Source organism: Schistocerca americana, chromosome 4 (assembly GCF_021461395.2).
Source record: "Schistocerca americana isolate TAMUIC-IGC-003095 chromosome 4, iqSchAmer2.1, whole genome shotgun sequence".
In the NCBI taxonomy this organism is placed as follows: Eukaryota; Metazoa; Arthropoda; class Insecta; order Orthoptera; family Acrididae; genus Schistocerca; species Schistocerca americana.
In genome coordinates this window covers 91,448,080-91,592,258 of record NC_060122.1, presented here as the reverse complement: position 1 = coordinate 91,592,258, position 144,179 = coordinate 91,448,080, and the positions used below count along the sequence as shown (strand labels likewise).

General features: G+C 39.4%; 1 protein-coding gene across 3 annotated transcripts; it reads left to right on the top strand.

Annotated features, from left to right (window-relative positions):
• Positions 1 to 55,808: 55,808 nt before the first annotated feature.
• Positions 55,809 to 141,604, top strand: LOC124612329 (ADP-ribosylation factor GTPase-activating protein 1). Of its 3 annotated transcripts, none has more exons than XM_047140469.1 (10): positions 55,815 to 56,152; positions 56,240 to 56,407; positions 80,097 to 80,210; positions 84,558 to 84,757; positions 91,345 to 91,459; positions 102,725 to 102,814; positions 124,495 to 124,554; positions 124,630 to 124,760; positions 129,142 to 129,258; positions 140,295 to 141,604. In XM_047140469.1, the coding sequence occupies exons 1-10, from the start codon at positions 56,093 to 56,095 to the stop codon at positions 140,527 to 140,529; spliced, it is 1,290 nt and encodes a 429-aa protein (XP_046996425.1). In that variant the 5' UTR covers positions 55,815 to 56,092; the 3' UTR covers positions 140,530 to 141,604. The 3 variants fall into 3 exon arrangements, with proteins under 3 accessions (XP_046996426.1, XP_046996425.1, XP_046996424.1); XM_047140468.1 differs by having other exon boundaries at positions 55,817 to 56,152; positions 102,725 to 102,847; XM_047140470.1 differs by lacking the exon at positions 124,495 to 124,554 and having other exon boundaries at positions 55,809 to 56,152.
• Positions 141,605 to 144,179: the final 2,575 nt, after the last annotated feature.

The window sequence follows — 144,179 nt, the reverse complement described above, 5'->3', positions numbered from 1 at the left end:
GATAGTGGTGCTACGACGCATATCACCCCAAATAAACAATACTTCGTCTCGTACAGCAAATTTGATGTTCCTGAAGTGGTTTCGTTAGGAAGACAAGGTACTAACATGTATGCACTTGATAAAGGCACAGTTTACATCAAAGACGAAACAATGAATGGTATAGGGCCAGGTTGGAAAATGTTTTGTATGTGCCCGTTGCAAGCGCTCATTTGTTCTCTGCCAGACCAGCTGCAGGTAACGGCTACAGTATAACATTCGATTATAAAAGTGTTATGATAAAAAACAAAATCAGCTGTGACATCGTCATGACAGGTTATGTGGAAAATGGTCTGTACGTGTTGAATATGCGTGTTGTCAGACCAGAAAACAGTGATCAAGTAAATATAGCGACATCTGAAACACTGCAAATGTACCATGAAAGATTCGGTCATCAAAATAAGCAACACATGAAGAACATTTTGAAGAAACTTATCATCAGTGTAGAAGGTTGTAATGATAAATTTTGTGACGGTTGCGTATTAGGAAAGATGCATAGAATAGGCCCTACCATTCAAATAACGAATAAACAGTTCCACAATTACTGGCGAATTAATTCACACAGATGTCAATGGACCAATGAGTACAGAGTCGTTTGGAGGTGCTCGATATTATGTAAGTTTTAAAGACGATTTCAGTAAATTTCGACGAATTTTCTTTCTTAAGCACAAACATGAAGCGTACGATATGCTTAAGCAGTTTTTAAATGAAGCACAAATCAGAGGACATGTTGTTAAACAATTTCGATGTGATGGAGGCAAGGAATTTAACAACAATATGATTAAGAAATTCCTCATGGATAAAGGAATAGAATTACTGATTTCTCCACCATATACTCCTGAACAAAACGGTGTGACCAAACGTGAAAACAGAACAATTGTTGAAGCTGCACGTTCGATGCTAAACACAAGTAATCTGCCAAGAGGACTGTGAGCAGAAGCATGCAATACAGCAGCCTATATTTTAAATCGTACTGGAAGGTCTTCGGTTCCAGACAAATTTCCATATGAGCTTTGGTACAATCGATCAGTGAGAAAACTTGATCATCTCAGAATTTTTGGCACAATTCCGTTCAAAATTTGATGACAAGGCTGTTTTTGGACAACTCGTTGGGTATGTCAGTGACAAAGATGGATTTAGGGTCCGGGTTCTTCCAAAAGAAAAGTTGTCTTGGGTCATGACATAAAATTTAAACCAGAGATAGTGTGTAGCTCCCACAGTGATCACATTACCGTACACATTCCTCGGCAGTCTGCTTCTGGAGGAAGTCAAAGTGAAGAAAACTTTAACGGACTTGAATCTGGAGGAAGTCAGGAATCAGATGGCAATAACAAAACATCAGCAGAATTCCTGAAAGCCAAAGCATCAGAATCTTCTAATGTAGATGAACTGGAGAACAGAAGACTACGAAGAAAACCAGCCTGGATAGGAAGTGGTGAGTTCTTGATGTTTTTAAAACTTACTGCTGATGAACAAAAAGAGCCGGCCGGTGTGGCAGAGCAGTTCTAGGCGCTTCAGTCTGGGATTGCGAGACTGCTACGGTCGTAGGTTGGAATCCTGCCTCAGGCATGGACGTGTGTGCTGTCCTTAGGTTATTTTGGTTTAAGTAGTTCTAAGTTCTAGGCGACTGATGACCTCAGGTGCTAAGTCCCAGAGCCATTTGAACAAAAAGATCCAAACTGTTTTTCTTGTGTATTACAGCCGAATGAGAAAGAAAATTGGATGCAAGCTATCAATGAAGAACTAGAATCACTAAAGAGAAACAATACTTGGGTGGTAGTTGAACGTCCTATGAATGCCAAAGTATTACAAAATCGTTGGGTGCTATGTCGAAAACTTTCAGCTGATGGAAACACTCGCTTTAAAGCCCGATTAGTTGCTAAAGGACATATTCAGCAAGCAGGAACAGATTATGAAAATACATTTAGCCCTGTAGCACGTTATGACACTATTAGAGTTTTGCTAGCGGTAGATGCTTCAAAAAAACTGGTGTTGAAGACGGCATTTTTGAATGGAATACTTCAAGATGAAGTATACATGGAACAACCAGAAGCCTTTGAAGATAGTACACATTGAGTGTGTCTCCTGAAACGGAGTCTCTATGGACTAAAACAAGCACCACACTGCTGGAACAAACGGTTTATGGGAGTTATGGAGAAAGCAGGTTTTCTGAACAGTGTTGCAGATCCTTGTTTGTTTTATCGCAAATGCAATAAAAAAAAACTTTATGTAGCTATTTACGCTGATGACGGCCTAATTGTTGGCAGTGACAAAGGAGAAATAACCGCATTTCTGAAGACTTTACAATGTGAATTTAATATAACATTGGGGGCTCTTGACAATTTTCTTGGCTTAAAAATAAAACAAAATGAAAATGGAGCAATTATGATAAGTCAAGAAAAGTACACGAAAGAAATACTGGAAAGATTTCGAATGGCAGAATCTAACATGAATTCAACTCCCATTGGATATGAAGAAAATGATCGGAATGAAACAGAAGCAATTTCGTCCTCCGTTCCTTACAGTGAGGCAATTGGATGCCTTATGTATCTCTCAATAGCAACTCGTCCAGACATAAGTTTTGCAGTCAATAAAGCTGCTCGAGCTATGAGAAAACCAACTGCTTCAGACTGGAACCGAGTTAAACGCATATTTCGGTATCTGAAAATTACATTAAATTATGGCCTTAGCTATGACAGAGAAGAAAATCTGAGAATTTACAGTGATGCTGATTTTGCTGGAGACAAACAAACAAGACGTTCAACAACTGGTATTGTGGCAAAGTACCATGGAGGGGCAATATCATCGACAAGTCAGTTGCAGAAGGTAGTGGCTACATCTAAAACTGAAACAGAAATCATTTCAGCAAGTGTAGGAGCCAAAGAATAAATTTGGTTATGTCGTTTACTGAGTGACTTGGTTGAAATGCTGAAACAACTGCCAACACTTTATATTGACAATGCCAGTGCATTAAAATTGGCAAAAAACCCCGAATATATTCGTCTGTCAAAACACATAGAGGTGCGACATTTCTGTGTTCATGAAATATTTCGGAATGGTGAAATTTTGCTGGAACATATAGATGGAAAAAACCAGTTAGCTGATCTACTGACAAAGCCACTTGAGCTAGTTCGATTTAATTTGCTGTGTGCAGAGATTGGTGTGAAGGAAGTCAAACAGTAACTCTTTGTTTTCATATGACTGTTTTACTTATCCTTTTGGAGGAAGTGTTGGAAAAAAAGGAAAAATGTTTTTAACGTTCAATGTAGTATTCCCTGGTATTTTAATGAAGTATGTTTTGTGTATATAGGAGCTCCTTGAAGTTCGTTTTTTCCAGTTAAGTGCCAAATCTGCACCCTAAAGAAATATACCGTTTTAAATGAAACTGTTTTGTTCAGACTTAATAATTTGCAACAGTGTACAAATTTTCTCCCAAAGCTGGGATACTAAGCACTATAAATGAGAATGTTTTAAAAATAGATCATGGGGCTCCAACACTTAAAAGTGACAACTTCGACCTACATCAAAACAACACTGAAACTAATATTAGTTTCATGAGCGTAAGCCATGGGACTGCACTGTATCGAAGAAATCCACTGTATTAAGGTCTGATCTTGCCAACACATTTCTGCATTTCACATCCCCTCCACTTATAAAAATTTACAACCATCCACAGAGACAATCTAAATTAAACCTTTATATAATTTGCAATAAAGGTACGATCCATATAAATGTTAGTAATGTAATTACTTAACATTCAGTTTTGTTTTTTCTCACTTCTAAAATTAATCATCTAGAATGTCTCTTAGTTAAGCTGAAATGTTTTTTACCTTCAAGTCTCTCATATAAAAATTTTACTAGGTGTAGACGTTTGTGATATCACAGTATATTTTAAAATGTAATTACAGAGTAAAACAAACAGCTGGTTATGAACCGAGGAATTCAGAAAAATGATCTTTCTTTTATGTTGCATAAAATTAATGATACATTTGTTTATAAAATACATTTTACTGTTGCCTGTTACGAGTTTCCTTCTATTTACTTTTTGCACGACGTGTTTCTGAAAATTATTCCCATTTTCAAGCTCGTTTTTTTCTAGTATTACTCAATTGTTTTTACAGTCTCATGCTTTCACCAACCATTTCTAATTCATAAAATGAAACATATAATTATTATTACCTCCTCTGGTGAACTGCAGAAGCCAGAAATTTGACCTCCTCCTGCAACTCTGAAATCTTTCAATGTTTTCGAAAAATAGTCTCATAAACTTTGCACATTTTCGTATGGTAGCTATAATCTAGCAACCACCAATTAACAGAAACAAACAAAGTATGAAAGGAGGTTAGAATACTAATCTCCTATAAGTAAACAAGCTACCAGTGTCACCAATGCCTATCAATTAAATTTTGCACCCAGGATCGTAAAATTGACCGATTTTCTTCAAAATACCCTCCATTTAAAAAATAGTTGCAGAAATATTTCTTGGCTCTGTGTAATGCCATACACTGCTTTTCATCGTATCCCTCATTTTCTTCTCCTTCTCTCCCCTATTTCGCAGCCAACAGTGCAACTACTGTTTAAGTTAAAGTCTGTCCTTATGAGTTCTTAGGCATACTAAACACTTGTTCCACCACAGCATTGGAAAAGGCAAAATAGAGGAGATGACGTGAAGTGCAAATATCCCAAAGTAAATACATTATCAGTAGGTGAAGGCTTATGTTCTGCAGTTGAAGATGGATCTTCTATGACAACATTTCGAAGGCAGACATTATGTGCATTATGCTGTTCCAGCACCCTATTCACACTTGATTTGACAGACAACTATCAAGTTGCACAAGGACATGGAATAATATGTATTTCAGCACGAAAAAACACTTGAAATTCTTTAAATGTCTCTCTCTCTCCTAACAAAACTTCAACTGAAATGAGAACCTAAGTTTTTCAGCAAATCATTGACGCCCCTTGGAAGTTATAAGCGTGTTTTTGAAGCAAAAAGATGTATGATGTAACATGAGCATTTAATATACGCTACATGTGAGAAGTTTCTTTTTAGGCTCGAAAAAACTGAATAATGCTCTACAACCATGACATTTGCTGTGTCTGAGCTAAAGCCATCGAGTTTATCAAGATTAATGCTCTTCTAGTCTAAAGAATCTACCATCGCCTTGTATAAGGTTCAGCAGTATCTCATGAAAGTACACAGCTGTTAATGGAGATTGCTTTGTAACAGTAAGGCCAGTAGTTTCATCCATGAGCACTGAAAGAAAGTATCTGGATGTCTCAATTCATCATAGAAGGACTCTTCCCCAACACAGTCTCAGTAACACTTTCATACGCTTTAAAGCAATCTTCTGAGCGATTGTCTTTTCTGACATCCTTACAAAGAGGAATCAATGAATCCAAGGTATTGAATTGTAAATTACTGGCAGTGACAAGGCATGTTAATTTCATTTCTGCTCTTTTTATGCTGTAGGTAGTACTATTTAGCATTGGAGATATATTAGAAGTAGATGCAACAGTTTTCATTTGGTTAATGTGTTTTAAAGACTTTGTGTGCGTCAAAATTTCAGATTTATGCGCTGTTAAAATTCTGTCACATACACTGCAGTGCGCCAAATCGTGTCCGTCACTCTGCTAATTGCTCTTCTGTAACTATCGAGTGTACTGAGACAAGCTTAGACCAGGCATCACAAAAATCTGTTTCTTTTGGGTTTTTTTGATTTTTCATTCAAACAAGGTGTTGAGGTAGAGGTCCTTTTCTATAAACTCACTTTATAAATTAGGAGTCTCAGATAAATTAAGTGAAACAGGAAATGCAGGAGGAGCATGCTGATTATCCACGTATTTCACACAAACACTTGCTTTACTCAACCACTTACCAATTTTAGTCAAATAAAAGCACCACAGATTAATAACTATATCAGATCATTCAATCTAGTAGCCTGGTGAAACAATGAGATACTGCTATCACAAGACCAACAAGCTGACAAGTAGGAATTACGACACACATCAATTCAAACAAACAGCAGAAGCAAGAGAAGAGAAAGCGGAGAATCCCTGGGCTCATTGCACAATATAACATTTCTCACAATTCTAATACTCTGATACCAAGCCTGTACTCACATTTAAAAAAGTTAAACGATTTGAGCATAAACAAAAATGTTTGGTATTAAAAGTATCAAATTACCTGTGAAATACACGCCATTTCATATTACTCTTTAAAATACCCACCGACCAAAGCTTTATACGAAAATTGGATGGTTACCATTTAACTGGCAACACTGCGAACTACATGGGGGGAAATAGAACAAGGCATGAAATGGTTTTTTCCCAGTAATGTCACAAGGGTCGTTCGAATGACACTCAAGACTAGTCATGACCATGTAAATGTTTTCAGTAAAGGGATTTACTGAGGTTCGTTTCAGCAGTTGCAAAGAGGGCCAGAAAACCTGTATTACTGCACACGAGCAGCTGAGAAGAAGTAATTGGCCTGCACTCGGTGTTTGCTCTGCTCAGGTTGCATTCCCAGTGACACCGACAATGGTCGTCAGACGCCATCGCCACAGGTTGCCCGAAAACATTGGGCGACAGCATGGTCACAGTGCGTTCGATCTCGTGCATCAGGTTTTAATGGGTCAAGCAGGTTATTTTAGGTTAGAATCTATTCTGTGAAGGAAGTAGGCTAGGTTTTAACTTCCAGAGATGGGATGGATGCTACGATGTCTCTGTACTTGGAGACGAAAGGTGCAATAAGGCATTTGCTACTAAAAAGATGACAAATAAGCTATACCTACCACGAAACGAACATGTCACTCTGTCTTCAGTTACTGGAATTATCATACTTATTTTGAGAAATACCCATGTAGTTTCAGTGATTCACTGCACTAAGGATCTCTCCAAAACGTGTTGTTTGGAGTACAGTTTATTATGCTACAGTGGCGACTTCAGTGTACACAGGTTTTGCCAGTGAGCTTATGAGTGCTTAATGGCTAATTTACGTAGTGAAAGTAGATGTTTCTATTAATGATGAATGGATAAAATTTGTGTGTGAGTAAGCAAGTATTAATTGCTTAGTAACAGGTAGATTTGTGGTTTCACAGCAGCTCACTTCATCCTATAAACAGTGAATATTAACACAATACTTGCAATAGGTTTGCTCAGAGTTTAGTACTATTAACTTCACTGCACTTTGAACACTTGTCCAGCGGATTTGAGAAAGAACGTAACAAGATTTCTGATGACAGTATTGTTTAAGATCCAGTGCAGTTTTTAATGAAGAAAATCGACAACGACAGAATGTCTTTTAGGGCACTTGCAAGAAGCATAGCTCCAAAATTCAATATAGAATAAATAAAAAAATGTAGTATTTGGGGTGCAAGAGTGATAATATTAGCCTTAAAATTAGTTTTTAGGGCATTGTAAATAGCATCCAACTTACCATATAAAAACTTTGAAACTGTACTTTTTACAACGCTGTATAGGCCTAATCAACGTAAAGATGTAATCACCAGATGTCAAATATCGAAGTGCCACTTGTAGTTGCAGTTGAGCCAGAGTTGATTCTTTAATGTGAGTATCGGATTTTTTAAATAGAGGTCAAATCACACCTCTTCAAGCACTCGAAATCTGTTTTGCTGAATTTATTTGAAGTTGTGCAGACATATATTAGTTACCATTCAATGACTGTCATTCAGAATATGTGTGAAAGACAAAGTCTGGAATAAGGTACTCTGAACACTTAAAGCTTTGCGAAGTGGAAACACATATGTACACTATACTGTATTTGCAAACGACTTCATGTAACAGAATAACTAGCCTAGAAGCACAAAAACGCCAGTAAGCAGTAATAATAATTTGTAGACAGTTAAAGTCTACCTACCACAACCCAAAAAGATCCTCTACAGTAATTTCAGTCACCACTTGAACAAATTATTTTTCGAGATTATAATGTATGATACACCTAAAATTTCTGATAAAGATTTTACGTTCTTGTGGTTTCCAGTAAACCAGGTATTTCAGTCCATAAATTCCGAATTACATCCCAATTATATTTTTCATCCTCAGGGTACCACAAACTACTCCTCTGACTAAACTTAGCAGTTTCTTACAGTCTATATTCGTGTCGTGTCGGCCATTATTACCGAAGAAAAACTGATTTGTATTTAACCGATTATCGTCCGAAATCTGTACATTCGGTCGATGAGATTGGCTACATTGTGATCGTGCACATAGTGGTGTACTGGTTTGAAAACAATGGCCGTCTTTGGACGATGTCGGTCATCAGCGCAATCCATCAATATTGGTGCCGCTGTGACCGCAGCGTCATACGTAGAGCTGTACAACTACTGCACACTACCATGGACTACCATAAAGCTAGGTTCACACGAGCAACTAAAGTGTCACCACAAGTAGTACCATTCTGAAGTTGCATGTGTAGATTCCCAGTTTTTAGCGGCCCAACTTAAGAAACGCAACTTCTGTGATGCCACAAAAAGTTCAGCTTGGTTGTACTTTGTTGTGTCTCTTTCCTTCCACCAGTGCCCCCTAGCGGCAGTATTTCGAATTGCGAGTATTCTGTTGCAGTTATCGTAGAGTAGTTGCTGCTGTAATCCATTCGATTTCAGTGTGTTCTCATTTTTATTACCGAAAAAATTGAATGTTGTGGATGGCAGATACATTTTTGCAGCTTCTGGAAACACAACAACAGCAACATATGTTTGATTTCCTACAGCAGTGTGCATGTGTGTGTGGGAGGGGTGGCAATAGTTGCAAACCAATGATGTATCCCATAATCTTAAAAGATTTTTAGATGAATAAATAAATAAACTTAATTAATGTAACCCAAAAATCCAGTCATACAAACTTCATGATTTGTAAGACCAAGCGTTGTATGAACTGTGGATTCTATGCAGGAAATAGCTCCCAAGTGGAATGTGGCAGCTGTCAAACTAAAAATTAGTCATTCAAAACGTCTGTAAAATGAATTCAATAAGATTCTAAACTCTTGGGAGAGTGGCGCATTTGCAAGACATATTTACATGCCACCTGTTGTTTCGTTTGCTACTGCAGACAGCATTTTCATCTCTGAGTGTTACATCTTTTATAAATGTGTTTATGGCCTCTGTTTTATTCCTGTGCAAAATCTCCTTTCAGGTCCAACATTTCAGTTTCGTCTTCCTTGTATTTAAGTCTTGTCACAGTTCCAATGCCATAACCTGCATATAGCACTCATACCAGCCCACATGATTCCAATTTACGCCATACTGAAAGCTGTGCAACTACAGAGAATTTATGGCATCCTGTGTGAACAGTAGCTCATGATCCCACAAAAAAACCATAAGCTGTGGCACTACATTAGTTTTGTGTTACTATTACCAGATTATTTAATGGAAATGCAGGACACAATGTTAAAAATGTAGGACGTTTGAAAAATCTATGATATTATGTGTCAATGCAAAATAATGTGAAACTGCAATTTAAATGCTATTTATGTATACCCATTGGCATATACTTCAATATTTTCTTGAAATTCTCAAAAACACAATATTCATTGAGATCAGCAACAGTAATCAATTATACTCTAAAGAACTAATCTTATGCAAAACTTTTACTCAAGAAATTCCACATGACTGAAAGTTTTAAAATTATGCTTCATGAAATAATACCTTTGACTGAATCAGTAGGTAATCTGTTACTTTCATTCATTCATTGAGCTCTTTCTATTGAAAATACTCTTTCAACATAAGTATGATATGCAGCAATAGCAAAAAAATACTGAAGTAACTTCATCAGTTTAGAATGGAAGTCCTCATGATTGCTTCCAGTGAAATATCTAATCCATTTATCGTTACAAGATAATTTCCCATTTTTAGAGCTATGTTGTCACAAAAACTGGTTCACATAACTACCTCACCACAACACTTTACATCATCTATAACAATGTGTTTATTTCATAAGAACTGTACACACTTTTGTACATCATCCTTTCAGACTGTGTCATTTAAGTTAAACTTGCTAAAACGTTTGAATATTGGAAATGATAGATACTTCTTATTTAAACATTCCATACATTTGTCATAAGCTGAAAGCCTCCTGCTTCAAGTTATAACTTCTTTATTGAGGCCTGATTGTGTAGAACTTATCAATGTTTTTTTCATCTTTAGTGACATGAAATTACTCTCCAGTTCGTTGTTGAGAACAAGTAGTATCTAAAACTGCAGTCATATCAGCAGCGGCTATTCGTTCATTTTCAAGTTGTTCCATCCCATGCTGAAAAATAGACATTAACGAATGTAAGTGATACAAATAAGCCTAACTCGAATGCTTTTCAAAGAATATCTTTACAACATCAGGAGCACTGGATGCCGACAAAAGCAAACTTTTAAAGCTTCACTCAGTGCAAGTATTCTGTCAAGTGCAGGGAACAGATATAACCATTTGGCTTTACTGTGATGAATAATCTGTTGTAACTAATTTCTACAAATTCACAATACTGTTTGGGTTTCTTAGTTTTTACTGTATGCATAGAAAAGTGATTGTACAGCTTGAAAACAACACACTAAATCTACACTTAAACTATCTGAGCTCTTCTCAATGTCACCATTAAGAATATGAGCTGGGCAACCAACTCCGACCAAATTTTCACTAACATCTGAATTAAATTTGGTGAATTCATTTTACCCTCTGGACGTTTTATGCCACCAAAATTTGGGTGCATACTGTCAGCTCAAAATGCTAAACATTTCTGCTAGAGGACAAATAAGTTGTTGTGGTTCATGTTCACTTCTTCTTGCCTTGAAACACTTATACTTTAACGACAGTGAATGATTGAGTTTACATTCCTGTTTTGGATTGTAACAAAAGAACTGTGAATTAACTGTAACTTTCCATTTCCTTATTTTCCTACAACCAAGATGTAAATGGAAGAGTGAAAGTAAAGAATTGCTTTGCTTTGCCTTGGAGTTCAAACGTTGCATTGTTATATCTCTCACTTAATGTTGTTAATTCATGAGTATGGTCTTTGACTTTAGCTGGTGCAGCCATGTTACCATAGCAAGTTGGAGTTGCAGCTGATAACCAGTTATTCATTACTATTTTTCCAGTTGTAATTTCATTTTCTAACGATTACTACTTGTTTCTGAAAATCTAGAACTTTAGAGACTTTGAGAAATTCCTCCCAGTTGCTGGAAAAATAGTTAAAATTTATGACATATCTGGCATGTTTCATCATGGCACTGTCATGTGAGGATGTATTCACACAGTCTGTCATGTCACATCACATCATATCAATTCGCTCAGCCTAGCACCGAGTGGTGAAAGTGAGGATATGAGAGGTCATCTGTGATAGAAATAGTCAGAGTGTACTATCAGAATTAAGGAACTTATAACATAATTTTATTAATAGTAAAAACAAAATTATGGATCAATTTTGTGTGGTAGTAAAGTACTGAGGAATGAAACATTTCAAAACATTACAGTTATTTTCTAGGGAAATTATGTACATAAAAACACATCAAAAATAATATTTATGCTGGATTAAATAGATCCTGTTTGCTTGATCATTACTTTTTCTTCTTACATAACTGGTAAAATCATGAAGTACTATATTTTCTTCCTTCATTAGAGGTGAGTTTTTCACTGAAAATGTAATTTAATGAAAAGTGCATTATATTTTTGTATTCTCATTTATATATAGTGTGGTTGTCTGATGTGTTCTGTTATTATAAAACCTCAATAATTTCTAGCCTGTCACAAATCTGAACTCACTTGTGGAAGAACACCTACTGGAAAAATACTCAAGTAGTTATGAAACAATTGCGATGTGCCACGAAAGCAAAACACAATAGTTCTCTAATGACCTTGATGTCAGCTGGACGTTAAGCTATCTTTCCTAAAACACAATAACAAAGCAAAGTTTAAGAAGACACAAAAGCTCAAAATCCAATATTGTAATATGAGTAGGCGCGGCGAAAATAGGCTTCCGATGTTAGGAGACGACGACATCGTCAAAACTTTCTTCCCGAGAACACTGACGTGACGTGACGTGACGGTACGTTGACAGCCTGTGCGAATGACGTTATTTGAAATGGACTGTGGAATGTTTCGATGTGACGTGATGTGACAGACAATGTGCATTGGCCTTATGTCCTCTTGCAGAACGTTGAAGTTATACAAAACTGATATTTCTCATACTAAGGATTGTTGATCAATTAAAACAGCCTATCATTTTTCGCTGAGGCAGTCAATTTGAAACAAAAGGCTTCATTCCGCATTGCCTTGTTTCAACCATTCGTTCAGTTTCAAGTATCCAAGTTGCCGGTAGCTCAAGGTTTTGCTATTGCAGTCATGAATCCGTTATGATTACTTTATGTGATGAAAATACAGGACGTTTCTATTATGTGATGCACAGATAAGTTCCTTGTGTAAGAAAGTATTATTAAAATATTAGTGATAGCTGATTTGTAGTTTCACTATAGTTTACTTAACTCTACAAATAACGAAACTTAACGCAATACTGGTAGGATACTCAGATTCTAGTACTGGCAATTTCAGCGCTCTAACACTTGCCAAGTGGCTTCGCAAAAGAAGGTAAAAATGCTAGCACAACTCCTAAATTCAATATAGAATACCTTTAACATTTCGTCCTATGTGACTGATGTTGGGTGCAAGAATTAAAATATTAGCTTTTAACTAGTCTTTGGAGCATCTTAAATGACTTCTAACATCACACAATAACTCTTACACTGCACTTTCGAAAATGTGATATAAACAGTTGAACAATGACAGATAATCACCAGATGTCGAATATTGAAAAGTCAGTTTTAGATTCACTCTAGATAGGACTGCATCTCTAATTTGAGTATAGAATTTTTTAGAGTCCCACCTATATAAGTACTCGAAATTGGCTTTTGTTATTTTAAAGTAATTCACAAATAGATCTTAGTTTACGAGTACTGCTTCGTTTATAAGTTTGTTTGATGTTGTTGGGTTATTTCTGCATAAAACCCACTTTCGAATCTAGCATTTACGCTTTCTCTTCTTATTCCCTAATCAAGTATGCGTTCCACTAGTGACTTTCGATTTTGAATATAATTTGTATGCTTTCTGGCAACTGCTATCCAGTACCTAACGGCAGCAGCAAAAGATGTATACATTACCATTACCAAGCAGTAACACAATACAATGCTAGAGCTGTGTGGTTTCCGATCTATTACCCATGCGAAATTCAATGCTGTTAATATTCGAATGTAAGAAACATATTTCCAGCACATGACATACATTCCCCCTGTAAGTTTCTCTCCAATAAACTATGGTTTGCGATTGATGAAGCATTTCCCATCGACAGAGCTCAGAAACTAAATGTACTTGTAATACCAGAGCCTGTAGATGGTCGCAACTCGTTGGAGAAACTATGGTATCAGGCAGGCCAGACCAGAATCAGTACCATTAGCGGACACCTTTGTGCTGGAGGAACCAGCACTGCCTTTGTACACCAGTTTGGAATTTGCCTGCTGTCCATGGAGGGCGCCCTGATCGCGCATCAGGCCAGCACTTGTGGGGGGCAGTTGCCTTGTGACCGATGGCCATTGACCATGGTGGATCACCAATCGACCTCATGAGGAATATCTAGTGCTTGGTACATATTTTGAATGTGTTCATGTTTCTTGGGACCGCTCTGTCATCGTGGTATATTTATGTGCGACTAGTAGTCGATAGGTATATGCAGATGCAGAAGTCATGATTTAGTGTGGTTTAGGATATGATTTATATTTACTACAACGATATACTATAGTGGTACAACCGTTTGAGGTAGAGATCGGCTTCACTCCGAAAAATTTAAGCTTCCTCGACAATAGCAGAGCAGTGTAATTGATGAGGTGTATTTGGAATAGTTTCCATATTTCAGGATGTGCAGACCACTTTTGCAGGGTTTAACTGTCAGTGCAATATGGCTGCCATATGTTTTTAGATCTGTACAAAATAGTTTGTCGCTAAAAGTTTCGTAATTTATTCGTCTGCAGAAAGTGGTGGACAGTGTTCCCACACCGGCAGCAGTAATTTGGCGGGGAAATTCAGTAAGAACCAAACAGAATGCTCCATTTACAGAAAGTTCCATGACCTCAGAGAGTCACAAGACATCTTTTGTGGGGGGCAAAGGAGTCTCTTCAAATTCGTTCAAACATGATGGGGCCCAAGAAAGGTATGTACAGAAAGTTCTGTGATGTCAGAAAGTGATGTGATATCTTCTTTGTTTCAGTGTTCAGAGACAAGTCTAGGCAAACCAGCCTCCTCCGGTTAGGACATGTGGGATGCTGGCCCCTGCACATCATTGTAGCTTTAGAACATCTACAGACCAGCAGTTGCAGGACATTGTCTGTAGAACAGTGCTTCAAACTCTAGGGGAATTTTTTAGACATTCGATCTGCTCTGTGTCTCAGTTTTTTTCGAGATTTGTTGTGGGTTTTGAAATACGTCATGAACTTTTAGATATGCAGTTGTTCCGATTTTCCCCTCTGTGCTTGGACGCCCTTGCGCTTCGAAAAATGAGGAAAGTAAAAAAATAACTGCCTTAACATCCCTGACTCCAGCAGCAGATGTAAACTAAGCCCACTCAGCGCTTCAGGAAAGTGATGAACACTACTGCATCTGTAGGACCCAGAATTTTTTTTTCTCTTTGACAGTGCATTCAAACAAGCAGCTAAAACTCAAAATTGGTGAGCATCCTGTTTAGACTCACAGAGATATTTATTGATTTATTTCGAGTTTCAGGTGAAAGAGGGCGCTCTATGTAGAGTTTGAGCCTGCCTGCAGTTAGTTTCGAGTCGTACTATGGATTTTTTAACACCAGTTGTGTGACATTGTCAGTATCGAGCTCCATTGTGATTTTAAAAATAAATAAGTAAACTGTGTAAGTTCCATCCCTGCAAACTTGTTAAGTAAGCAATATTTAATGCTGCCTCATCTCCTGCAAATTGTTTAAACAGAATTCCAATGCCGTACATTGTTTTATAATATGTGATCGATGATATATTAGCCTATTGTCTTGAGATCCTCCCACGACTGCACGATTTTGGGATGTCCTCTGCTGGTGGCATTCCTAGTTGTTTAAATAAATAAACAGAGTGAAATTGTTTAAATAAATAGTATATTGATCATCCCAGTCTGGCAGCTCAACACAGACTGAGCGGGTTTAGCGCCATTTCCAGAGGTGATGTGGCTGGTAGGTGGTGGTGACGAGGGGGAAGGAGAGAAGGGGGTGGGACAGGCAATGAGTGGTAAGGGAACAGACTGATGTGCTGGCTGGGGAAATCCTATAACATCATTAGTTGATCAATTAACTAATTTGCATAATTAATTTGATATCAGTTTGATATCAAAAGTACGCCAGAAACGGCTTTAATATACTACTCAAAGAGGCAACTATTTCTGCACCTGGGCCAATGGCAACCACCAAAATGGGCGCAGAAGTAAAGGAAATTATGGAAGTAATATCAATAATTAATCCAACAGGAATCTGTTTAAGAATAGGAGCAATAATTTTACTAAAAAGAGGAGAAATAAAATGGGCTATGACGCCTCATTTCGACTCAGGAATAAGTGACAGGTGAATGAACAAGGACAAAATGCAAGGCCAGAAAATGGCATTCAAACCAAAGGCCACAGGATAGGAACCATCCTGTGATTAACATTAATGTTATACCAGTGCCAGATCCTAATCAGCAACCACAATGGCTACTGCCACAGAATGAGGTACTGCAACAGATGCATCAATCTTACAGTGAAGAAATAGTGTGGATGACCCACAACCAAGTACATTGGAAGTCGAACTCCACACAACCTATGTAAGAATTCTGCATGTGGTTATGAGAGCATGAAAGGGGGCATTCAATATGTAAATGTATCCATGTTCAGGGTTGGATCAGAAAGAAGAACAGTGCTAATCTGAGAAAGTGCAGTCAGAGCAATACATAGTTGCTACAAGCTACAATGAAAGGAAACGTACACAGGATGCCTGTGAATGTATTTATTGATATCAGTGCTAGTATATCCATATTAGATTACGACCTATTTAAGTGCATCGGTCAGGTGAGAAAGTCAGAAAAAATACCATTTCAAAACTGTAGAATTGTGTGAGATGTACCTGGATGTATGCAGCGAATTCAGAGTCAGGTACAGGCCATCATTCAAGTAGAAAACAAGACAATAATATGCTCATTCCTTGTTGTGAACAATTTAGCGTTTCCCTGATCCTAGAATGGGAATTCTTAATAGAAAGATGCCAAAGGTGGACCTTTCTCGACCTGTATGACAACTTATGAGTGAACGAAGGTTAGTTGAATTGGTAGTACTAAGAACAACTGCTTTATGTGAATACTGTGGCAGAAGTTAGAAGGTAGCCTGTAATAAACCCATAAATAGTAGTGAAAAGCCAGTATGATCACACTTTTGATATCAAATTAATTAATTAAAACCAAACCCAGAGAAACATCTGAAAGAAACACACCGCCAACTCCCTTTCGATAGCATGCATTTAGGCCATTGCCATTGATTAGAGAGCGTCACTGACTTGACTCACGCACCCAGTTTGCCATCTATCATTCATTCACAGAGTGGACTAAGTTCACATCACAGGCTACAACAGATATAATGATCACATCAGGGAATAACAGTGAGACTAAATACTGGGATAGCAAGATTACCAATATTGTCTGCAAGAAGATTATTACTGATGAGAGCATGGATACAATGTTCACATCAGGGAATAGCAATGAGACTAAATACTGGGATAGCAAGATTACCAATATTGTCTGCAAGACGATTATTACTGATGAGAGCATGGACTCTTATTCAAGTTAAGTAACAATTTGCTGTTTATGTAAATAAAGAACCATATTAATCCATGTCTGCATTTTTGTTGTAAAAAGAAGATACCAGCTACACATAACAACATCCTCTCCCTTGCTCACTGGACTCGCATTCGGGAGGACGACGGTTCAATCCCATCTCCGGCCATCCTGATTTAGGTTTTCTGTGATTTTCCTAAATCGTTTCAGGCAAATGCCAGGATGGATCCTTTGAAAGGGCACGGCCGATTTCCTTCCCAATCCTTCCCTAACCCGAGCTTGCGCTCCGTCTCTAATGACCTCGTTGTCGACGGGACGTTAAACACTAACCACCACCACCACCACCACCACCATCTCCCTTGCATCTTAGTGTTCCAAGACTCTATATAACCCATGACGCCACTTTTGGTATTTTGTGACTGAACAGAAACTGCTTCAGGCCAGACCTGCATTATTCAAATAGCCCTCCTCTCACTCTGTCAATTTACTCTAGCAGTATGCTTTTCTGTTGGACAATTTTCGTTTGTGGATACTGCCCTATTTTGGAAATATTGATTGGCAGGAAATCGATTGCAGATTGTGGAATATTGTTTTTTTAAACAAATTTTTGGGATATGATTGCCATGTGTGTAATATTTAATCAATTGCGGCACGTTTTTGTTCTTATACTAACCAGGGAGACAATGAATCAATAATTAAATCACTGAAGCCTTAGGACTTTCAAGGATATGGCAGGGTATCTAGCAGAATACTAAAGTACTGTGTTGCACAAGTTATCCCTGTACATAGACATATTTGTAAGTTTTCATTTAGGAATGGTCAATTTCTTGAACGATTAATGTACTCAGTAGTAAAGAGAGAAGGTTTTAGACCTACTACTGTCCGCAGCTCGTGGTCGTGCGGTAGCGTTCTCGCTTCCCACACCCGGGTTCCCGGGTTCGATTCCCGGCGGGATCAGGGATTTTCTCTGCCTCGTGATGACTGGGTGTTGTGTGATGTCCTTAGGTTAGTTAGGTGTAAGTAGTTCTAAATTCTAGGGGACTGATGACCATAGATGTTAAGTCCCATAGTGCTCAGAGCCATTTGAACCAAGCTCTACTACTAAATTTATTGGAAAGGCTGTGTATGTAAAGGTAACTGATCAATTTATTTCACATAATTGACTGTCAAATGTACAGTTCGGTTCTAGAAGTAATTTAACAACTGAAAATGCTATACTCTCTTTTCTGTGAGAGGTACTGTATAGATCAAACAAAATGACTCGAGCACTAGGCATTTTTTGGGATTTAAGTAAGGCCTTTGATTGTGTTGATCACAAAATATTGCTCCAGAAGTTGGACCATTATGAAATATGGGGAGCAACTCAGAATTGGTTCATGTCTTACTTTAAGGACAGACAGCCAACGGTCATTCTCTACAGTATCAAGAATGGCTATGATGTGGGGTCTGAGTTGGGAAGGGGGGGATGGTGCCCCAGGGATCAGTGCTGGGATCACTCCAGTTCCTTATTTATATAAACGATTGCCGTCTAGTATTATAGATGATTCTAAAATATTTCTGTTTGCTGATGACAATAGGTTGGTAGTAAAAGATGTTGTGTGCAATGTTGGGATTGTTTCAAATAGTGCAGTTCGAGACCTAAGTTCATGGTCTGTAGAAACTAAACTAACGCTAAATCACAGAAAGGCCTGGTTTTTACAGTTTGTAACACACAAACCAACAAAAAATCACATTCCAATTACATGGAATGGGCATATGATTAGTGAGACTGAAGGGTTCAAATTTCTAGACATTCAGATAGTAAACTGTCATGGAAAGCACACATGCATGATCTTGTTCAAAGACTTAATGCTACATTTTTACTTTTAGAACAGTGTCCAAAGTAAGTGATGGTTCAATATGAAAAGTAGTCTACTTACTTATTTCCATATGTTTATGACATATGGAATGATATTTTGGGGTAACTCTTCCCATTCTCAGAGGGTATTTTTGGCACAGAAACAGGCGGTTCAAGCAATAAATGGTTTCAGTTCATGAAGCTCTTGTCGAATTCTGTTGATCTGACATTGGCCTCTGTATTCTTTACTCTCATTTCTAGTTAAAAACATCAGCTTACGTCCAAGAATTAGCGGATTTCACTCAGTTAATACTAGGCACAAATCCAGTCTGCATTTGGATCGAACTTCCTTGACTCTTGTGCTGAAAGGTATGCAGTATTCTGCTGCATCTATTTTTAAAAAGCTGCCACAAGAATTCCAAAATTTTACCGGGAATGCTGGCACTTTCAAATCTAAACTGAAGAGTTTCCTCATAACACACTCCTTCTATTCTGTCAAGGAGTTCCTTGAAAAAAATAACCTGATTGTTGTGTTATGTTATTGACTGCATTCACATAAACTTGTAACTTGGTGTTTTTTTAGGATTCATAAACATTTTATTTTATCTGGTATTACTTTTCTGTTGTGCATTTGAACTGACATGTTCCAGGATCATGGAGATTTTCTGCCTAATGCGATCCTATAGAACTTGATGTGTAAATTAAAAAAAATGAAGAAATAAAACAGTTCTTGTATCTATTCGAATGTTTGTCTTTAGAAGACTGGTTAGACTAAAACCAATCGATTTTTAATTACTTCACAATTAGTCCACCTTTTGGTTGTGCTTTCACTTCCAATGTGTTGTTCATTATCATTTGTCATTGGTAATAATATGTTACAATGCACTTCATTCGAAATTCGTTTTAAGTGATTATTATAACAATGTAAAGAAATATATTTTTCACATACACGAAGAACTAACTTATTATTACAGTCAAACTTCGTAATAACGGATCTCTAGGGCAGGCAAAATTAATTCGATATATCAAGGGTTGCATTTAATGAAATTTCTGAAAAAAAAATAGTTTACAACTCACTATTTTTTATTACTGTCTACAGTGATTTATTTGCATTTGTGTTTGATATAGGCCTCTTTTTGTTTTGATAATATAAAAAAATAAAGATAGCTTGTTATGCTTATTGTTTTATTTGTTCTGAAATGGACAACAATTTATAAGTTTAAAATATAATACTTTCATTGTAAAAAATTTAAATTCAATAACATAATAAGCACTAAGTATGTAAAAGTTTTCAGAATTTATTGCCTCTGAAAGTAATCTGTAGTTTTGGTTTTCTTTAAACATCTGATTACCTGTGACTGTAATTACCTTTGATATAATAGCTGAGAACACATTATCCAGTACCCCCTCACGCTTCTCCATGTACGATCTGATTGTGCCAAGAGCCGCTTTGGCCTCCCTTACTGTCACCGACGGTACCTCTTCCATCTCCCACTCTTTTCAACTTACTTTTGGTCTTTGTTGCCACCTTCTTTTCCGTTTTCTGTCTTCACAGAGCAAACAAAGTCGGTTTCTGTTAGCGATCCTGCTACTACAACATCATTGTCCACATCCATGAAATCTTCAAAATGAACATGAGTGGTGTTGATGTGAGTCACCACTTTTGTCTATTCTGACATGAGGATACTGACATGGAGTATTCCCTCTAAGTACTGTATGAAAGAAAAACTTCAATCAAAATTCCCATAAACCAGTCTCAGAATCGAACTAAAATTTTATGTGTTTAAGTGTTAAACCCACCAGCTGCTCAATTTCGTACGTCGTCGAAAATCCACATGTGCAGAAACAAATGACGATCGTTTGCTCCTTCACATTTCTCCACACTTTATCCAGCAGTCTCATAGCATATAAAATATTAGTAGTTGTAAGGTTATCATCATCAAACGAGCTAGGTAGCGCAGTGATTAGCAAACTGGACTCAAATTTAGGCAAACGACGGTTCAATATATTTATCTTTTTCGTGATTTCCCTAAATGGGTCCAGGCAAATGCCGGGATGGTTCCCTTCAAAGGACACAGCCGAGTTCCTTCTCCATCCTTGACACAGTATGAGCTTGTGCTCCATCTCCAACGACCTCAATGTCGATGGGATGTTAAACCCAATCTTTCTTCCTTCAGCCATAATCAATACTGCAGCCTATCATTCAGACCACTTTCTGTCTATAGTTCTCTTTAGCGTTCTTGATTTTTCCTTGATCTAAAGGCCGCAATTTCGATGTAGTGTTAGATGGTAAAAATTGTACTCTTACACATTTTAATAGAAAGTTAGCATTGTGTGCATTGCAGATGTCCACAAAAAACTTAACTTTTCGATTTTCATGAGTCATTTTCCTATCAAAATCCTTTGAGTAGTTGGAAAACACTTCTGAAGTCATCTATGCTTTCTTTCTCGCAGTGTACTCCACAGGGAACGACTTACAGCAGGAAAAACATAATGGTTTCTAAGGTTTTCCAATCACAAATACTTGAGTTTTCCTATGCCAATCATATTAAATGATAACAGAATAGTTTCGCGATCTTTTCTTAGCTTGCTCATTTGGCATTTTTCTCCTTGGAAAGCCAAAGTTTTGTCTGGGGGCCGGTTGTAAAAAAGTTCAAGTTCATGTGTGTTAAATTCATCATCCGGTTTTTAATCTTGAAGGGCCCTCTGCCATTCAAACTTGCACTCATAACAAATTTTTCCCTTTTCGGAAAAAGATATCGTGTGTTTTCGTGAAATGTTCTAATCAGCCATTACTCATATCCCAATGCTGCTGCAAAAATAATCTGCCCTTTCTTCCAAAATAAATCCACCAGTGTTCACTTTATTCTTCATCTGCTGTCGGAACCACTGCGCTGAACACTCTTCTAAATCTGGAAACTCAGCCTTTCGTTTTCGTTTCTGATCTGTCCCTTCATCTTTGGTAATCCCCCACTCTTCAATCTTGATTACTGTCGATAGTGTGCTTGCTGGAATCCCAAGCACTGCAGCTGTATCTTTCTTTCCCTCCACACCTGCTTTCACCTAGTCAATTAACTTTTCCATTTTAGCGACATTTCCGCTTAGAGCCCGTGACTGACACCTACAGCTCACATTCAATCAAAACAAACACTGCCTAAAGTGCATCTGCACTGAGGACATAGGAACTGTCATGTGATGCGTATCTCCCTGCGACATCAAAGGAGAGAGGGTAGGGACTGGGATTCTCCTATTTTTTGCAGTTTGATGTACAAAGGTATCTTATAAAAGGCTTCGATGTATAGAAGCGACTTCTATACAGAGTTTTTGTAGACTGAACTTTCATGTTCAGAGGTTAAATCTACCCTTCTCAAGGCTTCCAAAAACTTCAATGTAAAGGTAGGTGTTCTTCCAGATATCAAGGTTTTGGTCTTCCAAGGAAATGAAATGAAGAAAAAATTCGATATACACACTCTTTGATGTATTGAGGTTTTTGTGTACATTGTTTTTATGATATTCATTAAAAGATTGTTTACATATTGTTCTGTTCCATCTTTTCTACATTTGAAATTCTACAATTGAAATTATCAGTTGGCTTGTCCATTTCACAGCTTTTACACTTCTTCGATTTAATCAATTCCATTTACTATAAAAAATTAGTAATATATGAAGATTTAAATAGTATCATTTGATTCCTAAGAAAAAATATATAAAAATATTGGTATGACCGATTTGTGCACACTTGCTAATACGCATATCAATGAAGATGGAATATATTTATTAATTATGAAGCCAAAACTGTTGATGTGGATTACAGGAATATTTTAAATAACTGATGCCCCATCTGCCAAACGTGCCTCACATGCTAGTGAAAAACATTGTAATTGTTATAAAACTTTCTACACGAATTAATCCTCCCCAACCAAATATAACATATTGTACAACCTTTATTAATGAACCTGGATTATATTAATTAATTATGTATTTTTTAACATACAATGAAAAGTGCTAGCTGAAATTTGAGAATTCGAAAATAGAAAGGAAGCAATCATTTAACATGTTAGAGGAAAATATCAAGAAATATACACTGATCTACTATCAATGTAAATCCATCCAGGCAACAGCAGTATCACTTGGTGAGGAATAACTGTTAGTCAGATGTATACATTGTGCATGTAGTGTCAGTGAGCACGTTGTCCATGTGTAGAATAGGGAAGGCATGCAGCCTATCTGAGTTTCACCAAGGGCAGATTATGATGGGCCAGAGGCTCGGTATGAGCATTTTGGAAACTGCATGACTTCTCAGATATTCAAGGAGTGCTGTAGTGTGTTCATCAGACGGTGAAATCAAGGTGAAACCACTTCCAGACGTTATGGGGTTGGTGGGCACCCCTCATTACAAATGTCATATGTCGTAGGCTAGGCAGACTAGCAAAACAGTACAGGTGGCGAACTGTGGTGGATCTAACACCAGACTTTAAAGCTGGGCAGAGTAGAGGTTTGTCTGAACACACAGGGCACCAAACACTCCTAAAGATTGGCCTCCACAGATGTCGACCCATGTATGTGCCAATGTTAACAGCACGACAATAGCAACTATGACTGAAATAGGCATGTGACCACTGGCATGGGATATCAGTTCAGTCCTAGAGTGTTGCATGGTCTGATGAATCACAATATCCTCTTCATCATAGAATGTAAAGGGGCGAATCCGTTGTCTTCCAAGGGAAGAGCTCTTTGACAGCTTTATTGAGGGATGTACTCAAGCCCACAGCAGCTCCGTCGTGCCCTAGGAAACATTCATGTTGCCAGCCATGGGTGCAGTGGAGCTCTTGCAAGACATCATGATGGTCAAGGAGTATCATAAACTGGTTGCAGAGAACGTACACCCCTTCATGACTGTCATGTTTCCTGACAACAATAATATTTCTCAACAATATAATGCACCATGTCACAAGGCCAGAAGTGTCATGGGGTTGTTTGAGGAACACAGCGGTGAGTTCCAAGTGATGTGCTGGCCTTCAGACACTCCAGACCTGACCCCAATGAAATACATCTTGGATGTGATTGAACAAAGTGTGAGCGCTCATCTCCCCTCTCCCGGAATTTACAGAAATTACATGAGCTGTTTATGCTGACGTGTTGCCAACTCCCTCTAGCAACCTACTGCTTTGATGTCATGATGTGTCGCTGCTGTTATCTGTACCAAACGTGGATGTATCGGCTATTAGCTAATTGGTTATAATGCTCAGACTGATCAGTGTATGAAAATATAGGGATGAACATTTTGCTCCCCTGTTTAATTACACAAAAACTTACAGTATTTATTAATGTTCCCAGATCGTATTAATTAATTATAAAATCAAAAATGGAACAAGAAAAAATTGATAAGATTTCTGAAAAATATGTGTTACTGATAAAATTTTTTGTATTATGTTGAGTCATTCGTAGATGTCGTAAAGAAGCTGCTGATATATTGGAATATAAAAATACAAACGCAACATTAGAAAAAAATTTTATGGAGATGATAATATTCCATTAGGAAATTTTTAAAACAAGATAGATTCCTGCAAATTCCCCTTATAACACACAAAACAACACTGTATTAACAACAAACGCAGTTTATATTCCTTAATTTTATCATCAAAGCAGGAAGAAGCTAAAATATAAAAAAATGGATTACACTTGAAGTTTTACCATCAGTTATTGAACCTCGGGAATATACAGAAGGAAAATAAGTAATACATTTATATAAATATCAAATAAAGCAATTAAAATATAAATAAAATTAATGATAATGAAATTAAAAATGGAGGTGATACAATTAAAATTAATGATAAACAAACAGAAAACATTAATGAAACAATCAGTAATTCTATAGAAATCTTACATGAAAATAATGAACTAAATAGACTATTACCTGATTTTATCCCACAAACAATCAATCAGAACTTAAAATCAACTGTTGTTCTTTTAAGATTATATGCTGATAACTATGGATTTAAATATCCCATCATTAGAAAACAAAGAAAAAACTTCAACAAAACTGAACAGTATTAAAGATAGACATCGATATAGTGAAGAAATGTACAGACTCAGTTACCATCCTATTACAAAAAATTTATGTCAAAGAAAGAAAATTCAAACACTTTTTGTTATTCTTGTTATTTCAATATTTAGGACATCTATATACAAGAACAATTGATTAATGATATAATAAATCTTCATCAGAATGGCTTATCATAAAAAGTATACACCACTGCATTACCTTTGTGATGATATTTCAGCTGTGATGAACACTTGTGATAATAAAAATAAGGAAATTCCAGAGTCCAAAAATATGGGCCTGGTAAATTTAAAGAGAAAAAGATTATAATTCTTATTAAAGATTCTGGACGAGTGGATCACTCATCCAACCAGATAGATACAGCATTTAAACACATCGATGATGAAGATAAACATATCAAAAATATATGAAAATCTAAGGAGGGCGAAATCGTTCCCCCTTTAAATATACAAATACATACACATTTTGTGAATCAACATGGCTTATATTAATTAATTATGAAGTCAAATATGTAATTATCTGAACAATTTTATTACTGGGTATATAAATGAAAGGGTACATTTTTATCTCTTGAAAATTTTCTAGAGAAAAAACATTGTAATTGTTACAAAAATTTCAGCATCAACGACTTTTTGCCCCCTTGAAATGTTGAAGGGGATCTGAGCAAAAAAAATAATGATGTGGAGATGACTGATTCAGTCACACTCTCTAATATGCCAAATTACACTACAGTTATTAATGAACCAGGTCTAACCCTTATGTTCAAATAAAAACCGCAACAAGCTAAACAATTTCAAGATCAAATGTCAAAAGAACATGTAATCATAGGAAAAAGTAATTCACTATTTTTGTAATGAACATCGATTATATTCATTAACTATGGTGTCAAAAATGAAACTATGTATAAATATGGTACATTCGTAAATGGAGTCTATCCAAGCTGAGTCAACAAATATGTTAAATATATATGATTTGATTAGGAGTAATAATTATGAACTTACTTTAGGCACATGGCGCAAAGGTATGTGGTATCCTGTGTTTGAACAAAAATATGTATTGATTATGAATGAATTTTTGTCTTTTATCAATTGTGGTATTTCAGGCAATGTGAAGCCCTATTGCCAAAAATTATTCGAATATTAAACATAATGTAGTACAATCACCTAATAATTATACTCTTCACTACATCGAAATGATGTATGAGACCCAATAATTTTAGAGTATGAATATATACATAATGAAGCTAAAATTACAGCATATAACAATTTTAAAAAGACGACTTGGATATTCTTGTATATTAAAAACTTGAAGAATCTTGTAATGCATTTAAGAACACAAGTTGCTAGTGAAAGTCGAGACTACTGCAAAACTCAGGCTGATTTATCGATACATCATCATCAGGAAAACATACAAACAGAAAGAATGAAAGTGCAGAGTTTTTCATTGATGGCTATTCATTTACATACTAAAAATATTGTGAAATGTATTTGTCTTTTTTTAGTCAACTATTTCATGTATTATCAAATCCCAAGCATTTGACATAACCTTTAATACCCTTCTTTCTCAAAACTTGCTCAACGAGGTATACATCTGAGTAAATGGTTTTTTGTAATTCGTGTTCATAAATATTTCTTTCCACTTCTTCATTATATAAGTAAAGTTGTACATAGCTGGATTTTAAAAAAATCTTCAACTTCAAAATTTTTGCGACCTGATTCCAGTATAATTGTCTTCAAAAATTCCTTTCAGTTTATAGATTTAACTTTATCACTTATTTTATATTTAAGTTTAGTGTCTACAACATTTGCAACATAAATAGCTTGTAATAAATATTTTCCATTTTCTTTGGTTATGTATTTTGGGTTTATTTTTATGGTCTTGTAATTGTGTTAATATATTTATCAACCAGTTTTATAACTGGGTCAAACCACTTTTAATTATGTTGCACGCCAATTTTTTCGTTTTTTTGTAATGTTCTGTTAAATCTTTGAACAACAGGTACTTCTAACTCTGAAAAAGATGAGAAATGGTATATGCTGTATTTCTTCATCAGTTCTAGAAATTCTTAGTTGTAAAATTATTTTGCGTTAGCAGCTTGTACATTTGTCAGAGTTCTTACTTTCAATATTATTTGAAAGGTATCAGAAAAATTTTACCAGTTTTATTCCTAACTGGTATAGACCAAGAAAATTTTATAACACATCAATACCATCAACACCAGTCAATAAATTTTTTTTTTTTTATTTATTTATTTATTGTTCCGTGGGACCACATTTAGGAGAAGTCTCCATGGTCATGGAACGAGTCAATACATGAAATTATAACACGATTGTAGAAACAGATAAAATGAAATATAAGAAACATATTCAGGTGACAAGTCGTTAGTTTAAATAAAGAAAATCAAGAATGTAACACTGGAATTTGCTTAATTTTTTAGCTCTTCCAGGAGCTCCTCGACAGAATAGAAGGAGTGAGCCATGAGGAAACTCTTCAGTTTAGACTTAAAAGTGTTTGGGCTACTGCTAAGATTTTTGAGTTCTTGTGGTAGCATATTGAAAATTGATGCAGCAGAATACTGCACTCCTTTCTGCACAAGAGTCAAGGAAGTGCATTCCACATGCAGATTTGATTTCTGCCTAGTATTAACTGAGTGAAAGCTGCTAACTCTTGGGAATAAGCTAATATTGCTAACAACAAACGACATTAAAGAAAATACATACTGTGAGGGCAATGTCAAAATTCCCAGACTATTGAATAGGGGTCGACAAGAGGTTTTCGAACTTACACTATACATAGCTCGAATAGCCCGTTTTTGAGCCAAAAATACCCTTTTTGAATCAGAAGAATTACCCCAAAAAATAATACCATATGACATAAGCGTATGAAAATATGCGAAGTATACTACTTTTCGTGTTGAAATGTCACTTATTTCAGATACTGTTCTAATGGTAAATAAAGCGGCATTTAGTTTCTGAACAAGATCCTGAACATGGGCTTTCCACAACAGCTTACTATCTATCCGTACACCTAGGAACTTGAACTGTTCCGTCTCGCTTATAACATGCCCATTCTGTCTGATTAAAATGTCAGTTCTTATTGAATTGTGGGTTAGAAACTGTAAAAACTGAGTCTTACTGTGATTTAGCATCAAATTATTTTCCACAAGCCACGAACTTATATCATGAACTACATTATTTGATAATGTTTCAATATTACACACAAAATCCTTCACTACCAAGGTGGTGTCATCAGCAAACAGAAATATTTTTGAATCACCTGTAATACTAGAAGGCATATCATTTACATAAATAAGAAACAGCAGTGGCCCCAGCACCGACCCTTGGGGGACGCCCCATTTAACAGTGCCCCATTGGGACTGAACATCATTACCACTCTCAATATTGCGGAGGATTACCTTCTGCTTTCTGTTCTTAAAGTAGGAGGCGAACCAATTGTAAGCTACTCCCCTTACTCCATAATGTTCCAACTTCTGCAGTAATATTTTGTGGTCAACACAGTCAAAAGCCTTCGTTAAATCAAAGAAAACACCTAACGTTCGCAACCTTTTATTTAATCCGTCCAAAACCTCACAGAGAAAAGAGACTATAGCATTTTCAGTTGTTAAGCCATTTCTAAAACCAAACTGTACATTTGACAGCAAATTATGTGAATTTAAATGCTGCAGTAACCTTGTATATACAACCCTCTCGATAACTTTAGCAAACACCGATGGCATAGAAATAGGTCTATAATTGTCAACATTATCCCTGTCTCCCTTTTTATAAAGTGGCATCACTACCGAGTACTTTAATCGGTCAGGAAACCGACCACTCCTAAAGGAAAAGTTACAGATATGGCTAAGTACTGAGCTAACATATGTGGAACAATACTTCAGTATTCTGCTAGATACCCCGTCATATCCATGAGAGTTCTTGGTCTTTAGTGATTTAATTATTAACTCAATCTCCCTCTTGTCAGTATCATGGAGTAGCATTTCAGGTAACAGTCTCGGAACACTTTTTTCTAAGAACGCTATATGATTCCCTGTTGGGACTAGGTTTCTATTTAGTTCACCTGCTATATTCAGAAAGTGATTATTAAGTACTGTACATATATGCGACTTATCAGTAACACGGACATCCCCACTACGCACTGATTCTATATTCTCGACCTGTCTCTGCAGACCAGCCACTTCCTTTACGACTGACCATATGGTTTTAATTTTATCCTGAGACTTAGCTATTCTATCTGCATACCACATACTTTTTGCCTTCCTAATAACTTTTTTAAGCACCTTACAATACTGTTTGTAATGGGCTGCTGTATTTAGATTTTGACTTTTTCTAACGTTTTGATATAATTGCCACTTTGTTCTACAAGATATTCTTATCCCTTTAGTCAGCCACCCAGGCTGCCTGTTTGTGCTAGTACCCTGTTTTGAACGTTCTAACGGAAAACAACTTTCAAAGAGCACGAGAAAAGTCTTGAGGAAAGCATTATATTTATCGTCTACTGTATCAGCACTATAAACATCTTGCCACTCTTGTTCCTTGATAAGGTTTACAAAAGTCTGTACAGCAACTGGATCAGCTTTCCTAAAAAGTTGGTAACTATCTTTAACATGTGTTGCAGCACAAAAAACTTTTAGACTTAAAATTTGTGCATCATGATCTGAAAGGCCATTCACCTTTTTGCTAACAGAATGCCCTTCTAATAATGACGAATGAACAAAAATATTGTCTATGGTTGTTCTACTGTTCCCTTGCACTCTCGTTGGAAAGAATACGGTTTGCATAAGATTATATGAATTAAGGAGGTCTACCAGCATCCTTTTCCTTGCACAATCACTTATACAATTAATATTGAAGTCACCACATATAACTAACTTTTTGTATTTCCTATAAAGTGAACCAAGAACCTCCTCTAGCTTTAGCAAAAAAGTTGTGAAATCGGAGTCTGGGGATCTATAAATAACAACAGTAAGAAGTTTAGCTCCACTAAATTTAACCACACCTGCACAACATTCAAACACCTTTTCAGTGCAGTACTTTGAAACATCAATTGACTCAAATGGGATACCGTTTTTCACATACATGGCTACTCCCCCACACCGCAAAGAGCTCCTAGAAAAGCTGCCAGCCAACCTGTATCCTGGTAAACGAAGCCTCTGAATTATCTCCTTATTTAAGAAGTGTTCAGATATACCAATAATTTCAGAGTCAACATCTATAAGCAGTTCACTAACTTTATCTCTAATACCTTGTATATTTTGATGAAATATACTAATTCTCTCATTAATCGGATACCCAAGCTTTGTAGAAAGTGGCTTCTTTGTTAGAGAGACTTCCCTTAAGCAGGAATACCTATCAGCTGACTTCAATCTAAAAAAGGTACAGCTCTAACACCCACAACTACCGGAATTTTCCCATGAGTGATCCCACCACCCCCACCTATGCTGTCACCTACAAGTTTTGCCAACCTCCCCTTCCCATACCTGTTGAGGTGCAGGCCATGTCTAGTGAAACCCGTCCTACTGATAGACTCCACCGACACCACTGAAATGTGACCCATGCCTTCTGTCATCAGCGCACCCCCAAGTCTCATGTTATTACGCCTGACGGCTGTATTAAGATGAGGCCGATCGTGACGCTGAAACAGTTCCACGAAATGCACATTCGTGTTGCCAGTCTGAGTGGCTATCTTTTCCAGGTCACCATCTATGTCATACTCCCAATCCCTATCAATACAATTACCAGCCCCACCCACAATCACTACCTGATCCTCTTTAGTAAAATCCCTACATAGCCCCCCTATGTTAAAAGTCACCTGAGCCAATCCTGCATTAGGCTTCACAATGCTGGTGACCTGGTACTCACTCCCCAAAACGTCCTGCAAATGCTGGCCTACACCTCTACCATGAGAACTACCTAACAGCAGAACATTCTTCTTTCTCTTAGACTTTGCAACTGTCCTAGCCACCGTAACTGCTGAGGTCTGCTGCATACTTCCTACATCTACAGCTACTAGAGATTCCTCTCCACTTGACTCTGACAGTTGGTCATATCTATTACAAACACCAATAGTAAAACTGTCTGAAAATCTCCTTCTCCTAGCAGATCTCTTGCCAACAGCCAGCTCCCATTCCCCAACCCCCTTCTCCCTCCTCATCCTATCTAGCTCCTCCTGTGCGTTTTTCAACTGCACCTGAAGGGCACAGATCTTACGCTCCTGCTCCTCTATCAACTTACTCTTGCTACATAACCTGCAGTTCCAGGAGAGGATCTCACCAGAATGCCCACTGGCTTCCCCACTGCATTCCCCCCAGTGAAAATACTTCGAACAAGTCTCACACCGTAATCCACTACTCACGAACCTACGGCAAAGCCCACACTTCTCACTCATGGTAAAATTTTACAATTATTGAAACAAGAAAACAACTTTATCTAAGTTCCGCTACTACAATAAGAAGATGTTAAAAACTGATTACAATTATCACAAACTTGCTCTACAAGGGAAGTAACTACTATTATTGACAGTATTAATCAACAACAAATGAGAATATAACAAAATAGTAACACAGAAAGAAAATCAAACGTCTAATGACTGTAACGAAACTGAAAGCAGTTCGCAAAAATTTCTTCTGAAGTTATTTCACCGGAAAACACCAAGAACACCGGTTGAAGACTACTAAAGTTCCTAAATAAACTACTATACACGAACAATTAATTAGTACTTAGCTTTCGATGCGCCGCTACAGCTGCAACTGGTCAGCGCGGAATGTAAACACGGGTAAGAGGTTAAGTTGCTCGATACGAAACACTCACAAATATCAGGCCACAACACAAGAAATGCAGAGGTGAATGAAGAAACCACTAATAAGTCACTTATATAGTAAATATTATCACAAAAACAGTTAAAATATGTATCTGAAACCTAAAAATAGATGAAAACTTAGAGAGCGATCTCACACGCCGTCACGCGCTTATGACGTCACACCAAAGAGTGTCCACCCTCTACTTATTTTATAATTCCTTTAAAGTTTCCAGGAACATTTTCTGTTAAATCCGCTTGTTATAAATCATCAGTACATAGACAAGTAAGATTTCTTTATTTAAATATTTTTCTCAGTGGAATATGTAGTTATTTAACTATTTTTCACGAATATTTACAATTTTTTAAACAAATATGCACTTTTTTATTTTACATGCTGCACAAATATGTTCAATTCACTGTCTTCCATTTTTAATTATTCTTCATGTGGATGAAGTTTTTTATTTTGGTACTCCTTTGAAAATTTGTGTTATTTCCATAAATCTTCATTTATTTCATTAAATGTACATTTATCTGACAATATTTTAGTATGAATGTACACAAGTGACTGCATCTAACAGCACGAAGTTTTGCATTCTCTCAACATTGTAGTATAGCTTATTTTTCTATAATATTTAGCAATTTCCTTTGGTATATTACCTCTGCATGAATCAAACATGAATTTCTTATCATTATTCTTATGACAGCAGTCCGAATGTGTACCAAAATTATCAAAGACACCTAAATTTATTACCTCACATTCAAAAATTTTTGGTTTATTTGGTAATTTCTCAATCATAGGAAGACCAAGATAGAATTTAATTTCTAATTCTAATTACTTAATTTATTAGGACAGGTATCGAATACTTTTAGCAACACTTTTTTTTATCATGAACCCTTCTTTTCTAATGCTAAATTATGTCCTTTCTGTTCTTCTAACTTTACATATTTCTTTTGTTTGGGACGAATTGATTTCGCAATCACTGCTGCGCCACTTGCGAAAGAACCTCCTGCTGATAATGGTGCTAGTAAAACTGGAAAAAATTCACCTTCCTGTTGTGTTAAACCTGTTCAACCTTTGTTTTTCGTTAGATATGGAATAGTTTTGTCATAATGGGTACACTTAATGTTATCCCTCTTTCTCTTTTGAGCATCAGTTAAATAATCAACAATGCATGTAGTTTATCATTATTGAGTTTAATTTTAATTAGTTTAGTTTTAGTCTTGCCAATTGGTAACCAAGAATAATAAACACTGAAGTTATATATTTCTATAGGCTAATATTTTGTAATTCCCATACCACATGTTATTTTTCCTTCCATTATTGCTCTAAGTGCAGCTGGAGTTAAGTTATCTCCAAATGAAGCAGCAGAACTGTGCACTCTATCTTTTACAGCCAGTTGAAGTTTTTTGTCATCTTGGTATCTACATTCGAAACCTTTATGATCTGTATGGACAAATCACTGTTTTTACATGCACCATCTAAAGCATTTATGCCTTGATCTCCACATGCTGATCATTGTTCCGACTCTGTTCAGGACCACAATAATTATAGCCTGGCAGGAGCACTTCAAATTGTTAAACAAAATGTTTACTTATATTTTTCAGAATTCCAAAAACTGTGTGAGTTAGACTGTTGCAAAATCTCATCAAATATAGAATTTCTTTTGGGTTGGGATTATGAAATCAATAATCTTATTCGTTAACATTTGTGTCATTCCTACTTTTTCATTATGATAACTATTATTTCTAGCTAATTCCTCACTATGAATTACAATTAATCTATCAATTACTTGAATAACATCATTCATCCAAACATATTTAATTGATGCCTCTATATACTTTTTTATCAATGCTTCACCCATGTTTTTATCATGTGAAGATTCTGAATTTGCTGTCAAATCATATGTTGTAAATGTGACATTGACTTGATAAATAATTTTTTATCACTATTGTTGCATTTAATACCTTTAATTGATTTGACTTTGCTGGGCTTTTTATCAAAATGTAGTGCTCCAGAATCGAACAATCTATTTTGCATAATTTGATTAATCAATAGTATCAAATTTTCTACTCAAAACTTCCATAATAATGTGTTCTTAATTAAAAATTCGTCATTCCATCTGTACCATTACAGCTCATTCTACCAATTACTAATTTATGGCCAGAGAACTCTAGCAGTAAATTAACTTACTTAAACATACCAAGAGGTCTTAATAAAAGACTTCACTATTTTTAATATGCTTCAACAGATGTTCATTTCTATTCATATTTTTAATTTTGTGTCCTTTATTTTTTAACTATCTCCTATTTTGATACCCTTCTTCATATTTATTCAATACATCCTGTATTTGAGATTCACTTAACGTATAATCAAACTGGATAATATGTGTTACATCTTCAAATTCTTCTAGATGGTGATGATAAGGAACCATTCACTTTCAACTTCTCTGTTTTCTTCAGTAATTTTCGAAACTTTATCAGCTAAACCATCAACCTCTTCTTTATCTACTTCCATTGCACAAACAACAGGAAGATTTTCTCTTTTATGTTCCTCATATTCTGTTCATGGTTGTTTCTTCCATACTGAAAAAGCTCCTTTTAAATGTTTAAATTTTTCTATTGTGTTTATCTTGTTTAACAACATCTGGCTCATATTTTTCCACATTTAATTAAGTTGAAAACATTAGTAATGATCAAATATTTGATGTTTATGTTTAATTTTCGATGTTTATGTTTATGTTGTTGGCAAATTTTTCTTATTTACTTTCCATCACAGTGTTTCCTCGTCACATCCATCATAAAGGTCTGAAATGTTTCTCATTCCAATATTTACGACATTTTTTAATCAACGAATTTTACATCTCCACAGCAAAGGCTTGGTAAATATGATTTAAATTCATATCTTCTTTTTTAAATATATTTTAAAAATTTTGACTCTCTCTGACTAATTGCACTGGTATCTTTGAATAGGTTTGAGCTAAATTAAAAAATATATTCCTTTAAGTCTAACTCTAGGAAAATATTCTCTAACAACATTCTGATTTTGAAGAATGAAGTCATTGAAAACACTACTGGCCTATACTGACATTCATCTAATGCTATAATTTCGTCCTTATTTTCAATAAAGTAGCAATCTGCACTTTTTTTTGGATTCAGATATTTTTATAAACTGTTGACACTTTCGTTCAAATACATTTTTAGAATAGTCATATAAATGATTGATTTTATTCCAGTTTAACTAATGTGAGACTAAAATATAATTATCCACCATTAATGTCGTTTTTCTACCTCTTCATCGTGGTATTTCACATCAAATAGAGTTAGATAAAAGTTTGAGATGTTCATTTTTTCATTTCTGCTAGGCAATTATTGGTTGATGACTCCAGACTGTTTTTATTTAATTATTAATCATTAATTAGGTGTAAGTGAGTAGATTATTTCAATTAAGTGGTAATTCATCTGTGCTCAAGGAAAGATTGACTGTACCTATAAGAGATATCAGTAGTAAAAAAATATTGCACTGGTTGGTGTTTAAACAACATGTTTACTCCACATATTACATAGAAAAATAATAAATAGCTTTGTGATAGAGAAACAACTATAATTGATCTATGTAGTTTGAAAGGTTTAGAAAAGTATGTTCCTGACAAATACCCTAACATACACATTGAAGCTGAAGAATGTTTATATAGTTACTATTTATGGTGATGCTAAATTGTACATGGATGTAAGGTAATTGGAAGTTTGTTAGGGCTTATAATGAAAAGGATATCACTAATGATATTCCAAAAATTATGTCATCTGAATTAATTAAATTGATTTAGTTGATGGAATGTATGTAATATGTACCGATTACTTTCATCAAGAAACTGATATTTTTGCCTCATTTAAACTTATTGAAGAATTTAGTATACCTATCATTTGTGAACCATATTATCCTTTATTCTTCCACAATTCATGATAACATTCAGCACAAAGAAATAACTATCATTGATGAAAATGATAAGTGGATTGTCTTCATTGGTGCTACTGTAACACTATTTTAGAAGTGCATTAATAAGTTTTTAGCCCTAATAAATGAGTAAGACTGGAAGCTATCGATTTTAAACATTTTCTGTGAATGAGTAAAAGAAAAAATATGCAACTTAAATATTCCTAATACGCAGACTGAAATTAATGTTCATATTGGCAATACTTGGGTTCATCATAATCATACTCCATTGTATATGAGATTTAGGCTTGTTCATGTCGTTGGAACACATTATCAAACATATGTTTGAAAATCTAATAGAAAATTAATTGATAACTATGTATCAAAGATATTTGATTAATTAAATGGGACATCCATTTATTTCATCATCAATTTTACTGCATTTAACTTCCTAATAAAAAAGCATGGAATGTCATATACCTAATAATATTTAAATAAAATACATGAAAATACAGTACTTTATTGACTGGAAATGATTGTGGGATTTATTAAAGATTACAGAGATGTGATGCATAAGGTGATTTTACAATATGTTTCACTTGGAGCTCAAGTGAAAATGATCCTATACTTAGATGCACCGTTTATGATAAATGTGAAATTGGAATTAAAGATACTCTTCTAAAATAAGGTAAAACTCTAGTTGAAAATATTGAAATTCAAGTACCATTTGTTGAATTAACCTGATTTTGAGCTTGAACAATGAGAAAATACACTTATCAAAAGAATTAGGGGATCAGTTGAGATATTGTCGTCGGCAGAATGGTGTGAAATGATTTGACGTCATTCTGTCGGTTCTATGGAGTGGAGGCAACAACATTACAGTCACCAAGATAGTGATAATCACGTAAAGTTGCTGCAGAGGAGGTTAGTGTGACTTGTGTTTACTCTACCAAACGAATTACACAAGCAAGCAGGTTCAGATAGTATAGTGAGCAGGCAGTGCACTGCAATGACACTGTGACTTACTCGAAGCTATGGCATGGAGAGGCATAGGACGGTTGGAAGCGGGACAGACACAGCTATTGGAGTGTCCAAAAGTATAATTTCCAGGACCTGAACGCGATTCCAGACGACAGGAACCGTTAAAAGAAAGCAAGGCCAAGGTCGTCCATGGGTAACATCAACAAGAGATGACTGCTATCTCCGGTTAATAGGTCGTTGAGACAGGAGGCTGAATGCAACTCACTTGCAACACATCCTCCACGTAGCAACAGGACGCTCAATATCAACACAAATAGCCCAAAATCGCCTTTGAAAATGTGGCCTCTACGCACAGGGGCCTGTGGAGTGTGTTCCATTAAAACCATGACACCTTTTAGCCCTCAGAAACTGCATGGCGCAGGGTGATGTTCACAGATGAGTCAAGATTTTGTGCTGAGCCAGACCATTGTCGGTCCCTCATTTGGAGAGAACGTGGAACTCAGAACAATATTGCATTTGTGCAGGAAACATCACCATATAATGGTCGTGGACTAATGGTGTATGCAGGAATCAGTATTAGCGAACTTTCAGACCTTTGTGCCTTTCAGAATTGGTGCTTTCACTGCTCAGACGTGATCCTTCGACCTTTTGTTATGCCCTACGCTGATGCCATAGAAGGTGGTTTCCTTCTGGTGGACGATAACGCTCGTCCCCACAGAGCTGCACTGGTGGACAACATGCTTGAAGCTGAGGGAATTCAATGAATCGATTGCCCAGCTTGTTCACTGGACTTAAACACAATGGAGCATGTCTGGGATGCACTTGGCAGACGCATTGCAGTCAGACCAGCATCTCCCACAATGTTTGCAGAGATGGGCATTGCACCCATGGAAGAATGGCCTAATATCCCTCGAGAGCTGATTGATAACCTCATACTGTCCATGACACACAGGTGTGCAACTGTACTGACCGTCTGAGGTGATCACACACCACATTAAAGGGCAATGAGAATAACTGTTTCATTATTATGGTAGCCCCATGGTGCCTTGCTCTGCATAAATGCCATGTAAACCTCAAATAAAGAGTTTAGACAGCAAAATTTCGTACTGTATCACACTCAAATTCAATTGTAAACGATATCTGATAAAATATGTTATTATATGATATCTTATCTGATCCCCTAATTATTTTGAGCAGTGTATGTCGAAAAATCCTAAAATACGGATATCTTTTTATGAACTTAGAGGTTTCTGTATTAAATGGGAAAAAATTTTCGAGCTAGATACCACGAAATACTATAGCTCAGTGGAGTTTGATATGTCTTATTCTACATTTGTTATGTTTTAGACAGATCGTAAGAATCACAACTTGATTGGTTTATGAATATATGATCATCTTAAACTGTGCACATAATGTCTGAAAGATGGAAAAATGAACTATTTCCATAAAGAAATTAGGAATTTATCTCAAAGCTGATGAGGCATTTCGCGGTTTTAAGCAAGTTTCACAACTAAAAGAGGATGTTGACAAAAATCCATATAAATTCATAACAAATCACCATATCTATGTGATCAACATGATACAATGAAGAAATGTGGTAGCTACACAAAAAACGACAACGAAATTTTGTGCTACTTTCATTGCTTATGTCATTATGTTGAAAAGAAAAATCTCGCATTTGATGCTCAGCATAGGATACTAACTAAAAATTGCTAAGTAAATAAATGAATGAGAGAAACAAAAATATTATTGCTTGTTTTTCTGTTTTCTTATACACGATTTCAAGAAAAAAAGGGAAAATAAAAACTGTAAATTTTACTAGGATTAACAGAAGATGACACCTTCCACTTTATTATTTATATTTTGTTCTTTATTGTTTTTCTGAACAGCTCTTTTAATGTAGATTATGTTAGCATTTTAAATGTTTTAAATCGGTTAATATTTGGGCAAGAAATTAACAAAAAATGTGTTCCCCCTTGCCCCTGCAAGTTAGGCAACTTCACTTACTTCCATGTATTGCATGTAGAGTTTTTAAAGGTATTAGCTCTATCCAAAAATATAATCAGAACTCAATTATGTATAAAAATAATAAAGTCATAACAAAAATAAATTTGATACACCTTAATGCAGACAATGCAATTCACATATCTAACTTGTGAAATCTTTGACTGAGAGGATTTGAGCTGCAGTGGTGCCAAGTGTTAATTGTATGAATTAATATGTGTTTGTGCTTTCTGGTAGCTACATAGCCAAGTAAATTTTAATTGCATTTTCAGTTTTCTCTTAATTTATGCCATTTTCATCACTGTTCCAGAGAAACAGTAAGAACAATGTGTTGACATATATTTTCCTTCGTTATTTATCATAATGCACTAATTATTGTATAATTTATTAAATGTACTCAAACCAACTTTTTTCTCATAACTTATTATTTATAAAAGGGCTGAGCTTTTTTAACTCAGCCAAACTGTATACACGCACATGTGAAATGGCGTGGCCATAGTGGTAGTGTGGAGAGTGCTAGTCATTCTGCTAAACACTTCCTATCGTTGCTTTTGTATAATTTTGATCACCAAGTGGTGGATACTGAACCTGTTCTAAAGAGAAGTGACATGTTTCACTCCAAATCAATCGAGCACTGTGTTAATTCAGAGATAATCCAATACTTAGCTGATGTACAGAAGGTTGGTTGCTTGAAACCTGTTGAAGAGTGGAACATGTATGGTAGGGAACATTTTGCATTTTTAATTATTTAACTTCCACGCTTTTTATTTTTCTTGTTCATATCGACAATCTTTTATATTATACTTAGGAAATATAACTTGTATGTTCTAGCCCACTTTCTTGTTGTTGTTGTTGTTGTGGTCTTCAGTCCTGAGACTGGTTTGATGCAGCTCTCCATGCTACTCTATCCTGTGCAAGCTTTTTCATCTCCCAGTACCTACTGCAACCTACATCCTTCTGAATCTGCTTAGTGTATTCATCTCTTGGTCTCCCTCTACGATTTTTACCCTCCACGCTGCCCTCCAATACTAAATTGGTGATCCCTTGATGCCTCAGAACATGTCCTACCAACCGATCCCTTCTTCTGGTCAAGTTGTGCCACAAACTTCTCTTCTCCCCAATCCTATTCAATACTTCCTCATTAGTTATGTGATCTACCCATCTAATCTTTAGCATTCTTCTGTAGCACCACATTTCGAAAGCCCACTTTCTTAGAATTAGAAAAAGTCATCAAATTTCAACTAAATATCGTGAAATTTGATGAAATGGTTGCAATAGCAGGGGAACGATTTGTAAATTCACTACAATTTAAAGAAAAGTGAACATGCTTCAAAAATGGTGAAAATGTTCGAAAGATGGTGGTAATGCTCGAAAAATGGGGAAATGCTTGCAAAATTATGTAAAAACAGTTGTTTTATGTATGTTCCCTCCATCTACCTTGTCTTTGTTATTAAATTTTGATTTTAAGGGAAATTATGCTATTTCGTCAAATTTTCGACTGTTATCATGATATTTAGATAAAAGTTGATGATATCTTTCTTATTCTTAGAGAATGAGCTACAATGCACGAATTATATCTTCTGATAAGCCAGAAGATAATGCCCATGAGCACACTGTGCAGAACAGAAATGTAAATCATAAAGTAGTTGGACCCCTCTACTTTTCTAAATTAGTACTACAAAAGTGTTCATTTGTCACTATTCCCCGCACGTCACAAGCAACACTATGTGCGGATCAAAAGCAAGTCCTATCTATTTTCTGCTCAATCCAGTACAAGGAAATGTGCAAGATATAATTGCCATCGATATCTCAACTCTACCAAGAGAGAGTATTATGAAAGGCACCTCATTGGTAGCCTGTGCTAAGAACTAATATGTGTGGAAATGCCTACCAAGTACAAAAGTTCTTAAATATTAAGAATGTTCACCAGCAAGAGTGATGCCCTTGTGTAACCTGACATCGAATGGCTCCTGTTTCCTGTGGCTTATTGTGAAAGTAACTCCTCCACCTCCCAAACCACCTTCGTAGACTGGTATGTACCTTATTCATTATTGTATTGAGGTCTATGCTCTTCTACATCTACATCTACATCTACATTTATACTCCGCAAGCCACCCAACGGTGTGTGGCGGAGGGCACTTTACGTACCACTGTCATTACCTCCCTTTCCTGTTCCAGTCACGTATGGTTCGGGGGAAGAACGACTGTCTGAAAGCCTCCGTGCGCGCTCTAATCTCTCTAATTTTACATTCGTGATCTCCTCAGGAGGTATAAGTAGGGGGAAGCAATATATTCGATACCTCATCCAGAAACGCACCCTCTCGAAACCTGGACAGCAAGCTACACCGCGATGCAGAGCGCCTCTCTTGCAGAGTCTGCCACTTGAGTTTATTAAACATCTCCGTAACGCTATCACGGTTACCAAATAACCCTGTGACGAAACGCGCCGCTCTTCTTTGGATCTTCTCTATCTCCTCCGTCAGACCAATCTGGTACGGATCCCACACTGATGAGCAATACTCAAGTATAGGTCGAACGAGTGTTTTGTAAGCCACCTCCTTTGTTGATGGACTACATTTTCTAAGCACTCTCCCAATGAATCTCAACCTGGTACCCGCCTTACCAACAATTAATTTTATATGATCATTCCACTTCAAATCGTTCCGCACGCATACTCCCAGATATTTTACGGAAGCAACTGCTACCACTGTTTGTTCCGCTATCATATAATCATACAATAAAGGATCCTTCTTTCTATGTATTCGCAATACATTACATTTGTCTATGTTAAGGGTCAGTTGCCACTCCCTGCACCAAGTGCCTATCCACTGCAGATCTTCCTGCATTTTGCTACAATTTTCTAATGCTGCAACTTCTCTGTACACTACAGCATCATCCGCGAAAAGCCGCATGGAACTTCCGACACTATCTACTAGGTCATTTATATATATTGTGAAAAGCAATGGTCCCATAACACTCCCCTGTGGCACGCCAGAGGTTACTTTAACGTCTGTAGACGTCTCTCCATTGATAACAACATGCTTGTGGCTATAATTGCAAAAAATTCGAATCATATGTCAGGGATAATCCTGTGAGATGGGTGCTCTCTCAGCTCCAAAAACCTACATCCGAAGTTCATTGGAATTATCACGACAATGTTTCCATGACTGACTCACAGGGAAATGATGCATTTTATGAACAGGCAGTTAATTGTCATATTTCTGGCTTGCTACTGGACAGAAATACAGAAACTCCCTGTAGTGGCAACTGCATCTGAGAGAGAAGTTCTGCTATGTAGGTCATAATGTACGCAACTTGAAGTACCAACTGCCATGGCCCATACCCATTTTCTTTAACAATTTGAGTAGATATGATATCCACACTCTCGTTCAGCAGTTGGGTGATTTTGGGTTGTCATCTCTGACACCACTGTACAGTAAGTTTCTTCTTCCAAGAGATTCACTACAAATATAATGATCCAGTTCCTGGATTCATTTCGCTTCATGCACATGTCTCTCCAGAAACTTGTTGAGATGATGCATCAGGATGATATGCATATCACACACTGCCGCAGATACGGAGTATGAGCATATAGTTAAAGTTGGACAGGAGTTCGAGATTCCTGATTTAGGTGAGTATGCTAGGTAATACTTGAAAACATGAACACTAATGTTCACCCATTAGAAGATATTTTAAGGAAGCTCCAGAATGTATGCCTGTGTGTGGAATAACTGGGTAAACCGCTAGTTACAGTTGTATATGTGTGTGTGTGTGTGTGTGTGTGTGTGTGTGTGTGTGAGAGAGAGAGAGAGAGAGAGAGAGAGAGAGAGAGTGTTTACAATTGGTCAGATTGCACACTATATGTGTGTGTACTGTGCACTATATACCATGTACACAACTGCATACTATGTCTGCACTTGTATATATTTGTGTATGTTTTTTTCTTCCCTTGGTGCTGGTAGCCTCAGTTTATTGAAAGAAAAGCTTTGATTAAATGTAAATGGTGTACGAAATATAAATACTGTATATAGAAAGACAGAAAACAAAAATACAAATATTGCATAAAAGAGAAATGGGTGTATATATATATATATATATATATATATATATATATATATATATATATATATATATATATATGCTGGGTGTTTCAAAAATGACCGGTATATTTGAAACGGCAATAAAAACTAAACGAGCAGCGATAGAAATACACCATTTGTTGCAATATGCTTGGAACAACAGTGCATTTTCAGGCGGACAAACTTTCGAAATTACAGTAGTTACAATTTTCAACAACAGATGGCGCTGCAAGTGATGTGAAAGATATAGAAGACAACGCAATCTGTGGGTGCGCCATTCTGTACGTCGTCTTTCTGCTGTAAGCGTGTGCTGTTCACAATGTGCAAGTGTGCTGTAGACAACATGGTTTATTCCTTAGAACAGAGGATTTTTCTGGTGTTGAAATTCCACCGCCTAGAACACAGTGTTGTTGCAACAAGACGAAGTTTTCAATGGAGGTTTAATGTAACCAAAGGACCGAAAAGCGATACAATAAAGGATCTGTTTGAAAAATTTCAACAGACTGGGAATGTGACGGATGAACATGCTGGAAAGGTAGGGCGACCGCGTACGGCAACCACAGAGGGCAACGCGCAGCTAGTGCAGCAGGTGATCCAACAGCAGCCTCGGGTTTCCGTTCGCCGTGTTGCAGCTGCGGTCCAAATGACGCCAACGTCCACGTATCGTCTCATGCGCCAGAGTTTACACCTCTATCCATACAAAATTCAAACGCGGCAACCCCTCAGCGCTGCTACCATTGCTGCATGAGAGACATTCGCTAACGATATAGTGCACAGGATTGATGACGGCGATATGCATGTGGGCAGCATTTGGTTTACTGACGAAGCTTATTTTTACCTGGACGGCTTCGTCAATAAACAGAACTGGTGCATATGGGGAACCGAAAAGCCCCATGTTGCAGTCCCATCGTCCCTGCATCCTCAAAAAGTACTGGTCTGGGCCGCCATTTCTTCCAAAGGAATCATTGGCCCGTTTTTCAGATCCGAAACGATTACTGCATCACGCTATCTGGACATTCTTCGTGAATTTGTGGCGGTACAAACTGCCTTAGACGACACTGCGAACACCTCGTGGTTTATGCAAGATGGTGCCTGGCCACATCACACGGCCGACGTCTTTAATTTCCTGAATGAATATTTCGATGATCGTGTGATTGCTTTGGACTATCCGAAACGTTTAGGAGGCGGTGTGGATTGGCCTCCCTATTCGCCAGACATGAACCCCTGTGACTTCTTTCTGTGGGGACACTTGAAAGACCAGGTGTACCGCCAGAATCCAGAAACAATTGAACAGCTGAAGCAGTACATCTCATCTGCATGTGAAGCCATTCCGCCAGACACGTTGTCAAAGGTTTCGGGTAATTTCATTCAGAGACTACGCCATATTATTGCTACGCATGGTGGATATGTGGAAAATATCGTACTATTGAGTTTCCCAGACCGCAGCGCCATCTGTTGTTGAAAATTGTAACTACTGTAATTTCGAAAGTTTGTCTGCCTGAAAATGTACTGTTGTCCCAAGCATATTGCAACAAACGGTGTATTTCTATCGCTGCTCGTTTAGTTTTTATTGCCGTTTCAAATATACCGGTCATTTTTGAAACACCCTGTATATATATGACACACATGCTTGAAATGACATGGGGTTTTATTAGAACCAAAAAAAACAAAAGTTCAAAAAATGTCCGACAGATGGCGCTTCATCTGATCAGAATAGCAATAATTAGCATAACAAAGTAAGACAAAGCAAAGATGATGTTCTTTACAGCAAATGCTCAATATGTCCGCCATCATTCCTCAACAATAGCTGTAGTCAAGGAATAATGTTGTGAGCAGCACTGTAAATCATGTCCGAAGTTATGGTGAAGCATTGGCATCGGATGTTGTCTTTCAGCATCCCTAGAGATGTTGGTCGATCACGATACACTTGCGACTTCAGGTAACCCCAAAGCCCATAATCGCACAGACTAAGGTCTGGGGGTCTGGGAGGCCAAGCATGACGAAAGTGGCGGCTGAGCACACAATCATCACCAAACGACGCGCGCAAGAGATCTTTCACGCGTCTAGCAATATGGGGTGGAACACCATCCTGCATGAACATCGTAGCAGGTGTTTATCAGCCAGGCTAGGGATGATGCGATTCTGTAACATATCGGCGTACCTCTCTCCTGTCACGGTAACAGTTACAAAACCAGAATCACACATTTCCTCAAAGAAAAAAGGCCTGATAGCGGTAGATGTGGTAAATCCAACCCATACAGTGACTTTCTCGTCGTGCAGTGGAGTTTCCAACGACGGTTCTAGGATTTTCGGTAGTCCAAATTCTGCAATTGTGGGCGTTGACAGACCCTCGGAGCGTGAAATGAGCTTCGTCGGCCCACAACACGTTACTCAACCAAACGTCATCTTCCGCCATCTTTTGAAACGCCCACACCGCAAATGCCCTCCGCTTCACTAAATCGTCAGGTAACAGTTCATGATGCTGATGGATTTTGTGCGGATAGCATTGGAGGGTACACCTAAGTGCCAACCAAACAGTAGTTTATGGAATGCCGGTGCGACATGAGACTGCATGAGCGCTGACCTCCCTGTGCATAGACGAACCCGCAACACTCTCCATTTCTTCCTGAACTGTCTCAGCAGCATTACGTCTTGTGCTCGGTCGGCCACTATGTGGTCTATCGTCTAAACAACGCGTGGCTTCGAACTTCGAAATCATTCTCGCCCCAGCTGCATTTGTCAACAGACCTTTACCCATTCTAATCCCCTTCCTATGGCGATAGGATCGTAACGCTGAACTAGCACATTCCCCATTCTAATAATACAGCTTCACTAAAAGCGCCTTTTTAGGTAACGTCAACATGCTGCGACTGCTGATGCAGCTGATTCTCTCTCTCATTACAGCTCCTTTTATACACGATTGTCATGCGCAGACATTGACGTTTAGCTGTCCAGCGCCATCTAACGGACATTTTGTGAACTTTGTTTTTTTTTGGTTCTAATAAAACCCCATGTCATTCCAAGCATGTGTGTCAATTTTTACCTCTCTATCTACATTATTCTGTGGTTTATTAAGTTTTCAAATTTATACTGACTTTTTGATCATCCAGTATATATATATATATATATATATATATATATATATATATATATATATATATATATATATATCGTAGCTTTGCAAATTATTATATATAAAAATAGCTTTGAAAAAAAATACTGTGATATATATCATCATAAGCATCTACATCTGTAAGTACAGGTTGTACATAAAGTCTGGGAAAACTATCAATTATTTATTGCACAAGAACCAAACATTATACAGATGTCATATGCAATGCATTTTGAAGAGAAACTCTGGAAGTTTTTTTTACAAACATTTGATATGCAAACCATGATTGACCCAACAGACGCCAATATGTTAATCGAATTCTTGCCATACCCGTCCCAGCATGGCATCATTGACTGTGGCAGTCACTTTCCCACAGAAAAAAGTCACATGGAGTGAGATGGTTGGCTCCCTGCCGCCGTTGGATCAGCAGCTGCAGCAGCAAGTCGTATACTATTAGCTCACTTATTTGTTACATAGTTTAATTTTTAATTTCTTTGCGTGTTTTTGGGTACTTGCATTGTTTACTTCATAAATTTCGGGCGTATTATAGTATTTGAGAGTTGTAGCATCGCGTTTTAGTACCTGAATAGTATAATTTGCGTAGTCGTTTGTCTTCTGTTTTTGTTTTGAATGGCCAGTGTCGGTTGGTCACAGCCAGTGTGCTCCCTGCCGCCGTTCGATAGCAGCTGCCAGCAGCAAGTCGTATACTCCTAGCTCACTTATTTGTTACATAGTTTCGTATAGGAGGTGTAATTTCGAATTTTAGTTACTGTAATCGTAAATTCAGGCAGGTTGTAGTACAGTCGTTACGCATTTGTACAGGTCAGTTCATACATTCTTTGCGTGTTTGCCTTGCGTTATCTAGACACGGAATCGTGTTTCAGTAACTGTTGTTCAACATTGATTAGAATGGACAGGGACTGTGATTGCTGTGTTCGGATGAGGGCTGAGTTGGCATCCCTTCGCTCACAGTTGCAGGCGGCGCTGACTTCGGTTGCGCAGCTTGAGGCTGTTGCCAATGGGCACCACTGTGGGGAGCCGGACTTGGGTATCATGGGGATGTCAGCCTCGTCCCGTCTGTCCCCAGATCGGTCTGCCGCTGTGGTTGCCCCGGTTGCTGTCCGCAGTGGGCCTGAGCCCTCACCTGTGGTTGATTGGGAGGTCGTTCCAAGGCGTGGCGGGCAGCGAAAGACGTCCTCGGAGGCTGATCAGAAAGTCTCCCCGGTGCGTCTGACAAACAGGTTTCAGGTACTGTCTCTGGCCGAGCCAGATGCAGCTGCCTGCCCTGTTTCAGAGGATGAATCTCAGCCTTCAAGGTCCGGGCAATCGCAGAGGGTGGGCTTATTGGTAGTTGGGAGCTCCAATGTTAGGCGCGTAATGGGGCCTCTTAGGGATATGGCAGCTAAGGAGGGGAAGAAATCCACTGTGCACTCCGTGTGCATTCCGGGTGGAGTCATTCCTGATGTGGAAAGGGTCCTTCCGGATGCCATGAAGAGCACAGGGTGCAGCCAGCAGCAGGTGGTGGCACATGTCGGCACTAATGACGTGTGTCACTTTGGATCAGAGGAAATTCTCTCTGGATTCCAGCAGCTATCTGATTTGGTGAAGGCTGCCAGTCTTGCTTACGAGATGAAGGCAGAGCTCACCATCTGCAGTATCATTGACAGAACAGACTGCGGACCTTTGGTGCAGAGCCGGGTGGAGAGTCTGAATCAGAGGCTCAGACGGTTTTGCGACAGTGTTGGCTGCAGATTCCTTGACTTGCGCCATAGGGTGGTGGGGTTTCGGGTTCTGCTGAATAGGTCAGGAGGTCAGGAGTTCACTACACTCAGCTGGCGGCTACACGGGTAGCGGAGGCTGTGTGGCGTGGACTGGGCGGTTTTTTAGGTTAGAGGGCCTCGGGAAAGTACTGGGTGGGCTGCAATCTCAAAGGGTGCATGGCAAATACAGGACGTGCTTGGATCAAGGAACAGTCGGAATTGTAGTTGTAAATTGTTGTAGTTGTGTTGGGAAAGTCCCTGAGCTTCAAGCGCTAATAGAAAGCACAGAAGCTGAAATCGTTATAGGTACAGAAAGGTGGCTAAAGCCTGAAATAAGTTCCGCAGAAATTTTTATGAAGTCTCAGACGGTGTTCAGGAAAGATACATTTGGCAGAATTGGTGGTGGAGTGTTTGTGTCTGTCAGTAGTGGTTTATCTTGTAGTGAAGTCGAAGTAGATACTCCATGCAGATTGGTATGGGTGGAGGCTATACTTAACAGCTGAACTAAGTTAATAATTGGCACCTTCTACCGACCCCCAGACTCCGATGATATAGTTGCTGAACAGTTCAGAGAAAATTTGAGTCTCGTAACAAATAAATACCCCACTCATACGGTTATAGTTGGTGGGGACTTCAACCTTCCCTCGATATGTTGGCAAAAATACTTGTTCAAAACCGGTGGTAGGCAGAAAACATTTTCCGAGATTGTCCTAAATGCTTTTTCCGAAAATTATTTCGAGCAGTTGGTCCACGAACCCACACGAATTGTATATGGTTGCGAAAACACACTTGACCTCTTAGCCACAAACAATCCAGAGCTAATAGAGAGCATCATGACTGATACAGGGATTAGTGATCACAAGGTCGTTGTAGCTAGGCTCAATACCTTTTCTTCCAAATCCACCAGAAACAAACGCAAAATAATTTTATTTAAAAAAGCGGATAAAGTGTCACTAGAAGCTTTCCTAAGAGAGAATATCCATTCCTTCCGAACTGGCTATGCAAATGTCGACGAGATGTGACTCAAATTCAAAGATATAGTAGCAACAGCAATTGAGAGATATTCATACCTCATAAATTGGTAAGAGATGGAACTGATCCCCCATGGTACACAAAACAGGTCCGAACGCTGTTGCAGAGGCAACGGAAAAAGCATGCGAAGTTCAGAAGAACGCGAAATATCGAAGACTGGCTAAAATTTACAGATGCGCGAAATTTGGCACAGACTTCAATGCGAGATGCCTTTAATAGGTTCCACAACGAAACATTGTCTCGAAATTTGGAAGAAAACCCGAAGAAATTCTGGTCGTATGTAAAGTACACAAGCGGCAAGACTCAGTCAATACCTTCGCTGTGCAGTGCCGATGGTAGTGTTACCGACGATTGTGCCGCTAAAGCGGAGTTATTAAACGCAGTTTTCCGAAATTCCTTCACCAGAGAAGACGAATGGAATATTCCAGAATTTGAAACACGAACAGCTGCTAGCATGAGTTTCTTAGAAGTAGATACCTTAGGGGTTGAGAAATAACTCAAATCGCTTGATACGGGCAAGTCTTCAGGTCCAGATTGTATACCATTAAGGTTCCTTTCAGATTACGCTGATACAATAGCTCCCTACTTAGCAATCATATACAACCGCTCGCTCACCGATAGATCTGTACCTACAGATTGGAAAATTGTGCAGGTCGCACCAGTGTTTAAGGAGGGTAGTAGGAGTAATCCATCGAACTACAGACCTATATCATTGACGTCGATTTGCAGTAGGGTTTTGGAGCATATACTGTATTCAAACATTATGAATCACCTCGAGGGGAACGATCTATTGATACGTAATCAGCATGGTTTCAGGAAACATCGTTCTTGTGCAACTCAGCTAGCTCTTTATTCGCACGAAGTAATGGCCGCTATCGACCTGGGATCTCAAGTTGATTCCGTATTTCTAGATTTCCGGAAAGCTTTTGACACCGTTCCTCACAAGCGACTTCTAATCATGCTGCGGGTCTATGGGGTATCGTCTAAGTTGTGTGACTGGATTCGTGATTTCCTGTCGGGAAGGTCGCAGTTCATATTAATAGACGGCAAATCATCGAGTAAAACTGAAGTGATGTCAGGTGTTCCCCAGGGAAGCGTCCTGGAACCTCTGCTGTTCCTGATCTATATAAATGACCTGGGTGAAAATCTGAGCAGTTCTCTTAGGTTGTTCGCAGATGATGCTGTAATTTACCGTCTAGTAAGGTCATCTGAAGGCCAGTATCAGTTGCAAAGCGATTTAGAAAAGATTGCTGTATGGTGTGGCAGGTGGCAGTTGACGCTAAATAACGATAAGTGTGAGGTGATCCACATGAGTTCCAAAAGAAATCCGTTGGAATCCGATTACTCAATAAATAGTACAATTCTCAAGGCTGTCAATTCAACTAAGTACCTGGGTGTAAAAATTACAAACAACTTCAGTTGGAAAAACCACATAGATATTATTGTGGGGAAGGCGAGCCAAAGGTTGCATTTCATTGGCAGGACACTTAGAAGATGCAACAAGTCCACTAAAGAGACAGCTTACACTACACTCGTTCGTCCTCTGTTAGAATATTGCTGCGCGGTGTGTGATCCTTACCAGGTGGAATTGACCGAGGACTTAGAAAGGGTGCAAAAAAGGGCAGCTCGGTTTGTATTATCACGTAATAGGGGAGAGAGAGTGGCAGATATGATACGCGAGTTGGGATGGAAGTCATTAAAGCAAAGACGTTTTTCGTCGCGGCAAGATCTATTTACGAAATTTCAGTCACCAACTTTCTCTTTCGAATGCCAAAATATTTTGTTGAGCCCAACCTACATAGGTAGGAATGATCATCAAAATAAAATAAGAGAAATCAGAGCTCGAACAGAAAGGCTTAGGTGTTCGTTTTTCCCTCGCGCTGTTCGGGAGTGGAATGGTAGGGAGATAGTATGATTGTGGTTCGATGAACCCTCTGCCAAGCACTTAAATGTGAATTGCAGAGTAATCATGTAGATGTAGATCTGGTGATTGGGGAGGCCATTTCAAGAAACACCTGCTGTCCCCTTGTGTAGCACGGCCAATCTGTCAATGCGGCAGCTCTGTGTTCAGGTACCCACGAACTTCACAATGAAAAGGGGGGAGCCCCATCCTGCTAAAAGATGAATGGCGAGTCCGATTGCATTTGAGGCATCAGCCACTGCGGCAATATGCCCAAGTAGGAATATCCAGTGACAGTGCTCTTGGCGAAGAAGAATACCCTGTGCAGCTTTCGACAGCACAAAGAACATTTACCTTTGGGGAATCACGCTCAAATTCAATGCATTTGTGTGGATGCTTTGCACTCCAGATTCTACAATTATGCCTGTTCACTTTCCCATTAGTGTTAAACGTGGCTTCGTAGCTAAAAATTAAGTGATCAACAATGTCATCCCCATCCTCATTCAGTTGTTGCAACTGTGAACAAAACTCGAAACACTTGTCTTTGTCGCCATCATTGAGCTTCTGCAATAGCTCCAATTATCATGGTTTCATAGGTTGCTTCTGTCGCAGGACTTTTCACACTGTCATTGGAGCCACTTCGAGTTCACTGGATGCACAATGCATTGACTTCTTCGGAATCTTTATGAATGTCTCTCATACGCACTCCACATTCACTTCACTCACACTAGGACATCTGCTTCTCTTTGCCGGGCACAAGCAATCCATCGTAACGAATTTGTTGTGTCAGTGGTAAATGGGCCTTCCTTGTTGGTGGCTTCTTACCGTACTTGGTTCTAAACATTCGTTGAACTGCTGTAGCACATTTGTTTTTGTCGAACTCCAACACGCAGAAAGCTCGTTCCGCACCTGAACTCGCCATGTTTGTTACTAGCGCAGACTATCAGCAAATTACCAAACTACGCTGTCACGGTATACATGAAAAAAAAACTTTCAGGGTTGCTCTTCAAAATGACATATGTATTATATCGATACAATGTTTGGTTCTTGTGCAACAAATAGTTGAAAGTGTTCCTGGACTTTATGTACACCCTGCAAAAGAAAAAATTATTAATAAATAAAGTAAATTACTGTATTGTAACAAATGGAGTCTTTTGTAATAAACCATAAAGTTAATTTGTTATATTATTGTTACTATTTACAAACTGTTTCACTTCAGAATTATTGTTTATAACATACTTGAATCTTTCCCCATTATGCTCACTCGCAATCATCTCGAAGACATCTGTTTAAGGAGTCGGTCATTCTGACTACTGCTTCATGTTATACATATTCACTCATGAAGTTTATTGTAAGTAATCCACTACAGTTCAAAAGGAAATATGATGTACATAATTACAATACCAGAAGGAAAATGACATTCATTATTCCACATTAAGGTTGTCTTTAGCACAAAAAGGAGTGCACAATGTTACAACAAAAATTTTTGACCACTTACCCAGTGATATAAAATGTCTGACAGACAGAAAAGTACAATTAGAAAACTAACTGATAAAGTTTCTCCTTGACGTCCTTCTATTCTGTAGAAGAGTTTCTTATACTACAATGTGGGAAAGGTGATACATAGGACCTACTAACTCACAGTATCTGTATATCCTTTTTCTTTTTGAAAAAAAGTAATAAATGTTCAAAATGTAACCATATGTACAAATTAATTTGCGATGTGAATGTAAAATGACTTGTTCCACATTACCACAATATATAGTGCAAAATGATACATGGAACATGAAACTAACTGACTATCTCAGGAGGTGATCCAATTACAATTTTGTGTCCACCTTTGACACTGAGCTTTGACAAACAATTTGACATGAAGCTTCAATTTCTATCTTGATAGATTTTGGTTTCTTATCTATTGTGACAAATACACCATTTCCATTTCAAAGTAGCCTGTTCTTCGATACATATGCTTAAATTTTCCCCAATAAACTAACGGCTGTTAAGTTCGGGTTCCAGTCAGCTTCCTGCAACTACATTTTGTGAGCTGCACTGCTTTTCATGAGGGCTCTAAACTCTTTCAATTTGTTTTGAATCCATCGACAGTAACTAATAACATGTTAAGACTCTCGCTTGTGATAGACACACCTTTTGATCTTACACTAATACTTCTGGGTTTCCTACAGCTGTTATTACCTGGATTGGATGGAGAGTTCCTAATCTAAAAAATCCCAGTGTGCATTGCACACACAATCAGCTACCTGAATTGCAGCCTTTGATGTGTAATACACACCTAACCCATTTAGGGGGACTTCGGAAGTCACAACCTGGCTTCTTACAACCTCTGAAGTCTCTGGTTCAAGTCTTTCACCTGATTCAGCATTAGGTGGCCATGCTCAGTTCTTTGAAACTCCATGTGCGAGGCTGGTCGCTCTCAACCTTGTCTTCCAGTTACTGGCATGATCCAAGTATGACCTAGGAGCACAGACGACAAGCATAGTTTGTTTCGACATGAGCCACAATCTGCAGTTGACTGCACCCTGTTTCATTAATGGCTGCTGGAATAGCCTCTTCAGCATGTCTAGTAGGGCCACTAGGGGTGCACGCCGTCTGTGCCTTGTGTTCCTTCCCATTTCTCGCTGCCATTTCTCTAAGAGCTACATTATTCATTGTATATTTGAACTTCTGACGATTAACAGACCTCTGCCCTTTCGCGTTTACCTCCTCTCGAGCGGGCAACAGCAAGTTTCCAAGTAAATGAAGTGAATCCCATTGGCTCAGTTTCAGTTAAAGACAGCACATTGAAATTGTTGGTTTGGAGTATCAGTATAGCACCCTGCCCCCCTGTCTCCACCATACAGTGCATCCCAGCCCTGCCAGTGACATGCCACTCATAGTCAAATGGATGACAGATCTATACTTCCTTCACAAGAAACAGAATCTACAGGAGAATCCAAGTACGACCTTGGAGCACACATAACAAGCCTAGTTTGTTCCAAAATGCGCCACAACCTGCAGATGGTTGCATACTTTTCCTCAGTATCTACTGGAATAGCCTCTTCAAGATGTTGATTGAGGAAACCACGAAGGAACGTCAGTTTTCTTTGGTATCTCTGGTACATCACTTTGGGCAGCTCTCCCAAAACACTGACTGACAGAAGCTGATAGACATTTGACAGTAGTTAGGGCGATTTCTGGCTGCTTGTGAATGTCAACCAACTCCTGCCATGTTCGAGAAAAGTATTCACCGTGTGACAGAATTGTGGCTGATGAAATGTTTTGCAGGAAAGACAGTAAATAACTTTAAACAGAACATGATGATTTTCTTTTTGTCTGTTAAGCAGAAAATCTTACTAATTTCCTTTGACAGCTGAAGCAATTAGTCCCCAAAACGAGACTTCTATTAAGGCAACAGAAAAATCTATCATAAAAATTACTAGTTTCCCAAAACTTTTGAATTTTCAGTAGCTAACAAATTCGAGAATAGGGTACATTTACAGCAAATGTTGGTAATATACCCTCCTCTTGACAGTAAAAAACTAGATATAAGACGATATGTTAGTTATAGTGTGCATTACAGTAACCAGATCAAAAACATCAATTTACAACGAAGTAACTTCTGCACACAATAATCGTAGCTTCGAAAATTTTCAGAAATGTACGTTTATTCACATTGATCTTAACTGGAATTCAAGGTGAAGCATTCTTTGATCGTGAACGTAAATCACAAATGTTAATTTGTTACAAAGTAAGTTATTCACAACACTGGTAAGTGACGAAAATTTTCAAAAATATAGCATCCAAAAATTATAAAATATAAACTAATTTCTCACATAATTGTACAATGATGCCTGCTGTTGGCAAAAAATTCAAACAGAGCCCAATTTAAGTTAGGTCTACAATTGTTCATAACAGTACGTGTTGTTTCACGGCACTTGCAAAGTTCGAAATTTCACTATGTATTACGATGCACAAGTATGGACACAGTCAATGAAAAATAATGTGGAAGCAATGTGAACAGTAAAATATTCGAATCTATAATTGTACTAAATTCGAATCGGTACAAGACTCTGGCACACATGGTCTCACACAGAGGAAATTCTGCTTATAAAGGATTCGGCAAAATATCTTCCCTGATTTAAAGATCAAATAAAAACAGACGGTTCAACGGTATTAACGCAAATGATGTTTAAGGTGTGAAATGTTTTGTTTGCATGCGATGCCATAGTGAGACATTAAAGCAAGTAGCGAAATGGTTAAAAAAAAAGTGGTGGGAAGGCTACAAAGCGTTCAAACTCCAGAAAAAATTAATGCAGTTCATTTAAGAAGTCTTCAAAGAGATCTCCTCTAAAACACTCTAGAATTGTTCAGTTATCTGATTGCTGCGCGTGCCGAATTTTGCAACAGGACTTGCAAATTCATCTGTACAAGATGTGTGCCTCATCAGTTGTATGAACATGATTCCCAAAGTCGCGTGAGGTCACGTGCAAATGTCATTCAAAATAGGCCAGAAGATGTTGTGGACCCGTGCAGTAATGAATACACTTATTGGGATCCCTTGTAGGGACGTGTTTATCGTCACAATTTCCGATGTTGGAGAGGATTGTATCCTCGTGAACATCATGAAAAACCCTTAACGGCTGAGTTATTATATGGCGCCTGGTTAGAAGAGTCAGGATAATTGGTCCTTACTGTTTGGAAGAGAATACGATGATATGATCAACACTTCTTTTGTATCAAGATTCAATGCGCTGTAGATTGGTCAGAGGCAGCTATTTCCTGGACACTTAATTTCTCCACATCGAGTCATGACAGTCACCGGACATTACACGCTGCGACTTTTTCCTATGGGGGCATCTTATACTGATGTGTTCAAACACTGGCCGAAGATTCTGCCACTCCTGAGAAATGTAATACAGGAATAAACTGGTCTTACTCCTCAAGAAAAGCTCTTTAGATTGATACAGTATGTGTGAAGTCGCTTTCAACATGCATTGATAGTGGATGATGCCACTTGAGTGAAACAGTCGAAAATTGCAGGATTCCCTCTGCACAGCTATAATTCATGTTAATAAAGGTTTTTTATTTTGGTCCACCTGTATTTTGTTTGAACTTTTAATCAGTGAGAATATTTGCCACACGCTGTATATACAAATAAACGTGCGAATTTGTTAATGTTTTTTACTTAGCTGAATTTGTGACAACTTCTACACTGGTGTGCCAAAGTTGACTACTGCAGCGTCAGTTCTTGACTACAAAGTTTCCACTTTTGTGCTTTAACGAAATATAACTAATTGGTGCTCATTAGTAGTGCTAACCAGCTGTAGTGCTTTGCTTTGCTGCGGTATGAATCAGTTGTAGATTCTGCGGGTGTGTATTTCAACCTTTCCGCTAAATCAGAGCTGTTAGAATAAAACAAGAATGGCAGAACAAACTCATTGAAATAAATCATGGAGGTATAAGGAGTTATACCTCCATGAAATAAATACATTCTGAGTATGTCATCTCTGCACGAAGCATTTTGCAGCGTACATCGTTGACCCAGTACACGTCAATCATGTCTGCTATTGAAAGTTGACAACTTGTGTTCGGATTGATTGGGGGTTAGGTTTAACCCCAGGAATGTTTGTAGTGTGTGGTGTTGTAGTTTTGTGTGAGATTTGAGATGTTATGTCCATTGTAGTGTGAATTTGAGTGTAAATATGGCCAGTCCTAGAACCCGCAGAGTTCTATCTGAACTGAAACCGATTGACGAGAATTCGGTAAGTGTAAGTCATTGCGTCGTGAAAAGTTTGCAGCAAAGTAATAACAGATTTTTTAATTATTTTTCATGTATACCTTTTTTTCAGAAATGTTTTGAGTGTGGGACTCACAATCCACAATGGGCCTCTGTGACATATGGAATATGGATTTGTTTAGAATGCTCTGGGAAACACAGAGGACTGGGAGTACATCTGTCATTTGTGCGGTCCATTAGTATGGATAAGTGGAAGGATATTGAACTTGAAAAAATGAAGGTGACTGTCGCAGGAGTGGTTATGTTACACATTTGACTATATTTGCAAAGCTCCTTCTTTGTTACTTACTTGTATTATTCTGTATTACTCTGCTGTACATGAATCTGTCTGTTGTTTTCACTCTGTTAGAGGTGTTTAATCTTATGTGTACACAAATTGTGACAAAGTGCTCTGCAAGAACGTAACTAGTAATGCCAGACTATAAAGATGAACTGCTCTCTCTCGGTTTTATTAGGTCGTACTCGCTGTAGTCTTCATTATATGTAGTCACTCGGCAGTAACTTTTTCCTCTGCCTGCACTAATGGAAAGTTAATTCAGTTGTATGAGGCATGTGTAATCAAACATTGAAATAACACCTAGCCTACAAGTTAGGATATATTGATGCTCACCAAACAGAGGAGACACTGATTAGAAAGGGGGCTTGTTTAATTTTGAGATATGGTACAAAATTAGATTAGCAACAGCAATAGAAATGTAATAATAGAGGAAAATGTACATAAACACCTCCAGTAAATTCCATTTATGTAGTCAGATGTTTTGAATCCTGCGGTCTATTGCAACCCCCCCCCCCCTGTCTCTCAATTTGTAAAGGTTACTTTATAATTAAAGGTAATTCTTCAAGAAAATGAGCTGTTGTCCTGATGCATTGGTGTTGGTGTGGAAGCTGTTTAAATGCAAACAATGCTCCACTGGCTTACACCAGAGACACTGTCACTTTCTGTGGAAGTAACAGCTTTTCAAAGTAATCAACTCTTGATGCTTGAATTATTGAAAGTGTTCTGGTTAAATGGTTTTTCCTCTGTACCTGACAAGGTGTATTTCTATATTTTGGTATGAAATTGTAAACTTCCGCACAAGACAGCAGTCGGTTTCATGCTGAAAGGAATAAACCCCAAGTTCTTATTGTTGTAACATTTCTGCAACTGTTTATCAGATTTTGGAGCTAGTTTAATTCATCTTTTTGAAATGTGCTGAATTAGGAGTGGAATTTACTATATTTATTTATGCATGGATTTAATTCACCTGATGAGACTGCAACCTTAAAGCCCTCTGTTACATCCAACAAGACATCCTCAGTAAGTTAACAATTTCTGTGAATAATGTTGTTGTTGTGGTCTTCAGTCCAGAGACTGGTTTGATGCAGCTCTCCATGCTACTCTACCCTGTGCAAGCTCCTTCATCTCCCAGTACCTACTGCAACCTACATCCTTCTGAATCTATTTAGTGTATTCACCTCTTGGTCTCCCTCTACGATTTTTACCCTCCACATTGCCCTCCAATACTAAATTGGTGATCCCTTGGTGCCTTAGAATATGTCCTACCAACCGATCCCTTCTTCTAGTCAAGTTGTGCCACAAATTTCTCTTCTCCCCAATCCTATTCAATCCCTCTTCATTAGTTACGTGATCTGCCCATCTAATCTTCAACATTTTTCTGTAGCACCACATTTTGAAAGCTTCTATTCTCTTCTTGTCTAAACTATTTATTGTCCACATTTCACTTCCGTACATTGCTACACTCCGCACAAATACTTTCAGAAACGACTTCCTGGCACTTCTTCAGAAACTTTTCCCTTGCCATTGCCAATCTACATTTTATGTCCTCTCTATTTCAACCATCGTGAGTTATTTTGCTCCCTAAATAGCAAAACTCCTTTACTACTTTAAGTGTCTCATTTCCTAATCTAATTTCCTCAGTATCAGCTGATTTAATTTGACTACATTCCATTATCCTCGTTTTGCTTTTGTTGATGTTCGTCGGGTCAACAGAAACATTCGATCTCACGCGTCGGCTTTGACCCGTGACGTAAGGGTGTTGTGGTGTGTGACGTCATTACGGCGCGGAGTTTGGTTTGTGAGTGTGGCGTGTTTGTAGATGTTGCCTCGTTGACGTTACCTTAGTAGGAGTTTTAGGGCCTGTAATATATAGTTTACCTTTTTACTGTATTTTTTGTTTTAACGTCGTCTATGAGGCTTTTATCAGTTTGCCATTAGATTGTTCAATCTTTATGGTCTATATGTTTTGTCGCTACTCGTTATGTCTAATGAATCAATATTGTTTTTTTCTTTTTTTTTATTTGTTTCTTTTTTTTATCTTTTGATTGACCTACACATTGATCTGTAGCGTAGCCCTGAATACGAGGTTAGGTTGGGAGTTTTTTTTTTGGTGGGGGGGGGTCAGGGGGGGGGCGCAGCCCCCCCCCTGCCTGGCCTTGAGTACCACTTGTTTATTATTATCTTTGTTTGCTATCAATGTTAGCAGATTGTTCTTGTGAAACCTTTGTGTGTGTTGTTTTTCTATGTGTTTTCGTCTTTGTGATACGTATGCAACGTTTCTATATCCGCCATATTGGAATTGTCGTTTCCGCTATATTTGTGACGTCATGGGTCAAAGCCGACGGGTTAGATCGGACGCTTCCGTATTTCCTTGTTCGTCTTATATCCTCCTTTCAAGACACTGTCCATTCCGTTCAACTGCTCTTCCAGGTCCTTTGCTGTCTCTGACAGAATTACAATGTCATTGGCGAACCTCAAAGTTATTTCTTCTCCATGGATTTTAATTTCAACTCCAAATTTTTCTTTTGTTTCCTTCATTGCTTGCTCAATATACAGATTGAATAACATCGGGAAGAGGCTACAACCTTGTCTCACTCCCTTCCCAACCACTGCTTCCCTTTCGTGTCCCTCGACTCTTATAACCGCCATCTGGTTTCTGTACAAAATGTAAATAGCCTTTCGCTCCCTGTTTTCTACCCCTATCACCTTGAGAATTTGAAAGAGAGTATTCCAGTCAACATTGTCAAAAGCTTTCTCTAAGTCTACAAATGCTAGAAACGTAGGTTTGCCTTTCCTTAATCCAGCTCCTAAGATAAGTTGTAGGGGCGGTATTGCCTCACGTGTTCCAATATTTCTACGGAATCCAAATTGATCTTCCCCGAGGTTGGTTTCTACTAGTTCCTCCATTCGTCTGTAAAGAATTCGCGTTAGTATTTTGCAGCCGTGCCTTAGTAAACTGATAGTTCTGTAATTTTCACATCTGTCAACACTTGCTTTCTTTGGGATTGGAATTATTATATTGTTCTTGAAGTCTGACATCTTGCTCACCAGATGGTATAATTTTGTCAGGCCTGACTCTCCCAAGGCCATCAGTAGTTCTAATGGAATGTTGTCTACTCTCGGGGCCTTGTTTCGACTTAGGTCTTTCAGTGCTCTATCAAACTCTTCACGCAGTATAATATCTCTCATTTCATCTTCATCTACCTCCTCTTTCATTTCCATAATATTTAATTATGATATAATTGAAATGCCAAATGGACAAACCATCACGAGCTACCAACCTGAAGCTTAAAAATATGTAGGCATTTTGGAGTAGGACTGTATCACCCATGAGCATATACAAAATGTGGTCAGCAAAGAGTATACTGAAAGGGCCAGGAAAATTTTGAACAGCAAGTTGAATGATACCTACACCTTCAAGGCCTTCAACATCTGGGTCATAAGCATCCTCAGATACACTGCAGGCTTTGTGAAATGGATATACATAGAGCCGGATAATCTGAACAGGAAAACAAGGAAACTCATGACACTTCACCACATACCTCCAACCTCGCTGTGATGTTGATAGGCCACGCTTGCCCGGAAAAGCAGCCGTTAGAGGACTGTTGCAAGTGAGGCAGACAGTGGAAGAAGGGAAATGGGCATTGCCAGACTTTGTGAAAGATAGCAAAGAATCAGTGGTGATCGAAGTCAACAACAGAAAGTTTCTCAAAGTACAGAAAACCAAAAATCAGTACCAAAAAGCTGTGCACCAAATCCAGATGGACAGCCTGCACTATAAAGCATTGCATAAGCAGTTTTTGGAGAAAATTGAAGACGAAATAGATAAAGATCTGCTCTTGAATGACCAACAGAACTATAAAGAAGAAGACTGAATGAAAGATTTTTACTGCACAAGAACAAGCCTTCAGAACTAATGCCATAAATGCAAAATTGAGACATACCCAATGTGCACACTCTGCAAAGAAGCTGATGAAACAACTGATCATATCTAGAGCTGTTGTAGAAGGTTGCTCAGTCCAGTTATAAGCAGAGGCACAATGATTAGGCATGTTCTTGAAGTCTGACATCTTGCTCACCAGATGGTATAATTTTGTCAGGCCTGGCTGGAAAATTGCCATCTGTCAGTGGTAAGAATCTTGTATGACCACAAACCAGAGAAAGTTGGTAAAAATGAACATGGTAAATTTCTGTGGAACTTCTTACTCCATACACCAGATATCACAAATGTGGGGGGAAAAAAGTAGATCATTGACTTTGCCATTCCAGGTGACAGCAGAATAAGTGAGAGACTACACTACTGTTTGGAAAAAGTGAAACACCAAGACAGAGAGATGTGATGTGAACGAAATGTATTCCACCTATTAGGGCATGAACTACACGATTAGTATTACAGACCTGTACATACATTGTGGCTGTGGAAATTCAGTATGGAGTCGCTCTACTACATGCTGCAGCCAGAGCTACTAGAAGTTGTTGCATGGAATCAGAATGTGTGAATGTGCTGCTGGGGAATGCTCTGCCACACTGTTGGTGGGCATGTCCATAGAGCATCAATTGTGCCTGCAGGAGGACCTGAATGAAGAAGTTGCCGACCTGCAATATCCGTGAGCTGTTCAGTGGGTGACATGTCAGGAAAACAGGCAAGCCATTCTATGAAGAAGACTATCATTGCAGGACAAGTTGAACTTGTCTGAAAACATTACATTTTGCCACTCAGCACGCCAGTGTTTCTTGTGGTCAATTTGCGTGCATAAGTGTGCAACAATTCTAGAATTTTATCTACATTTGTTTTGCTTTAACATGTGCAAAGGCACTGGTAACCTCACCATTTGGCACCTGTAACCTCCTGGACTCACATTCGGGAGGACGACGGTTCAATCCCGCGTCCGGCTATCCTGATTTAGGTTTTCCGTGATTTCCCTAAATCACTCCAGGCCAATGCCAGGATGGTTCCTCTGAAAGGGCACGGCCGACTTCCTTCCCATCCTTCCCTAATCCGATGAGACCAATGACCACGCTGTCTGGTCTCCTTCCCCAAACCATCCAACCAACCAACCAACCTGTAAACTCCAAACACACACAGTCGGTGCTGTGTAAGACCTTCTCCTCTTCACTGGTTCCACATATCCCTCGCTGTTGAACCAGCCTGCCCTGTATGAGGCACTGAGTGACAAACCCACCTCACGCAGACCTGTCATTCTGCTCTGTTCAAATGCTTTCAAATGCCAATATTCCACCCTGTGATGTTGGTGAGGCATAGTGGCACTTGGTCACACATTTCCATTAGTATGATGGCTCTGCACCAGCTGAGTGTTGTCGCACAAGAGGGCACTTTTGGGCCTACATGCACATTTAAATCACTTATTATGGTTCCACTAGTGTACAGGTCCCTCTTATCATGGTGTGTTGCTGACCATTCCTCCTGAGAATGACTGTGGCACAAACCATTGAAAGTGGTCCCGGTGGCTCTCAACACGCTGGAAGCAGTGCCAAAAGATATTAGTGGTCACTTGAAAAGCATTGGTATTGATGAAATATCCATCTCCCTGCTGCAAAAAGCCATTTCACTGCAATCTGCGCGAATTATCCAATGACAAATTGTACAGTCCTAGGCACTTGGGAAATGTGAGAGTAGTGAACTCATTTGCTGTGTTTACTGTTGTAAACAATATGATTAACAGTAATAATACTAAAGTATTTTGGAAAATTCATTCTAATTAATACTTGTGTTGCTCAATATTCTCATTATATTTTGTTGGATGTGGGTAACAACATCTACAGAAATGTACGGCACCAGCACAGGGGGAATGAGATATGAAGAAAAGGTTGACTGGTATGGAGAAGAGTGAAAAATGATACGGTTATAGAAGTATTGGTCTGCTGTTGGACAGAATGGAAAGAGCTGGGACAACTGGGGGGAAGGGTACACTGAGCAGGAAGAGCTTGTAACTTCTAATGCAGAGTATTTTGGGAAGAGAAGGTAACTACTGAGTACTTCGTTCCAGAGTTGTGTGGCTGAAATGGAAAAGGGATGAAACAGATTTATTGTTATGCTTAAGTACAACCTAGTTGCTGGATGTATAAAGTGTTGGTGTTATTGTTGTCTTGAGTCTGAAGACTGGTTTGAGCAGCTCTCCATGCTACTGATTTTGTACAAACCTCTTCATCTCTGAACAATTACTGCAACCTACATCCTTCTGAGTCTGCTTACTGTATTCATCTCGTGGCCTTCCTTTACAATTTTTACCACCACACCCTTTCGTCCATAAACTGGTGATCCCTTGATGAATCAGAATATGTTCTATCAGCCGATCCCCTCATTTAGTAAAGTTGTGCCTCAAATTTCTTGTTTTGCTATTCTGTTCAGTTCTTCCTCCTTAGGTATGTGATGTACCCATCTAATCTTCAGCATTCTTCTGTGGCATCTATTGTCTTCTTGTCTAAGCTGAGTATCATAATTGTTTCACTCCTATACAAGGCTAATTTAAATCTGTATTTGATGAAAAAAATTTATCATGTTCACAAATGCTTTACTTGCCATTGCCTGTCTGCATTTTATATCCTCTCTACTTCAGCCAACATCAGTTATTTTTCTGCCCAAAGAGCAAAACTCATCTGCTACCTGTAGTGTCTTGTTTTCTAATCTAATTTCCTTAGCATCACCTGATTTAATTTGAGTACATTCCATTATTTTTGTTTGGATTTTGTTGATGTTCGCCTCCTATCCTCAATTCGACTCTGTCCCTTGCGTTCAGCTGCTCTTCAAAGTCCTTTGCTGTCTCTGACAAAGGTACAATGTCATCAGCAAAGCTCAAAGTTTTAATTTCTTCTCTGGACTTTAATTCCTACTCCAAATTTTTCTTTGGTTTCCTTTATTGCTTTCTCAATGTACAGGCTGAATAACATCGGGAATAGGCTACGACCATGTCTTAACCCTTGCTTTCCTTTTATGCCCCTCAACTCTTGCAACTGCTGTCTGATTTCTGTACGAGCTGTAAATAGGCTTTTGTTCCCTTCATTTTGCCCCTGCTTCCTTCAGAATTTCAAAGAGAATATTGCAGTCAGCATTGTCAAAAGCTTTCTCTAAGCCTACAAATGCTTTGTGTAGGTTTGCCTTTCCTTAACCTATCTTCTAAGAGAAGTTGTAGGGTCAGTATTGCCTCACATGTTCTTACATTTCTCTGGAACCCAAACTGATCTTCCCCGAGGTCGAATTCTATCAGTTTTTTCTATTCTTCTTCTGTAAAGAATTCGTGTTAGTCTCTTATAACCATGACTTATTAAACTGATAGTTCGATAATATTCACACCTGTTAGCACATGCTTTCCTTGGAATTGTACATTTACATTCTTCTTGAAGTCTCCTACATCTTGCAGACCACATGGAACAGTTTTGTAATGTCTAGCTCTCCCAAGACTGTCAGTAGTTCTGACAATGCATGTATTCCAGGGACCTTGTTTTGACTTAGGTCTTTCAGTGCTCTGTCTAGTTCTTCTCTTAGTGTCACGTTTCCCATTTCATCTTCACCTACATCCTCTTCTCTTTGTTTAATATTGCCTGAAGTTGATCACCCTTTTATAGACCCTATAATGAAAGTGCTGGCAGGTCGACAGACACAAAAACAAACACAAACATACACACAAAATTCAAGCTTTCGCAACAAACTGTTGCCTCGTCAGGAAAGAGGGAAGGAGAGGGAAAGACGAAAGGATGTGGGTTTTAAGGGAGAGGGTAAGGAGTCATTCCAATCCCGGGAGCGGAAAGACTTACCTTAGGGGGGAAAAAGGACGGGTATACACTCGCACACACACACACATCCATCCACACATATACAGACACAAGCAGACATATTTAAAGACAGAGAGTTTGGGCAGAGATGTCAGTCGAGGCAGAAGTGCAGAGGCAAAGATGTTGTTGAATGACAGGTGAGGTATGAGTGGCGGCAACTTGAAATTAGCGGAGATTGAGGCCTGGTGGATAACGGGAAGAGAGGATATATTGAAGAGCAAGTTCCCATCTCCGGAGTTCGGATAGGTTGGTGTTAGTGGGAAGTATCCAGATAACCCGGACGGTGTAACACTGTGCCAAGATGTGCTGGCCGTGCACCAAGGCATGTTTAGCCACAGGGTGATCCTCATTACCAACAAACACTGTCTGCCTGTGTCCATTCATGCGAATGGACAGTTTGTTGCTGGTCATTCCCACATAGAATGCGGCACAGTGTAGGCAGGTCAGTTGGTAGATCACGTGGGTGCTTTCACACGTGGCTCTGCCTTTGATCGTGTACACCCTCCGGGTTACAGGACTGGAGTAGGTGGTGGTGGGCGGGTGCATGGGACAGGTTTTACACCGGGGGCGGTTACAAGGGTAGGAGCCAGAGGGTAGGGAAGGTGGTTTGGGGATTTCATAGGGATGAACTAAGAGGTTACGAAGGTTAGGTGGACGGCGGAAAGACACTCTTGGTGGAGTGGGGAGGATTTCATGAAGGATGGATCTCATTTCTGGGCAGGATTTGAGGAAGTCGTATCCCTGCTGGAAAGCCACATTCAGAATCTGATCCAGTCTCGGAAAGTATCCTGTCACAAGTGGGGCACTTTTGTGGTTCTTCTGTGGGAGGTTCTGGGTTTGAGAGGATGAGGAAGTGGCTCTGGTTATTCGCTTCTGCACCAGGTCGGGAGGGTAGTTGCGGGATGCGAAAGCTGTTGTCAGGTTGTTGGTGTAACGCTTCAGGGATTCCGGACTGGAGCAGATTCGTTTGCCACGAAGACCTAGGCTGTAGGGAAGGGACCGTTTGATGTGGAATGGGTGGCAGCTGTCGTAATGGAGGTACTGCTGCTTGTTGGTGGGTTTGATGTGGACGGACATGTGAAGCTGGTAATTGGACAGGTGGAGGTCAACATCAAGGAAAGTGGCATGGGATTTGGAGTAGGACCAGGTGAATCTGATGGAACCAAAGGAGTTGAGGTTGGAGAGGAAATTCTGGAGTTCTTCTTCACTGTGAGTCCAGATCATGAAGATGTCATCAATAAATCTGTACCAAACTTTGGGTTGGCAGGCCTGGGTAACCAAGAAGGCTTCCTCTAAGCGACCCATGAATAGGTTGGTGTACGAAGGGGCCATCCTGGTACCCATGGCTGTTCCCTTTAATTGTTGGTATGTCTGGCCTACAAAAGTGAAGAAGTTGTGGGTCAGGATGAAGCTGGCTAAGGTAATGAGGAAAGAGGTTTTAGGTAGGGTGGCAGGTGATCGGCGTGAAATCTCTGCCTACGTAGATCAACACCTTGAACCCATTACGTGCAGTCTCCCATCCTTCATCAAAGACACCAACCACTTTCTCGAACGCCTGGAATCCATACCCAATCCGTTACCCCCAGAAACCATCCTTGTAACCATTGATGCCACTTCCTTGTACACAAATATCCCGCACGTCCAGGGCCTCGCTGCGATGGAGCACTTCCTTTCACGCCGATCACCTGCCACCCTACCTAAAACCTCTTTCCTCATTACCTTAGCCAGCTTCATCCTGACCCACAACTTCTTCACTTTTGTAGGCCAGACATACCAACAATTAAAGGGAACAGCCATGGGTACCAGGATGGCCCCTTCGTACGCCAACCTATTCATGGGTCGCTTAGAGGAAGCCTTCTTGGTTACCTAGGCCTGCCAACCCAAAGTTTGGTACAGATTTATTGATGACATCTTCATGATCTGGACTCACAGTGAAGAAGAACTCCAGAATTTCCTCTCCAACCTCAACTCCTTTGGTTCCATCAGATTCACCTGGTCCTACTCCAAATCCCATTCCACTTTCCTTGATGTTGACCTCCACCTGTCCAATTACCAGCTTCACATGTCCGTCCACATCAAACCCACCAACAAGCAGCAGTACCTCCATTACGACAGCTGCCACCCATTCCACATCAAACGGTCCCTTCCCTACAGCCTAGGTCTTCGTGGCAAACGAATCTGCTCCAGTCCGGAATCCCTGAAGCGTTACACCAACAACCTGACAACAGCTTTCGCATCCCGCAACTACCCTCCCGACCTGGTACAGAAGCAAATAACCAGAGCAGTTTCCTCATCCTCTCAAACCCAGAACCTCCCACAGAAGAACCACAAAAGTGCCCCACTTGTGAAAGGATACTTTCCGGGACTGGATCAGATTCTGAATGTGGCTCTCCAGCAGGGATACGACTTCCTCAAATCCTGCCCAGAAATGAGATCCATCCTTCATGAAATCTTCCCCACTCCACCAAGAGTGTCTTTCCGCCGTCCACCTAACCTTCGTAACCTCTTAGTTCATCCCTATGAAATCCCCAAACCACCTTCCCTACCCTCTGGCTCCTACCCTTGTAACTGCCCCCGGTGTAAAACCTGTCCCATGCACCCGCCCACCACCACCTACTCCAGTCCTGTAACCCGGAGGGTGTACACGATCAAAGGCAGAGCCACGTGTGAAAGCAGCCACGTGATCTACCAACTGACCTGCCTACACTGTGCCGCATTCTATGTGGGAATGACCAGCAACAAACTGTCCATTCGCATGAATGGACACAGGCAGACAGTGTTTGTTGGTAATGAGGATCACCCTGTGGCTAAACATGCCTTGGTGCACGGCCAGCACATCTTGGCACAGTGTTACACCGTCCGGGTTATCTGGATACTTCCCACTAACACCAACCTATCCGAACTCCGGAGATGGGAACTTGCTCTTCAATATATCCTCTCTTCCCGTTATCCACCAGGCCTCAATCTCCGCTAATTTCAAGTTGCCGCCACTCATACCTCACCTGTCATTCAACAACATCTTTGCCTCTGCACTTCTGCCTCGACTGACATCTCTGCCCAAACTCTTTGTCTTTAAATATGTCTGCTTGTGTCAGTATATGTGTGGATGGATATGTGTTTGTGTGTGCGAGTGTATACCCGTCCTTTTTTTCCCCCTAAGGTAAGTCTTTCCGCTCCCGGGATTGGAATGACTCCTTACCCTCTCCCTTAAAACCCACATCCTTTCGTCTTTCCCTCTCCTTCCCTCTTTCCTGACGAGGCAACAGTTTGTTGCGAAAGCTTGAATTTTGTGTGTATGTTTGTGTTTGTTTGTGTGTCTGTCGACCTGCCAGCACTTTCATTTGGTAAGTCACATCATCTTTGTTTTTAGATATATATTTCCTACGTGGAAAGTTTCCCTCTCTATAAACACACACACACACACACACACACACACACACACACACACACACACACACACACACACACACACCCTCCGCCTTTCAGCTTTCCGTTCATTGCTTAGTACTGGTTTTGCATCTGAGCTCTTGATATTCAGACAGCTCTTTTCTCCAAAGGCCTTTCTAATTTTTCTGTAGGCACTATCCATCTTTCCACTTGTGAAATATGATTGTAAATCTGAACATTTGTCCTCAAGCTATTTTGTACTTCCTGTCAATCTCAATTTTTCGACATTTGTATTCCCTTTTGCCTGTTTCATTTTATGCATTTTTGTATCTTCTCACTTCATCGGTTAGTCAGTATCTCCTATAATATCCAAGGATTTCTACCAGGCTTGTCTTCTTACCTACTTAATCCTCTGCTGCCTTCACTACGTCATCTCTTAGTGCTACTCATTCATTTTCTAGTGTATTCCTTTCTCCTGTTCTAGTGTTAAGTCCCATAGTGCTCAGAGCCATTTTTGAATCTCCTGTTCTAGTCAATTGTTGCCTAATGCTTCTTCTGGAACTTTCAACAATCTCTGATTCTTTTTAGTTACCTGGGTCTCATCTCCTTAATTTCCTACCATTCTGCTGTTTCTTCATATTTAAACTACTCCTTGTAACCAATTAATTATAGTCAGTCCTCAATTGCCCCTGGAATAGTGTTGCTGTTATCGAATGAAAATAGAAATTTGGATTGTTATGGAAAGTACAGGACTCAAAGGACAAAGAAACAATTTTAGAAAATGTTTAAATTTACATGCTTTTGTATTGCTTTTAATTGAATAAAGATTACTTTTAAAAAAATAACATTTTTGGGTTCTCCTTGCAATAATCAGTAAATTCATTTATGGAATAAAATGCATTTTCCTCTAGTATATCTCTGACTGTGTGGTTAAAGGTATTTTAATGTTCTTTATTGAGCTGATGCTGTTTGGAAGGCAATTAAATAAGTACATTCCCATATATAGTACACTTTTATCATTAAAATTACCAAATATGCAGCAACCAGTCGCAGAATCATGTTTTATTTATTCACTTTTGCAAATTGATTTCAATTGATTAACAACCATTATCAGTGCTTTCAACCAACATGTGCCCTGAGTAGTAGTAATGTCTTAAGCAGAGGTCAGACATAACTTTGTTTGACCTCTGCTTAAGACAGACATATTGGTTGAAAGCACTGATGATGGCTGTTAATCAGTTGAAATCAATGTGCAAAAGTGAATAAATAAAACATGATTTTGTGACTGGTTGATGCATATTTGGTAATTTTATGGTTTATGGTCGCTGCACGACTTGGGTACCACATGGAGCCCACCATTCACACCTTTATCATTGTTACTTTTCCTGTGTTGGATTGCTCTCTTCTTGTCTCATGTTGATAAACCTCTTCACTTTCTTAAAATTACCATTTTTATTATTATGTACTAGTATTTTGTTCATATAAACATTTGTTACGGTTAAAATGTTTGGCAGTTTAGATGCTGATGTGCAGTTTGTTCTTCATTTTGCATAGCTCAGTATGCGTATAGCCCTTTCTGTATGATGTCCCTTCTTTGTATGTACTGAGCTACCCTATAGTTTTATTCCAAATGACATTATTGATTCAAATAGTGTAAAGTACAGTATTTTGAGGTCTTTAATACTTACAATTTTGGCTAACTTCCATAGTGCATAGCAACTGAATTTAATTTACTGTTTATACTACTGGTGTACTCTGTCCATAGTGTTAGTAATCAATGTGGAGACCTAGATAGTTTATACATTGTACATGTTCAAGTTCATTTTCTTGATTTTTTAAAATTCTAATTCATTACCATTTAGTTGACTGTTTTTAATACTCTTGAGGGTGGATTTTTTTAAAAAAATTCTCATCAGTTATTATTTCTAAACAAGTTTTTTGGTCAGTTTAAAACACTTTCAGCTCCATGTGTAGCTTCTTGATCCATTCCATCAATTAAAATGCTTCCAAGAGCCAGTGTTCCTATGATGATTTCGCCAACCCACTCATACAACTCATTGATATCTCTTTTAAAAGTAGCTGCCACATCACAGTATTAATCCAGTGTTTGAGAAATTCATCTGCTTCATCTTCATAAGTAATATATTAAAATCAAATGCCTTGATACAATCGAGCAGTGTTAAAATGGTTGCGTCACACCTGTCTGTGGCATATTTGATATTGTTCACCTCCTTTTTCAATGCAGTTATGTTGCTGTGGTGTTTGCTTGATTTTTGTTGTGGTTGTTATAGGTCTTAAAGTAGTCTCTCTGCTATTCACAAAGAATGAAGGCTTTAGGTGGTGCAGGTAATACAGTGATTGATTTGTAGTCTTCTAGTGGTTTTGGGCTGTCATTCATGGGTACTTGTTGAATTAAGCATTGTTGCTGCCCAGTAAGACATATACTACTAATGAGAAACATATTGAGGATGTCTGTAAGAACTAAAATTATAATATCTGTAAGATTTTTAATCATACTTCTGCTCACTCCGTAATTGTAAAACTTAAACTTTCAAGGAAACGTCAGGATTAATAAAATGTTCCAGATTATTATGCCATGGTCAAATGGATACTTAAAACCCAACATTCCGTCCCATCTGTGGAGGACATTTTCAAGGGGGATCATAGCTTCTTTGAATGTCTGATTCACACCCTGGCTTGGTACTGACTACAGCAAAATTCTGCTTCTGCATGCTTCCGTGCAATGCTGTGATGTCAAGTTTTCAACGTGTGACCGCAAATGGCTATTGCTGACTGCCATCGTCCACTGTCGCTATCACCCCATGGTGGAAGACTGGTACATATCATCTTCAGCACCGGAATCCAGATGTCATTCAGTTTCACACCCTCCTCCTTCCTATTGAAACTCCTGGTGTGTTTTACAATCTCTTTGGCTTATTTGTGTAACCTTTCATGGTATCCACTTGTGTCTGCCAGTGCTGGAGACCTATCAAAATGAATGTGGTGGTCTCCTGGCTGCAAAGCATCTTAAACAACAGCTGATCTGTCAATCTCCCCCCTTCTGCAATTGCCCTTCTGCTCTTCAAGTTGTTTTTTAACCATTCTTTTTGTAGTACTCATATACACCTCCCCTCAACTACACAGAACCCTATAAATACTTTTTTTTCCAGCAGTTGGCGAGCATCATTTCTGATTTTAGGTGACTGTGTAATTTCTGGGCGGGTTCACTTTTTCAAGATTTTTCCTATGCAGTTAGTAATGTCCTCAATGAAAGGCAGGAAAACTTACGATTTCACCAGTGCTTGAGCTTTGGTATGATTTCTATGCAGTAGTCTTGATGCTCTTTTCGCCTTAGCAAATGAATAACCATTTTGAGCATTGCATTGGTGAGATGCTTTAATTCTGCTTCAAGCAGCTCTGGTTTGCATATTTTCCTTGCTCTATCCATGGATTTTTTTTATGATGCATCACTCTTGATGTGGGTGGTGGTTTGGATTCCAGTGTAGGTAACAGTCTGCATGTGTGTGGGCTTTTGGGAAACCATGTGATCCAAGCTACCATCCTCTTTCTTGAAAACTAGCAAATCAAGAAAATTCTTGGGAAAAGCAGAACATTGTGGTAATCTAAAAACCCACCCAGAAGATACATGATCACCTAAAACTGGCCAATGGCACCTACCAACTGCTGAAGAAAGCAGGAATTTGTTGCCATCACCCCAGGAATTTCAGTGAAAAGGAGGGTGTGAAATTGAATGATATCTGTATTCTGATACTGAAGATGATGTGCACCAGTCTTCCACCATGGTGTGATAGCAACAGCAGACGATGGCAGTTGACAATTCAAAACTTATCACGCCATTACGCGGAAATGGAATTTTGCTGTAGTCAATAGTGAGCCAGAGTCTGAATCGGACCTTAAAAAAAGCTGTGATCCCTGTTCAAAATGTCATCCACAGATGGGGATGGTACATTGGGTTTTAAGGTGAAATCCATTTGACCCCAGCATAACAGCCCAGAATATTTTATTAATTGTCCCTCCATAATTGCCTATTGCTTCCAAGGACATTCTCATGCTTGCTTTCTGTAATGTGCATGCAGAAACAAACTTCAAGAAAAATGCATCTGTCTCGAGATGCTATCTTCTAGCTGGTAACTTTCACAATTTGTGAACCATCCCTGGTTGCAAAAAGGTCTTGTAATTCTTATTCAGAGGCTTGGAAAGTAGCATCAAAGTTTTTGTTACAGTTCATGTTTGAAAACAAATTATGTCTCAGATGGTTCCAGAAATATTTGATGTGTATGTCTTAGCTAAATCACTCTTACATATCAAGTCCACAGTTTTCTTAATGGGTGTTTGAGTGGGTTTTTAATTAACACATTAATTTTGCATGAGGGTCATTCCATGTCAAGTGGCCTAAATTTAGACAAGCTCCCTACTCGACCATCTCCAATTTTGATGAAATTTTTACAGGATGTACTTATAGACCTTACAGGAAGCACTGCCAAATTACAGCTTCATAAGTAATATGGTGGGGCCACTAGCCACCTTTTCGTAAAGGCTTGTTTTTTGACATTGCAACTGAGATGAATAAGTTATCGACTTTGTTTTACCATTGTTCAGTATCTAAGAGACCTGTTGTGCTGAAACTTTGTGATCCTATTCAACTTTTTGGGTACAATAGCTTGTTGTAGTACAAAAGGTCAAACTATGGTAAATTCATCACAGTGTGCTATCAGAGTGGCTCATAAATCTTGTCATACCAAATTTTGGCTATACTCGATTGCCTTGTATCTACTGAAAGAGTAACTTTCTGAAGCTAATACTTTAGTTACCTGCAGCCTGCCAGCATGTCATAAAGCTCTGCAAGTGCCACCTAGATTGCTCAAATAATAACTGAGTTATCGAAGTTCAAAGTGTGTTAAAAAATTTAATCATTCAATTTTGGCTCACTTTCAAAAGGTCATATCTCAAAAGGGATCACTCAGATTTGATTTTTATCAGCACCATTGAAAAGAGCTCACCTTTTTTGATCATAAAAAGTTTTTATTTTGGAGATTTTTGCATTTAAGAACAAATAAACTTACATTTTCTTTACATTACATTTCTCTACATTGCAGCTTAAATGAATAAATGATCAACTTTGATTTACCATTACTCAGGACCTAAGAGACCTGTCATGCTGAAACTTTGTGATCCTGTTCAGCTTTTTGGGTACAATATCTTAGCTGTAAAACGAAAGGTCAAACTATGGTAAATTCATCATAATGTGCTGTCAAAGTGGCCCATAACTCTTGTCCTACCAAATAAACGTACGTTTATATTACAGTAAAAAATGCATGTACCAGTTGTACTCTTTATGGTTCCCAAGCCAAATATTTCAGTTCTTGTTAATTCATTTGCTGAAATTTGTTACAAATAGCAATTACAGTTGATTCTAACAAGCTATAATCTCGGCCCATTCTTGTTGCAGATGGAGCTGGAATGACAGAAATAATGTGTTGGTTTGGAATCCAACAAGCATCCTGCCTAGCTGGCCAATAGAATGAATGTGCAGGTCCATTGGGGTGCATGAAACTGACTAAAACATCATTTTCTTCTTCTGAAACTTCAGACACATTACCAATCCACCAGTTTCCATCATATATACAGGCAATGCATTGGCCCAATGAAACTGTTGCTTGACTTTGGTCAACATTTGCCAGAAAAAAAAGGTATCATTGGATACTCTTCTAATACAAACTTGCTTTTCATTTAATGGCACAAAATGGTGATTCTCTCGTGTTCCTGATACTGTGCAGCCATTTTTGAACCTTGCCTCCTGCTCAGTTTTTAACGTTTCAATTTCTTCTTTTGAAACAAAAATGAATTGGATTCCCCTGATATTCTTCGTACAGTATTTAAACAAATCAGTTGGTGTCAAAATCTGGCCCTCAGTTGGTCTTTGAAGGCTTGCTCTTCCTGCTAGGTGCTTTACAGTTCCTCCAATTCCATCACATGGAGATTTTCCATGGCTTGTATCAAAAAAGTTCCATTCAGCTGAGATTCCAAAGTCATTTTGATGGTGGTAGAGATTCAGAAAATTTTTGAAGTTTTTGTACTGCGCAGCTGACACATCACTGAAGCAGTAAATGTGTGTGATTTTTCCAAGGAGACACTTTAGATTTTCTATTAATTTCACTATAAAAGCATGTACAGCGATTGCATCATGTTTCAGGCTGTCGCTTATTATACAGTAGCTGATGCTGCTGATGTCAAAGTTATTTCTGAAGTACACAACAAATGGGTATAAAGTCACTTGGCTGTTGTTCCAGTGAAAACCTTGAGCTGCAGCCTGGACAATGAAGGAATAATTTTCAGCAAAGTCCATTAATATGATGAGTTCAGTTGGCTTACAGCTTTCTTTTATGCATTTTAGGTGCTTGCTCTCATGCTTTGCAACATAATGATGAGTGAAAAGTTTGTCAATTTTTGAAATCAGATCTTCAATAAAATCCTCAGTGGTCATCTGCTTGGTTTCTAATGTATCTCTATCAGTGTGCACCCACTGTTTGAACTCAGTGGTATCATCGGGATCACTGTCTTCAAAATGACTTTCTAAAAACTGTTCCAGTAGTTCTTTTCTTGGTCAGATTTCACAGCAATCAAGCATGCAGTCTTTGGATTCCAAATCACGCATTGTTTTAGCAATCCGACTCTTATAATCGTCTTTAATTGGAGTGCTTGCAAGCATTGGTTTCACATTTTGGTGTAAAGTGCAAACACAGACTGAGTGGGTTCCTGCAGCACCCACAGTGATGCACCATTTTGGCCTCAGTTCGCAAAATTTGGAAAATCCAATTTCAGGCCCATGCTGAAGTTGATATGCAGCAAACATTTCTTTCAAATTATTAATTCTGAAAAAATGTTACCACTCCTTCTTTTACGGCATCTGGATACGATCCTCACTGAAACACCAAATTGTTGCATTGTCTCTTTTATAGTCCAGCTTTGTGGTACTAATGTAAGTATTTGCAATTTTTGAGGCTGCCTTGACAATTGCAACTTCTCTTTCAATTATTTAATCAGATGCTTATGATCTTCACAATCAGGACATGCCTTGCTTGTACTAGGTGTTTGAAGAGCTTTTTGGGGCGAATCCTCCAGCAGCAGCAATGTTATTCGCAATTGCTTCTTGAGCTTCGCTTATTTTTAATTTTGCATAACCTTTCACATCCCTTTTTGATACTATCTGAAATTTTAGAGGGGAGACCCCAAAAGCAAGTAGGCTTGAATAGATTGATACTTCTGGATATGCTTCATCTTCTGACTGGTTTGAAGTTGACTGATTTTTCTGCTTTCTTTGCTAAAAATTGTTTTCTGCAAGTTGGACTGATCTATTGACCAGGTTTCACATTGCTCTTAGTCAAGGCTTGCAATTGTTTTGCTGTTTCCACATTGACAATCCATAAACACTTTTCAATAGAATGGTTCTTTGCACCAAAAGGATTACAACAAGATCTGTTCTAGAAAGTCATATTTGTCCACAAGTATTGCTTTGTGATGAAAGCATATTTGTGCATTTTCAGTAAGACATATCTCACTTCTTTGGTTTATTAATTCCTGTTGCTTTACAGAACATTCTTTGATTGGAATGAAGCCTTGTTGATGTGTTATGTTTTCAGATGACATGCAGAATTATCTGAATGGCCGATGACACATGGTACTGAAACCTCGTTGATATCCATTACACTACCATTAAATTTATGCTTCAAATTGCAGTTTGTTTCAATATTGGATAAAGCAGAAGTGGTGTATATTTCCAACTGAAAAATATTAAACAATCATAGATAATGGGAACTTCCTTGAGAATAAACAGAAAAAAATTAAATAACCTGATAAACGTTTGTAAAGAGTCACCCCATACCTTGAAATAATATTTACTTGCCGAAAAAAGATTTTTATACAGTAATGACAACGCATGTTACATCATTTAAAAAGGCACACACAACGTCTGAACACTCTTCACTACACAACAGTGTTCTTCAGACTGATTGTTGAAGCATGTTATCAAACTCCATTGTTGTTGACACTGAACTGGTCTGTCTCCAAATAAAAACAACTTTTTCTGATCAGATGAGGTGAGTGCTGATAACTAAGTTATTATTTGAGCAATCTGGATGCCACTTGCAGAGCTTTATGACATGCTGACAGGTTGCAGATAACTAAAGTATCAGCTTCAGAAAGTTATTCTTTCAGTAGATACAAGGCAATAAAGTATAGTCAAAATTTGATACAACAAGATTTATGAGCCACTTTGATAGCACACTATGATGAATTTACCATAGTTTGACCATAAGTACTACAACTAAGTTATTGTACCCAAAAAGTTGAATTGTATCACAGTTTCAGCACAACAGGTCTCTTAGACCCTGAACAATGGTACAACAAAGTTGATAATTTGTTCATTTCAGTTACAATGTCAAAAAACATGCCTTTACAAAAAGATGGCTAGTGGCTCCACCGCACTACTTATGAAGCTGTAATGTGGCAGTGCTTCATGTAAGGTCTATATGTACATCCTGTAAAAATTTTATCAAAATTGGAGATGGCCGAGTGGGGACTCTTAGGCCACTTGAATGACCCAGGACCATCAAAGGCTTACCAGAATTCTTTAGCCATGCAGAATGCATCTGTATAGTGACATTTATGCTTAAGTGTGATTAAAAGGTGTGGCATAGGAACACTGTATATCAGTATTTGAAGAGAAAGCGGTTTTAGAAATGAAAAATGGCAAAGAATGGCTTTATAGAATAATGGGCAAGTAGAACTCCCACTGTCAGGGTTCTGTACAAACGTAATTATATTTATTGACAGTATTGACAGTTCATCCAGTGTGGGAATCAAGAATCTAGATAATTTTTGCTTGTTATTGATATTGATACAGGCAAGGTATTGCTCCTGGAAATGCAAAGAGTTTAAATAATGCTTTAATTTTATGTTTGAAGTCAGATAACAAATGACAAAAGAAATAATTTTTGTGTGATATAAATAAAAGTTAACACTATTTGCATTTTTTTTCCTGTAGCTGTATTGTGAAACCTTGGCTTTCATGATTCTTGGTCAACAGGAAGTACCCTAGAGGTTTGATGACCTTGAGTTTGCAAGTATCAAAATATGTGATGTAAATGTCCCTATCTTTTGTTTGCTTTGACTTAGAAGCTTCAATATTTAAATCACTAAGGATCGATAGACCTTAATATGTGGCATAAACTTCAATTTTGATATGTCTATACCCATTTCTGAGTAAAAGGGTTTCTGACTGACTGTACCGAGCATGAGGACTTATGAAAAGATAATTTTTCAGAAAATCAAGAACAAGATACAACCACAATTAGGAGCCAACAACAAGGTCTTTGATGTGGAAGGTCAACTATAGGTCCCATATATACAGCTAGATGGGCTGTAGAAAAGAAATGGGAATTTGCGAAAGACATTGTACTTTCATTCATAGATTCAAAAAAGGCTTAAGACAATGTTAGAAGGGAAGAGAGATGGCAAGTTTCTAATAGATTGGAACTGTCAAAAGGTATGCAACTCAGAATTGGAAACATATATAACAAATTCCTTGAATTGGGTCATAATAAATGACAAGAAGTCGGAATGGTTTAGAACAGGCAGAGGAGTTTGACAAGGAAGTGTGCTCTCAGCAGTGCTCTTCGGTATTGGTAGGGCAACATCATAAGGAAAGTTCAGCAATGGTTAGATACAAAAATCATAGCATGTGCAGATGATTTGATGATGTGGGAAGACAATGAACAAAAATTGGAATAACTAAATGCCTGATAGAGGATAACTGGAAAAGCAGGCATGAGAAAAAGTTTAACAAAAAGTGCGGTAATGAAAATTGGCAGGGAAAATGAAAAAATCGTGAATGTATGTTATAATGGGTGGAGTAGATGCTGTCAGGTATCTAGGAAGTAAGTTGATGAGGAAAGAAAAGACCAAGGAAGAAATTTCGAAGAGGATAGAAAACTGCTCAAACTCGTGTATTTGAAATAATTAGTAACTGGAAAATACCTGCCAAAGGATATATTATGGCATACAAATAGTATTATCTAATAATTTTGACCTGTGTCTCAGAATGTTGGACCTGGGAAAGAAAACTCTGAATAGAATTTAAGTGGTAAGTGTGCTTTCTACAAGGGAACCTGGTTAAGGACAGAGTGAAAACGAAACAATACAAAACGTGATGCTGATCAATCCACTAAAAGAAACTCGTGAGAGAAATGAACTGAAATGGTTTGGTCATGTTAAGAGCTTGGGGAGAAGACCAATTGGAAGACAACGAAAAATGTGGAGAGACGAGGTGAAAGATGATGTGCTTTGAAGAGGAAAGAATTGGGAGGAAGTTCTAGACAATAAATTTTAGAAGACAAGAGGAGATTTGAGGAGGTTTTGTAAACGACCTGCATAAGCTGATAAGTCTCAGGAAGAAGAAAAAGATGGAATTGGAAGCACTATAGGTTATAGTAAAATGAGCAATTGACATTGCCTTTAACACCTACAGCTGTGTTTCTTTAATAAACATATTGTCAGTGTAAGATGAAACTAGTATTACTGTAGATATTTGCAAAGTGAGAAGAGTGTTTTAGAAAATACGTTAGATCAAACCAAGAGGTGTTATAGTATGAAATGAAATGATTTGACAAATGCATACTTGAAATATAATAGGATAAAAATTGGACTGGATGAATGAAAAAGTAGCCCTCTTTTGATCACTTAGTTTCAGGCCAGTAGCATTCAAGAATAGTTGTCCCCGTAAGGCTTGGAAGTGATATTTACCCAACATTAGAATATAAATGTGTGGCAAAAAATGTCAATGATGACGATTCTTTGGATGACACAAGGATGAATTATCTTTACTTATCTGTCATAATACTTTGTGCCAGTTTCTAATGGAGATATTAAAATAAAGAAACAGGCAAGTATAAATGTCATTCCAAACAGAAATGCTGTAAGATCACTTATTGTATTGATTGGGTGCAATGATCTCAGGCAATACACTGGACATTTTCATCAAATCTAAGACTATCATTGGTGTGTCTGGTCAATGTACAAGGGGAGCATAGTCTTTTCCCGATTACAAAAATTTTTTTCTACGGAACTGGGCTGGATATAGCAATGTGTTTGTTGCAAATGGTATGTTAATTCATAGTTTTTTTTATTGATAACTTCAACTTGTGCTCCATCTGTTGCCCTTGGAGCATCTAGGTGATACTCAGTGTCTCTACATGACTTCGCCAACATCTCTTCCATAACCACTTCATATCATTGTTCATTCCAGGTCTATTGCTTCTTGCCTTGTCACCAACATTGCCAATCTCTCATTGAAACCACAAAAAACAATGCATTATCTTCTGCATAGATGCCATTGGGACAGCAGCATACCAGGGGAGGGAGGGGGCGGGGGGGAGAGGTGGGGGGGGGGGGGGAGAGAGAGAGAGAGAGAGAGTGTTCATGAATTAATCTACCATCTACCATTTACAGCAAACCACACAGGTGCATCTAGTGTAGTGCCGTAGAAATAAGTTTTTGTAATCTGTGAAAGGCTTTATATTCACCCTGTATATTGTATGATGACTTGCTGCATATTTGGGAATTTTGAAACCCTGAAAGCAGATGCTGGTTTTTATGTCCAATAATTAAAATTTTGTTTGTTTGTACTCCTTTCTGGTTTGCTGCCTCACTCTCCCTAGTAGCACTCAATGGCCGATGTGAAGTGATGGGGGCAAAACTGGCTTATAAGAAGTTACAAAACAGTTGAGATTGGCTACAGAGATGAGATGTCTTTTTATAGAATAACTTGGTTTGCACAGCAAAATTCTGTAATATAATTTTTTCCTCTTCTAGAAGGAAGAAAGGGGTGGGGGGGGGGGGGGGGGGGGAGGGGGTTGCAGGGCAGCCCATTTAGTCATTTTACAGTACCAATAAGAAAGGCTTGTTGAGTAAAATGTTGGATTATTGCTATTTTACCAATGATGCGAAAACAAAGGAAAAATGCAGCCTAGATGAATGCTCTTAACAAGAACTAAATGAATTCTGTGGTCAGACCTGCACACGTGATGTTGCTGACTGATCACCAGGTCATCCTTAGACAATGGTATCTCTGAATGTGATGAGACAACCATTTTCCCAGCTGTTTATAACTTAATGATTTTGGAGTCATCACCTCCTCATGCAGTCTTACAAGGTCAAGAGCACCCAGTTCTAGTTTTCCTGCCCCCCCCCCCCCCAAAAAAAAAAGCTCTGACAGTACTTGGAATCAAACTCAGATTTTTTTCAAATGGCAGTTACATATTCTGACAGTTCAGCTACTGTGTATGATCTCAATAATGAAATTTAATGTTGCCCAGAAAGATTAGCTGCATTTCCTTATGTTTTCAGAACAAGATTCTCATGTATCATATTTGTTTAGGTTGGCGGCAATCGAAGAGCAAGAGAATTTTTTGAATCACAACCAGACTGGGATGACAGCATGTCAATCCAAAGACGGTACAATACGAAGGCAGCTGCTCTTTACAGAGACAAAGTAAGTCATGTGTCACATTGTTGTGCAGTGTTTCTAAGCTGAGTGCATCTTTGTCTTCCATGTTTGTTAATCTTTCCATTAACTGAAATTTCTTCATCCGGAATGATGATGCAGATGGTGATTTACATGAAAGTATGTGTACGAAAGGTAAGGAAATAGTGGTAACTAGGAGCTATTTAAACTTAATGCAGTGTGTTAGAATGCAATGTGTACTCAACAGCAAACATGGAACTGTATTACCTCTATGGCACAATTACTGCTACAAAAAAGTGCGGATTTGTGGTTAATTGGTTGTCAGACAGCAAATCCAAAGGTTCAGGGTTGAATCCACAATCAATCCTAGAATTCTATCACTTCCCTCCCCCCTCCCCCTCCCCCCCCCCCCCCCCACCTCCCTCCCCCCCACATCCCCCCCCCCATTATTATTGAATGCCTCAGGAGAACAAACAGACAAAACTGTATTTCACCTGGTATGCAAATGATATGAGATGGGAAAAATACCTTCAGATGTTAAGAAGACTGTTATATTGCAATTCCAAAGAAGGCATGTGCTGACAAGTGTGAATATTGCAAAACAACCAGTTTAACTAGTCATGGTTGCAAGATAATTGACATGAATTGTTGAGAAAATAATGGAAAAACTGGTAGAGACTGACCTCATGGAAGACCTGGTTGGGTTCTGAAGAAATGCCAGAACATTCAACCTATCTTAGATTGAAGACAGGCAAACTTAAATTTATGATATTTGTAGATTTATAGAAGGCTTTTGACAATGTTGACTGAAATTCTGAAGGTGGTGGGGATAAAGTACAGAAAAGAAAGGTTATCTAGAACTTGTTCAGATACTAAACTGCAGTTATGAGAGTCGAAAGACATGAATGGAAAGCAGTAGTTGAGACGGGAGTGAGAGAGACGGGATTGTAGCCTGTGTCCAATGTTATTCAGTGTGTACACCAAGAAGGCTGTGAAGGAAACTAAAAAGAAATTTGGGATGGGAATTACAGTTAAGGAAGAAGAAGTTAAAACATTGAGGTTTGCTGATGACACTGTAATTCTATCATAGAGGTCATAGGACTCGAAATAACAGTTGAACAGAATGGATAGTTTCTTGAAAAAAGGCTATACAATGAACCTAAACAAATGTAAAACAAGGGTGACAGATTGTAGTTGAATTGGAATGATCACATAGAAAATGTTGTGGGGATAGCAAACTAAAGACTGTGATTTATTGGCAGAACACTTAGAAAATTCTAATGGTCTACTAAAGAGACTGCTTACACTATGCTTGTCTGCCCCCTTCTGGAGTATTGTTGTACAGTGTGGAATACACATCAGGTAGGATTGATGAATGGCATCAAAGTCCAAAGAAGGGCAGCTCATTTTGTATTATTGCAAAGTAGGGGAGAGAGTGCCATGGGTCTAATACATGAATTGGAGTGGCAATCATTAAAACAAAGGTTTTTCATTGAGACAGGATCTTCTCATCAAATTTCTATCACCAACTTTCTCCTCAGTGAGTGGAAATATTTCATCAGTGTTCATATATGTACGGAGGAATGATCATCATAATAAAATAAGGAAAATCGGAGCTTGCACAGAAAGATGTAAGAATTTGTTTTTCTCGTGCGCTGTTTTAGAGTTGAAAGGTAAAGAAATAGCTTGAAGGTGTTTTGATGAATCCTGTGCCAGGCACTTAATTGCAGAGTAATCATGTACATGTAGAACAACACTGTTGTAATTAGATTAGGAAGTGACACAGTAATAGCAGTAGCTTAGTTTTGTTACTTGGGATGCAAAATAAGCAACAGTGGCTGTAGTAGGGAGTATAAAAAATGCAGGCTGGTAGTAATAAGAAAACCAGTTCTGAAGAATAGAAATTTTTTAACATTGGATATAAATTAATATGATAGGAAGCATTTCCTGAACATATTTGTGTGAAGTGTAGCCTTGTACAGAAGTGAAACATGGATGATAAGCAAAATAGAAGCTTTTGAAATCTGGTACAACAAGAGAATGATGAAGACTAGATGGACAGATTAAGTGATGAAGAGGTACTGACACTAATTCGGGAAAAAATAAATTTGTGACAAACTCGACTATAAGAAGGGATTGGTGGATAGGACTTACCCTGAAGCATTAAGTAATCATCGGTTTGGTTATGGAAGTAAGTGTGGAGGCTAAAATTGTGGAGAGAGCAAAGGATGATTACATGCATAGTGTAGACTAGGGTGGAGAGCTACATCATATCAGTCTTTCAACTGATCAGTCTTTCAACTGAAGATGACAACCATCACCATTTTGCGCTTTCTTCCCAATGACATGGGACATAGTAAGCTTCTCAACAGGTGAAGTGTCTCACTGGCTCAGTTTCAATTTAAGACAGCACCTCAGACGTGTTGTTTAAGTTGATGGTTGTGATACCCTTAGTTTTCCATGGTGCCTGCGTCTTTGTACAGTGCCCCTCGACATACCACGCACAGTCAAGGGCTGATAGTTACTGTACTTCCAGGTGAGGAGACGATATCCACAGGATCTGCCAAATACAACCATTCAAAGCTGCTTCCAGGAGCTACAGTTGGAGAATTTTCCAGCTGCTTATGAACAGCAACTAACAAATCCCATTCCCAAGGGCACATCCACAATGAGACTGTATTTTTATTTGTGCGGTGTTTCTGTTTTAATTTCAGAATTCCTTTTAAGATTTGAAGCTACAAGACCCAAGAATGATATTTGTGTGAATAACAGGAGAAAACCTCAGATAAAATTGATGGATTTATTGAATATAACTGCCTTGAATTTTCGTTGAGATAATGCTCACTAATAGACGTGTAGCAATTTCAAAAACAGTGGTTATGTATGACAAATGTTAAAAATATCACTACAGTTGGATTGTATATGGCTGCAACAATATATGCAAAACACAATATTACATTGCAGCACAGTTCATTTCATAAGAGCTAAGTTCATCTTATGATCATAAAAATTTTAAACAATGACTTAGAAGAAACAGGTCAGTGAGCAGAAAATAGTGAAATCATTGCATTAATCACATTCATAGCCACACTGTGATAAGCAAAATAATTTTTTGAAAAGAGATCGCTTCCAATGTTTGCAGGATACACAACTGTTAATTCACAGCTTACTACAAGATGTTACGTGTAATGCTTACAAGCCTCTGAAAAGTCTCAGAAATATACTTTTTAATCATGTAAAGATACACTTAATTAGGGAGGAAAAGACTGATCAAAGATACTGCTTCCAAATTGTCTAAGGACCTGAAATGCTATTAACACTGAAGATATACTGTAAATTTTGAGCAATTCTCCCAAACATTCAGGAATACGTAATATAGATCATAGTGTGTATGAGAATTGACACAATAAGTGACAGATAATGAAGAAATGATGCAAACAGTTAAAAATTAGTCAGTAGAATTTCTTATAGGACCTATTCAGCACACACAATCACTCACAAAAGAAAATCTGAAATTGGCTTATATATGTAAGTAAACATGAAAAATACATGGATTTTTCGCTTAGCTGATTTGAGACACTTTCTACATTAGCACACCAAAGGTGACCAATCAAGATAGCAAAAATCTTGGAATACTGAAAAAGCATTGGGTTGGATAACAATACAATTCTAGTTATGGGACCTTCTCAAATTCTGTTGTATATCATACCACGTAAGTGAGAAGTGGAACCAATTGTATTAATTTGTTTTGATTTCATAGCACAGTAATTTGTACAGCAGTGCCCCATGGTCTGCATCCAAAGCCTTTGCAACAAAAGAGCTCATCGCGACATTGGTGAAATGGCAACCCACCAATAATTCAAGCAAAAAGGAGTTAATTGGGTCAACAACTTGTGAGCTACTACTTAATAAATAAATGAACAACAGGCCAATTAAGTACAATTACTGAAATAAACAGTAGTTTTATTGTACATGATATTCTCATGGACATTGAAAATTTGTTATAACAAAATTGACATTTAGTTGTGAACCTCGCCCATTGCTTGGATCAGCCTAGGAAACACTTAACACTTTCCCAAGAGAATGTGTTGGGTAAGTAACTGAGTATATCCCTAATGCAGGCTGCACAATTTTTTTCCAACTTCGTATCTAACACTCCCATCTAGTCTTGTTATGGAAGATATATACATTATTGTATGACACAAATTCTTACTGTTCATGTCTACAGTTGACAATAAGTGGTCTGTGTTTTTTGCAGATGAAAAGGGGAATGTTAATTACTTTTTTCCCTACATGCTTTACTTGTTGTGAGCTATCAAGACTTATTGTCCATGGCCTTTTGTGATAAAACATTTTGTTTCAATGTTTTGGCAGATTGCAACTCTTGCACAAGGAAAGTCGTGGGACCCAAATAAATCTTCTGCTCAGAAGCAAGCATCACCAACAAAATATAGTAATTCGTATGAGTCTGGAGACTGTGGTGGTAGTTACCAAAACATGACAGCTGCATCAGTGTATGACCAAAAGGAAGCATTTTTTTCTCGTATTCAGAATGAAAATGCACAAAGGCCAGAGTGAGTAAATTTTACAGTTGTTTATTATATATGCACTTAGTTTCAAAAACTGCTTTGAATCTGCCAAAATGATATATTTTTTTCATATTGCATTCATAATGTCCAGTTTCTGTGTACATGCATACACACACACATGCACTAATTAATGCATATGCATTTGTACATGTAAACTAACATAGATCTATTTTTATCCTCTTCTCCCAAGCTTCGACATATGAAACTGTTGATTGTGAAATTTTTAGAATTCTGTCATCATTATTACTGTACTTTGTGGATATTATAACTCTAAATGCTTACAAACTCTATTTTCTTTATTTTCTCTACTAAGTTTTACAAATTTATGTACAGAGTATTATCTATAGTTTAGGAATATACATTCATATCTTACAGCTTTTCTAATTTAATTCACTTGTCCTTTATTCTAGTTCCACATATCAAGTGTACATGTTCTTTGCACCAATTTCTGTTGTCCTTACCTCTTGTCTCAGTAGTTTGTACCAAATATGCTTAAAAAACCTACATGCTGTCATGGGAAACAATGTTGCTAAAAGTGTCAAATTTTTAAAATGTTCATTGCCTTTACAGTATAATGATGTATATATTTTGTAAATCCAGAAGTTTTTATGTGGTCATAATAATACTTACAAAAAAGTATATATCAGAGAACTCACCAGCATTTTCACAGATGGTAATTACTCTCATAAAACTACTGTTGAACAAAGGATATTACTAGACAGTTGGCAATTTTTACTCGTTGTCTTAACTCACTGACATTTCTAAAAGAGAAAAGTGAAGAGACATACACTACAGTGAAGCTGACATTAGAGACATTCAAACTTGTCCCTGAAATAACGTATGCAACAGAAGAGAAATGGTTGTGTGCCGAAAGTGAAATGTGTTTGGAATAAAAGGGGAGGACAAGAATGATGGGGCACTTTTGTTAGCTGAGTACATCAATATGGAAAACATTAAATATGAGAAGTAAAATGTTAAGAATTCTTAGGTAGTTGTTGATTATGTTTGTATAATGGGAAATGAAATTAAGCAGACTGAGAGAAGTCTGTGTATCCAGTATGATGAAATAGAAGAAAGGTTGAAAAATATCATTTAGTCTGTGTGAAGCGACATTTTGGATTTGTATGTGATGAAATAAAGTGAAAAGCAATTTATTTTCTCCTTCCTCAAGTTGTCCCTGCCATATGCCACAATATTGTCAGTCATTAGGAGAGCAGCATTTTTCAGCAATTATTCTGCTGATGATGGAGAAAATACAGTCCTTCCAAACAGCGCCGAGTGTGTGCAAGAGGAACTGATGGAAATGTTTGTATAAAAAAGAAACTAATTGTTACTGTGAAATTGTCATGTTCCATTGCCTGTACCACTTTAAGGAAATACCATGCTGTAAAAAAAATAAAAAAGGAACGCTAAATAATTAATACCTTCCAGACTACTATATAAAGACAAGACATGGTTTAATGCTGTTCGTAAAAATCTAAAAGTTTTGGTTGATTTTTCCAGTATTTACACAATGCCGTAATAAATGTCCAGATGGATGGAAAGAGAAAATATTGTAAGAAAATGTCCTGAAAAGTTCTTGACCTATTTACTTGAAATTTGTACATGTTACTCCAGTAAGTACTCGGATGGACAAAGGCTAAATATTTTTTGAACAAGAATATACAGATTCTTGGGTAAAACAGACTGTGAGACAGAAAATGCTGCATTGTGAAAATGTGGAACTGCAATAGTGGGGCATTTAAACCATTAGACAAATTGTTTATCCCGTAGAAAATGCATATATAAAAACAGGAAAGTTGTACTTATGGATTTATTAGAACAGTGCACATAACATGAGTCTTCCAAAAATTTGTAATCCTACACGTTTGCATATTAAAACTAAGCAAAATACTGTCTATGGAGCTGCTATCCTCAAAGATCCAGCAGCAGGAGAGGTCTCTCATACCCCACATACCAATGATCCAAGCCAATTTATCCATTCATTTTAAGTGACTACAATTTCCTATCCAGGATTCATTGGCAGTAACAGTAAATGGACTCAAGATCAGAGAGTGAGGGAAGAGGAGATGGGAAGAAAAGGGGAGGAAACAGATACAGAGAGGGGGGAAGGAGAAGATGGACAGAGAGAGGTGGGAGGAGGTGGGGTAGGGGGGGGGGGAGAGAGAGAGAGAGAGAGAGAGAGAGAGAGAGAGAGAGAGAGAGAGAGAGAGAGAGAGAGAGTGGGGGGGGGGGGGGGGAATTAGGATTTATATCCAATTCCTGTGCCCATTTTTAACAATTTGAAGCATTGGAAGGTTCAGTAGTAACAAATAATTGAAAATGTGCTTTTTATTTTTTTAAAGCAATGGATATCAATTAATAGAAGTGTTCCATAATTTATTTTGACATACTTTGAAAATTTAAAGAAAATCTTAGGAATCTTCATAGCTATCAAAATGAGGAATTTCCTATAAATCAGTCATGTAAGGGGCTAACATGACTCCGAAAAAACTCTTGGGGAGAATGAATGAATGATCACAGCACACACTACCTACTCGGTTATTTATATCTGATTATTGTGTTGTGGCCTGTAACAGCTAGAATTTGGTTTACCATGTAGTTCATTTAGAGTGTGTAGTTGCTAACACTTACTTTCTTGTTTCTCTTCTTCATCTTTAGTCATCAGTCTCCTGACTGGTTTGATGCAGCCTACCATGAATTCCCCTCCTGTGCCAACCTGTTCATGTCAGAGTACCAGTGTCCTCAATTATTTGCTGGATATATTCCTGTTTCTGTCTTCCTCTACAGTTTCCATCCTCTACAGATCCTTGTAGCACCATGGAAGTTATTCCGCTGACGCCATAACAAATGTCCTATCATCCTGTCCCTTCTTCTTGTCGGTGTTTTCCATATGTTCCTTCCCTCCCTGATTCTGCAGAGAACCTCCTCATTCCTTACATTATCAGTCCACTTAATTTCCAACGTTTTTATTTAGCACCACATCTCAAATGCTTAGACCCTCCTCTGTTCTGGTTTTCCCCACAGTCCATGTCTCACTATCATACGATGCTGTGCTTCAAACATACATTCTTGGAAGTTTCTTCCTCAAATTAAGACCTGTGTTTGATGCTAGTAGACTTCTCTTGCTCAGGAATGCCCTTTTTGTCAGTGCTAGTCTGCTTCTGATGTTCCCCATGCTCAATCTGTCTTAGGTTATTCTGCTACCTAGAAAGCAGAATTCCTTAACAGTCTACTTTGTAATCCCCAGTTGTAACGTTAAGTTCCTCGCTGTTCTCATTTTTGCTGCTTCTCATTACTTGGGTCCTCCTTCAATTTACTCTCAATCTGTATTCTGCACTCGGTAGACTGTTCATTCCATTCAACAGGTCCTGTAATTTTTCTTCACTTTCTCTTTCACCGATGATAGTAATGCCATCAACAAATCTTTTTATTGATATTCTTTTACCCTGAATTTTAATCCCACTCTTGAACCCTTTTTTATTTCCCTCATTGCATTTTTGATGTATAGATTCAACACTTCGTTCTTGGTCTTCCAGTCTTATTGTTCCATTTTGGTTCTTCTACAAATTGTGTGTTACCCACCTTTCCCTGTAGCTTACCCTTACTTTTATCCAGATTTAGAATATTTTGCACCATTGCACATTGTCAAATGCTCTTTCCAGGTCTACAAACCCTATGAACGAGTCTAAATTTTTCCTCAGTCTTGCTTCCATTATCAGTTGCAGTGTCAGAACTGTCCATCTACATTTACATCTACATATACATGGATACTCTGCAAATCACATCTAAGTGCCTGGCAGAGGGTTCATTGAACCACCTTCACATTTCTTTATTATTCCAATCTCATATAGTGCGCGGAAAGAACGAACACCTATATCTTTCTGTACAAGCTCTGATTTTCCTTACTTTATCGTGGTGATTGTTCCTCCCTATGTAGGTTGGTGTCAACAAAATGTTTTCACATTCGGAGGAGAAAGTTGGTGATCAGAATTTCATGAGAAGATTCTGTCGCAATGAAAAACGCCTTTCTTTTAATGATTTCCAGCCCAAATCCTGTATCATTTCTGTGACACTCTATCCCATATTTTATGATAATACAAAACATGCTGCCTTTCTTTGAACTTTTTCTATGGCACTCCATCAGTCCTATCTGGTAAGGATCCCACACCGCGCAGCAATATTCTAAAAGAGGACGGACAAGCGTAGTGTAGGCAGTCTCCTTAGGTCTGTTACATTTTCTAAGTGTCCTGCCAATAAAACGCAGCCTTTGGTTAGCCTTCCCCACAACATTTTCTATATGTTCTTTCCAATTTAAGCTGTTTGTAATAGTAATACCTAGGTATTTAGTTGAATTTACACCTTTTAGATTAGATTGATTTATCGTGTCACCGAAGTTTGAGTTCCTTTTAGCACTCATGTGGATGACCTCACGCCTTTCATTATTTAGGGTCAACTACCACTTTTCACACCATTCAGATATTTTTTCTAAATCATTCTGCAGTTTGTTTTGATCTTCTGATGACTTTATTAGTCGATAAACGACAGTGTCATCTGCAAACAACCAAACACGGCTGCTCAGATTATCTCCCAAATCGTTTATACAGATAAGAAACAGCAAAGGGCCTATAACAGTACCTTGGGGAACGCCAGAAATCACTTCTGTTTTACTTGATGACTTTCCGTCAGTTACTACGAACTGTGACCTCTCTGACAGGAAATTGCAAATTCACCCACATAAGTGAGACGATATTCCATAAGCAGGCAATTTCACTACGAGCCGCTTGTGTGGTACAGTGTCAAAAGCCTTCTGGAAATCCAGGAATACGGAATCAATCTGAAATCCCTTGTCAATAGCACTCAGCACTTCATGTTAATAAAGAGCTAGTTGTGTTTCACAGGAACAATGTTTTCTTAACCCATGTTGACTGTGTGTCAATAGACCGTTTTCTTCGAGGTAATTCATAATTTTCGAACACAATATTTGTTCTAAAATCCTGCTGCATATCGACGTTAACAAAATGTGCCTGTAATTTAGTGCATTACTCCTACTACCTTTCTCGAATATTGGTGTGACCTGTCCAACTTTCTAGTCTTTGGGTATGGACCTTTCGTCGAGTGAACGGTTGTATATGATTAAGTATGGAGCTAATGCACCAGCATACTCGGAAAGCAACCTAGTTGGTGTACATTCTGGACCAGAAGACTTGCTTTTATTGATTTGAGTTGCTTCACTATTCCGAGGATATTTACTTCCATGTTACACATGTTGGCAGCTGTTCTCGATTTGAAGTCTGGAGTATTTACTTCGTCTTCTTTTGTGAAGGTATTTCGGAAGGTTGTGTTTAGTAACTCTGCTTTGGCAGCACTGTCTTCGATAGTATCTCCATTGTTATCGCGCAGGGAAGGCATTGATTGTTTCTTGCCATTAACATACTTCACATGCGACCAGAATCTCTTTGAATTTTTTCTGCCAGGTTTCAAGACAAAGTTTCGATGTGGAAACTGTTACAGGCATCTCGCATTGAACTCGGCACTAAATTTTGAGCTTCTGTAAAAGATTTCCAATCTTGGGGATTTTGTGTCTGTTTAAATTTTGCATGTTTGTTTTGTTGTTTCCGCATCAGTGTTCTAACACGTTCCGTGTACCAAGGAGGATCAGCTCTGTTGTTTGTTAGTTTATTTGGTATAAATCTCTCAATTGCTGCCGATACTATTTCTTTGAATTTAAGCCAAATCTGGCCTACACTTATATTGTTAATTTGGAACGAGTGGAGATTGTCTGTCAGGAAGGTGTCAAGTGAATTTTTATCTGCTTTTTTGAATAGGTATACTTTTTGCTTATTTTTCGAGGGTTTGGGGATTACAATATTCAATCTCGCTACGACAACCATGTGTTCACTAATCCCTATATTACCTTTGATGCTAGTTATTAACTCAGGATTGTTTGTTGCAAAAAGGCCAAGTGTGTTTTCACAATCGTTTACTATTCGCATGGGCTCATGAACTAACTGCTCGAAATAATTTTCAGAGAATGCATTTAGCACAATTTCGGATGATATTTTATGCGTACCTCCAGAATTAAACATGTATTTTTGCCAACATATTGAGGGTAAATTAAAGTCACCACCAACTACTATCGTATGAGTCGGGTACGTGTTTGAAATCAAACTCCAGTTTTTTTGAACCTTTCAGTGAGTGTATCATCTGAAATGGGAGGTCGGTAAAAGGATCCAATTATTATTTTATTTCTGGTGCCTTTCCTAAAGCCAAACTGATCGTCATGTAACAGACTTACGTACAGCTCTTGATTCTGGACTGTAGTAGTGGACAGTAAAAAGGTGTGTAGTATTAAGAATGGTGTCCAAGTAAGAAGGCTGGTGTTTGTGTCTGTGGGGGTGGGAGTGGGGGTGAGGGAGGTGGTTTACATGCCTGTCAACTGCTCAATATCTCAACTACACATTTGAGTGGTTACCTTTACTCTTTCCATTATGTGCATATCACCCAGACCTTTCGAGCATCATATAAGTTATGTAGCATTCATAATTCTATATGTTAACTTAAATTTTCAGTGGCGTACCTCCAAACCAAGGTGGGCGGTACTCGGGATTTGGATACACTATGGAGACACCTCCTCGTAGTAGCTCTCAAGAATTCTTTGATACTGCAGTTTCCTCTCTTGCAAGTGTAAGTTGATTTTTTATTTTCACTTGTTTGTCCATATGGTTTTCATCTTCAAATGCTTTGACCAATTTTCCAGAAGTGGTTATTTATTAGTATAATGCCCAGTATTAAAATAAATAAAAGAATTGTTAGAAGACTGTAGAGAATTTCCATCTGAAACCTCTGCTTGGAACAATTCTAAATATAATTAGAAAATAGTGTGGAAACATTGCAACTGCACGTTTTCTGTTTCATTCAGGCTATTAGAATTTTTGCATTCTGTTTTAAAAATTACTTCAGATTCTTCGTCTGCAGTGATATGGTTTTTAGAGGTACATACAGCATTTGAAATGGTATGATGATTCAGTATCTCACACATCTTAGAGTAATGTAATCTTTGGCATCAGAGATTTGTGCATGTAGTATTTAAGATCTTTAATTGATAATTATATTGATGTAAACAGCTATTCATTGAATATTGGGGATATAGAGCAGCTGATTATAAACAGGTTGAAAATTTCATTTTAGAATTAGATTTCTTCTTTTTTGTATCCAAGTAATTTCTTTTTTTCCCCTTTACATTGTTGCCATGCTGTGGTGCCATAATCATTAGTGATATGAAGAAAATGAGATTATTTGTTGGTCTGGCACAGAGATGCCATTGATAACGATAAAATAACTAACAGTGATACACCAAGTGCAGTAACCCAAGTCTTGTGTCAATTTGATGTGTTGTAGTTTTCTTAATATGTTTTTAAAATAATCATGTTGTATATATTTATTGTTGAAATTGGGAAATTGGATTACTGTGCAATGACAGAAACCTATGTTTTGGACTGTTTGTCACCAATGGAACTGGATGGAAAAATTGTTGAAAGTTTATTGGAGGTGATATATATGGAGACAAACTAGACCTGTAAGCTGATGTAAACTGATCATCTTGAAAAAAGGTTGGACATCAACATCAAAAAGTCTTCAGGTTGAACTCCATGGAAAAAAGTGTGCAGCAACTTAGGTTGCTAAAAATGAAAATCTTTCTTAAATACATGTCACAAGCCAACATACTTATTTTGACATTGGTAAAGCTGCAGTTAGTATAACATCTGTCCTTTAAACCAAATTTGTGATGTCCTTTGACTTAGTGTTAAGTGAAATTGCGTGTGTAAAATAACACACAGTGCATTGATCTAAAAGGTGGACATTGTGGAGATGCAGAATACTGTGTGTGCAGAAAAATAAGATACTGGCAGTGTTCCACCAATAAAATAACAACCATCAGTATATGCCTAAAATATGACACCAAGCAGAGAGAAAGTGTTAAATTCTGGGGATTACAGCTTGACAATAAATTGAACTGGGAGGAGTGCAGTACAGAACTGGTAAAGCATCTAAACAAATCTTTATTTCCAATGCAGATCTTGTCAGCTGGAGGTGATACAAAAATAAAAAAGCTAGCACAGTTCTCTTTCGTGCCTTAATGTCGTAATGGATCATGTTCTGGGGTAACTCATGAAGCCAAGCTAAAATTTAAGTCAAAAACTTGTACTATGAATTAATTGTGGTGTGAACTCTAGTGTCCTGCAGAGGCCCGTTATGAAATTGGGTATTCTAACTCCTGCTTCCCAGTGCATTTATTCCTTAATGAAATTTGTCATACATAATACTGTTTCCGAACCAACACCTGACCATGGAGTCAGTACTATAGAAATATGTATTGTAACATTGTAGCGTTGCCCACGTCCATAGGTTTAACCTCAAAATACCCTGCATGTGCCTCCTGGGTGGTGCTAATTGAGCAGCAGTGATTACAGGCAGCCAGACTATCCATAGGATCTCCTGGCAATGACATATCAACTAAATAGCAGAAACAGTTCTTTTCAAAGCCCATTAACAGGAAATGTTGGACCATCTATCAGACTCCTTCAAATGACGAAAGCATTAGCAGGGCAAAGTGTGACTACCTGTCAAAATTTTTGCTGGACGACAATATCAATGTCATCGCCATTCAGGAAACTCGTGTTTCCAGCGAAGAAATATTCCAAAGCAGAGGTCGAATTCCTGGATATTCTGCACTTGGTGTAAACTTACCACGAGGTGTATGGAATTGCTACATATGTCCGTAACAACATAAACAAAGCTTCACTGATTTCTGTAAGTGTGGAGGCAGATATACATACAGTTGTAATACAATTGCATGGTATTACTATTACAAATGTTTACAAACCACTCAAAACATGGCCCGATTTTTCTTTTCCCCCCTACACACAGCAGAACATCCTGCAATTTACATAGGATACTTCAATAGTCACCATGAACTTTGGAAGTACCCTCAAAATGATAAAAATGGGAGCATGCTTGCAGAATGGGTTGAAGAGAGTAATCTTCATCTAGTGTTTGATGCCGAAGATCAAAACACTTTCAGGTCAGCTGCTTGGTACAAGGATTCAAATCCTGACTTATGCTTTGTTAGCTGCAATGAAAGTGGCTTTTCCATCAACACCACAAGGAAAGTGATAGATGCCTTTCCTCACAGCCAACACAGACCTGTAATAATACAAATTGGCTGTGCGGTTCCTGTCATACAATCAATTCTGCATGCTCGATGAAATTTCCAGAAAGCTGACTGGATGAAGTTTTCAACGGAACTGGATAAGACCATTCGCTGGATACCTCAATCACATAATAACTGTCAATGCTTCATTGGTGCAGTAACATCAACAGCTAAAAAGTATATGCCAAGAGGATACCAAAAAGAATATGTTCCATGATGGAATGATGAAAGTGAAACACTGTACCAACACTTCCAGCAAAGTGGTGACTCGGAGATAACTATGGAACTATTGTCTAGCTTGGACATGTCTCGGAGGCAGAAACAGTCGAAAATATGGACTTTACCCACTCGAGCAGGAAAGCATGGAATCTTCTGAGAAAATTGGGAGGAAGTGCACCAGTATGCAGAAAAAACTCCAAAGTAACACCAGACCAAATTGCTTCCCACATCATTACTACCTCAAGAGTGCCTCCTGACAAGAAACATACAAGACATATCAGATGACAGCTTCTTGACCTGAAAAAGAAGGCATCGCCGTCATCTGAGTATACCCATCCCTTCACAGTTTCAGAGATTGACTCTGGACTGAAGGACCTCAAACCTCTTATGGCGCCTGGATTTGATGGTATCCACCCAGAATTCCTGATCCATATGGGAGGAAAAGCTAAGAAATGGCTGGCAGAATTCTTCACTGACATCCTGCTGACTGGTCAGCTTCCATTGGAGTTTAAAAAGGTGAAGATAATATCTGTTCTGAAACCTGGCAAACCCAGCAACGTGGTAGAAAGCTATCGCCCCATTGCCCTACTTAGCTGCCGCTACAACCTTTTTGAAAGGCTAGTATATAACAGAATAAGTAGCGCTATCCTAGAGAATGTTCCAGTTGATCAGGCAGGCTTCAGACCAGAGCATAGCTGCTGCGGCCAAGTATTGTCTCTCTCATCCTTCATAGTCAGGATACCAAATGAAGTAGAAAACATCTGTGGCATTTGTTGATCTAACTGCCGCATTTGACACTGTGTGGAAGGAAGGCTTTATCTACAAATTTCTCCACATCATACCCTGCAGAACAATGGCTTGACTGATTAACAACATCCTAAGCGATCGTAAGTTCCAGGTAATCACTGGAAGCAACATAAGTAAGGAGAGAAAGCTGAACAACGGATTGCCTCAAGGATCAGTTCTCTCACCATTACTGTTCAACCTATATCTATCTGATCTACCTGACAATTCATCCAGAAAATACTGCTATGCCGATGACCTGGCTCTAGCCGTAAAACACCAGGAAATGAAGACAACAGAAGATATTCTAACCAACGACCTGTCTGCATTAGATAATTACTTCAAAATCTGGAGACTCCAACTCAGTGTGAGTAGAACAGAAGTGTGTTGCTTCCATCTAAATAATCGGTTGGCGAACGTAAAACTGGAAAAACTGGAAGTAAGTTTCAGAGGTAGAATTCTTCGTCATAATTGGAACCCAAAAATATCTTGGTGTCATCCTGTATCGTACACTATTCTTCAAACAACACCTCATTAACTTAGCTCAAAAGTTGAGGACTCAAAACAACACCCTCCATAAGCTAAGAAGAACTGCCTGGGTATCTTCAGCAATCACGCTGCGATCTTCAGCTCTGGGCTTGGTGTACTCAAGCGCTGAGTATTGTGCACCTGTTTGGACGAACAGTCATGATACAAGGCTTGTTGATACCCAGCTAAATACGACAATGCGCCTAATATCTGGCGCAATCAGATCTACTCCAGTTTATTGGCTTCCACTGTTAATGGTATAATGCCTCCTGATCTACGCAGATGTACTGCCCTTATGAGAGAATTCCACAAGATCTCCAGGAACTCTAACCTACCCATGCATAGCGACCTGCCACTTTTAAACGGTAAGAGACTGAAATTATGCCATCCTACTTTGTGCGATGCTGCTGACATGGTTGCTAAGGATTTCAAACCTCTTGAAAAATGAAAGGTCAGTTGGAAGCAGTGACAGATGTGCACCTGCATAACATCATCTCAGGCACTAAACTTCCAAGTGGATTCGACCTACCACACAAGACCTGGATTACTCTCAACAGAATCCGTACCGGCCATGGCCGATGCAGGGATGCTCTCTTTAAGTGGAAGAAGCTGCCTGATCCAGTCTGTGACTGCGGGGCTCCATACCAGACTTTTCACCACATTGTCAGTGAATGCAGGATTCAAGCCTATCACGGCACCAAAGAGGACTTCCTGCTAGCAACTCCAGATGCTGTGCACTGGATTGAAGGACTGGATATTCAGTTGTAAAGACAAACTTAAGTTTCTTGTGTGTCAATATGTACATATGTATGTGTAATTTAATTTCATGATATGTCTGTATTAGCCATATGCTAAATGAATGTATTATATGTTCTTCAAACACTTGAAAGTCCAGGATTAACAGTAGTATGGCAAGATGTCTACTCACCGCATAGACAAGGCGTTAAGTCACAGACAGCCACATAGAAAAAGAATACTAGAAATATTAAAGCTTGGTTGGGCTTTAGTGCTTGAGAGCTCTACTTCTGAGGAAGGAATTTGTCTGAAAGCTTAAATATCTATGGTATTCTTTTTCATGTTGCCTGTCTGCAACTCAACACCAACAGTACCAATATGTTCTTTCCTTATTGTTGTTAATATCTTATTTTTATATGACATGTTCTAATCCTTAAGGATTTCCTCCCTGTGGATCTCTGGAGCAAAAAGCAGATGTAAGCCAATCTTTCATTCAGATTAATAAGCATCCAGTAAATTGTAATGTCATTTTTTCTTTGACTAAATTTCATTGGTCATGGATTTCAGACACTCATTTTAATAATATGCTTATTACTGACATGTTGATTTACTGTTACTATGTAGACTCATGAAGCAGTCTTAAATAGGAAAATATTTCACATGTACATATTTGGCAGGCTGTTTCCAGAATCCGTATTTAAAATATAAATAAAAATGCAATGTAATTGTCACCAAATTTCAAACTTTTTAAAAAGTTATTACTATTATTGTTGTTGTTGTTTTATTATTATTATTATTATTATTATTATTATTATTTATAGCATTCTTCAAAGGCTTGGCTCCATTATCACATTCTAGTGTTCACTTCACGTACATTGCTCCTGTTAAATATCTAGAATGTTTTATCAATTTGATTGTAGAATGCCTTTGGTAGATTAATAAGAAGAAATGTTTTTCAACTAATGTGATATACTTCTAATCATGTGCATTTTCATTGCCTTTCACTCCTTGAGTGCAGTGCAGTGCAGTACAGTACAAAGTGAAGACATTGCAGGGTTGCAGATGTGTCACATCAGTACCATAACATTTCTACTTACTAATCCACCTAAAGTATCCTCCAATCAAAGTGGTGAACTTGAAATATTCTAGATAGTTTGACAATGTTAGTGTACCAAGAGTAATGCATCTTAACTAAACACCAGACCTGCCTTCTGATCATAATTATCCATAAATTATCAAAATTATCCATAAATTTAAAAAAATTTAAATTTAGTGACCAATTATATTGTTTTTCGAACATTATGGTTGTTTATTAGGCTCCTATTAGAGGTGGTATGAACATGCCTTCATTTGGACCTTTACCAAACTTTCGCTGTGTAATTATGCATTTTTATCATTGTACAAATCATTACCTCAATTGAAAGAAATAATAAATGACAGAAGTTCTAGGACTGACAGGGAACTGAACCTTTGGATTTGTAGGCTGGCATGAACCACTGAATCATTCTTAGAATTGATTGGTGTACAGAGTCATTTTTTTTCTCTTTTACATCCTCAACTATCCCTTTCTCTAAGCATTTATGTTTTTAAATTCTTAATAAATTGAATTAAGAACTGCATGAAATAAATATTATTTCTGCTAAAGCTCCAGTTTTTTGATGTGTTAGTAGTGAACTGGTCAATGAAGGCAATCAAACAGCTACTGAAAGTTAACACTTTAATAACTTTATTTATAAAATGTAACAGTATTATGAAAAGGATAGTTGCTACACACCATATAGCGGAGATGCTGAATCACATAGGCACAACAAAAGGACTGTCATAAAATGAGCTTCCGGCCAACAAGGCCTTTGTTGAAAGTAGACCACACACACACACACACACACACACACACACACACACACAAAAGCCAGACCAGTCTGTTGACTGAAAGCTCATTTTGTGACAGTCCTTTTGCTGTGCCTATATGCAACTTCACAGCTCTGCTATATGGTGAATAGCTACTATCCTTTTCATAATATTGTTACAGTCCATACTGGATTTTCCTTTGCTTTATTTATAATATGAGCACTTAATAACTGACATATACAGAACTTTGGATTGCCATATGTCCTTTTTGTGGTGCTGGATTGTGTAGAATGAGAGTAATTTTCTTGAATGCTGATACAATCGATAGTCACTGATCTGTTGTTTTGTCCAAAACAGACATTTTGAGACTTTGACTGTATACAAAATGCAGGTTGATTCTTGCAAAGTAGAAAACAACCACCAGTCATTATTGATAATGCTATTTATTTACACAAATAACATCATTTTTCCAAATAAATAGTGTTGTCAATAGTGGGGGGCTGCTGTCTTCTTGTTTGCAAGAATCAAACTGTAAACAACTGACATGTAATGATCCTTGGTAGCATTGTTCTTTCTCATTGAAATTTACTCAATGGCGTCTTCCATCCTAAGGTTAAGTCTCCAGATTTATTGAATCTGGGCCAAAGGTGATAGTGCAGCAGCTTAAAAAGATACTCTGCCTAATCTAAGTTGCACGCAGTAAAGTCGTGTGAATTCAGCGTCCCCTGGTGGCATGTATGTGTAGCAACCACCTATCAGAGACGGTGAACGATTGAAGCTCAAGTTCAGTGGCAATGTACTGGCAGAAGATTTAAGTGCTATCTCCTGTATAGCTGTGAGGGCGTGCTACGTGTGATAAACAAAGGTGCCATTGATACCGCATTCCTCTCCCACCTCCTCTCTCCCTCCCCAGAATAGCACACTGTTGTTGTATTGTATGGGTATGGTTGTGGGTAACAACAAGGGGGAAATCTGTGACATAGTGCTGCTGACGGGGTGGGCTGTGGCACAGAAGAAGATGCCACCAACCAATCTGGGTCCCGACACTTGACTCACAGAACACTGGGAACATCTGCCAAAAACCAGACGTAGGACATTTGTACAAAAGCAGAGGTGGGTGCAGCATTGGGTCTGCTGAGGATGCAGAAACCTGTATGGCTGATGTATGTTTGATATCCGTGACTATTGCAGCAAATGGCGACAGTCATGGCAGCTGTGGAGGCGGCATCAGCTGCTGGAAGGGAGATCAGGGGTCAATCTCCATGCTAGAGTTTTAGGAAGACCAGTGTGCCCAGATATCTGGCAACAGAAAGGCCTACTGAGGGACAGCAGACAGCGTGTCTGAAAAATGAACATTTATGGCAGGTTCATTGTAATCCTGAAAACAAAGTTGGCTTTGATGTCGATGATGGGTGCCCGATGCACCATAAATGATATAATGAGCATGGCCAGTCGTCTTAGTGATAATGTTGTGTTCCAGATTGTGAGGATTGTTATGGACACAATAGAAAACTTTGTCTTTCATGTGGAACTTCGTTGTGAAGTTGGCATTGAAAACAGTGGCAAGGGTACAGAGATGCAGTGGTGTGTGGTGGCGGTGACCATGTAAGAGTTCTGCTGGTAAAGTGTCTTGAGCAGGCACCATGTGGTAGGTGCTTGGAAACAAAAAAAGATTTTGCCTCAAGTGCGAAGCATGAATTTTGGACATCTGAGCCTTGAAATTGCAAATGTTCATTCGGCATCACTGTTAGATTGTGGAGAGAATGGTGCCATTCAGATATGTTGAATTCCATTTCCGTGGCAAAGGTTGTTGAAACTCCAACTAAGAAGATTGCGGGCCATTGTCTGAGACAGTTGTTTGTTGCATGCATTCTAATCAGATTGAGGTCAACCGAGCCAAATGAGCAATCATAGTGTTTGTTGTGTTCGGTAGCATGTACGATCTGCCAAGAATCGGTTGGAAAGGCTTCAGTGCTTTGGTATCAGAATAATTAATTTGAAGGCATGAAACTTTTGATGTATCAAAACCCAGATCATTCCCATAGGTGAGACAGTATGTCTGCTTTTGCAAGCTGTGCCATGGGGTGATCAAGAGTTTCATATTGATAATTGGAGAGTTGTACTGATAGACTTTGGAGCCCCTGTGCTGTATGGTCATGGACACCTTTTGCTGGATAAAAAAGAACAATCAGCCTTATGGTCAATCACAAGAAAAAATTTTCTACCTTGCAGATATTTATGAAATTTTGTGACACCGTAAATTATGGCTAAAGCTTTCTTTTCCAGCTGACTAGTTGACTTGGGCATTGTTCAACATCTTAAATCTGAATGTGTTCCATTTGGCAACTGCGTGAGCCAAAACTGCCCCCCCTCCCCAATGCATCAATTGCAAACACTATTGGTTTTTTCAAATCAAAGTGCATAAGACATGGAGAACTAAGAAATGCTTGCTTCAGTTTCTGAAAAGACTGTTTGCATTCTCCAGTCCAATTAAAAGCAATATCTTTACACCAGAGACAGTGCAAAGGAGTGGCCGCGTGCACAATTCTTTGGAATGAATTTGATGTTGCATGTCACTTTGCTGAGAACAGCTTGGTGTTCTCGTGTATTTGTAGGAGAAGATAATATCGGTATTGCCTCTGAATGCTTACGAGCACCGTGGGTGCCAATGATGTGTTCCAAATATTCAATTTCAATATTTAAAAATGAATTACACTAGTTTTGTGTAGGCTAAAACTTGAAAATGAGACACCAAATTTGTGTTTATGCTGTTGCCTGTGTTGGCTTTGAGAGACTGGGGCTGTTTTGAACAGTCCACAATCAACATTGCAGTAGATATCACATTAAAGTCGAGTTTAGTCAAGACTTGCACTTCCTGAGCTTCAATTACTTTAAGCACACTTGTGAGAGCAATGTCATGATGCTTTAGAATCACAGTCCATATTCTGTGTTTTAAATAATGGCAGTGGGAAGCATTTTGTCTTTTAATAAGGTTCCACAAGGGCTGTTAAATTCATTTCCTAGCCATGCTCTTGAGTTCAGCAACCCATTCCTTTTAAGATTAGTTGTAATGAAAAAATTTGAAACTGGCAGTACCTACATGAATTTGAGTATTGAAGTCTTTGAGTTTTCTAACATTGTTTTCATAGGTTCTGAGGAAACCACTTCATACAGAACCTTAAAATATACACTCCTTTCCAAAAAGAAAGAGCATCGTGATTCATCTGATATGTTGTATGATTGAAATGCTGCCCGAACTGCAGGCGGTACTCCACCCATTCCTGTTGTTTTGCATCAAAAGAGCGAAATGGAGAAGGTGGCACCTGGCCACTGGCATTCTTGGTTTCAGTCATTGTTGTGTGCTGGACTTGTGTCAATCAATCTGCCAATAGCAGTGTGCAAGGAGGTAATTTGTTACACTGCAAAATATGATACATACAAAAATTATGTAAATACGTATGACTTTCCGACAAGTACCAAATTTAAGCACTAGACTCGTCACTAGTGGATGTCTGATATGTTGTTAATTGAGGTGTCCAATGAAGACAATCAGACGTCTACAACATATAGCACAATAACAACATACAACTTTTGTATTGCTGTAGGTCCTTTTTGTGGTTCTTTGCTATAAGCAATGTGAGTAATGTCCTTGACAGAATTAGAGAGTCTTGAATGCTGATACAATCCAATAAGTCACTGACATGTAGTAATGCTTCATTTCGTCATGCTATGTCCATTTTATGTCCTAACTGCAGTTGCCTGTACTAAGATCAACACGTCTGTAGATTCTATGAATCTGGGACAAGGCTCAGTGTGTGGTTGCTCAAAAAGACGTACCAGTCAGTCAGTCATCGGCAGTGAGGTCATGTGAATTCATCATTATCTAGTGGTATATATGCATTGTGCTCACCCGTTGGAGACAGTGAACAACAAGAGCGTGCTCTCCGACAGCGTGCTGGCACGAGGTTTAAAATTGCCATCTCTTGCATAACTGGGTGCATTGCACCACATGCTGTCAACTAAGACGCCATTGATACTAGATTTTTAATCTTTATTTTCACTGCTTGTTTCAAGCTGTGCTCATTGTCATGCTCATTGTCATGCTCATCGTGAAGTGGCACATATGTATTACATTTCAGATAGAAGATGGCCTAATGTTAATTGCATATAAATGTATTATGGGCTAAAAATGACCACAACTGAAAGTTTATAATTCAAAGATGGTACACCATCTAGAGGTAAAGGATTAACATACATAATTGTTTCACAGAAATAAGTATGAGCTAAAATATTGTCCCAAAATGAAAGATATTGTGAAGGACCATCACACATTTTTTTTCAAGCATGGTGAATATTGTGTGTGTAGTGTGTGTTGTGTGTGTCATCTGAGCCACCCTCCCTCCCTCCCTCCCTCCCTCCCCCCACTCTCCCCCCCTTCTCTCTCTCTCTCTCTCTCTCTCTCTCTCTCTCTCTCTCTCTCTCTCTCTCTCTCTCTCTCCCGCCCACTCCCTCGTGTAGTGGATTAGGAAAATTATAATTTTAATAACATAACTGTCATCAACTGTAAAGATAAAAAGTGCTGAAATGTGCCCCACTAATCTGCTGCTGTACATTTCATTTAATAGGGATGGTCAGTATTTTCATCTTCTGCAAGCAAGATTGCAAGTAAAGCAACGGAGGGAGCCATCAAGATTGGAGGGATTGCATCTCAGAAGGTAGCTGAAATTAGTGTTTCTGTTGGTGAAAAGGTAAGAGCTGTAGAATGCTTCTTCCCAATAGGCTATACAGTTTCTCCCAGCTGATGGTTTCAAGAGCAACTTAAAACTGGATTCTCCATTTCTATAGTTTTGGCCTGTTGGGCTTTTGTGTTTTTCTTACTGGGTTTGTCTTGTATAGTGCGTATCAAACCTTCACGGTCAAAGTTATGCACAAGGTAAAGGATCTTGAATTGAGGTGTTTGAGACAAGGGAGTTAGTAAGTTTTTTGTTCACATAAATAACTGCTTTTCAAAGTGACTACTAGTTGTCTTCATGTAATCATTGTGGTGGCACATAAAATGTTGCCACATTCTCTCGAATATTCCTGTTAACTGCTGTACAGTGAGATAAGCTGCTAAACCCTCCAAAACACTCTCTTCAGAGTTTATTGGGTTTCGTGCAACCGTGCGAGAGAAAACATACAGTACTGAAATTCGGCAGTCATGTTTCCCTTGAGATACGACCACCTATAGCAATCGAACAATAAGGGTATCTTTTATTCAGGTACCCACAGACATTAACATCAAAATGGTGCAGTGCACTGTTGTGTTGAAACCATAATCTCTCGCAGACAACAAACAGAAACAGTGTCTAACAAATAAGGCAGCACATATCACTTTAATTCCTAGTAATATGTATCATAAAATTGAGATGGCAACAAATGAGGTCTTTTTGTTAATCTTGTGCAGTTTGAGCCCACAAGCTGATAGAGAATTGGTACTGATAATATGAGAAGAGCATCTGAATTTTCATCACTCTAGGCATAGTTACTGAGGCAGTTGAAATGCCACCCATCATGGTGAACATGGTCCCATCCATACTGTAGAAAGTTCAAAAAGTTTTTGCCGTGCTGTCCAATCTTGTGACAAAACTAAACTCCAGCTTTGAAGTCATTAGGCCCCATTGTGTTGCACATGATTGTGATACATGTTTAATTTCTGCTGAATCAGTATTCTCCATGCTGCATTCTGCAGAGTATCCATTTCACAGGCATGTTGCTCATCAATAAATCTCCTTGAGTTGTGCTACTTGAATAGTTGTTTGTTGAGAACTTCAGTCAGTTCTGTGGCTTGAACTACTCAGTTTCTCAGAATTTTCTACTCTTGGTGATAAATATGTTCCAATTAGGTTCCAGTTGTGAAATGTTTCTCTGGACATTTGCTTGGATTTCTGGGTACTGCATTGTGATAGGACTGATGACCTCAGATGTTAAATCCCATAGTGCTCAGAGCCATTTGAACATCGTGATGCACCGCAAATGAATGAAGGAATGAATATATGGCTGCAAGTTCATATTATGAGTAACACTCTGTCTTTGAGAATTGGTAACGAACTGTAAACAATGGTGGTCTCCACTGTGAACATATCACATATGAATGAATATTGTCTTTTGAGGTGGTGCCACAAATGCTGATGAAACAGGCTGCTGTTTGTAACAAAACACAAGCAGTTTACAAACATGTGCTTCCCCCGCATTGCTCCTTCAAGATATCCTACTACCTAAAATATTAATTTCCAAACACTGACTCCTTATCTCAAAGTATTCAGTTTAACACCCCTACTGCATAGAATGTCTTGCGTATTATGTCGGACTATCAGGCTGTGGTACATCCATTAGTCTTCAGTTAAAATAAAATACTGGCTGTTGTACTTAATAGAAGTAGTTCATGATGTTGTTCTCTTCAGGAATAGTCTGAATCATATTCCTATCCGAGTTAGTACTGGAATTTTCATTATTATGAAATATGCTCCAAGATTTAAAACAAAAAACCCACCATGAAGCATTGCCGGACTCTGCATAATGGAAGAAAATTGTAAGACTGTGATGTTTTGTCGACTGCAACTGAGGGTAGCGCTTAAAAAAGTTTTAGAAAGAAGGCACTGGATAAGATTAACACTTACAAGAGCATGGGGAACAACCTATTCAAAAAGGTGTCTGATGAAACCAAACACAGGGATTCATAATATGTTGGACTGGGAGAACAGCAATGGGAATAAATAAAATCTCATTTTAAAAAAACAAGCATTTACGAAGTCTAAACACTAAAGTGGGATGGCGATTGGTAGTGATGATGTACATGTACAGCACAAAAAAGATTCAGTTTAAGAATAATTGGATGATTTATTCAAGAGAAAGAGCTTCACAAATTGACAAGTCAGTAATGTTTTGGTCCACCCCTTGCAATTGTGCAAGCAATTATTCAGTTTGGCATTGGTTGATAGAGTTGTTGGATGCCCTACTGAGGGATATCATGCTAAACTCCGTCCAATTGACACATCAAATCATCAAAATACTGAGCTGGTTGATGGGCTGTGCTCATAACACTCTAAAAATTCTCACTTGGGGAGAGATGTGGTCACCTTGCTGACCATGGTAGGAGATGAGAAGCGGTAGAAACTATCACCATGTGTGGATGAGCATTGTCTTGCAGAAATGTAAGCCCAGGATGCCATACCTTGAAGGGCAACAAAATGGAACATAGAATATAGTAAACATACAGCTGTGCTGTAAGGGTGCTGTGGATGACAATAAAAGGGGTCCTGTTATGAAATGGTATAGCACCCCATCCCATCTACCTTGGTTAACATGCCATGTAGTGGGTAACAGTTTGGTTGGAATATCACCGCTGTCAGGGATGTCTCCAGAAAAGTCTTCATTGGTCATTGGGGCTCAGTTGAAGTGGACTCAGCACTGAAGACAATTCTACTCTAGGCAGTGAGATTTGAGAGGCCCCAATGACCAATGAGGAGATGACCCAGTCAGCAGTGGAATACTGAACTGACTGCCGCCTGCCATACGGCGCGACAACTGGTTTGGGGTGCCATTTCATTTTGTAACAGGACCCATTTGGTTGTCATCCACAACACCCTTAGGCACAGCGGTACATAGACGATCTTCCATGCCCCATTTTGTTGCCCTTTATGGCAAGCCATCCTGGGCTCATATTTCAGCAAGATAGTGCCTGCCCACATACAGCGAGAGTTTCTACATGATTGCCAAACCTTACTTTGGTCAGCAAGCCACCAGATGTCTCTCAAATTGAAAAAAAATGAAGCACTCTGGGGGAGTGCCGCCCAACCAGATGAGGAATTTGACACTGTCGCACCAATTGGGCAGAATCTCCCATGTAGACATCTAACAACTTTTATCGGTTGATGGCAAGCCAAATAACTTCTTGCATAGGGGTTAGAAGTGGATCAACGCTTTATTGGGTTTATCAATTTGTGAAGCTCTTTCTCCTGAATAAATCAACCATTTTTTTCTGACATTATAGTAATTTGGTTGTATATACTTGTAAATCGTGTCTACAAATTACCATCCGCGGGTAATTCCTTCATGATGCATCTTTCCTCCCCCTCTTAGAATGTATAATGGCTGAACATAAGTTTCTGTAGTAGCTTCACTTTAGTGTTTAGACTTCGTAAATGCTTGTTTTTTTAAAATGAGATTTTATTTATTCCCATTGCTGTTCTCCCAGTCCAACATATTATGAATCCCTGTGTTTGGTTTCATCAGACACCTTTTTGAATAGGTTGTTCCCCATGCTCTTGTAAGTGTTAATCTTATCCAGTGCCTTCTTTTTAAAACTTTTTTAAGCGCTACCCTCAGTTGCAGTCGACAAAACATCACAATCTTACAATTTTCTTCCATTATGCAGAGTCCGGCAATGCTTCACATGGAACTAAACGAAGACATAGCAGTACTGTTACAAACTAATAGGCCATGATTGAGATGTCTGGGGTTCATTGTTATCAGAGGTCAGTGGCACAGAAATTATTTGGGTGTAATTGAGGGTTCTTAAATTCAGTTAAATGAAAATTTGCATTGGGTTAATTTATTTGTGGTCAACTGCACTCAGAATTTCTAATCATTTTACATCTTAAAAAAATAAGTGAACACACAAATATAAGCACAGTGGCAGCGTCTTATTTTGCTGATCTGCTTAAAGTAAATCCCACATTGGTAAAAGAGAGGCTGATCACTGACGTCTTCATGCTTCTCCTTGTTTTTCGTGTCAGGCACCAGATATCTTCCTTTCTGAAACCATGAATTCACGTGGTCATCAGGTTTGAAACTTCTTAGTGGAGGACCAACGAACTTCATGAAAATAAGATGTTCTATTCTATTTAGATGCAATGATGATCTTGTTCGAGTCTTGATCAAGTTCATTTATGAGGAGCCTGTTTCACATTCACATTGAAATTGGGATACTGCCCATAGTGTTAAAAGGGGCAGGACAGACATTGGGCATTTCTTCTGAGCAAGATATTCATGAAAATCTCTTAAGATTAGTCTTTCATGAAGCTTAAAACATGTACACAAGTTTCTTATTTCTGCTTCTCCATAAGTTACATCATGTATTTATGGCCAAGTGGTTGTGTGCAAAACTGTAGCCAATTGTGGGATTCCAGTGTCTTTTGACATTAAAAGGTGATTCTCCATATGCCTGTCCAGGCACTTGCAGAACTTCACAGCATCAACATGATTCCCTTTATTTCTTGTTCCTTTTGAGATTCACACTGTTAAAGTGTTTCTGCTTCCAAGGCTCCAGTATAGTGTGGGCCATGTTTTGTCTTACTTTCAGAAATACCTTAATTTTCTGGTGTATCTCCTAATGGGCCAAATAAAATGTAATGCATGAGCTTGCAAGTCAGCACGCTAAGTTCTGCCAACTGTTGAAGGGTATCACACATCAGTGTGAGGTTTACTATAAAGTTGACATGGGTTATGTGTTTAAGTTGTTCTCCATTCATGACTTGCTCAGTTTTTATCTCTTGGCATCATCTTTGGCAGTTTTGAAATGTGTCATTGAAACTTCAACATTTTCCCACATGACTGAGGCTGCTCTTTAAGTTAGAAGCATCTTTATCTAGAATCCTTAAGGAATTACACCCTTAGTCTTTGCTTGCAGTACTCAAGCCTTATCAGTTCAGACTGTAAAAAGATTGTTTCATAACCCCATCATTGAACCCCAGTGCTCACTAATAAGTCATCAGTTACTACATGTGTCTTCAGCAGTGACATCTTGCCATTCAGTAACTCCCAAAAAATTTTTTGGCTGGTTGATCAATATATGGAAGTTTTATCCTCAGATACTTTATCTGTGATGACAGCTGACTGAGTGTGGTACTATGAGGTCAGTTTTACTGTTCCCATGCACTATAATTTTTGCTACCTTGTTCCCCATTTCTATTCCAACATCAGAAGCAATTATTTATGAACTGCTTTAATTGAATGAAGAATGCAGGCCATATTGAAACCATTAAACTTCCACATGTCAGTTTGTTTCAAAATTGTGGAAGGCTTGATTTTTGTTGACTTATTTATTTGTTCAAAATACATTGTCAGTTACCTCCTTTTCCTTTTCAAAAGCATTAGTACATGATGTTTCCAAAGTTCTCAGTTTTGTAGTTTTTAGTGTTTTAACTGCATGCTGATGAGTGGAATTGTCTTTATGTATCAGTATTTTCTTGCAGAGAAAAAGCATTTGCTGAGATTTCTTTCCAGCTCCACCAATTCCACAAATAGAAACTGAAATCCACTGCTGTGAAATAATCATCCCTCATGATGTGCTTTCAGTTCCCAAGTTGCCAATCTCTTTAAAAATTTTGCAGCCAAGTCTTTTATTTTTTACCACCAACCATTCCTACTTACTGCAAAATTTCTGTTCTTTCTCCAAATCCCAGCATTTGGGAATATCCTCCGTCCCACTGCTACAAGCAGTTGAAAGCTCCTTGTTGTCATCTTCTTTTGCATCACCACACAGCAACGATCCCATTTCCCCATCATTGTTTACTTTTGAATCAATAACTTTCAGCTGTTACACTGCTAGGTTGGATGTAAAATGGTTCATTATCATCTTCATCCTTCAAAACTAACCACACAGTCAAAATAACAGCCTAAATCACCATCCAACACAAGCCTTTGTGCTTGTAAGATCGAAAATTCCTTTTTCATGATTATTGGAGTATGGACCATCAGTTAATGTCCATTCAGCTGTGCAGATTACCAACACAATCTAACACTTTCATTGAATAATATTATGAAAATGAATGATAGATTGCTACTGGAAGTAAAAATGACAAATTGAGTTGCAGATAGGCACAATGAAAAGACTGTTACCCATTGATCTGTCAGCCAAAGCCTTCTTCAGAAAAGGGGGGAAACACACACACACACACACACACACACACACACACACGCACACACACACACAATTCACGCTACCAACTGCACATCAGGCCCACATGACCACTATCTCCAGTTGCTCTGGCCACAATGCAACTGTATCACGTCAAGCAGAAGAAGCAATTTAGAGTGGGGCAGGGAAGGGGGAGGGATAGCAGGGTATGGGTGGAGGAGTGGAGTCAGCATTGTCTGGCAGTGTGTGCAGGGGCTTGGTGGTAGGAGAAGGCTGCCAGGTACAGTGGCAGGAGGCTGTGGGGGAGGGAGGAAGTGGATGGATGTGGAGCAGAAAAGGGGAGGAGCAAAGAAGGGTAAAGAAACTGGTGTGTGTGTGTGTGTGTGTGTGTGTGTGTGTGTGTGTGTGTGTTGGCAGAGTGTGGAACACAATGAGGGTGAGGGGATGTGAATTAGAGGGTGTTGATTGGACAGAAGGGGTGGAAACTGTTAGGTGAAGGGTGTGGGGACACAAGGATACTGTCCCCCCTGCGGGTCCGGGGATTAGAATAGGCCCGCGGTATTCCTGCCTGTCGTAAGAGGCGACTAAAAGGAGTCCATCCCCCTCACGGGGGTAGTTCGCGCCTGCGTCCGGAGACGGACGGTTCCACGACCTATCATCGTGGTCCTTTTGGTTTTTTCACTTCTCGTTTCTTCCTTCCTTTTGTTGGTTCCTTTCTTTGCTCTTCTCCACCTCACTGTCTTCCTTACTCTTTCCCTTGCCTTCTCCTTGCCTTCTCATTGCCTTTTTCTCCTTGCCTTCTCATTGCCTTTTTCTCCTTGCCTTCTCATTGCCTTTTTCTCCTTGCCTTCTCATTGCCTTCTTCTCCTTGCCTTCTTATTGCCTTCTTCCCCTTGCTTTCTCATTGCCTTCTTCTCCTTGCCTTCTCTGGTCTCCGCCTCGGCGTTTGAGACAGTCTGTCCTCTTTCTCCCTCTCTCTCTTGTTTTTCCTCTTCTTCCTTCCTCCCTGTGCGTGTCTGAAGGCCGACCCACGCATTCGCACGCGTAGCCGGTGACGGGGTAACGCGTAAGTCCCCGCCCTGGGTAGACATGTAAGGCACGCGCGTACCCCCTGGTAAAGGCCAGGCCCGGGGAGGGGTGATTGCCTGAGCTGATACCTTCTGACCATGCCGATTGGTCCCTCCGTCTGTTTCTCGGGAGGTGTGACCTGAGGTGTAAACATTCACCTAAGGCGGGAGTGCCCTCTGAGAGGGTCCCCACAAGGAAGGAGCGCGCCATCGGAGACGCTGGCAATCATGGGGGATTCCTCCGCAATGGATTCTACTCCATCTCTTTCGACTTCGACCCAAAAACGGAAACGTGACCAGCCAACAGTAACAAAAGTACTACCGCCTGCCCCACAGTTCCTCGTAGTTTCTCGAACTGAGGACGGAAAGGATTTTTCCTCTGTCAACCCTTTCGTTATTCAGAAGGGCGTAGATGCCATAGCCGGATCTGTCAAATCCTGTACCAGGTTGCGTAACGGCACCTTATTACTGGAAACTGAGAATGCCTTTCAGGCACAAAAACTGCTTCGGGCCACCCTCCTGTATACGTTCCCTGTCCGGGTGGAGGCCCACCGAACTTTGAATTCGTCTCGTGGTGTGGTCTATACTGACTCCCTCGACGGATTGACTGACGAGGAGATTCAATCTTTCCTCGCTGAGCAGGGCGTGACGGCTGTCCATAGGGTCATGAAAAAGGTCAACAATGACCTTGTACCGACCTGGACAATTTTCTTGACCTTCGATAGTGTTAAGCTGCCATCGCGCATCAAGGCGGGCTACGAGGTTATTTCTGTTCGCCCCTATATCCCGACACCTACGCGCTGCTACCAGTGTCAGCGTTTCAATCACACTCGACAGTCTTGTTCCAATGCGGCTAAATGTGTCACCTGTGGCAGGGATGCCCATGAGGGTGACTGTCCACCTCCGTCTCCTCGTTGTGTGAACTGTCAGGGTGACCATGCAGCATCCTCCCGCGACTGTCCTGTCTATAAGGAAGAACGCTGTATCCAGGAAATTCGGGTCAAAGAGAAAGTGTCCACCTCGGCTGCTCGCAAGCTATTGGCTAGTAGGAAGCCCACGCTGCTCCCAGCGGGGAAATACAGTACTGTCCTCGCCTCTCCTCGGACTACCCGGGAGGTAGCAACCCAGACATGCGATCTGACCTTCAGCACCATGGTCGTCCGTTCGGCCAGTGCTAAGATCGCGCGGTCGACGTCTCCTCTTCCTCCCATCACCCCACAGACACGAGCACCTTCTTCAGCTTCTGCTAAAACGAAGACACCGAAGTCAGATGCACGGGCCTTCAAGAAGGAACCATCCCGTGCAGACTTCCTCCGTACCTCGACCTCACAGCCTTCGACCGGTACTTCCACTACACGTCCTTCCAAAAAGGCGCATAGGAAGCACAGTTCTCCTTCCCCGCCACGGCGCATTTCTTCTCTTGCGCCACCCAGCGGCTGCCGCCCCAGGCCGTCATCCGTTTCGCCTGGCCGCACCGCTGGTCGCCGTACATCTGGCCGTTCACTGGCGGAGGAAGCTCCCCCTCCCGGCCATCCTCCCGAGATGGCCGATGACCCTATAGACCCAATGGACGATGACTGTCCGCCTACTGATAGCGGCGGCAGTGCTCGCTCGAAGCCAGGCCCTAAGCGGCCTTCGAGGTGACCACTTCTCTCATCTTTCTTTTCTTACGATGGCACTTATTCACTGGAATATTCGCAGCATTCGCTCCAACCGAGAGGACTTGAAGTTACTGCTCCGCTTGCACCGTCCGCTTGTCGTAGCCCTCCAGGAAACGAAGCTACGCCCATGCGATCAAATTGCCTTGGCACACTACACCTCTGTGCGTTTTGACCTACCCCCTGTGGTAGGTATCCCAGCTCATGGAGGGGTTATGTTGCTGGTCCGGGATGATATTTACTACGATCCCATCACGTTGCACACCGGCCTGCAGGCAGTTGCCATCCGCATTACTCTCCCCACTTTTACGTTTTCCTTTTGTACCGTTTACACTCCATCGTCATCTGCCGTTACCAGGGCAGACGTGATGCAACTTATTGCTCAGCTACCTGCACCATTTTTGTTAACTGGAGACTTCAATGCCCACCATCCCCTTTGGGGCTCTCCAGCATCCTGCCCGAGGGGCTCCTTGTTAGCAGACCTTTTCAACCAGCTCGATCTTGTCTGCCTCAATACTGGCGCCCCTACTTTTCTTTCGGACACATCTCACACCTATTCCCATTTAGACCTCTCTATATGTACTCCCCAACTTGCACGCCGGTTTGAGTGGTATGCACTTTCTGATACATATTCGAGCGACCATTTCCCGTGTGTTATCCATCTCCTGCAGCATACTCCCTCTCCGTGCTCCTCTCGTTGGACCATCTCCAAGGCAGACTGGGAGCTCTTCTCTTCCAGGGCTACCTTTCAGGATCAAACCTTCACAAGCTGCGATCGTCAGGTCGCACACCTCACGGAAGTCATTCTCGCTGCTGCTGAATATTCCATCCCTCACCCTACTTCTTCTCCACGTCGCGTACCGGTCCCCTGGTGGACCGCAGCATGTAGAGATGCTTTACGTGCTCGTCGACGTGCTTTACGCACCTTTAAGCGCCACCCTACAGTGGCGAATTGTATTAATTATAAACGATTACGTGCTCAGTGTCGTCGTATTATTAAAGAAAGCAAGAAAGCCAGCTGGGCTGCTTTCACAAGCACCTTCAACAGTTCTACCCCTTCTTCTGTTGTCTGGGGTAGCCTGCGCCGGCTATCTGGCACTAAGGTCCACTCCCCAGTTTCTGGCTTGAAGGTCGCGAATGAAGTCCTTGTGGCCCCTGAGGCTGTCTCCAATGCCTTCGGCCGCTTTTTCGCCGAGGTTTCGAGCTCCGCTCATTACCACCCTGCCTTCCTCCCCCGCAAACAGGCAGAGGAGGCTAGGCCACCTGACTTCCGCTCCTCGAATTGTGAAAGTTATAATGCCCCATTCACCATGCGGGAACTCGAAACCGCACTTGGCCGATCACGGTCCTCCGCTCCAGGGCCTGATTCTATTCATATTCAGATGCTGAAGAACCTTTCTCCTGCGGGTAAAGGTTTTCTTCTTCGTACATACAATCGCATCTGGATTGAGGGACATGTTCCCGCATGCTGGCGCGAGTCTATTGTTGTCCCGATTCCTAAGCCGGGGAAGGACAAGCACTTGCCTTCCAGTTATCGACCTATCTCGCTTACCAGCTGTGTCTGTAAAGTGATGGAGCGAATGGTTAACTCTCGATTGGTTTGGCTGCTCGAGTCTCGACGCCTACTTACCAATGTACAATGTGGATTTCGAAGGCGCCGCTCTGCTGTTGACCATCTGGTTACCTTGTCGACCTTCATTATGAATAACTTCTTGCGGAAGCGCCCGACCGCGGCTGTGTTCTTTTATTTGGAGAAGGCTTACGACACCTGTTGGAGGGCGGGCATTCTCCGCACCATGCATACATGGGGCTTTCGCGGTCGCCTCCCTCTTTTTATTCATTCCTTTTTAATGGATCGACAGTTTCGGGTACGTGTGGGTTCTGTCCTGTCCGATACCTTTCGCCAGGAGAATGGGGTGCCACAGGGCTCAGTTTTGAGCGTCGCTCTCTTCGCCATCGCGATCAATCCAATAATGGATTGCCTCCCAGCTGATGTATCAGGCTCCCTTTTCGTGGACGATTTTACCATCTATTGCAGCGCGCAGTGTGCACGTGTCCTGGAGCGCTGTCTTCAGCGTTCTCTTGACCGTCTTTACTCCTGGAGTGTCGCCAATGGCTTCCGTTTTTCTGCCGAGAAGACGGTCTGTATTAACTTCTGGCGCTACAAAGAGTTTCTCCCACCGTCCTTACGACTCGGTCCCGTTGCTCTCCCACTCGTGGAGACAATCAAATTTTTAGGCCTTACCTTTGACAGGAAACTTAGCTGGTCTCCACATGTGTCATATTTGGCCGCCCGTTGTACCCGTTCTTTAAATGTCCTCCGTGTTCTCAGTGGTATGTCGTGGGGAGCGGATCGAACCGTCCTACTTCGTCTATATCGGTCGATCGTCCGCTCCAAGCTGGATTATGGGAGCTTCGTATACTCCTCTGCACGGCCATCCATCTTACGCCGCCTCAACTCCATACAACATCGGGGTTTACGACTTGCGATCGGAGCATTTTATACCAGTCCCGTAGAGAGTCTTCATGCTGACGCTGGCGAATTGCCACTCACCTACCGGCGCAATATACTGCTTTGTCGGTATGCCTGTCGGCTACTGTCAATGCCCGACCATCCGTCTTATCGTTCCTTTTTTGACGACTCTCTTGACCTTCAATACGGGTTGTATGTCTCTGCCTTGCTACCCCCTGGAGTTCGCTTTCGTCGCCTCCTTCAACACCTTCATTTTTCACTCCCTGCAACCTTTCGAGTGGGCGAGAGCCGCACGCCACCTTGGCTCCAGGCTCAGGTCCGCATTCACCTCGACCTCAGCTCGCTCCCAAAAGAGGTCACCCCCGGTTCGGTCTACCACTCCCGTTTTTTGGAACTTCGTTCGAAGTTCAACAACATGACTTTCATTTATACAGATGGCTCTAAGACCAATGACGGGGTCGGGTGTTCCTTTATTGTCGGGGCACAAAGTTTCCAATACCGGCTCCATGGCCATTGTTCGGTCTTCACAGCTGAGCTCTTTGCCCTCTACCAGGCTGTTCTTTACATCTGCCGCCACCGACATTCTGCTTATGTCATCTGCTCAGATTCCCTGAGCGCCATCCAGAGCCTCAGTGATCCGTACCCGGTTCACCCTTTCGTACACCGGATCCAACGCTCTCTTCAGCAGCTGGTGGACGTCGGTACGCCGGTTAGCTTTATGTGGGTTCCTGGCCATGTCGGTATCCCTGGGAACGAAGCTGCAGATGCCGCGGCCAAGGCTGCGGTCCTCCAGCCTCGGACAGCTTCTTGTTGTGTCCCTTCGTCCGATTTTAGCAGGGTCATTTGTCGGCGCGTTGTGTCGCTGTGGCATGCCGATTGGGCTGCACTTACCGACAACAAGCTTCGGGCCTTAAAACCTCTTCCCGTGGCTTGGACGTCCTCCTCACGCCCTTCTCGGCGGGAGGAGGTCGTTTTAGCAAGGTTAAGAATTGGACACTGCCGGTTCAGCCATCGCCATCTGCTGACGGCTGCGCCGGCGCCGTTCTGCCCATGTGGGCACTTGCTGACGGTTAGACACATTTTAATGTCCTGTCCTGATCTTAACACACTGCGCCTCGATCTTAACCTGCCTAATACTTTCGATGCCATTTTAGCGGATGACCCACGAGCAGCTGCTCGTGTTCTTTGTTTTATCAATTTGACACACCTCGCTAAGGACATTTGATGATGTTTTTTAATCCTATGCCTGTCAGTCTGTCTTTTATTGTGTTTTCCCTTTTAGTTGTTGTTGTCAACTTGTGCCTCGCGGTGCATTCTTAGAGTAGTCAGGGCGCTAATGACCATTGAAGTTGTGCGCCCGAAAACCACAAAAAAAAAAAAAAAAAAAAAAAAAAAAAAAACAAGGATACTGTAGGTTGAGGCCCCTGGGATGACATCAGGAGCAGAGAATATGTTGTAGTTGTGAAGCAGTCATTGAAATCAAGCTGATTATGTCCAGCTGCATGTTATGCCAGAGGGTGGTCCACTTCGCTGTTGGCCATAGTTTGGTGTGGCCACATTGGGCAGTGGCCATTTATCCTGGTAGACAGCTGATTGGTGGTCATACCAATGTCAAAAGTTGCACAATGATTGTAGCTGAGCTGATGACATGACGGCTCACACAGGTGTCCCGGTCTCTGATGGGGGGTACAATAAGTCTTTGACTCTACTGAAATAGGAAGTGCCTGATCGGGTGGGCTGAGGTGGTCTTGCTCCTGGTTCTTTGTCAGAGATACTATCCTGTGGCAAGGGGCTGGGTTTGGGAATAGCACAGGATGGGCACTACGATGTTGTGGAGGTTGGTGAGTGACACACTCTACTTTAACAGCTGTAGTAAGGATATTTGGCTTGACGGCCTTCATTTCAGGGCCTGATGATAGATAATCAAAGCCCTGGCAAAGGATGTGGTTCAGTTGTGCCAGTTCAGGGTGGTACTGGGTGATGAAGGGGGGCACTCCTTTGTAGCTGATACTTCGGGGTAGTGGGAGGATTGGTGATGTGTAGGGATATGGCATGGGAAATTTGTTTGCACACTAGGTCTGGAGGATAGTCCCATCTGTGAAGGCCTTTGTGAGACCTTCAACATACTGGGCAAGGGAGTTCTTGTTGCTACAGGTTAAGTTATTTCCAGGTGGCCAGGTCAACATGGTTAGATTTAGGTGTAGGGCTGAAGGGAGGCCTTTCGATAGGGCTGAAACTTCTGGGGGCTGAGAATTTTGGTGGAATGTTAATAAGTGTTCTGGGATAGTTTTGGCTGTGGATGTAATGGAATGTTGCAAGGTGTTTTAGGGGATGGGACAAGTTGGAAAGGTGGGCTAGGCAGGGTCTGAGTGCTATGAGAGATTGATGAGGAGGAACACTGTATGGCTCTAAAATACTTATTTTTGCGTAAACGAGTAAAATTTCTTCAAATTAAGCAGCTGTTACAAAGCTTTAGTTCAGCAAATAATAATCTGGTGCTTAGTGCCAAATAGAAATTGATTCTGTAGGTAGATTTTAAATCAAAGATTACCCAAAATATGCTCCAGCTTTTCTGAACAGCACGTTGACCCCAGCTTGTCAATGTGCTTTCAAGTCAGAAGTTACATTTTACAAACTAGATACAAGTGTACCAATAATTTTTTAAACAGTCTTCAGATGTTTAAGGGGTTGCATATAGTTGCATTCCCCCTAGAAAAAACCCTGATATTGACCATCTTATAATTGTATTCTGCTGGGCATTTTTAATGATCATTATTTTGAGGATGTTTTCTAATTTTGAAACTCTTCTTCTTCTTCTTCTTCTTCTTCTTATCATCATCATATCTCTTCTAAATTGGACAGTTTGTCTTCTTAAACCGTGAAGCTAATTTTTTAAAAGTTGTAGAATGCCACTTGTGGTATTTTCTTTCCAATGTCTTATGCCTTTTGTGTATTATTTCAGTAAATACTACTTACTTACACTATTGTTCTGTGTGATGGAACTGAAAATAGTACGGCAGGTGACAAGTGCTCTAAGGATTTGATTTCACTGCCTTATATCCATGAACTGAATGACACCTTCCGAGTTGGATCTATAAATTACATGCATAAATTACAATTTATACAGTGGCTTGTTTGTATCAAGAGCCAACATAATCTAATTTTTTAGCACTCAGCATTGTAACATACACACACGAGTGTTCTTTGTTTGGACCAACTCCACACACAGAAAAGACATACGACAAATCATAGGTGTTGTCTTCATAAAATACCATCATGTTCTAATGTTATGGTCGTAATTTCAGAATAAAATGTTCTAATAATCTTAAATTGAGTGTAACCCTCCTCTTTGGCCAATGAACTTTCTGTTTAGACAGACTTATTGTTATTTCAGCTGGTTGTGAATTTCATTATCTGAGTATTTTTAGTTCCTGCAGTTTTTTATGAAGTAGCTTTTACTGTAAAGTTTGTAAGGGAGAAAAAGAGGCCCATCTTACGAAAATATGTAAAATTAAATTCATTCATTCGTTAGCTGCTCTTACTGCTCTTGATACCACCACCTCCACCACTAATGCACCACAGCTTTATACCAAGAAGCATGCTTAGTAAATTTAGACATTGTTCCAAATTTATATCTATTTATTAACTAACTTACACATGCTGTGTCCTACAAACCATAGAATTAAAACTACCACCACCACCACCAACAACAACAACAATAACAAAATAAAAAAAGGAACACTGACAAGTTCATTGTACTTTGAGGTTGTTAAGTGAATCTTGCTGTTGATGGATTTTAGACCTTTTGTGATAAATAGGGGAACATTTTGAGAAAACTTAGAATCATTGTACCCCATCTTTACAGTTAATTTAGATTTTACACCTTACTAGAGTTGTCAGTGTGTTAGCAATGAATTATTTCTGTTAATCTATTTTTGCTACAATTGTAATTTTGTTGGAAGAGAGAAAAGTATATACTATTCATATCTTAATCATTCTCTTTTGGTTAAAATACAAAAGACTTCATTTTCAGCTAATCTGTCATTCCTGTGTTATCTTTAACGGTGTGCATTTCTCTTACAAAATGCACTTGGCATGTTCATAACTTTTGAAACTTTAATTCCTTTTTTATGAGAACAGTTAAAATTATTTACCATGATCCTGCATAAATGCCTGAAGTTTTAAGCTCTACAAGCTACATTAGTTCTACAGGATGCTTATAAAAAGTATCTCAAATTCCTGTGCAAGGTAGTATTTGTCAAAACTAGAAAATTCCTAAAATCATATACTCAGAACCCAATACTGGTTGAGATGGCCAATCATTCCCATCTGTCTGATATGTGGAAGTAAACACTGCAGACAGTGATGAATGTGGTTACCACACATCCTACAAGCATTCTTCGCAGTGAATCACATGCTCTTTAAAATACATCTGACTCCATTCCGATTGTGTCACATGCTCCTGTAATGTCCACACATTGTGAGTGGGTTGGATATTACCAATGTATTTAAATGGCCCTGCAGATAGATTCAAATGAATGTAGGTCTGGTGAAAGGTGAGGCTGTGTTACAGTACTTCCTTGGCCAATCTATTGCCCATGAAACATTGGTATGAGATGCTGTTGCATGATTTGTAGAAAATGGGGTAATGTCCCATGCATAAACCATTGCTGTGGTCTTTCTGCAAGGTTAACATTTTCCAATTCATAAAGCAGACATCTGTCAATCCGTTTGGTAAAGTGTATGACCTCATAAATATTTCACGGACAATTCCTGCCCTCAGCATACATTTTTACTGAATTGACCCTGATGTCTCACTGTCATGACTGCTTGAGAATTTGCACCTACCCATACATGCACAGTACTTCAACAATAAGTCCTTACAATAATGGATGTGAGTAAGAGTGACACATCTGGTTATTTCTCCCTCATGGTTGCACTGCGTACAAACTCCTCTCTTAAGTTATTTCTAATATTAACAAAAAATTTTATCACCTTAAGAGAGATTTGCTGTGAAATCAGATCTATAATTTAGCAGTGGATCATGCTTTTTAATGGCCCTATGGCTTAAACAGTGTGTGCTTAACAAGGATAGCTGATGTTTATGCTTACTAAGATATGTGAAAATTAGCAACAGTTTTTTTTCATGCCTCAGTAACTCTGTGGAGTAGAAATTGAAAGTGAGAAATCTATGTTTATGCCTTTATGCTGCACCATGTTCTCATGGAACTCCAGGGATCTACATTTTGTCTTCTGGTGTCAGGACCTCAGCTACTTGAGTTAGTTAATTCTTTCTTGTTGGAGATTAGATACCAAATCAGCTTCACATTATTCCTGTTGGGCCCTCGTTTGTGAGTAATTGACGAAATAAAAATTTGGAATTTTGTGTGATAATTGTGTTAAAAAATTCACAAAACATAGTCGGTTGCTTGGTGTAATGGATGGGATAACAGCTTTACATGCAGGAGGGTATGGGATCGAGTCTCGTCAGGTGCAGTAAGTTTTTTCTATTTTTAAATCTCTATCAAAATGATGTTGATCATCATTTTTGTTCAGTTGATTGATTGAAATGTAATTTTTTAATTCCATTCCTTTGTCACATAATTTTAATCATAATACCAACTTCTTCGATTGCTCTCATTTCTCTTCCTGTCAATATTTCTCCACTTGAAATCTTTGTTAGTGTGTTTTTAATTAATTTAGAGTATTAACTTTGATTTAATGTGATCTATTTTATCATGCTGTGTTTTTGTCCACATTATTACGTTCATTGTATCTATTTCTCATTTTGCTTTAATTTCATTTTACTTATAAACTCATCTTTCATTTAAATTTTCATCTGCATGATTTTGTCCATAGTGCAGTAGGTATTCATGTTACGTTTTAAATGTATATATGACTATTATTGTGCAAAGAAAAAACCTGCACATCTGGTAACAAAAATACATTTTTTTTTCTTTCTTTCTTTAACTGATAGATCAGAATTTTCAGATAATTGAATATTGTAATGGGTAAATATAATTAGATTCATATTCACAAAAATTCTGACTGGAGGAAAAATGATATATAGAAAAAAATGAAACAAATGAAAAAGTTCATATGGTGATTAAAATGATGACAGAGGAATAGAAATAGAAAACTATATTTAAACCAATTAACTGATTAAGAATCTTGATTTAAATAATTTCGATAAAGATTTAAAAATAAAGTAATTATTGTGCACGTGATGATTCGAACCCACAACCTCATACATATGAAGCTGTTATCCTATCAACTATACCATGCAACTGGATTATGTAATCCAAGTTTTGTAACGCTGTTGAGTATCACACACAATTCTGAAATTTCTTAATCAATTACTCGCAAACTAGCACCCACTAGGGTAAATAGCTGCAGTGTGATACCATATAAACAATTTCAAAAAGTTGGTCGCACTGCTGAGGATATCTCCTTGCAAGTCTGACAAGGTGACCAATGCTTACCATCAGGAGGCTGAACACAGAGCCAATAGAAACCTACAAACATAAACAACAGTTAAAAAAAGAGTATTATGACAAGGATAGTTGCTACTCACCATATAGTGGAGATGCTGAGTCACACAACAAAAAAAGCAAGCAACTCTGTCTTCAGGCCACAAGTGGCCCATCAGGACCATCCGACCGCCATGTCATCCTCAGTTGAGGATGCGGATAGGAGGGGTGAGTGGTCAGCACACGGCTCTTCTGGTCGTTATGATGGTTTTCTTTGACCGGGCACAACAAAAAGACTGTCAGAAAGTGAGCTTCCAGCCAGTAAGACCTTCATCGGGAATATGGATGCACACGCGAGCGCTCGACCACAGTTTCTGGCTGCTGAGGCTAGACAGAGTTTGGCCTCGGCAGCCAGAGACTGTGGTCATGGGTGTGTGAGTTGCAATTTTTGTGTGTGTGTGTGTGTGTGTGTGTGTGTGTGTGTGTGTGTGTGTGTGTGTGTGTTTCCGCCAGATTGAAGGGAAATGGGAGGGAGAGGGGTGGGTGGGTGGGGGGTGGGACTGCTCTTATTACCTAGGTTGAGATACACATGAAGTGAAGTGTAAGGAAAAAGAATGCAACTACTGAGAAGTGTTACACACTACTTCTTGTCTTTGACTTCTTTAATATGTTAAATCAACTAATCAGGGCACAATGAATGGCATGTATTTTGTAACTGAAATGTACTGGAATTAACTGCTCTGTATATAAGCATTTTTATTACTAAAAAATACTTATTCATTAATGATTAGACCTTTTGTTTTTCCTTTCCTGGACGGTGGAGTACAGTAGCATATCCCTCGGTTATCCTGGTGCATAGTGGCTTGGTATATGGGTGTTTGGGTTTTAAACCTGGTCTTGCTTTTCTCCCTTTTAGTGACTGGATGTATTATATAATTATTGTATAAATCAAACCATTTTCCTGAAGACATTTTCATGTCTATTTTGTTATGCTTTCCCAAATGTATTTTACTGTGGTTTAACTTTAATTTTAAAACCTGAACCTACAAGAAATCACGCAAATGATAAGTTTTCTTACTTGTTAATATATTGATTGGCCTTAAGTGCTCTTCCATTGACTGTTCACTAAATATTAGAAAGTTTTCTCATTTCTCAATGACTGAGAGAGAAATTTAAGATAGCAAATTCATTGTTGTGGTTACTTTTTTGTTATTTTTTTTTTGTTGGTTTGGACTTTTTAATTTGCTAGTGTTGTATATTTAACAATTTTTTTCTGAGCCATTGTTTGGTACGTTGTACCACACACAATTAAACTATGTTCTGTCTGGCAGCATCTGAACTTCTATAGCATATAGGAATATAATGCTCTCTTTTAAAGAGAGGTAAAATGGCGGTGATTATAGGAAAGTTGTCAGCACCAGGAACTGAGAAGTATACTGTCTTCATTTTATATTGCTGTTGTATAGTACGATGGCTATATTCTCTCCAAAAACATGTTTAAGAACTCTTTAGAAAGCTGGGGTATAGCTGTTGGGCTACGTTTATTAAACCAAGGGAAAATTTTCCCAAAGCTCATAATAAATATACAATGTAAATGTAAAAATGTTGTCTTCATTCAGCCAATTTATGGCTGTGGTCCCCTCTATGAAGAAGATACATATTTATTAAATGCCTTTCTGTGTAGCACACTGTGCACCTTTTGTGATGCCAGGTTCTTCAGTTTTTTAGTATTCTTTGTTGTTTGTTCATTATTTTATCATTTTAACTTTTTGTAGTGCTGCTAAAACTTCAATTTCTACCTGTAATTTTTATATATGCTGAAATTATGAGCAAATATGTGAAGAAAGAGTATGGTTGCTTGCAGAAGCCATGTGTATAATCCTAATGTTGAGAGAATATGAGCTTCATATAAAATACATTAGTGTCCAAAAGTTACACATAATTAATAAATGAGGGCATATTTTCAAAGCTGCATGTCAGTCATTAGCAAACAAAGATTAATCAGAAGGGAATTGCCAGTTTGGACAATATTTATAACTACATGTAAAGGATTCTGAAACTGAAGATATGCATTTTAAATGGAAAGACTAGAGCAAAAAAGTTATTGCGTACCCCCTAGCTGCCACATATGCTTCTGGGTAATATCTCCATAAGAACATTTAAAAACTTTAACAGTCAGTTACATTCCTGAGAAGGAACTGTCTGGAAATCTGGCAGAGTCCTTGGTGAGAGCTGATGGGCTGCAGTGTATCTCCCCAGTGCATCACAGGTTTGCTTTAATAAGACTCAGAGGAAATCAGTCAGAGTGCTCTTCACTGCAAGAAATTTAGTCGCCAGGAATACTTAATGCAGCTGGGTATTACCATTTTTGGAGAAGAAATCTGAACCAACTACACCTCCTCCTAAAAGACTGTGTGGTTGGTTAAGTACTTCATCTATGTTGAGAGGAAGTATTAAGCTCTGTATGTCTTCCTACAGTAGTACTTTATCACTGTGTCACTTTATAGTAACAAAGTGGGTCTCCTTCCATGACATCTCAATGATTATAGAGGCTACTGGTTTCTCTCTACATGAATTTGGTTAAAGAATCATTGAGCAGGCTCCGTAGTATTAAAGTACGAAGAATTCATTTTTCCTGTTATTTGTGGTCCAAACTGGTTTTTGATTGACTGAGATAGTGTGGTGGTTAAGGCATAGGACTCAAATTTGGAGGAGTGGAGTTCAGTGTGCCATATGGTCATCAAGATTTTTGTTTTTCCTTATTCCTCCAAAATTGCTTACCACACATTCCAGGATGATTTCTCTGATGAAGACATTCTCAGTTTTCTCCCTAGTCATTGCTTTATCCAAACTTGTGCTCCATCTGTAAAGACCACAAATTCATTTAATTGAAGATGCTGATTCTACAGTATACAGATCCATCCCTGCACTTGCATGGGCAGGATACATACTACCAAATATCTGGTGTACCAACCAGTTGTTAGCAGCCTTCAGTACAGTTTCTCAGGAAACTGAGGTTCCCGAGGCAGTTGTAAACTATACTGATACCTGTCTTGCAGACAGTTGGATTTTGTTATGAATTAAGGCTAGATATTTGTCCTGTTGTGGAATGGCTTGAGCTTGTATTGGTCCATGCTGGACATTTCCTGTGTCTGATTGTTGTCAAAACTTTGAAATGGCATGTTCAGCTCTGCTAATAGTATAGTTTGTCTGACCTACTTCATGGTCATCAGGGTTTCTATTCTCCAAAACGGACTCCACACGGTATCTCTGCAGTTGGACATTGTAAGCTTCACCAGGAGCCTACACTCTGCTGATTACAAAAGTGCAAGCATGAGTGGGACATGACACTTGTAACACACTGGTGCTTCCCAGTATTTCTGGGTGAAGTCCTTTTTAAAAGAACGAAGTACTCCTTTCTTGTATAGAGTGCACAGTTCTGGTCTAGGAGGGAAGTCTTGACAGTTATTCAGCTGTTGTCAACCATTTGGATTTTCATTTTCTTTCTATAACTTTTGGACACATTTGTAATTATTGGTATATGTACATATTTTTTAGTAGTTACACCTGTAGTTGTTAAATGTAAATTTGTACTATTTCAATTTGGACATAAAAGTAGTAATTCAGAAATTCATCAAAGGTAAGGAACAATATCATATTTTTAGTTCATTGGGTGTGGGTGGCATGCAAGGGTTAGACCATGCCTGGAAAATAGCTGCTCTTATAGGGCAGTAGCACTGCTGTTAATGCTTTGCGCATTCCATTTACAGTTTTATTTGTTTACAATGTGTAGTTGATGTGCATGATCATTATGTTTTATGCATCAGGTAAAGGAAGGCAAGCTGCTTGAAGATGTTAGCTCTCAGGTGTCAAATCTAGCAACAAAGGTAAGTTTTTGCAATACACACATAAAGGAATTGTTTCTGTGACTGGCAAATACTGGAGAGTGTTGACTGTTGTAGGTAGGAGATCTGGGCCGCCGTGGTTGGAAGGATATAGCAGGAACAAACACACCAGCTCCACAGAATGAATCTAGCCCAGAACCATCCACGGAGAAGTCTTCCTTACTAATTGAGGGCAGCAATTCGGTTAGGTAATTGGGCATTTATTTACTGTATCTCAGTTTGCTCAATTTATCTGTAATTGGTTTTTTCATTAAAAATGTGTATGTATATGAGGAGGGCATTGGAATTGAAGTATGCCATACGCCTCAGGAGAAATGCAACTTATGGATAAAGTTGGCCAATAATTGTCATTTATTCAGTCAGACAGTAACATGAGTTAAATGCAGATGAAACACAAGAAAAGATTATGTAGAGCTTAACAATTACTTTTTATGTAATTTAACTTTAACATCAAGTTATATTGTACATCTACATCAGAATTCCAAAAGTCGTGTTACGGTGGATGGTGGCACGTTATTCAGATCCCACTAATTATTTCTCCCCTCTCCAGATCCATTTGCAAATAGTGCACAGGGAAAATGACCATCAGTAAGCTCCAGTCATGGTCATTTTGAAATACATATGTGAGAGAAAGTGACATGTTGTCTTACTCTGCTTGGAATATATCCTGTCAGAATTTGAACAGTAAATGTCTGCATCATGCACAATGCTTCTCTTATAGTGTTTGCCATTCGAGTTGGATCAGCATCTCTGCGATACTCTCTAGATACAAATATGACATTCCCATGATGTTGATGTCATACATAAATGACTCTATACACTCTCTGGGATACACTTTAAATTATTGTTGACAACCATATGAATTTGGTGAATTGCTACTCACTGTGTAGAGGAGGCATTGAGTAGAAGAGAGGCACATTTTAAAGTATATCGTCAGATTACAGATTAAGAAACACACATCTCTCTCCAAGCCCTAGGGTCCTACTTCTCGGAGATGGCAGTTGTCACGTGTGTGCAAATCGTGTGATTTTGTGTGTGTGTGTATGTGTGTGTGTGTGTGGGGGGGGGGGGGGGGGGGGAAGGGGGGTTCTGTACCTGGTGGAGGACTTTGTCTGATTGCTCAGCCTGTATTTAAATCTGCCTGTCACTCTGTGTGGTGAGCAACAATGGTCCCAATTCATATTCTTACTAGACCCTGATTCCATTATTTAAGTTACTTTTACATGTAACAGTTTTGTGAGGAAATCATGAACTCAATCACAAAACTGGTGTCATATTCCATGAGCTTTTTGAGGCAGGAAGCAAGCTTGTATTTGAGTCGGGAAGCAGTAGTGAGAAACTATTTGATACCTTCTGGGAGTCAAGGAACATAGCTTCAATCTTTGCACTGCCAAATACCGTGTTCTGGATCTCACAGACACCCAAACAAGCAAACAGTTTCACAATATTTGTCGTTTGCAAAACCCAAATTGATTCCTGTGGAAGACTTTTTAATATAAGTATGTTGTTGTATAAAAAACAAAGATGCTGTGACTTACCAAATGAGAAAGCGCTGGTAGATAGACACAATAAAAAAAGACACAAACACAAATTTCAAGCTTTAGTAACCCAAGGTTGCTTCATCAGGAAAGAGGGAAGGAGAGGGAAAGACGAAAGGATGTGGGTTTTAAGGGAGAGGGTAAGGAGTCATTCCAATCCCGGAAGCCAAAGAGGTTGGGCAGAAGTACATAGAGGCGGAAGTACATAGGCAAAGATGTTGTTGAATGACAGGTGATGTACGAGGGGTGGCAACTTGAAACTAGAGGTGGTTGAGGCCTGGTGGGTAACGGGAAGAGAGAATATATTGAAGGGCGAGTTCCCATCTCCAGAGTTCTGATAGGTTGGTGTCAGTGGGAAGTATCCAGATAACCCGGCTGGTGTAACACTGTTCCAAGATGTGCTGGCCGTGCACCAAGGCATGTTTAGCCACAGGGTGATCCTCATTACCAACAAACACTGTCTGCCTGTGCCCATTCATGCGAATGGACAGTTTGTTGCTGGTCATTCCCACATAGAAGGCTTCACAGTGTAGGAATGTCAGTTAGTAAATCACGTGGGTGCTTTCACACGTGGCTCTGCCTTTGATTGTGTACACCTTCCGGTTTACAGGACTGGAGTAGGTGGTGGAGGGAGGGTGCATGGGACAGGTTTTACACCAGGGACGGTTACAGGGGTAGGAGCCAGAGGGTAGGGAAGGTGGTTTGGGGATTTCATAGGGATGTACCAAGAGGTTACGAAGGTTAGGTGTACGGCGGAAAGACACTCTTGGAGTGGGGAGGATTTCATGAAGGATGGATCTCATTTCAGGGCAGGATTTGAGGAAGTCGTATCCCTGCTGGAGAGCCACATTCAGAGTCTGATCTAGTCCCGGAAAGTATCCTGTCACAAGTGGGGCACTTTTGGGATTGTTCTGTGGGAGGTTCTGGGTTTGAGGGGGTGAGGAAGTGGCTCTGGTTATTTGCTTCTGTACCAGGTCAGGAGGGTAGTTGCGGGATGCGAAAGCTCTTTTAAGATTGTTGGTGTAATGGACAGGGATTCAGGACTGGAGCAGATTCGTTTGCCACGAAGACCTAAGCTGTAGGGAAGGGACCGTTTGATATGGAATGGGTGGCAGCTGTCATAATGGAGGTACTGTTGCTTATTGGTGGGTTTGATGTGGACAGATGTGTGAAGCTGCCCATTGGACAGATGGAGGTCAACATCGAGGAAAGTGGCATGGGATTTGGAGTAGGACCAGGTGAATCTGATGGAACCAAAGGAGTTGAGGTTGGAGAGGAAATTCTGGAGTTGTTCTTTACTGTGAGTGCAGATCATGAAGATGTCATCAATAAATCTGTATGAAACTTTGGGTTGGCAGGTTGGGTAATTAAGAAGGCTTCCTCTAAGCGACCCATAAATAGGTTGGCGTATGAGGGGGCCATCCTGGTACCCATGGCTGTTCCCTTTAATTGTTGGTATGTCTGGCCTTCAAAAGTGAAGAAGTTGTGGGTTAGAATGAAACTGGTTAAGGTAATGAGGAAAGAGGTTTCAGGTAGGGTAGCGGGTGATCGGTGTGAAAGGAAGTGCTCCATCACAGCAATGCCCTGGAGGTGCGGGATATGTGTGTATAAGGAAGTGGCATCAATAGTTACAAGGATGGTTTCCAGGAATAACAGATTGTGTAAGGATTCCAGGCTTTCGAGAAAGTGGTTGGTGTCTTTGCTGAAGAATGGGAGACTGTATGTAATGGGTTGAAGGTGTTGATCTACATAGGCAGAGATACGTTCTGTGGGGGCTTGGTAACCAGCTACAATGGGACGGCTGGGATGTTTGGGTTTGTGAATTGTAGGAAATAGGTAGAAGGTAGGGGTGCGGGGTGTCGGTGGGGTCAGGAGGTTGATGGAGTCAGGTGAAAGGTTTTGTAGGGGGTGTGGTGGTTCCAGATTGTGTTGACTAGATTTTTGAGGTTTCGGGAGGAGTGGAGCTGGAAGTGGGAGAACCTTAGGCCCCATACAAAAGTCTTGTAAAATTTGAGTCACTCATTTTGTTCACAAGATCTGCGCCATGTTCCTTGACTTCTGGCTCACAATGTTATTTAATAGTAAGAAAATAAGTTATGCATTTCTGGATTTGCTTTGTGATGGATTCAGAACTTTTTAGCAGATGGATGTTGTTAACAGGGGGAAATCATTAGGTGTGACACTTGTGCATAACTCTGAGCATTAATGCAGAGTTATAGGATTATTTTTCTTCTTCACTGTCACTCTGGCTTGGAAGGCCTGTGTCATGTACATTCCTCCTGAAGTGTATCCTGTTCCTGCCTTTTATGATCCAATCTGATTTTCTCAGGCCCACCGAAGTGACTATTCATAATAAATATAATGATAAATTGGAAGTTCCATAGGTCTATTTGCGAATGATGCTGATTGTGTAGGGAAATCACAATGGTACAAAATTGTAGTGGATTGCAGGAAGACATGCAGAATATTGTTTCTTGGTGTAGAGACTGACAGGTGAACCTCAATGTAAACAAATATGTTGTGATACACTTAAGTAGACAGAAAGAGTCATTATTACTTGGTTAAACACTTAGTTGCTGAAAACTGTAACAGCCATACATTATCCAGGGTTTGACATCCAGAGTGATTTAAAATGCAGTGACCACATAAAACAAGGAGTAGGAAAGCTGGATGATGGTAGACTCATTGGCAAACTCTGAAGGAAATTCAGTTTATGCTCAAAACGCGTAGCTTACAAAACTCTGGGGTGATAGATTATAGCTGGTTACTTCACTCCTACTGGAAGTGTCACTGCTGTTTTACACCAGCTACTTCATAGTACTGTCCACAACAGTGGCAACTGATGAAGACAAGTAATAAATGTTGTGCAGAAACGTAAGTGCATCAACTCATTGGACAATGAAAATATATCTTCTGATGATTTCACAGAAAAAGTTATAGAATTCTGTTAACTATCTAAAAATTTTACTTGTTTGTTTACTTAGGTGGGGCAGCAGTAGTAAACTACTTTTCTTTCCTCTTTCATTCCCAGGAATAACCAGTCAAGAAATGTTGCATCTGGATTGCTATCTGAACAGGAGACACAGTCTTCCGAAAATACAGAGCCTGACGACTGGGGGTGGAGTTCAGAGAAGGCACAGCTTTCAAAGTAAGTCAACACTTAAAAGATCTATGGTCATTATTGATTGTTGATTTTAGCATAATTTTGACACATTACATCTTGTGATTTCTGCAAACCATTTTGTCAGCTTGAGAGGCGGTAACTGTTTGTCATAAAGAATCAGTTGCATTCCTGTGCTGTATTGTTTTAATTTAATTTTAATTATTATGAGAAATGGTCAAATTTTTGTCTCATAAAGATGTACAGGTAATTTATTATTTCTGTCCGTAGTTAAGTAGAGGTTGTTCTTAAAGATCATTTCAAAATGCTGTACAAAGAGAACCACTGCTCAGAATGACATCAAATTTGAACAGCATATTATTGGCACAAAGGAAATGACATAGAACAAAAAAAAAAGTTTTACCAGTAGATGGCACTGTAAGTGTCTTAACGTAAATAGGATTGGCCATAAATGACAGGTGAATTGCAATACAACAGACAAGGTTTGAGCTGGACATTATGCTCAATATGCTGTCCACCATGTTCAGCCCAAAGTTGAAATTGAGAAACAGCATGTTTCGCAACACATCAGAGTGGCTCAGCATCACGTTCAGAATGTGTTGTGCAATCCGTGCCTTCAGCTATGTTCATAATTGTAGCACTAAACACAACCTCTTTCAAATAACCCTACATCCAGAAATCATATGGATTAAGATCATGTGATCTGGATGCCCAGACTTCAGACAAATGATGGCTAATAAGTGTAGCATTTCCAAAATGCCTCTCTTGTAGCCACTTCACCGGTGTGCAATGTGCGGAGGGGCGCCATCTTGCGTAAAAATGACTGTACCCACATAACCACGCTGTCGGAGGATTGAAATGATGTTGCTGCCCAAGACTCTTAGTGTGTACCAGTGATGGTACAGGTAATAGGACCAGCAGGACTCACCTCTTCGGAGAAAAAAGAAGCCCTGCAGCAAAGTATACTATCAAGCTGCACCCAACAGACACCTCTGAAGAATAAAGTGGTACTGGTTGATGTGTGTGGCGATTTTCCATTGCCCATATTCTGCAATTCTGCGTAATGATATGTCCTTAGCGATGGAAATGGGTTTCATCCTTCCACAGAATATTCCATGGCCATTCATTGTCCACTTCCATGCAAGCAATAAATTCCAGAGTGAACATTGTCTTACTGGCAGGTCAGCAGGAAGCAACTTCTGAGTATAGGTGATTTTGTATGGACAGCAGTGCAATGTTGCAATGTGACTCATAGGATTTTATGTACTGTGCTTGCATGCATGTTCAATGTTTGGGCAATTTCCTGTGCATTGCATGTTTTCACACCGCTGCTAGACCCCTGTTGCAGTGCCGTAGCCACATCGCTGACAAATGTTGGATCAACTGCTTTCCTCCCTCTGCCGCATTGCACCTCTAAAGTGCCTGTCTTCTCAAGTTTTGTAATCATTTTGCCTAGACACTCAGCAGACATCAGACCAATGCTTTTTTTATGCCCTTGAGTGCACAGAACTTCTGCAGAGCTACTGGTACTCAGTCACTGTTCTTATAAAAGAGCTTCACCAGCAGCATGTAATCCTTCATGAAGAGTCATGTTAGAGATCTTGGATGCAAACTGAGGAACAGCAATGTGACGCACTTCTGTTGGTACGCATATTCTGATGCTTATAGTGCCATCTATTGGTCAAATTTTCATTCAGTTTTTTCTTTCTTTCTTTCTTTCTTCCCCACCCCCCCCCCCCTTTTTTTTGTCTCCCTCTGCGTCAGTAACATGCTGTTCAAATTTGGCGTCATTCTGAGCAGTGGTTATTTTTTTACGGCACTTTGAAACTTGAACTTTAATTATACGTATCTGTGGAGAAATGATTAGTCCAAAATGAAGAACTAACCAAATAAAAATAGTGTTTAATGGTTAGATTATATGACTTAAAATATATTCTGTTGCAAGGATTTCATTATTATTTCCACATTCTCTTGTCTCCCGTGACATGATCTGTGGCAGCTTCCGATTGATATTATAAATGTTCCTTACAAAAAAACAATACAACAGTCAGATTTTTGCAATTTTTGTATTTATGATACGTGAAGTTCAGAATTCAAACATCAATCGGCCAAAGCAGTTCAATGCAATTCTCAAAACTTCTCTAGAAAATTGAGTTTGAAGTTTTCTAAGCAACCTTAATTTACTAAAATTAGGACACGTTTTCAACGGCCCACAGGGTCCAATCGATAGTGCTTGATACTTGTAATTATTGGGTCACTGGTTTGAGTCAAAACGTACAAAAACTTATACTGATGATACCAAACCGTATTTGAATAGATGTTATAGGAAAGGGCTGGGAGGATGTAAATAATTTCTAGTTAAGGGAGACCACTCATTGGAAAACAAGTGTCAAGTCATTGACAGGCTGCCAGTGCTGCATTTTGGCAGGTGGACTAGGTTGTGGATGGGGTTGTCAGGTAGGGTGCATGGATGGGGGCAGGGAGGGGGATTGGAAGTGGGTGGCTACCGGCTCAGAGTGAGTTGGACGGTTTGTTGGCTAGGAATATGTGAAGGACGCGTGGCATGTACACAGACTATGCATGTTTACACAGTCGTTAGAGATGTTCGGAGGTGGTGCACGCTGAAGGGGATCTGCATAGTTCAGAGAAGCTGTTGGTGGAGGGGTGGATCCAGATGGCCCAGGTTGTGAAGCAGCCCTTGAAATTGAGCATGCTATGCTGAGCTGCCTGTTGTCACCAGGTAGTCAAATTTTGTTTCTGGCAACAATTTGGCAGTGGCCATTCATCCTGGTGGACAAACTGGTTGGTAGTCGTACCAACATAAAAAGCAGAGCAGGGTTGGCAACAGATTTGGTATATAACATGGCTGCTTTCACAAGTGGCATAGCCTCTGATGGGGACAGGATAAGCCTGTGATAGGACTAGAGTAGGAAGTGCTGAGAAGTTGGATTGGACAGGCCTTGCACCTTGGACTACCATAGTTATATGATCCCTATTACAAGGGGTTGAGTGTGGAGTAGGATGTTTTGTAGGTTGTATGGGTGATGAAACATCTTATTAGGATGGTGGGAAGGATCTTGGGTAGGATGTCCCTCATTTCAAGGCATGATGATACATAATCAAAGCCCTGATGAAGGGTATGATGCAGTTGTAAAAGTCCAGGGTGGTGATGAGTGACAAGGGGGGCACTCCTTTGTAGCTGATTCTTAGGGGTGGTGGGAGGATGGGGAATTGTGTGGAGATACGACACAGAAAATAAGTTTTTGGACTATGTTTGTGGGCGATAGAGCCTGTCAGTGAAGGCCTTTGTGTGACCTTCAGCCTACTGGGAAAGTGAGTTCTCATCACTGCAGCAACATCGTCCATGGGTGGCTGGGCTGTATCATAGGAATGAAGGGATGGCAGCTGTTGAAATGCAGGTATTGCTGGTGGTTTTGATGTGTTCAGAGTTGGGGATAGTGCCATCAGAGAGGTGGAAGTCAGCATCCAGGAAAGTGGCACACTGAGTTGAGTGAAGCGGATGGGAGTAAAGGTGTTGATCGTGAAGGAATGAGGATAGTGTGTGTCAGCCCTGAGTACAGATTATGAAGATATTGTCAATGAACCTGAACCAGACTAGGGGTTGGGAGTTTTGGAAGGGTAGGAAGGTTCCTTTAGTTGGCCCATAAACAGGTTTGAAAAGGAGCATGCCATAAAAACAAATCCCTGGGCCAGCTATGGGCACCACATATCACCATAACTGTGCTTATGTATGAGTGCTTAAAAGTATACAGTATGCTGTTAAATGAATATGCAAGGACTAGTAAGCTTTGTGTCCGTAAGGTTTTTGCTTACATGACATGTTCTGCAAGTTATGCTTATAAGCGTATTGGTATGTGCAAGACTGTATTTGTCATGCTCAGCATATGTGTGTGTGGGAACAAGTGGCTGTCACTGCAAAACCTGAAACAAGTTTTTTTTAAATGTTACACGTCACCAGTATCATACATTTGAAAATGACTTAAGGCCAAAACTGAACAGTAATGTAACTTATGTGCATGGTGGATTAAAGCAACAAAACTGACAGCCTATGGTTAAAATGATTCCACCATTGAGAGGATGCATTTATCCATAAAGAGTTTTTCATATGAGAGCTTTCAAATAAAAATACAATAACATGTGGAAACTTATTCTCTGGCAACCAATTGAACCTCCATTTACCCCTTTATTTGGCACACATGGAAATATTGTGAAAAATGTGAAGTAATTGAAATATATGTATATGGTCACATGAATAATTTAACGTGATCTTTTTTCAAAACACTGTAAGAGTTATTTCCCATAAAAGGCACATGGTTGCTACAATACAAGTACTACAATTTTGTTCCTGTGGCTGAAAAAATGGTTGCATTTTGCACTATTTTATGTGAAATGGTTTAAAACAAGGCATTTTTGGTACAAAGCACAGAGCAAGTGACTCCAGGTGTTCGCAGCTCTTCTGTGAGTATGTGCTTGGCTACCATGTGCCCCAGCCTTTGCAGCATTACTTCCTTTTTGTGATGCAAGCTTATACTTCCATTATCTCTTTCCTCCTCTGCCTCTCCATCGGATAGTTTTCTTGGTGCAGACCCTGATTGGACCTGGTTTATGATTGGGACTAGAGTTTCCACTTCCATTGTTTTCTGCAACTTTTCATTAAATGAACACAGTCCCCATTGTTGGGTTTGACCCGCCACCAATTTTCAAAATTCTCCAGAAGTGCGGTTTGTGCAGGAAAGGTTGCCCAATGCAGTGTATGCTCTACCTTCGTGCCTTTCCATGTTTGCACCCTTCCCTTTAATAAGGCAATATACCCAAAACCCAGCATGGTAGCCATCCCATTGCGAGGGGGGCCGTCATCAAGCACTTGCATGGTGGAAGCCCCGTAACCATTCAGGGATCGCAGTGTTGGTGCCTGACCTAAAAACTCCCCTTGTATGCCAAAGAGTATATGCCCATTGTGAATTGGGCACGGGAACTCCCAGCAATGGATTACTGGCCAGGTAGCCGTTGCTGAGGCTGGGTGGTGCCCATGGGAGATCCCCCTCTTAGAGTGAGTGGCACCATGGTGAATGAGCCACAATGAAGCAGATGAAGTTATCTCCTGCTAGTGGCCATATGGCCCCTTCAGTATCTATTAAAGGAAAGTTCTCTTTTAATGCGGGGAGATGCCTTCCCTGACTGTATCGTGGGAGAAACATAGGGCTAAGCGGCAAGCAGAAAAATACTCCCCGCAATACTTAGTTTGTACAAGGACTGATAGGCATTGCTTCTTGGCTGCAAAGCCCTTTTTCTTTGTGGAGAACTTAGAAGACAAGTTTGGGGTAGTGCAGCCATCTCTAAAATGAAAAGTACGTCAATTTTTATCAAAACAGCACACCCTGCCTGTCATGGGTTCTGCTCACTTGTAACAAGCCAGGTGACATGCTGGTGACTGTCACTCCCCATAAAAATCTAAATATGGTTCAGGGTATCATTTTCCACCAAGATCTACTCTTGCAATCTAATGATGAGCTTTGTGCCAACTTGGAGCTGTGGGGTGTACACTTTGCCTGTCATGTACTTAGAGGACCAAAGGAAATAGGTTCACTACTGGTGCCTTCATCTTGTCCTTTAAGGGCAATTCATTGGCTGAACAGGTAAAAGTGATGGTATACCAGTGAGATATGAAACCCTGTGCCCTCCTTCCCCACCGCAGTGCTTAAAGTGTTTGAAATTTGGGCATATGTCTTCCTTTTGCAACACTAGCTCCATCTGTAGAGCTTGTGGACGAGTGCTGCATGCAAACGCTCCTTGTGCTCCAACCCCCTTGTGTGTCAACTGTGGAAAGCACTATTCTTCCTGCTCAATAGATTACACTATTTTTACAGAGAGAAGAAAATTCAAGAATACGAGACACTGGACAAACTAACTTACCAAGAAGACATAAAAGTGCTTGCACTCAGCATGTGAAACAGTGTCATATGCTGCAACTGCAATGATGCCACCCTCTTTGGCAATCATACACCTGCCCGTTACAACTCCTACAGTGGGCCCTCAGGGCCACTCAATCATGCCTGCCCCCCCCCCCCCCCCCCTGATAATTGAGAGCTTCCCTCTTGCTGCTTCCCACACACCTAATATGAGATCGATGGCTTCCCACCCACCAGGGACATCGGTTCCCACATCCCAGCTGCAGACAAATCACCTTCCTCTGGCTTCTCTTGCCAGGATATCAGCCATTGGCTTGAGTACCAGGCAGCTGGTTGCAGGGCTTTGGGATCATCATCTTTACTAGAAATTGATTCATAGAAGCAGTCACAATCATTGAAATCCTGTAAGGAGAGGAAAGATAAGAAATTGTCCTCCAACAAGGAGAGCATTTTGAGGCCCCAGTTCACACCACATGGTGAACCTCCCTGGGGGCTCACCACTCTTGGGTGAGTCGTGCTTGGCTTCCATGGGGCCCCGGCTTTTGCAGCACCTTCTTCCTTTCCATGCTGCATGTCTCTCCTCCTGCTATTCTTTTCCCACTCCCTTGGGGAATATGTCTGGATATTTTTGGGAATGTGTTCTGAAATTTAAGTAGCCTGGTATCAGGAAAGTCCCTCCACTGTTTTCTCGTTCCTTCTTTCTTTGGTTCTCCATCTCCTATCTGTCCTCTGTTTTGGCATTTGACGTTTCTCTTTGTTTATTCTTTCTTGCTCTGTGCTCCTGAAGGCCAACCCATCCGCTTGACGCGTTGCAGGTGACTGGGTAATGTGTAATTACTAGCCTCGGATTGACAGGTAAGGGCCAGGCCCAGGGACAGGGGGTGATTGCATGAGTTGTCACCTACCAATATTGCCAATTGGTCCCTCTGTCAGGAGTTCGGGAAAAGTGATGTGAGGTGTGAACAATCATGTAAAGTAGAGGAGTTCCCATCTGAGGGAGGGTCCCAGTTGGAAGAAGCATGCCATTGGAGACGCTGACTATTATGTTGGATTTTCCCGCAGTGAACCAATCACCATCTTAGCCTGTCTACTAAACATAAACGGAATGAGACTGAAGATTTCAAGATTCTCCCAGCTGCATCTCAGTTCCTCGTGGTATTACATACTGAAGGAGGTCTGTCCTTTGCTGTGGTTAATGCGTTTATGAGGTGTGATTTGAAAGTTTTAAGAATGGATCTGTTACTGCTTACTGGTTTGGGGAGTGAGTCATTGCCTTGTCTTTGAATGCCCTCTGACAGGAAACTGCGTTTCCTTTATTCAGTTTGTTGTGGCAACTGATTAAGTGCAGGTCTGTTAGGGCTTGTTGCCGGATTCTTTCTGCGTGAATAAAAATGGAACAATGAGTTTGTGTGAAATTTTGTTTTAAAACTGGGAAATCAGCTTCTGAGACTTACAAACTATTAAAAACAGCTTTTGGAGAAAATTGTATGAGCCAGTCAAATGTTTTTGTCCGACTCCTCAGATTTAAGAATGGCCGTGAATCATATGAAGATGAACCACAGTCCGGCCGTCCTTCCACCTCAAAAACGAATGAAAATGAAAATGTTGTGAAAGCTTACAACTTAGTGCACCCTGATCGTAGACTTAGAATTAGGGATGGCTGATGAACTCAGTTTAAGTTTCTGTGCAGTTCTGTCAATTTTATCAAACTCGTGAGTTGGGTGCTACACAATGACAATTTTCCGGCTCATCATGCCTTCTCCATTGTTGAATTTTTGACCAAATTCAAAATTCCTGTGCTTCCACAACCACCATATTCACCTGGATTGGGCCCTGTGGATTCTACCTGTTTCCTAAAATGAAATTTTCACTGAAAGGAAAGCGATTTGACTTGACTGAAGACATCTAGGTAAATGCACAGTGTGTCCTTAACACACTTCAGGAAAAAAATTCCAGGAATTTTTCCAAAAGTGGAAACACCATTGGAGTCAGTGTGTTCAGTCAGAAGGGGACTATTTTGAAGGATATGCATCAAGTAGCATGTAAGTATCACCATTGTACAATTACAAGCTCATTCTTAAAACTTTCCAATCACACCTTATATTATTCAGAAAGGTGCTGATGCAGTTGCAGGCTCTGTGAAATCGTACTCTTGTCTGTCTAATGGCAATTTGCCTTTGGAGACAATTTCTGATTTTCAAGCCCAACAATTGCTTGTAGCTTTGCTCATCCACAGCTGTGCTGCTCGTGTCTAGGCCTATTGAACGCTGAATTCTTCACATGGTGGTGTTTACACTAGGCTGCTCAATGGTCTGACCGAGGGAGAAATCGAAACCTACCTCTCTCATCAGAGTGTCAAAGCATTCCATAGGGTAATGAAGTAGGTTGATCCAACCTTTGTGCCTATACACATTCTTCATCACATTTGATAGAGTAGTGGTTTGATCAAAGCAGGCTGTGAAGTCATCACAGTCTGACCGAACATTCTGAATCTGATGTGCTGTGGGGTCCTCAGTATTACCCTCCTTGTATGCTGATGACTTTCGCTTCTGCTTCTACTTCTGCTCCTTTAGTGTGGGTGTTGCTGAAAGTTAACTGCAAGGTGCCATATGAAAGGCATGCACATGGCTTTTGTTTGGTTTTCAGCCACCAGGACTTGCGTCATGCAGTTTGCAGTTATGTTGAAGTCGTACTGTTCAACCACATCCAGAACTTTACCTTGACAGCCAACTACTCAAGGTAGTGGTCACGTATTGCTTTTTACAACTGGTCTTCGATTCTCGGTTGATGTGGATTCCCGTTCTTTTCCAGCTTAAGTGAAAGTGCTGGCCATACCATAATACACTTCGCTGAGTACCACCGGTTGGGGTGCAGATGGCACAACCCTTCTGCAATTTTACAAAACCCTGATATACTCCTGCCTTGATTGTGGGAGTTTGGCATCCGCTTCAGCATTGCCCTGAGCATTGTAGATACTGGATCTGATACACCACCATGAGGTTCAAGTTGGGACAGGAGCCTTTCAGACTAGCCCTTTGAACAGCTTACTCGTGGAGGCTAAGGTCCATTCATTGCGAATCAGGTGCCAACAACTGCTCTTCAGTAATGCTACTCACATTCACAGATTCCCTAATCATCTGAACCACCATCTCCTACGGAAATCCATTTCCCACAATGTCATCCCAGATCGGGGATTATGATCACAATCCACATCTGGTCACTCCTCTCTGAACTCCAGTTGTTTCCTCCTCCACCTCTCCTCTGGGCCCATTCACATACATGTCCTTGGCGCATCCCTTGGCCACAACTTTTTCTTGACCTATCGCCAGGTCTGAAAGACTCAGTCCCTCTTGAGGCCCTCTGCCACAAATTTTTCTCGATCCTTCATGCATGCTGGGGTTCAGAAGTAGTCTATACTGATTACTTGATGGTTGAAGGTCATGTGGGCTTCGCTTATATTCACACGGGATGTGCTGAACTGTGTTCCTTGCCAGATGGCTGTAGTGTTCCCAGTGCGGAGATGCTAGCCATCTCCTGTGCTCTTGAGCGTGTCCATTCCTGCACCATGTGGGTCCTTTCTCATTGGCAGTGACTCCTTGAGCAGTTTGTAAGCTCTCGACTGTGTTATCATTGCCATCCCTTAGTCATCAGTGACCTTTGTCTGGACCCCGGACCATGTCGGGATCCTGGGGAATGAACTGGCTGATAATGTGCCTGAGTAAACTGTCTACTGGTAAACCACCTCTTGAGATTGGTATTCCGGAAACAGACCTCCAATTGGCATTATGCTGTCAACTTTTAGGAACCTGGAATATAGAAAGGCTCACTCTGGCTTCACTAAAATCTGCAGAGGTCCTCCATACAGGCCTCGCCAGGACTCTCTTGTCCTTTGCCTTCTCCCCATTGACCATATTTTGCTGACTTGTGGTCATCTCCTCTGTCACAAGGACCCACCCAGCTGTCATTGTAATTCCCGTTTGCCAGTATATTGGTAAAGAGAAAAAAAATTCCATGATAGTAGTCGAATTCTACGGATACTGAAATGGCCTTTCTGGACTGTTTTACACAGGGTAATAAAGCTGTTAGCTGTCAAGTTCTCCAATAAAATGCAAATTCTGCAAATGTAGAAGCAGGTGATGGGTCTGCCCAGATGAATGGGCCAGAATTGCCTTCATTTGGAATACCAGAATACAATGTTGCCATCATTCATGTCAGAAACAAGAAAACATGATTCTCTCTTAATATACAATATTTGAAATGGAAATATAGAATAAAAGAAAAATTTTTTGTTCAAAGAGGAGTCCAGTGAATTTTGCACAGTTGATTATATGTGAGCTTATTTTGTGACATTGGAAAGGGAGGACAAAGCATACCGTTTGACACCACCAGTAACTTGCACACAACATGCCATACAAGTACGTACCACACACTTGAAGACACTTCAGGTCTTAAATTTACAAGTTTTGTAGCATTTTTTTCCTGAAACAGGCTTTGCCAAGACTAGATTTATAATGCAATAACTATACAGATTTCAATTGAACTGTGATATAAGAAAAAGACATGAGATAAACTTAGGCAAAAAAGTAACACCTTTCCTTTTAATAAATACCATCATTTTACTTCGAAAATGCCATGGTAACTATTTAAAATTTGAGTTGCACCACACTAAAATGCAATAATGTTTGTAATTAACTTGATCGTGCTATGCTATGTCTCTCCAGGTCCAGTACTGTGCACACACAGCAAATGCATCATGCCACAAAAATAGGGACACAACAAGCTCCATTAACACTTGTCAGAACAGTAGTAAACTACACCTGTACTTTCGAGCAGGAGAGAATGATTATGTATGTGCATCCCTAATCTCTTTAATTTTTCATAATCCATATGCAAGACATACATTTCTCTAACATGCATTCACAAAAATGTCCTCACTAATCTTCTTGCGATGTACTTTCTGTAGCGTGTATATTACTTTGCATATCACCACTGGTGCTTCAGTAAGTTTTGAATTGATTGTTTTTTTAATAATTATTTTGCATAATGTTAGTTCGTACTTTAGATGTGTGCACTGAGACACACAACTTGTAATTCTGCTGTGTGACTCAAAATTTTACTTTCTTACCATAACAGGAGCCCAGCCAGCTCCAAGTCATCAAATGACTGGGGAAACTGGAGCCCAGTGAAGGAGCAGACGCCAACGCCATCACCCTCACAGACCAGTAATGGAACGTCCTCTCGCAAGACTAAGAAGAAATCTGGAGCAAAAGAAGGTCTCCTCATTGACTTTGCTGAAGATAAAAATGGAAATGATTGGAATTCAAAATGGGATGATGATGCATGGGAAATGTTAAACAAAAAGGATTAAATACCATAAAATGGCATTTTGATGATTTTCAGATATTGTAAACTTGTTTGATAGAACTGCTGTGTGATTCAGTGGTCCGTGACAGTTAACATTCTATTCTTGATGGTGTAAATTGGCCATACTTCGGAGTTCTTGCACATAATGACAATAGGCATTCTTTTAATGCCATCGGCAGTGATAGCCTTCCTGTTAAAATTTATTATCTTACAGCAGAACCAAAACTTTCATAGGTAGAAATCGTGGACACTGCTAAACTTGAAGGGCCATTAATTTTTATTTTCGAATGTGTAGATTACATAAACTTGTGTTGTGCACAAATGTCAGTTATCTTTTAAACTGGTTTTAAATTTATTGTATATGTATCATGTCTGTTGTTTTCAAGATGATTTATCAAGAGTATTGTAATCTTGTAATGGTATTTCATCAATGCATGTTTATTCAGAATAAGTATTTTTTTATGAATCTTGGTGCTTATTTTTCCTTATTTATCTTAAGTTTAGAGTGTCTGAATACAGACCATTGCCACCTCCCTGTGTTTGTGTGTGTATGAGTGAGTGAGTGAGATTTGAAACTGCCTTAACTTCTGTGAAAAATACTACATTTCAACTTTGTTTTATGATTTTTATGACAGTACTGTTTGTAGACCTGAGCTGCTGTGTTATCTAACATTACATTTTGATCCAAACTGAAATTGCTTTCAATTTTGGATTTACTGTTTGTTGAAGTATTTCTTCAATGAGAGTTCTGGAAGAAGAACGGTGTGGTAGTGTATAATATGCATTTCAGGAAATTCAGCTCCACACGTTCTTCAGTGACCAAAGTTCACGTTGAGGAAATGGGAATTCTTAGTACTTTCCCTTGAATAAAATATGTAAGAAAACACCAACTGAGCTTTTATTTGCCATTTGTAATTCTAGTCATCAGTTTCACTCACTACTGTGGATAACAACTGTTACTGGTTGACAAGCAATGTACATCTGTGTTTACAAATGTGAGACTGCAACATGATTCAGGAGTCTGTTGTAACTTCTCTTTGTTCCAATTGAAAGATGAAATTAAACTAAGTTTACAAACAGTTGTATGAGGACACTATTTATTTAGAATACTTCATACTCAAGTGTTGCTTAATGTTGCTCGTGTGTAATTAATCGACAGTCTCAGGGTTTGCTTTTACATAATTCCTTTTTAACATGAGAGATAACAATTTGATATAATAAAATTAAGTTTGCCCCACTGAAAGTTTAAGACTTTCCTCTCTCTGGAAAACTAAATATGCAGGATACCTGATTTTCGTAATATTTATTTTATATTACTGCATGGTTTAGAACTATACAAAGTTAATGTTCCTCATGTGGAACCACAATAATATAGTCTGACCAACTTTACCTTTACACTTGCTGCTTATGTACTTATTTATTTTATTTTGTGTACTATAATAAATAGTACCACAGCCTGAAGGATCACTGTTTTTCCTCAGACCTGTCTCAATTTAGTTTTTAACTTTCAATGTCAGTGTGTAGTGATTTAATGGTGGATTACTCTAAAAAATGCACTGTGAGTCAGTTGAGGTAAAGCACTTTCACACAAAGAATCTGGTATTGGTTCAAAACTATGAACAATATTATTTTTAAACTTTATTTCATGATTTTGTCATGGAATTAATCGGAAGCTGTGATTTACTGTCCAATTAAACACATCTCTACCGCAGTCAAATAACTGCCCTCTCATTGTTTGCTGTGACTGGACTCCAATTGGACATCAGCCCCTGTTATAGTACCAGATATAACTGCAAGGAGCATGTTACTCAGAACTCTTGACCTGATAGCCAGTTAACCAGCCTGCTGACTAGCTTTGTTCAATAGTTCAAAGCTTTTTCATTTGCCAGTAATAAAAGCACAGTTATTTCAGAATCGAACCAGGAACTAAACAATAAAGAAAATAATGTATTTGAGAAATTAATTTCCATAATCACAACAAATAGTGAATCTGTTGTAATAAAACACCATTTCTCATACATAATTGTCTGAAGGGTGTTGGTCAATTCCCTTACGTGGTGGTATAGCTAATGAAGTGGAAGAAATAAGATTTCTTGAATTGAAATAGTAATTCTGCTGGCAATTACAGTGTTCCTAGAAGAATATTAATTGTATAACAACAAAAACAACCAATTAGTGATCAAATTATTTAACTGGATAGATAAAAAATCTACTCACCAAACAGCGGCAGCTCACTCACATAAGACTGTTGTGATTGGCAAGCTTTCGGAGCCAGTGGCTCCTTCTCTAGGCCTGAAGGGGAAGCCACTGGCTCTGAAAGCTTGCCAATTACAACAGTCTTTTGTGTGTGTGTGTGTGTGTGTGTGTGTGTGTGTGTGTGTGTGTGTGTGTGTGTGTGTGTTCTGCTGCCACTTGTTGAGTAGATTTTTTTATCTATCCAGTTAAATAAGAATATTAATTGTGTATCAGCTTCATAGGATAACCATAAGCTACATTCATAGTCCATCACATAGACAGCAACTTGCACAGTTCAAGGGTGGAGTTTAAGGATACGCATCCATTACCTCGAAGATGTCGGGAAACACTGTGAATAGAACACCATGTGGGCCTCCAGATTAACTGAATACAAATGAAACAACTGCCATCAAGGTGGCACTATCCAGGCTCATTCTTCTGGGAATTCACATAAGTCATCAGTCAGCATTTTGTAACCAGGATCAAAATTCATGTCCAACATTACAGCACTACAGCCACTCCGCCAAATAACAGAAGTTAAAGGAGGTCGTTAAGTAGTGGAAAAATGCCCAGGGCAGACAATGATGCCCTTCAACCGAATGCAAACACCTGTGAGCCTCTTGTTCTGGAAACTGATGGGGCATCCTCTTGTCCATTCTGGCAGTTGCATCCTAACTCCTGCTGCCACTTCCATCCAGCCAGAGCCGCTCCACAATACTGCCTTACATTGATCACTCCATCCACCGTACTATCGATTGCGCCCTCTCGTGGCCAGTGACTGAAATTGATGTGCCACCGCAACGCAATTGCTTCCCAGAAGCGAACAAACAACGGACTGACTGACTCTGTGAATTCAAAGGAAGCATATCCACACGGCTCACAACCACAATACAACACAAGACAAAAAATGAATGTTATGTGGAATTTACCTCCTTATTTACAGTTCGGAGTGTAGTCGCATATTCTGACACCAAACGTAAGTCTATTGGTTGTAGTCTGAGCATGATCAGGTAATCTTTCTCTGGGTTTTGGATGCAGCATATCTTTGGGAAAGTGTCTTTATTTGGCACTGTGTCATTATTTGCAAAAGTTACTTTACAGGATTCTTTCAAACTGAAAGGCAAGTGTGAGGGGGGGATACTGTGTTGCGCTTTAAACAAGTGCTAACTTTAACATACTTTTTATTCAGTCATGAGAACTTTGAAAAAGTAGATGGAGTCACCATGGGAAGCCCCTTGTTTGTCGTGGAGACCAACCATCTTGTGGAGGATTTCGAAGAGAAAGCAATACAGTCAAAAACTTGCGTTTGGATGATACATTTGTGGTGTAGCACCTTTGAACCGAAACATTACTCGTGTTTCTTCAGCATGTAAATTTGTTCCATCTGAATATTCATTTGGCAATAAAAGGGGCACATTT

What these genes read in the sequence shown, in the direction of transcription:
- LOC124612329 (XM_047140468.1), top strand. Translation starts at nt 56,093, where the DNA reads ATGGCCAGTCCTAGAACCCGCAGAGTTCTATCTGAACTGAAACCGATT. An exon ending in GAAAATGCACAAAGGCCAGA is followed by an intron (nt 84,758 to 91,344) that starts GTGAGTAAATTT and finishes TTAAATTTTCAG; the next exon opens with TGGCGTACCTCCAAACCAAG. An exon ending in GAGGGCAGCAATTCGGTTAG is followed by an intron (nt 124,761 to 129,141) that starts GTAATTGGGCAT and finishes TTTCATTCCCAG; the next exon opens with GAATAACCAGTCAAGAAATG.